Below are 144,179 nucleotides of genomic sequence, written 5' to 3'. Positions count from 1 at the left end.
GCAGACCACCTCAATGTGTCACTCAGAGAGAATCAGGACATTCTGATGTAGCAACCCTAACCCTTATCCTGTGCAAGCCACCTAACCCTAAACCCACACGATGGCTGCACTGTTTTAAGCCACAGCAAAGGAGTTTGGAGCAGGACAAGGCCGAGGGTGAGTCACTTGGATTTTTAACAGCAAAAGAGTGTGCACACTGAAGACTCCTACCAGGATTCACTAGAACTCGGATCCTTTGACTTCTTAAACCCTTGAACATTATACCCTGCTGTGTATGGCTTGGAATATGACAGGATCAACTACAACACTGATCCCTAACGTGAGTGCCCGGTGGTTGGTTTTAACTCGGCTGCAACCATTTCGTAGTTTTAAAACCCCTTCCCGTTTGTTTTTTTTGTGTACAACGGAAAAAGTATACAAAAAGAATTGCCTTTAACTCTTCTTTAACCCCCCTTTATTCAAATTGTCTCGTGCATGTGATTTGAAGTTAGCTATTTGATGTAGCAATTCAAAATTAAAGCCCTTCAAAATCTCATTGGTGAGCTAACTTCAAATCACATTCATGTGACAATTTGTCTAATTTCAGATTAGATTTTAGAGGAAATGGTGCATAGTTGAACTCTGGCAGTTGAACTCTGCCGCTCGACTGCTCACTTCCACCCGCCGCTATGATCACATCACCCCGGTCCTTCGCAACCGCCACTGGCTCCCGGTCAAATACAGAATAGACTTCAAAATACTACTCACCACCTACAAAGCCCTAAACAACCTGGCCCCTCCCTACCTTTGGCTGCCCTCAGGGCCGCTCTAGACCGCCATTTCTCTGAGAGAATTGTGCGATAAGGGATTTATAGGGAGGGGCTCTTTTCGTTAAAAACAGGGGGCCCCCCCACCCCAGAAAAAAAAGGAGAGAAACATGGTTTTCTTTCTTTGATTATGGGGAAGGAACTGGGTTTTATTGCATAAAGGGTGAATAATTTGATATAAATCAGCAGGTTTAGTCCCACTGATTCTTTTAGAAAAACTTGTTTGTTCACCCCTTGGGGTGAATAATGGGAAATAAATCAGTGGGTTGAGAAAATATTTTTCCCTTTTTAACATAGACTTTCGAGATTTAATATTCTAGAGGGATATGGAGGGATGGACCACAGTGGTCAGAAGGGGGAGTAGGGGAGGAGGTAGAGCTCCCCAACACAACAACAGGGAAGGGGGGTATCGAGAGAGGGAGGAGACATTGGGTAACCAGCCGGAGAGAATGGAAAAAAGTACTTTAAATTGCTTCAAGCCATTCATCACGCTGAAGTGATTGAGAATACTTACCAGACAGACAGTTTTCAGGTGAATAAATTAACAACATTTATCAAACCATCGTCCCCAAATACAGTAACAGCATCTAGGGTGAGGAACAATACCGACGAATGGATGAGAAACAATATGAACATCCTTAAAGACCACGATGACTCGGTAATTGCCCTCGCCCTGGAAAACCTCCCGGTGTTCGATAGGGACAAAGCAATTGCATACGGTATTGCGACGCCTTACCCAATCCTCTATTGCCACCCTCTCGACCCTAGTAGGGGGGCCCTTCTTGGTGGAGGGACTGGGGGCGGTGGTTGGGGAGTTGAGCGAGGGAGAATGGCCGAACCTGCCACTTACAGACCAGGGGAGGCCTAGTAACAACTCAGGTCCCAGCTCGGGCACTCGTCCTGCACTTAGAGTGGTCCATACACCTCTACCACCACGGACAGACTGGCCACGCCGTCCAACTGTTGGGCGTCATTCCACTTCTGGCCCCAACATTGGTCCCAGTTCAAACCCTAACCCCAACCTTGGCCCTCCTCCCCCCCTCGAACCCAGCCCCAACCCAAGCCATAACCTTAACCCATTACCTAACTCTAGTTCAGACCCAAATCACAATCCCGGTCCTGAATTTAATTTTAATCAGGATAGCTATCTAAAGGGGGCCTCCCAAGAGCTATCCCACACCCTGTACTTACCTCCATTGTAGGGGAGTCCATCCGGGTCAATCCTGAATTGGAATCGGCTAGGAGCCTTCAGGTTTGCTTAGCGGACATTCATCAAGCTACACTCTCCAGTAGCTTAGATAGCAACCTGGGTTTCCGACCCAATTTCGAACTCAACTTGTCAGAGAGTTCAGATCTTAATGAGGCTGGGGAATGTGAGAGGGACGACTTACCTGGTCTCAGAGAGGGCGATGCTCCACGCACTAATGTGGCGGTGGTAATACCAGAGTCACAACTACTGGTGGATGAGGGGAGTGAACCCACCTTGGAGGGAGAGGCTTCCCCCAGTCGGGAGGGTTACCCCCCTGAGGGGCGAGCCCTCACTTACCAAAAACCTACCCGCCACTGTACCACATATCACGAAGTAGTGCAGTGGAGCCTGGAGATTAAACAACCGGTGCTGGTGGTGGGTGATTCAAATCTATCTAGGATCCAAGAACATCAGTATCCCTTCGTCCAGATAGATAGCTTCCCTGGGGCTCAAATACACCATCTGAATGAGATCCTGGGTAAACTAGATCCCTGCCACACAACCCAGAAATCCGTCCTCTCTGTAGGCTTGAATAACTGCCTTAGGAACAATCAGCTAGTGACAATGAAAAAACAGTTTCAACAACTATTGTCACGAGCTAAAACGGTCTTCCCTCGAGCGGAGATTGTGGTCCCTTTAATCCAGTTCTCCCCACGGCTTCAGCCGAAATACAGAACCCTTTTGAGGGAAATTAACCTTTTTCTGGAGAATAACTTCAGAACCCTAAAAGGGATCGAAGAGGATCAGTTCCGGGTTAACCAGAAAGACCCCATTCATTGGACTCGTTACTGCAAATAAAATCCTTCACTCTTGGATGTCACAGTTAAACTTAGAATAGGGGGACCTAGAGTGTATAATCAGCCCCATTCTAACATTTTAAATCTTTCAATTTCTTTTTTCTTAACGGAGGATGAAGAAAGACTGCTAGAAAAGGGCCTCTTTCTTTCCGACTCCACTAGTGGTGGTCAGACAGGTGCTTCGAAGAGACCTACATAGGTATCATAGACGATTGAGGCTACTAGACCACTTTAATTGCAGTACGGATTTCTCTCGAGAGCCATTTATCAATCCTTCTACTTGGGAACCTGAAAGGGATTTGGTTTCAGAACCCATCAAAAAACTGATCAGGCGAGATATCCGGGACCTCGAGAGGATCCACTGTAACAATGAGAGAGAGAAGAATTTATCAACGGGGGAAAGAGAAGCACTTAATCAACTAAAATCCAACCAGGAGATAGTGATCAAACCTGCGGACAAGGGGTCAAAAATAGTTATAATGGACAAAAATCAATATCTAACCGAAGCCTACAGACAGCTAAATAATACAACACATTACTTACCTTCAACCTGCTCCCTGCAACTGGAAACTCGGAAAAAGATCCGGGAGATTGTGGGACGCCTGTATGATAAAAAGATAATTACAGCTAAACAAAGGTAGTACCTGTCTGGTGAGGACCCTCCACGTCCACGCCAATTTTATCTCTTGCCCAAGATCCATAAGGATCCAGAGACCTGGACGGTTCCACATCAGGTCCCTCCCGGCAGACCGATCGTGTCTGATTGTGGGAGCGAATCCTACAGAATAGCGGAATTTATTGATTATTACATCAACCCCTTGTCACACCCCTTCGGCCACCAAACAGGACAGAAACAGACTTCAACGGATTGTCAGGTCTGCAGAGAGTTTCATTGGTTCCAGCCTGCCCTCCATCCTGGACTTGTACACCTCCAGAGTCAGGAAACGGGCTGGAAAGATTACTGCAGACCCTTCACACCCTGGACACAAGCTGTTCCAACTCCTCCCTTCTGGTAGGCGCTATAGGGCTCTGTACGCCAAAACCACCAGACACAGGAACAGCTTCTTTCCACTGGCCATCACTCTCATGAACAATAAATAAGTCATACTGCACTACTACCACCACTTGCACTATCACCTCAATTCCATTGCTTATAGGTTTATGTTCACGTGTGTGTGTATGTGTATGTATGTATGTATGCATGTGTTGGGATCTGGCCCTAGTCTAGAAGCACCCATGCTCCTTCCTGTCATACAACGTCTGATGGAAAACTCCAAGATGAATGACTACACCTCCCAGCACAGCAGAAACCTGATGCTGGTCCCTCATTGGCCAAGAAAGGGCCCCCCACTGGTTGTGCCACCTGGTTTATAAGCCTGAGCACAGCTAGAATTCTTTCTCTTCCGTCCAGACACCGCTGGTGTAAGGAGATCCACAAGGCTCTCTTCACTCCGGACTCGTCCAGGGGACAAGAAGATCCATGAGGAACCGCGGCCTCATCAAATCCTATCAGGTCACATGTAACATTCGCTGGTCGAACAGACTGTGTTTTATTTTGAGTTTTGGATCCTGTAGTGCGAGAACGGATAACTCCTATGCCCCGTTCTCCCACCCTTTTTGTGTACACACCGCCGGCAGAAGGTAACAATCTTTCCTCGCCGAAGATTTCCGGGAAGGACGACCCAAACCTCGTCCCTCAGCCGAAGTTAAAAAGCCCCTCTCTGCAGCGAGGAGGCCGAGTCTGCGCCAGCCAGCCCCGAGGCCGCGCCACCGAGAGCCAGCGGCTACTCGAGGACTGAGTGATCCCCACCACGGGAAACGTACCCTACCGAACGAAGCTTCTACAAGTAAGAGTTACTGGTATCTGGGCCTAGCTTAGCTTAGCTTAGCATTAGCTTAATTTAGCCTATTCGTTATGTCGTTGTTATTCCTGCATCTTGTTACTTTAAGTTACTGTCGTGTTATAACGTGTTATTGCGCAAGCATCGCGGACCACGGAGTCCCGTTATATTGTGTACTTCCTGCTGTAACTGTTTGCATCAGATCCGTCGCTGCAAGTGGATGTGGAGGTTGTGATTTTATCACTTCAAAGCCCAAAACTACGGTGGCGGAGCCTCATCTCGCCGACCGAGTTTCGGGGTGATAAGAGAGCAATACTCGCATCTCACCGCAGTGATAAAGATGTGTTTGGTTTTATTCTCTGTTCTTTAAATCGGCTCTGTGAGTGAGATCTAGAACCGCAACTATCACCGTACAAGCGTGACCGGTCGGTTCAGAATCCGACCGCAGAGTTTACGAGTGATCAGCTGTTCCTCACATTCTCACTGCAGCGCTGAGCACCGCGCTCAGAGCTCCTCTCTCTCTCTCTCTCTCTCCCTCTCTTCCTACTAACCCGCACACACATAGTTAGATTCACTGATTTTGGGTGAACCTCTCAGACACGTGGTCGCGTAATCTATTGTCCCAACCCACATTGTGCGCCGTCCCACGTGGTTACACGTAGCCACCTCTCAGCTATCTTGTCGCGGGTCAATAGACTCCGCCATCTTTGCTTGTAGGCTCACACGCCCCTTTTTAGGTTACGTACCATCACTGTTTGAGTAGCCCCCCCCCCCTTTGTTTCCACACACACACACATGTACATATCCTTACCCCACTTTATTCATTTGACTTTAGGTATTAGACATATAATTGTATGATAGTGTTTGTTTATTTTGATATTACTTGATTTGATCATTTATTATTTTATTTAATAAACTCTGTTATATTTTAAAGAGCAGTCGTCTGTGATTACTTGTGCATATGTGTGTAATAATAACTGGATGTAGTGGCCTGTGCTCGAACTTAAACCTTCACTTTCACTCTGAATGTGTAATAGTACTCAGACTATTGACATTATGAGTGAACGCTAATTATGAGACTTAGTTTTATTGTTTGGTTATTGGTCCCTGTTCGCAGGGTGGTGCCCCGTTATTATTAATAATTGTTACTGACATTAATAATTCTATTGATGTCAAGAATTTAGTTTCTTAGATGCTGATCACACACACACACACACACACACACACACACACACACACACACACACACACACACACACACACACACACACACACACACACACACACACACACACACACACACACACACACACACACACACACGTTTTGTTAGGAAGGAAAACGGAGAAAGTAGCCTGGGAACGAGCGTCTATTTTAAGCCGACCGACACCCACGCACTGCTGCATAAATCCAGTTACCACCCGAAGCACACCTACCGTTGAATTGTGAAATCACAGCTAATAAGGTATCATAGGATTTGCACGGTAGCGGGGGATGTCGAGTCGGCAACAAGGACCCTCTTCCAGGCACTTAGACGTCGGGGGTATAGTAGGACCTTCCTCCGGGGCATTAAGGTGGATGTCCAGCGAGGCTACCAACAAGGGCTGAGACCCAGGAGAGAGGACAATAATCACCATCTGGTCCCCTTTGTCTCTACCTTTTCTCCTGCCTCCAGGACTTTGAATGCAATGATCAAAAGTAATTTCAAGAGGGCACAGGACCGCATGGAATCATTTTCTGATTTCAAAATCATAGCAGCATTTAGAAGGAACAAAAATATCAGAGACCTTCTAGTACATGCCTCCCTTGGCAGCAAATAAAAAAAGAAAAGCATAGCAGATACTTTAAAAGTATTACATTTATGATGAATCAACATACTTGCCTGAGTGCACCTGTCTGGCATGTGACTAAGCCAGAGTCAACACATTTGGTCTATTGTATTGAGTGCTGTCTCTGTAATAAACTGTATATTGGTCAGACCAAGAACAATTGAAGATTGAAACAACATTTGCACTTGATTAATAAGGCCAACAAAATGACTCACTTGTATGAACACTTTAGACAGCATGGGAGTGAAAACCTTTTTATCATGGGGTTGGAGTCATTGGGAGACCCGCAAGGACACCTGTCGAATATGTAATACAAACCCATTTTGAGAACCACAAGTGTTTTAAATATAAAGTTTGTGAGCCCGTGCATTCTGACTGCCTAAGGGCAGCCAGAGTTTTCTTTTTTCCCCTTCACCTAACCCTTATCTGTGCTTGGCCACGCCCCCAGCCCAAAGCAATGGGAGTCTATGACAGCTATACCAAAGGAACAAGCTACAGCCACTAAACTTTAAACAAAGGTGATATGGAGTGCTAGGAATACACACACACAATTTCAGGAGTCTATCACAAACTTTTTGAAAGTTTGTGCTCGACTCATTCATGAGCTCACTTCAAATCACATTCATGAGACAATTTGTCTAATTTCAGATTAGACTTTAGAGGAAATGGTTCATAGTTACAAAAGCATTTCACTCCAGGTTAAAACCACCTACTGAGAACTGACAGAGAATACCCACTCACTGCCATAATGAAACTCATGACTTACATGTTTATTTCACATGTAAGTATAGCTGACAATGGGTCTCAATGTTAAGTGCAGCAAAAAGTCGCTTAAACACTTTCTACACATTTTATTTTACGTCATACATTGATCCTTCTCATTTCAATATTGGCCCAACACTTTCAAAAACAGTGTGTTTTCTCAAGTGGTGGTAAGCACTGACTTTAAGTGGAGAATAAATCAACCTGTTGAGGATGTAGAGCATTAATGAGCTGAGGGACGTGGTATAGAAAGATGGAAAATGAGAACTGGGACCATCTGTCAGTGCTTGAGATGAATGGAAATGGACGTCTCTGCTCCATCCTCAGCGCTCCGGCATTCTCCACCACCTTGGATGACATTTCTCTGATCAGTCGTGTTTTGCACATTCGTGGCAAATTACTCCATCAGACATTGCTAGCACCAGTCTGTCAGACAAGTGGGGAAAGTCTGATGTCTGACAGACAGGTGAGTGACAAGGACGGGCATAAGGGAGAAACCCAACCAGAAGCAGTGGTGCGAAAGAAAAGAGGAGAGGAGAAAAGAGTGAAGGATGAGAAAAGCCAGGGACTCGTGAATTCCCTAGGGGTGAAGCAGTATCAGTCAATCTGGGGCTAATTCATGTCAGAGTGTGTACGCCGGCTCCTTGAGAGGCCAGCAGAAGGTTGAGAAAATTCAAGTGGAAATGAAGTTGGCTGCACAAGTGGACAGATCACACCAGCGATGAGCTGATGTTCTATCTTTCAGTGATATTCGTCTGCTCACAAACCACATTTTTGCCATCTCTTTAAATTCCTATATGTGTGGTAGAACCCTCTTAAAGATACTTCCATTCTGTGCAAGGTTTTGACAAGTAAAAACGACGTGTGGACTAAAAACAGACGATCTGGTTCTGCTTCATCAATATTTGTTTTGCATCGGGAGTTCGACAATATTCCATAGGAATGCACTGCACGGTGGATTTTCTTTTACTCCCACAATCTGTCAGGAATCCTCCTTGATCCTTCAGTATTCATTCTGTCTGGTTTTCTATTTCACTAACATGTCATTCCAGACCCAATGACTCCTTTCCACCAGTTCCACCACAATCAAACAAACACCTGAGAAATTCACCAGAAGATTCCCCACTGCCGTTGACAACGTGGTCCAAACCTCGTTTTATAGATAACATAACCAAAAAGACAAGTGAAGATGTATTCACATCAAGTGTCAGCGATCAATACATGGTTTGCTGAAACCATACCCTAAATACAGAGGGGGAATATAGACAGAGAGAATAAAGAGTTGAGTGCATGGGGGTGTCAGATAGAGGCAGGTGAGAGAGTAGAGCAGATGGTGAGGCCGGGGCTCTGTGTCGAGTGCATAATGTGCCCTTGGGCCGGGGGAAGCAATGTCTAAATTAATATGATGTGTCCACCTTTGATATTTAAGAGGATTATACCTTATGTTCAAACACAGGCTTGTGAATAGCCAAGGATGAAAAGTGACACAGCGCAGAATAGAATTAACGGCTCCTTAAGGACTTCTTCATTCATTGTTAACTTCTCGCCTAATCCTTATTAGGATGTACAGGTCTGAGTGAGCTGGTCGTGGCTATGGGGACATGTGCCCCCATTGTGTGTCCGATGGTTAATCATGCTGTCATGGCAGGGGGAGGGGAAAGCAAATGGGAAGAGATGGAGGGATCAAGAAAGTGCATAAAGGCCCCCTGCTTTTTAGGGGTGTTACCCAGTCTGGCTGAGCTCTGATCCTCCTCTATGGCTTTAAGTATGAAGGAGCTGGCTCCCAGCATGTGCACACAAGGTATTTCACATTCGTGTTCACACACACACACGCACACGCACACACACGTCTATTTAGGAAAAAAAACAGCGAGCGGCATTGGAACATTAGCAGAATAGGCATCATAACACACTGAACCATTAAATATGTGATTTCAGGCCTCGTCTGAACAGATTAGGAAGGTTTTTTTTATACGATAGTGGTTCTGTGTCTGTGTGTCTAAAGTCTCAAGAAAAGCTTCCGGTTCTCCTGCTGATCTCTCTGACCGGTTTCTCTTGCCTCTCAGCAGGGATCAGCACCATGGAAACAGTGTGGCGGTCCACTTCATCCAGGCTACAAGTGACTTATATCATACTATAATATGTTTTATGACACTGTTGGGATTGTTTCTCTGTGGTTCACAGAAGAGTAGCTCCACGCCAAACCATCAGCACAGCTCACATGAATCAGTGTTTTGTGGATGCTTGGAGTGTTTTGACAGAATTACTGAATGCCTTTGTGCACCTCAGCGTCGGCCCATCAGCATCTCTGATGAAAGTAAGCTTTATTTCACTCACACAGACCATTAATTTTGGAGTAAAACATGGACTAAAGAGACGATTATTTTCAGATTTTCCTGCTCCAGTCAATTAACCCTGAGTGGGAAGTGGGAAACTCACTGCTTGATGACACTGTGTTGCCTTTTGTAATAATTTATTTTAGTAGGTGAAAGGGGGAATAAATAATTGTTTCACCAAGGATGCCAACCGTCCTGAAGGACATGCATGCATTTTAAAGTAGGGAATAGATTGAGCCTCAAAAGGTGCGTTTTTGCATGTGATTCAGTTGGGTAAATCTACACAATGTGCCTTTTTTTCGAAATTCATAATGTTGGAGCCAGTGGAAGTTTCTGCTACCTCATCTGTGACTGCATCTGTGATTTCAATTGATTTAACACAAGGCTGACAGTAATGCATTGATTACCTACCCAAGATCCAGTGGCAATGATCCAATTCCCATCTGTGCAATGCATTCCAAAACTAGCTATAGCTAAAAGTAGCGGGTTTACATCAAGGATATATACTGAAAGCCCAAAGTTCATCTTAAATCTTCTTTCAGAAAACTATTTACCCTTGCAAGTCAGAGCACAGCTTTAGTGTTGACTTAAGAGAATTGAGAATTTTCAACTTTCCCCTGATTTCCGCCTGACTTAGGAGGGTAGGTAATAGGGAAGGGGCCACCCACTTTACCCTCTTGTCCCAATTTTGAGTCAGTGCTGGTGTAATCCCATCGCTATGGTCTCTAGTTGGTCATACTTTCAGGTGAATGACAGGTGTTGCACAACAGTAACAACATTATCCACGTGAACTTTCTATGACGATCTTGGTGTTAGAGTATCACGCATGAAGAGTACGTAAAATAGCGTCATTCAGAAATGAATCAAATACTCCCATGTGTGAAGGAATTAGCAAGAATACATATTCACAACCATGCATAAGTAATTAAACATACTGATATAGTGTCAATGTGATACAGCGTTCAAAGACTAGAGCCCTGTCTTTCTACAACACTCTTTGTACAGTGCTGTGCATCGTGTGTTCTCTTCTCAGATAAGGAAGCTGGGTAGCAGGAATGTTACGTGCCATTTGTATTCATCAGGATGTGCACCTTCCCCTCACCCATCGCCCCCACTCTCCCAAACACCAACGTGCTTCCATCTAATACCACAGTGCACTGCTCTGACCCCAGCATGCTCACAGAGACACTGTGGCAATGCTATCATGTAAATGAAGTCAGGCTCATTTTTAAGTGCCTTTGGGAGATCACTGGTTTATCAGAAACATGCCTGCCAGAGCAGCTCAGTATTGTCCATTCACACCAGTGCACAGAGAGCGTGTTGCAGTCAGAGTCACAGCCCAAAGGTCAACATGTGTTGCAGGAGCTGCATACATAAAAAAAAGTAATTCAGGCTGTTGCTTCCTATTGTCATCATGCTTAAAAGGTCTATTTTCTAATTCTTAATAACAACAAAAGGACATTATTTGCATATCAAATCCTGCATATATGTATTCTGTTAACTCCCTTTTTATATCCTCATACTCAGATTTGCCATTCCTCAAATACAAAACTAAAAATGCCACTAGTGTTGGAAGATCATAAACAGTTTATATAGGGGTAGTATTAGAAAGGAAAATCAAAACGATTTGGAAAAACAAATCAACACCAGATTATTTATGAAATTGAATCCAGCTCAATATCTGCACCATCCTAATGTACCAAACAGTGCATGACATTGACAGCAACGTACCCTCTCGGTTATTCTTACGCCTGCAGATCTCGCCATCAAAACATAATTAAATTATGAACTGATACACATCGGGCTCGTCACGCTTGTTTGTTTATCCATTATTAGAGGCAGAGAGCCTCCGTACTGTGAATAAGAAACGGGGCTGACTCGAGTGCTGTGTGAGCCACGCAAGGGCGGACAAATTAATCTAAACCATGGTTTTATAAACTGCTGTGGATTAAAATGCCCAAATAATTGCACAAAGCAGGTTGTGTGTGGATGTACCTTCAGTCAGCCAATAGAGATACGCAGCTAACGTAGACAGAAAGTGATTTCTAAAGGAATTTTACAGAAATTTCAACCCTCTTCCATTCAAATGAAATAGCAGCTGCTTTGCTTCATTTCATGGCGAATTAAGTGCTGAAGAATATTTCCTCAAGTTAAAATACATGGAAATAACAGACTGACCCTTTAGACTTTAACCCTGAAGTCACTTTAAAAATGGCCTTTTTCAAGACTGTTGACATCACTCTTGCAACAATCCATTTCCCTGTTGCTGGCTTTTGTTCACCTGCTTGTCTGCTGCTTTTGTCAGGAGCTAAACACTCGACCTACTTTCAGTTTACACTCACATAATTGTAGAAACGGTACGTTTTGAGTTTGAAATGTAATGCTCGTCGAGCGACAATTCAGCCCCATCCTTTCTTTAACAACTAATTCAGGTTATAATGATGGATGTTGCAGTTCCCATTTAATATACTGTATGTCCAAAAAAAGGCATAATTGTAGTTGTTAGAGCAAATTATGACACTTGTGGGTAAACGTTCAGTAAACTGCCATTAGAGGTTAGGAGGCTTTCTGAGCAGGTGGAGAGGCAACAGGCTTTAGCCACCACGATCTGCCATAATAACCCCCCTCCCTCCCCCCGACCCCTCTCCCATTCTCCTGTGTGATTGAAGTACTCTGACAGTTTCAGCACTTACATGGTCCACTTATCTTCTTATCTATCTCAGGCACTTTATTTGTGTTTAAACTGTGCTGTGCAATAAATGTTTGTTTTAATAACCTGACCATTTCAATTCTGACAATATTCAAGCTGAAATGTACCAGGCTGTTAAAAGCTGCCTTTTGTATATTTTGTTAGTAAGGCACATGTGCTACCTAAATGGCCACTTGATAGAAATAAGAATTGAAATGTAGTTAACATTTTTGGAATTTTAATATAAAACAAATGAAGGAAAAGTCAGACATACTGTATGTTTGCTATAGGAGAAGGTTGACTTCCAAAGAAGGGTAAAGCCAGCTTGTCTGTCCAAACGGTGTAAAACTTCCCCTGTAAAGCTCACTAATCAATGTCTTTTGTTTGATTGTACAAAATCCAAAGTGTAACAATGCCTTTAATCCTAGCTGTAGCTTTTTATAACACAGCCATGAGTGGTATATCCTCTCATCTAACTCTAGACAGTGGATTATTGCATTTGCCAAAATGTTGATTTTTTTTTTTCCTTTAAGCTGATATGTTCTGGGTGGATCTCATACTGTTGAATTTCTCCTTAATTGACAGTAAAAGCTCTTCATTTTAAGAGTCTTCCATTTTTGTGGTCACTCCTCTCAGATATGGAACAATTAGGACAATTAGTCAAGAGTAAAGTGGCACTCTATCCTCAGTGAGAAAAAGAGTGTCATATGACCCTCTAGCTGATAAGTGTCTCCACTTCACACTACAACCGTAATGAGAGTTGAGTGCATGGTGTCCCGAGGTTATGAACTGTCACCGGACTTCTGATGCACTGGTATTCATTACTGGATGTCCTTTCATGTGATAATGATGTACTCATGTCTGACACAGAAACACTTCTTAATCATCACACAAAATGAGCGGACACGTAAATAATTGAAGAACATCTTCAAAGCATTGCTCATTGCTGCTTTCGCTGGTGGAATTTTAGTGATGATACTAAGAACTCTCATCCGCTAGATCATCTGTTGCCACATTAAAACAAAATATCGATATTTGTGCTACTTTAATCATTCTGTATATACACATACACATGTGGCAGAAGAAGCCAGGCTGTAGCTTGCAAGTTTTCGTATCCCAACATCATTAATCTCCAGCCTTGACCTCCACTCTTCTGCTTCTTGTGTCTCAGACAGACCTGGTGAATCACAAAAAGCACTTGCCTCGTTGGCAACATCTCTTTACCCATTTTGCAACAGAGACATGTTTTTGTGTGTGGGTATGCGCGTGTATGTTTCCCCACACAAAACCTTGCTCAGAAAACTTGACAGTTAAATGAGTTTCTATAGGAGATGAAAGTCATATATGCCCACTCTCTCTTTGTCCTTATGCTTCACACACCGAATTTCATAACAGTCAAGTACAAGACTTCCCTAATGTTATGTTCACACCACGAGTGACAAAAGCAGCAAAATGGCCAAGCATGGACGGCTTCATTGTGGCAGAGTTGCCACTGAAGTGTTGCTCAAACTATCATTGACTTAGTTATGTCATTATATAGCAATGAGAACTAGCTAACGGCATTTTCTTTGGATGGAATGGAGCAGGGGAATCCACAGCTCCACAGTGTTTGCTCTGGAAGCTCGCTGTGTGTTTTGTTTTAAGAGCACGAGGAGCAGATTATTAACGCTGCATCCAGGTTTTACACAAACCCTAAGCTATTCCCTTTTCTGCGATGTCTGACACAAAGTACACCCCTCTCTGAACTGACGACATCTTGAAGAAGGAAACGGGTACGGTGGTCTGTGGAAGGGCTCATGTTCACAATTAGAAAAGGGGAGAGATAAATACGTTGATTTGAGGGGTGTGTGGTTTGCATAACAGGGGTTCCATGATTTCAACTTTGAGCGCGTCACTTAAGTGTTGGCCATTAGTTTAAAGTTTCATGTCACCGGCTTCCATTGAAAATGACTTTTGTGAGCCGTAGTGTATTAATTAATGGTAATAAGAGGATTTAACCTCACCTTTAACTAATCAGTAAATGTGTTAAAGTATAAGTTAAGGCCTTTACAGGGTTGTTTTACTTTGAGGACAATTCGCCATTCGGCCTGGAATCAAAATGCACAATTTCAGTGATTTCCTTGCTCTGTAAAACAATCTTTGAGGAGCATATATCCTCAGGCTTGTGTGCTTGTTTAAAAAAAAACAAAAAAAAAACATATCAAGCTAGTATATCCCTTCCCTGACGCTGCACTCATCTTGATGCACTCCCTGCAACACCAATTCGGTCCCACAACAGGGATCTGGTTGCCCAAATAATCCACTCTCCCATTATGACAATATTTATAGCAAGATATCTAATAACTCTAGCAAATGATCAAGCAAAAGAGAGCCTAATTAGGTTATCTTGGACAGAGCTGTGACAGCTGGAGGAGTGTGGAGATCTGGGCTGTGAAACCAAAGGCCAATAAAGGCACTTTGAGTGAAGGATCTTTGGAGATGCTCATGTTTTATCATTAGGGAAATACAGTCCATTATCAAAAGCCGAGAACACTGCAATTAACCCTGCGATCATTTATTTAGGCACTATCTGCATCGGCCTCATAAAGCACTTAACCCCCACATATGTAGTTAAGTCTGGGCATCATTAAGTACAGGCTTGTCAGGAATCTAATCTGGCTCATCTTCTAGGCCTCCACTTCTCCACAGTCCTTATATGGTTTATCACTACAAGTTGAATTAATAACCTTTGATTCCGATAGTTCTACCATTGTGATCATGAACCAACAATCCATCCAAGTCTCTGTGAAACCATCCATCCGTTGTCTATAGCAGTTTATCCAGTGCAGTGTCGTGAGGGGCCCAGCTCATTAGGCGAGACGCATTCCCCCAGTAATTGTAGAAATAGACAATCAAGATTTAAGATTTTATGGAAAACAATATGTCTGATATAACAAAAATAGTTTTACATCACATTTTGAAGCATGAAATGTCCAGCGTTTGGCAGAAATGAGTATCGTCTCGACGAAACAGAGTCAAACGAGTTCAGTTATTCTTATTTAAACAGAAAAACAGCAACAGAAATATCACTACACTTATTTGACAGTACATTGTAGATTTGTGAGATATTGAAACATTTTTGTAGAATAAAGAATCACATTCTTTCAATGGAAATACCCCTCAGCCACAATTGAAACATAAAATGAGTAATTATAGTATAATTTGAAAATACATTTGCTGGTAGGTGATTAATCAAGACACTTGTAAAATATAGTCCCGTAGTGCCTCCTGGTTAACACATTAAAGAACATATTAAATTTTAATGTTTAATTATAAAAACGATCTCAAATTAAATATGTATGATTTTAATGATTCAGGTGGTGATTTTGATTCTTATTTGTGGTCTGCATGCTACTTCTAAAGCTGCCTTTGAAAAACAACAGCTTTAGTTGACAATTACAGCTTTTTAATAACTGTAAAACTAAACTTCCGTTTGGTAAATATGGTCCTTTAATCAAAATGATCCTTTCCACCTGTCCTATATGTACAGCATTTTTTCTTTTTTTGTTGCTGTTAGACGATCCTCGCCTGTACTTGCCCACAGTCCAGGTGCACAGCAGCATGTGCTATAATGGTTTAAATGTAGAGCACTTGATAAATGGACTTGAACTTCAAATCAACAATGGGGTTATTAATGTTTAAATACCTGCTCAGCCAAGTCAGAGTTAAAGCGATCTGTCCTCTTTGTTCACCATCAAACTGCTGTTAGGCACTGCTTATCAACATTGAGCTTTATGAGAAGGTTTTGTTGAAATCCAAGATGTGTTATTGGATAAGACAAATCAAGAAACCTAACTTTTTCATTTTATTTTTTTTTTAAATATAAACCACTTTTATGCACTGGAATCTCGCTCCATGGAGTTTAACACAAATATTTATTTGGTTTTAGAAGCTGAGAAAAAAAAAAGATTTAAAGAGCTTGCACAAGATAATTGCTTTTTTTTTAATCTTTCTTTTTGATGGTTATGAGTCTCTCAGTGGCTCCAGCTGAAAATACAAAGAAAACCGCAGTGTGTTGATTACCCCTCTTTGTACCGCATGCATCTAAATTAAGCCGTGTAAATACAAACTTTACCTGGCATCCCGCAAATTTCAAATCAGCAATGTTTGATAATGATTATGCATCACTGTGCTGAGCCGAAATGTGGGAAGGAGGAGCGAAGGGATACCGAAATCGATATGAGCAGCACATTCTTCCCCTCCATGGCGGAAAGGGGATCTATTATGGAGAAATCATGATTTATGTCAATGGTATGGGAGGGATGTCAGGTTGAGCAAGGGATGGAGCTAAGAGCCAATAATGATAAATGCCCCCTATTCCCGTGCCCACCCAGGCCCCCCCTTCCAGTACACTCCACTTTGACCAGAGGTGAGGCTCTTCAGCATTCGCCTTCTCTCCATCCCCTCCACTGTGTTGGTTCTCTTCAGCATTTGCACCAAAACATCCTCATCCAGTCATGTGTTTCCACGCCGTCTTGCTATCCATGCTTTTCTTCGCAGACAGTCCCCTCGTCCCCTCTGTTGTGCCCATCTGCTGTTGTCTATTCAATGTGATCCGTCTATATGGAGACCAGGGCTGCTGCTCATGATGGATTCCAATGATCCAGCGCTTTAGGGAACAAGGAGCGAGGCAGTCACCTTTAAGCTGTGGCGAGGCAATCCGTCTTTGTCAGGCATCCCTTCATACATGCGACATGGGCCAGACAGTGAACAAGAGGAAGAGGAGGAGATGAAGAAAAGCAATGGCCAAGATAGTGTGTAGGAGAAGATCAAATATAGTAGATTGGAAATGAAAAAGAAAATGCAATCAATTCATCTGGTTCCACCTTGTTCAAATAACATCATCTACATCATCACCCTATTCATCCATAACACAGTGGTAATGCGCTTCATGCACTGTTTGGATTGAAAAAAAAAATGTATATTTGTATTGTATCAGTGCGCTGATTATCAGTCTGCAATCAAAATATTTAGTGAAAGTTGCAATTGCGAACATGACAGTGAGTAAGTAGATGGCAACGTTTTGGAAATCAGTGGGCTTGACATTTCTGAAGTTGGTAATGATTTCATTTTAGTTTAATTAGAATCGAGTTCTGCATCAATAAAATCTGATACTGATGACAGCTTTATTCACGACGCACTGAATTGGTCGTCAATGAGAATTAGCATTAAACTAAACACGGTGTTATCATTTAATAACACGTATCATTAGTAGTGGCGTTACTCTGGAGTGATTTACTTTTATGAGTAGCTGTGTTTGCATCTTCTTTCGGGTTTCGTAGTCCAAAGCAGGTCAGGTAAGCCGATAACTGTAGGTGTATGTGTGAGTGACCATCTGTGTTAGCCCTGTGATCGACCAGTCAGTCTCTACACTCCCAGCTCGTCCTTACCATTGGCGCTCAATAGGAATAAGCCGGTAAAGTCAATGATTGGACGAATGAATGAAAGCACAGTAGTATCTTAAAGCCAACACTGCTTGTGCTCCACCAGAATAACTGCTTTGCACACATTCAGCAGGTGTCTGTTGTGGATGTGTGATCGGGTTCTTTTCAATGCATGGTAACAGGAGGGCAAAAGGCACCGAGTGTGTAATTGACGGAGACAGATAGCAGTCAGATGTGATTAGTTCCGGCAAGGCAAGCAGTCCATCGGTCGCCTGGCTGATGGGAAAAAAACAGACGAGTGCAAAGGCAGCAGTGGAAGAAGCTAGCAGGGTGAACCGTCTACATATCACATACAGCATATAGTCCATCTCGCCCAAGATTACTGAGATGTAAGGTCTTAATTTCGTCTCTTGTGAAATCGATTCGGTCACCTAAAAAGCACACAAAGGCTTCAGAAACAAGACTCGCTGGGCAGTAGGCGTTCATTTTGACCCGACATCGAATGTGCTTTAATTTACATTAGTTTGCATCTGCCACATATTCTATATGAGTAAATATTAGGTGTATGCTTCATATTTACTTTGACAGTTTAACCTTCTATTACACCCACCTAAATATGCAAATAACCCACTTTTCTATATTTAGAAAACCACATTTCAGTTTTCACAACTTTGAATTTACATGTAAAAATCCCCCAGTTCATTGGCAAATAGCTGAAATAAAATCGACTTAACATGCTGAGGTGCATGAGTAAATAAGACCGCCCCGGCCACCCGCTGCCTCTCCATATTTACTGTGTGGTACACAGATACCTCCCTGCGCTTATAAGCTTCTGGCAAACAGGATTGTCTGCTGCAGGATGGGAAAAATACGACATCCAAATGCACCCGTGTTAAAAGTCCATAGGTGAATTAGCTATTACCTTTCATACAATAGAAAAAATATGAATTGTTTTCTTATAATCTGCAAACAAAATGCTCTGACTCGTACTTTACTCCTGTATATTTTCAAAAACAGCAATTAAACATTGTAGCTGAAAGACCTGAAGTAACTGCTCCCCCCTTTGATGAGTGCTTAACATGTCATATCAAACTATCGATAAGGTGTTAGCTAGTAAGAGAGTTGCATGTTACCTAGTTTTTATATTCATTTAGGCACACTACAGTTTCAGGATAAAGCTGAACAAATGGTCTTATTAGATCATAGTAAGCAGAGTTAAATATACCGTAAAGATTAGCGTTGTAAGTTCTATGTAGGCTGGCGTAAGGCTGAACAATGGTGGAGTTACTGGTGCACAAACAGCTGACAGAATGTCTCTGCTGAGCAGGAACATGATCTAAATACTAATCAAACATCATTTACAGCTGGCTTTATTTGAGGCTCCTGAGAGACTGTCCCATCCCGCTTCTTCGCCATGGTAACCAGGGATTCATTTCAGAGGTGTCATGCTGCATTATCATCTCACCGGCTCATCCACTCCCCTCCGCCCTCTGGCTCGCTCGCTTTTGTCCCCCCCCCTCCCTCCCTCTGTTCAGACCCTTCAATCTCAAACCTGCCCAGCATCCTGGAAGGAAAACATCTCCTATCTTGCTCTAGCTCAGATTATACACCGGTGTGATCTCTCTGCCTTACACACACACACACACACCTGCAGGTGCACATGCATACAGAGTAGACACTTTTATTTGTGCATACAAAACCACAATTGCTTGAACAGCTAAACATGTCCAACCATCATGGTGCATATTCGAACATACTTAAATGTGCTGGCAATGGTCCATGTGGGTATGTCTGTAAGGTGCTTATGCAGGTTGTGCTGAACTTCTGAACAGCCGTTTCACTCGCCCACAAACACATTTGTAGATGGCAGCGAACTGCCATGCAAAGTCGAACGGTCGGCTCAGTGTCTTGCCAAAGGGCATCTCGACATGTTGACTGGAGGAGCCGGGGATCTAACCAACCTGCTCTACCTCCTGAGCCACAGTCCAACTGTCAAGCGCTCTTATACCCGGTATGTTTTTTTTTGTCGTAGCTTCTCAACCCACCTACCATACACCTAATCATCATTCATCCCTTTACCCAGCCTTCTATCCATCCATTCATCCTCTCATTCCCTCCCACACTGAATTTTCCGCAAACCTCTCCAATCTCTCCGCCATGCTTCAAGTAGGGGCCACAAAAAGGCTGACGCCTGGAGAGGCATAGAGTCCTGCTATTGAGACATTTTCCTTTCCAGAGGTTCCACATGACTAGACCAGTCCAACAACTTCCTGCTTTATCCATTCTCACAATGATTTATCCTCCCCTCTGCATCCATTTATCTTTAACACATATGATACCTTTAATCATGAAGTGGCATATCTTCTTTACGCGAGAACATACAAGAAGCGTGTTCCCTTTGTTTGGTCAAAACATTGCTGGCTGCAAGACAATAAAGAGGTAAAAGTGAACCACTACAAGAGCCATGCAAAGGCAAATCTGCACTGAAATGGAAGATATGACATCTATGCAAGCATAGAGATGCTTATAGATGTTTCATATGCTCAAAAACGTGTGCAGAAAAATTCAAGCCTCTTAAACATCCTTTCCAGCGAATGGCCTTTTTTTTTAAGTGTCTGAAAACATCTTAAAGTATACACATTATGTATGCACACAAAGGTTGTTGAAGACATTGATAATCTTCTTGCCCTACGGCAAGCAATACAAATGTAATCCCTCCATTTAGTCAAAATTGCGTGAATCAAGATAATCCTCTGAAACAGCGTTCTTTCAGGCACATTTTTTACTTCAGTTTAGAATGTCTAGTCCTACTTTTTATTTAAAAAGTAATTCACGTATATACACAAGAGATGAACATGTATTTCTCTCTCTCTGTCTGAGATCAGCCATGCCAGTAGCGGGTCCAGAGATTGGAGGTAAAGATAATTCAAGCACTTCTTTGTTTACATGAGTCTCAGTGATCCGAGGGCATTAGGGAAGCCCTGACCCCCTACGTATGCTGGAGAGCGAGATTTGGCATCTTGCCACGTCAAGCACCACCAGCGGCGTTGCAGAGGGTTTACCCTTTGTTTTGAGCAAAATGGCTTCCTGAGGCTGCAGTTTGTACTGACAAAGACAGTGAGCCCTGTCTGTGCGATATGACATGGCTGCCTGCCTCATGAGCCATCAGCTCCCCGGGGACTGTAACAAATACAGTACAGTAGCATACTGGAGAATTTTCTTACATGCGCAATGAAGGGATAAAGAAAAAAAAAAGACAAGATATCGTATTGACTTTAGAGAGAAATCACTTAATATTGAAACAGTGAAATTTCCCACTGAGTTGCAGCTAACTTGAATTCTTTATTCAAATTATTTTATGTTGGATTCTTAGCCCTCAGTCATTGTTATGCAACAAGACATTGGTGATTACAGTACCTCCTAAATCTGTCTTTATTTACATCTGTTACATATGAAGCCAGTGGAAAAAAAAAGAAGCTTATTGCATGATGAAGTTGTTCTATAAAGTATCATCAAAGAGCCATTTAAGGTCTGTATGTATAAAAACAAGACAATAGTGTTGAATATAAAGCACAAGTACTTTATTTCAAACAAAAGCCTGCTATAGAAAACAAATGGTGGCTCATATGCTGTAGGTGAACAAAGGTCAGGCTTGTCAGGGTCACAACCTCAGAGGAGCAACCAACCTTAATTTCTCCTGCACTGTCTGATGCTACCTTAAATCAGGGGCAGCTTTAACCTGTCCTGGTTCAATTACTGAGCTGATATGCCTGCTGCTATACTGTTTTAATGGCACATTAATCAGATTAATAGAATCATGCTTTAGGGAGGGAGAGCGTTCCTGTCAATCTTGGCTAAAAACACAGAAGGGGGAAAAAAAAATGAAAGAAGCCTCAGGGTGACCCATCAAAGCCCTGATGAATCGGATTAAACTTCAAATATAAGACCGAAACAGACAGAGGGAAATATTGACATTGTTGTTTTTTTTTTAAAGAGAAAAGAATGCCACTTTCTTTTTTGTTGTCGGGTGAGAACGGGATAAGGGGAAAGTTAGTAAAGCAATCATTTCAGAACCGCTAATATTTAATGACAAACAACTTTATTCTCCTTCCATAAATATGTTCACTCACATGTTTTAATAAGCCTACAATGTTGCTGTACTTTCCTAACTGCTACAACTCAATTGTACAGTAAAGATCTTTCAATGGGTCATTACATTAAACTATCTCTCCTAATATGCATCCCACAGCCCCACGGTAAGCGTACTGTAGGCCCTGGGGCTGCCGACACAGAGCAGGAGGTCTAATGGTCTGCAGTATTAGTGGGTTAATTGCCATGTCCTGGTCTCCACTGGATTGGGAGAAGGGCGTTTTAGTTTAATTTTGAACCATCCTGTCCTGTAAAACCCCGACACCAAGCAATCCGGCTCTGGTGCATTGTGGGAGTATTAAGTGTTGGAGATGGTTTTCATGATGCACTCGAGGAAGCTCACCCTCCCTTGGACAATGACGTCGGTAGCAGACTGCCACCTGCTGGCCCCATAATAAAACGTAACCCTCTCTAATAACAATAGAGCAACGGGTTTTAAACCAAACTTGGGCTGAAAAACAACATATTGAAAGTTATTTTACATCTTTATCATTTCTTTATTTTTGCGAACCAGGATTGTACTTGTCTCCTAACATTCTACCTGTCATGGTGTTTGTAGCTGTTTGTTGGTCACTCTAGTGATACGTGCCATCAGGTGAGTTTCATATTTATCAGCTGGTCCGAGTCGAATCCAACTGAAATGATGAGATATTGGTATTTTGATTGCCTGCATTAATGTAATGGACATTGTTTGCACTTAAATCACATGCAGCCCGGCAGTTCATTAAAATAGGTTCTCAATTTGAATCTCAAACAAAAACAAACAAAAAAGGGGTCTGAACCCCAGCAGTTATGAGACAATCGATGTTTGATTTTTCTATTGGTATGGATGTCTTCATTTCTGTGATAGCAGACATTGAGTCAGCGTGTCGGCGGTGAACATGTGAACAAAGAGAACGAGCTGACACACTAGCACATCCTCAGTTGTGGCCCTTTTCCTCAACCTTGACTGACTGCACAGGACATTTGCATTTTAATGGCTCAAACTGCTCGTTGCCCCCTGCATCAGAGTGAAAGCTCAGCTGAAATCATGGGTGACTGCCCACAAACGACACACTGAGACAAGCCAGCGCCCACATAAACAAAAGGCACAAAAACAAAAACCATGTGGCTGCACTTCATATAATCAATGATTTTATCAGATATGTTCGACCATAATGCAAATTCATCCAAAGGGCCAGAGTCTCTGGTGAATCCGTCAGGACAGAGTGAGCCTCTCCAGGTTTACATATTGAACTTTGAGCAGCTGGTTTCTCTTTACATCTTTAAAGCAGCTTGTTGTTGCCTGCTAATACACTTGGTGTACTGTACATTCAATAGACTTACTCAAATTATACAAATTCTTTGTAATTCTCTCATTTAAAAATTTAAAATAAATACAGTTTGGGGCTGACTCTTCTCCCATGGGACCCTGTTGTCCCATGAATGGGTGAATGTTTAGTCCTGATGTGACACCTTGCATGCTAGTCCCTGCCATCAGTATATGAATGGGTGTGAATTGCTTAAATGCAATTTAAGTGGTCAGAAAACTAGAAAGGCGCTATACAAATACAACATCGTCTAAGTACACCAGTCTAAACGTAGTTTAGTCATTTCTGTAGTCATCTTATTTTTTTGAAAAACAAAACTGGGCAGTGATTAATTGTATGCCCTGTTAATTGAATGGCAACTATGAGAATAACAAAGGCTTGATCATAATGAACCTCACGTACTTGTTGTCCTGCTGCCATCTAGAGGTCAAGGGCTGTATGGCAACTTTAATGTGGTGCCCCCTCTCATATTAACAGCAGATTAACTGAGACATTAACTGAGAAAAGCTTCATGGTGCTGATGTGTATGCTGCTGCCTCTAGTGCTTCACCACGCCAAAATGATGTCCTGAGTATTTGAGGTGTATAGTATAATGATCTACCTCCTTATCCCAGTCAAAGATCATTGTGTTTAAGGAAATATCACTCATTTTAAGATTCACACTTTCTTTTCAGTATTTGGTGTGTCACGCGCATGTGCATGTTGACATGCATTGTTAAAAAAAAATATTACCTTTTCTCCAAAAAAAAGCTCTGGATGTAAAATGTGGTGCACTTTTGCAAAAGCAGTCCTGAAGGACGGAGGTGTTTGTCCGCAGGGTCCCTCAGATTCATAACCTATCCCTGATTATTTCTTGGGTTGTCAGTTATCTTCCTGAGCTATTGTTACAAAACACCTTGGTTTTGGGTCGAACACTTTAATAAATGACTAACCTCCATCATTTATCAAAAACCACATTTTTGATGATTGTTTGTATTCATTGTGGGACACAAACCTCCCTCTACTTTCCTCAAGTAGTGTTTAACAACAGGGAACCAGTTCATAAGTGGTTGTTGATGCCTTTTCAGGTGTAATTCCCAAATCTCCAATAACTAATCCGTAGAGTGAACTGGCCATGGTTTACATGGTTTTTGTTAGTGATCAATTATGTGGTGTGGATGAGGATATCTCAACAGATGGTAAATGACAGCTATGAACCAATATGCTGTGTTCAAAGATATCGTGCCACATTGTAAGGAAACGGACCAAACGTCATGAGATTATTATGAATAGCAGAGCACTAGAAGCCTGCTGCAAATGGAGTTTCCTGCTTTTCTTCTCACTTTCTGAGAAGTTTACCCTCTTTTTGTCTGTGGGCTATTTGTAATATTCAGTAAAATGTTACTGAATAGCACTCGTATGAAGCAAAATGAAGGCATTACGTTCCCTCAAGCTAGGAATGCTGAGAAGAGGGGAACTCACACAAATGTCAGTAGAAAACCAAAAGTCAAAACCAAAAAGCTAAATTAAGAGCGGTTCTGACATCCATGGGGTGCTCACAAACACTGCTTAGCAGTATAAAGGGACTGAAAAGACACCAATGGATGCCCACCAAAACCAAAAGTAAGAGTCCAAAAATTAAGTGGAGCTAAAAGTTACCATAAAGTTAGGGCAACTAAACAACCAGGGAGGGAGCAAATACTGCTTATTAATTTAGTTAGAAACAGGGTGAACTGAAGGTGTTCACCCTCTGGAAACAACACACAGAGTGAAAGCAAGAACACAGGAGTTGGGTGTGGCAGCCTTTTAAAACCTTGTCCAACCCAGCTGAGACCAATCTGTCTTAACGAGGAGCCTGCCAGGAGAGCAGCTGCTGTCCACTCAAGAGGACTGACTGACGAGGCAGTTTCAATTAACAAACAGAAACACATTCTGAACTTGTAACAAAGGTTTCTTGGATAATTTGCTGAACTTATCAACAGGTTATATTCAATGGAAATAAAAAATGCGCACATTCAAGATGAAATAAATGAGAGAATGGACTTCAGTGCTTAACTGCCATCAGATGGAAATTAAAGACACTGCTTTCCACAGTGTCATGCATTATTTATTTCCAATCCCATAATCTTTCATTTGACTTAAAAATAAATGCACATGAAAGGGAGGTGGGAAAGCTTTTGAAATTGCAACCTGTGTGTGCATACTCATGGTACTCATGATCAAGATGTCAAGGGACTTCCTGAGGACTTTTACCCCAATCTAGCAGCTGTGAAAGTGTCCAATACACATGAGAAGTGGTTTGATTTCAATATATTTAGGAATGAGCAAGCTCAGATGTTTTCCACTAGCAGCACATTATGTGGTGGTGGCACTTATGTGTAAAATGACATGCCACCGACATAGAATCAACTTAACGTTTAGGAAAAAACACTTACTTAGGTTCAGACAAAACATCATGATTGGGCTTTAGTATGTAAACTAAGTAAAATACAAGAACTTGTCACAAACGTAACTTCAGTAATTAAACATCATTCTGGAGACACGGACACCAGTCTCCTCGATTTAAACATTTTCATTTACAAGAGTAAGTATGCAATGCATCATTGAAGGGGACATATGATGCATTTACTTTTTCAGGCTTTTGCACATACATTTATGTATCTGGAGTCCCTACCAAGCCACAAATTGTAAAATAAGACAACCTTTGCAAAAAAGCAGAGCTGATGTTTTTGGTGGAAGTTCCTATTTGTGTACAGTGGGAAGAAAAAGATGTATTTCCCAGAGACTCATTACTTTTACCATATGGAGAGTTTTAGGAAAGCAAAGCAACTTCACGTGGAGAATCTCCAGAAACTGAGCAGAGTGGATCTGCTTCTGTGTTGAAGGCATAATGATGACATGAAAATGTTCTTATTGCTGTTCTTATTGTAGGACATTATAAGTATGATGGGTCTACCGAACTAATCAACATCAATTATTTTTATAAACATGTTTTTTTTTAGTGTTGATGACAATAAAATCTTAAACTGCCTTTAAATATTCGTCTTGGCCAAATAAAGTCCAAAGAACCTGAATAGTATAGATGAGTATAGAGCTGAAACATGTTGGTTAGATGGCTTTATGAGAAGATATAACAACCAACATACTGTTGTCTGAGGTGTAGGGGAATGTGTCACAGACTTTCAGATGCGAAATAACTGTAAATAACATTACAGTGAATGAGAGAGCTTTAGGGCTTTGAGCCAGAAAACGAAAAACAACTTAGTTGTATTGCCTAAATGTCGAAAAGGACAACATATATATGTTTGAAAGTATCAATTTTGTATCAGAAGGGACATTTGTGAGGCTTATAAGGACTTAAGTGTGAAATGTTTGCCTAAAGCGGAACAGCTGGAGGTTAGAGTGGGTGACATCAGCTGCTCCGCTACCGCCCCCTTCTGGCCTGGACAGGATCCAACACTGATCCTCTTATCATTAATAACAAAGTTAATTTTATGTCAAAATGAAATAAATACATGAACAGCAACGTGACTACATCCTGTGTGGGTCACATTCTTCTGAAGATACAAATATTAATTTCCCCAGATATTACTTTACATCACCACAAACATGAATATAAAGCACATCACATGTATTTTACAGCATCCCAAAGATGCTTTCCAGGTCAGATCAGAGTTAAATCACTGAATCCATGGAAATATTATAATACATGTTTGATTCCTGTATTTTGAAAATTATCATCCCACAAATATGAGTTGCTGTCAAAGTGCACCTTTGAAATGTTAAAGTGATATTCTGAGATTATTAAAGTAATTTAGGGTTGTAATTGTTTTAGCCTGAACACATTGGCCAATTGTTATTGGGTGATATGTATAGATATGTTAAGCTATTATAATCTTCTAATAAATGAAGTATATTAAGGGGTGAAGGGGTCAGTTTATATATATATATATATATATATATATATATATATATATATATATATATATATATATATATATATATATATATATATATATATATATATATATATATATATATATATACACACACATTATACATACACATACATCAACACATTTACAGGTTCAACTTCCATTAGAGTTCACTTTGGACAATGTGTTCAATTGACTTGAAAATTATAAATTTTAGATATACATTACCATACAGTAGAGAATTACCATACGATATGTAAATTGGGGAAATGGATAGTTGGGGTTTTTAATCATCATACTTCATCTCTCAATTATTTTATATCTTATGTTTTTGTTTCTTGTTAGTTTCTTGTAAACCACTTGATAACTTGGTTTTAAAAGTTGCTGTATACATAGTTATTCAATCAGCATCATCTCACAATACAATGATATGAATATGTTATGTTTTAGTATTTTGTTTTATAGCTATGTTATTGTGTCTCTATACAGCGGGTCATTAAAACCACCCAGAACATCATTGGCACCCATCTACTGTAATAAAGTTATTATTACTGCTCATCAGAGATATTGGTGAGAAGAGCCTGCAAAGAGCTCAAATGATAATAAAAGACAAAACCCACCGGGCCTCAACCTGTTCACCTGCTGCCGTCTGGAGAGAGATACGGAAGTATCAGCTGCCGAACCACCAGACTTCAAAACAGATTCTTTTCTCCGACTGTGAGACTCCTCAATTCATCCTTCATATAGAATATAGTTTTTTGTTGTTGTTTGTTTTCTTTCCCGTGTATCAAATTGGGACTACAATCTATATGTTGTTGTGTAACGCTGTCGTAAGATGACAAATAAAATCCTTGTAACCTTATTGATTCATTGTTTCCAAAGAGACAGTTTTATTGAAACAGACACAAAGCGCCCACATAAACAAAAGGCACAAAAACAAAAACCATGTGGCTGCACTTCATATAATCAATGATTTTATCAGATATGTTCGACCATAATGCAAATTCATCCAAAGGGCCAGAGTCTCTGGTGAATCTGGCAGGACGGAGTGAGCCTCTCCAGGTTTACATATTGAACTTTGAGCAGCAGGTTTCTCTTTGCATGTTAAAGCAGCTTGTTGTTGCCTGATAATACACTTGGTCTACTGTACATTCAATAGACCTACTCAAATGAGACAAATTACTTGTAATTCTCTCATTATTTAAAATTTAAATTAAAATACAGTTTGGGGCTGACTCTTGTCCCATGCGACCCTGTTGTCCCATGAATGGGTGTGAATTTTGCCTTTGAAAAACAAAACTGGGCAGTGATTAATTGTATGCCCTGTTAATTGAATGGGAACTATTAGAATAACAAAGGCTTGATCACAATGAGCCTCATGTACTTGTTGTCCTGCTGCCATCTAGAGGTCAAGGGCTGTATGGCAACTTTAATGTGGTGCCCCCTCTCATACTAACAGCAGATTAACTGAAACATCAACTGAGAAAAGCTTCATGGTGCTGCTGTGTATGCTGCTGCCTCTAGTGCTTCACCACGCCAAAATCATGTCCTGAGTATTTGAGGTGTACAGTATAATGATTCAGATCAGGTAGGCCTTTTTCACAGCAGATATTTTCACTTATCAAGCACAGATGTTACTCTTAACTATTCAGGTGCTCCGGTAAGCCATGACAAGTGTGACAGGAGCCAGCAGGCACAACAAAACCCTGAGACCAAAGCAGCTAAAAAGGAGTTCAACCATCATTGTTTTTATGATTCAAACCTTTGATTTCCCTCCTGTGGCCTGTCAAAATGTCTCCTGTGACTTCGGGCTACATCTACTAGAAATGAAGTGGATGTCAATATTTGGCTGATCATTGATCAAGCACTTACCTGTGAAAACAATTCATGCAAACGCTATTTACATTTGGGTGCATCTTATTGTCTGAGGCAAGTTTCAATGCGTCTGTTGTATGTTTTTTTAACCAACACGGGTGAAAAAAAAAAGAAGTTATTAATGAATTACTCAGTAATGAGTCAACGACAATACTTTAAGCAACAATTTATTTTATTATCAATCAGAGGATATAGATATTTGAAGGTGATTTGGTTTCCTGGGTGTGGTTGCACCAGCTGTGATGTGGAAAAGGACTTTGTTATAGAGTATAAAGGATATACAGATTTAACCCAAGCATATATGGATCCGCTTGCGACCCCAGGTAAAGACCCATCTGTTACATAAGGATTCATTTTGCACAGTGAAATTTCAATTGCAACACAGGAATCAATCCGATATTTGACTCAACAGCCTGCATCAGTCCGTATTGTAAATCACATTATCACAGGGGTTTTATCTCGGGGTCTGATGATGCTGAGGCGCAACCACATTTTGGAACATATACAAATGAACAAATCACTATTTTTCCTTTGAGGCAGACTTTACAGTGTGACATAAGAACAAAATAATGCGTCGCTGATGAGTCCCACATGAAAACAATGCGTTAAGAGTATGTGAGAAATCCTCCGATGCTATATCCAGTTGACACCACACATCAGCTCGTAGGAAAAGTATATCCGTCATTTGTTTTTTGTTTCCAGAAGAGAAACTGTAGGACAGAAAAGCCTCAACGCAGTGTGGAGTACTAATGATATCAGGCCCACAAATACAAAATAATAGACAAACAAAAGATTTAGTTTTACGAACATGTTCACACGTGATACTTCTCAGGTTATAGTCAGTCGTGAGGCACTCTTATTGGACAGGCAGTTTATTTACAAAGAGCAGACCCGTACACACAAATTAAAATTAAAGTAATGATGGAAAGTTTCCAAAGAGTGATGGGTGATGGGGAATTTGTATCCAACAGATCTCGACAATCAAAGCACCGTTTCCCTCGGTGTTTAATTGCTACTGGATTAGGGCATCAAAAAAAAAAAAGTACTTAGAAACATACAATCACCAACAGTCATCACCATTTTACTTTATAAAAATATCACCATGGTGATCCACAGATTCTGACCGTGGACAGAAAGACGTATTTACAGTAATCCACACAAAAGGGGAAATGGAAAGGAATCAATTGGGAACAAAGAAAGAATGGAGGGAAACGATGAGCAGTGTAGAGAGGGTCCCAAAAGACAAAGCTTTAGCAATTCTTGCATTAAAGGTCTCTAAATGGACACCTCTTAATTTTTTTAATTTGTCCTGTAAAGAATTATAGTGATAAGAGGATTGTACAATTTGTGATGCACAATAAAAACGTATCTTGAACTCTTGTCTGATATGTTTGAGTTAAGATAACAAATCTCTATAGTGCTGGCATAATGATTTACTATATAAGAATACTGTTTATCAGTAATGTTTTGCACATTTTAATAAACCTAAAATGTGGAAACGTACACAATTTGGTATGAGCATGACAAAAACAGAAATGATGACATCATGAGAAGAGATATTGTTTACAGTGGACAACTATTAATTCCCATAAACATTTATTATCAATAAGTATCAATTGAACACACAATTATTTTTCCCAATTATTATCTGTTGGCAACGTCATAAGAAATAAACAAATAATAACACAATAATACCCCAAAATGAAGTGCTGCTGCTATACTTTAAGGACACAAAACTAAATGTGACCAGTATGCAATGTTGCATAGATGTCACAATCACACATATACAATAGTTAATGAACCAAGACAGCACAACATTATCCTTACTGAAATGATAGAATGACAGATGCAAGGCAGAAGAGGGGCGGGTTGAAGTGAAAAACAAGTTAGAAGCTGAAAGTTGGGTCAAAGTTGTTTTTATATTTAAAGGTAGAGAGTTTATTCATGTAAGAATTCTTGCAAATCTTTAAGCAATCTTTTAGTTGTAAAAACAAACAAACGTGATTGTATGTCAAGAGGCCAAATGTCTCATGACTGCGTCACCAACGCGTTTCAAATTGTCACCAACCAGTGGTTCTGTATAGCGAGAGTGGTCTGCAAATACTGACGTGGCGTTAGGCAGCCAGTGTTAATAGAAGAGCAGAGCGACCAACCAGCTGATCAGAATGTGTGGCAGGTTGGGGAGGTGTTGTCAAAACAGAAAAGGGACAGGTGACGGTGAGTGAGATGTGCTCTCTGCACCAGGAGGAGATCTCGCCTCATAGTTCGTCAGCAGTACAGCCAAAGTGGACAGACTGACACTTAGTATCTAGAATGAGACTGCCAGTGCTGAGGGAGCAGGGAAGAAAAGAGGAGAGGATGCACTTGAGACCAGTATATAAAGAACAGGAGACAACGTACATCCACATATTCACTGTTCACACAGAAACATGTGGCATACTGTAATACTGATTTTTTTTTAAATTGTACAGACTAGCAAATGTGCAGTTACACAAAAGGTGTGACCGACGGATAGAACATATTACATTTATATGACAAGGGTAGGAGATGACGCACCACAATGTGAATGATGTACTGCAGGACCAAAGTTAATGAAGTATGGAAATCCAAGATGAAAAATGATCACAGAGTGAGGTGAGGAAAAGTGGCCTTGCTTTCTATTTTCAGCAGAAACATCAGCTATGTGGCTTGCTCTCAGTGATGATTGACATGGTGATGAAAGATGAGGCGGAGGGCGCCCTCTGCTGGTGAACCATGGGATGACGATAGGATGGCAGCCAGATGGGAGTGGATCAGGACAGAACACTGGTGTTCTGTGAATCCACGTCTTGCATGCTCATGACATCTGTACTTACTCCGCTCTCGTATATCGGGTTGTCGAAAGCCGACTCTTCCGTCATGTTGTCATACGGTGGCGAGGACGTTGGCATTCTGATGGTCTTCCCTTGGAGTCTAAGTTACGAGTAGAGAAACAGGGAACATCCTGTGAAGGCTCATTTGATTTAAAATGAAATAAACTGTTTTTTTTTTTAAAGTCACGACTTACTTTGCAAAGTAGACATAAATCCCCAGAACAACCACCAAAATGATTGCGGTCGGAATAAAAACTGCAAGGGCAATATTGGTTCCCTCCATGCTATAATCCATATTTACAACTAGAAGTGGGGAAAAAACAACAACAGGTATTATTTCTGTGGAATACACAATGTTTGTACCAAATGTGAAGAAATTCCCTCGAGGTGTTTGTGAGATATCGCTTGAGAATGGGACGGATGTGAAGTCACAGTGACCTTGACCGGAGAGTCTGAACACATAATGCCTCCGGCTATGCTGTCGCCAGCGCGGCACGAATAGAAACCAGCACAATGATACTGCAGCGTTTCAAAACACGACTCACCATCTAGCCGGCGTTCGTTCTCATATTGGGTTGAGGATGCTAAAAAAAAAAGACACAATTGCAGTTTAGTCAATATTTGCACTACGAGCACAGTGCATAATGTTACACTTACATACAAAGTAAGTCCTTGCATTCATTCATCAGCAACACAAATCAATAGCACTTGAGCTTCAAAATGTGACAAACGTAAAAAAAACAAAAAATGTTTGCTACACAGAGTGCATGGTTTACCTCTGCAGGCAGGTGGAGTGCTATTCCACTGTGACGGGTGTCCGGGGATGCAGTAGATGGTGGCGTCACCGTGCAGCTCGTAGCCTGAGTGGCAGGAGAAGCTGAGCATCTCTCTGGCTTGGTAAAAGGCCTTTTCAGAGCTCTGCACACTGGTGGAGGCAGCACCGGGGTTCCTGCATGGCTCGTACTTTTCAGCTGAGAGGCGGGAATATCTCACGTCACAAAAATATGGCAATGCATCTTTTTCCAACTGTAGAAACACTGACACTAAATATGAACACGTATAAAAAGGCAACATGCACATCAACCGAGACAAGAAAGGCAAGATTGACAATTTATTTTGTTGAACTTTTAAAAAGACATTTGGCAAAGAATACACAACTCATTATAGGTGGATTAGTTGGCATTTGTCACCAAAGAAACAGGAGTAGCACAAAATTAACAACATGTTTAAATCATATATTCAAAGCACTCAAACAGTGCGAGTGTTAAGTGTGTTTGCCTCCATGTCTCTGTGTGTTTTTGGCTCATTAGACTTACGGGCACACTTGGGCAGCCTCTCGTTCCACTTGGGTGTGGCTGAATCTCGGTTGTAGCAGGTGAGGAGGCTGCTGCCAGACAGGACGTAGCCTTTATTACAGATAAACTGTACAGTCGATCCAACGATGAAACGGTTGCCTGCGATCACCTTGTGACTGTGCTCCACATTTCCTGGGTCCTGGCACGTCAAAACTGGTGCATCGCAAAAACAAATGAATATTTGTTATCATTGGTGGTAGTAGTAGTAGTAGTAGTAGTAGAAGTAGTAGAAGTGTTTCTTTAAGCTCCCCTCCAAAAAAAACAATGGCTTGAGAGGAAAATATGGTGCACATTTGCAAAAGCAGTTCTGAAGGACGGAGGTGTTTGTCCGCAGGGTGTTTGTCCCCGATTATTTCTTGGGTTGCCAGTTATCTTCCTGAGTTATTGTTACAAAACATGTTGGTTTTCGGTATGCATGTTTGTATTCATTGTGGGACACAACCCTCCCTCTACTTCAGTTTTTAAATATCATGTCACACATCACAGCAGGAAACGACCGTGTCCTTATTTGACCATGAGGGCAGATCGTTCACAACTTTCTTTAAGTTACCAAACCTTATCCATACAAGACAAGATTTGATCACTTAGTGTTTCAGTAAAGAAATCATGAACCACATGCTGTCTTCATCAGTCATCAGATCCAAACCCAAGAGAGCACTCAAAGAGACTAGTCTGGGCTTCAGTTATCTAGGTCCCTTGTTTAGGACATTTCCTCAAGTAGTGTTCAGGGAACCAGTTTATAAGTGATTGTTGATGCCTTTTCAGGTGCAATTCCCAAATCTCCAATAACTAATCTGTTGAGTGAACTGGCCATGGTTTGCATGGTTTTTGTTGTTGATCACTTATGTGGTGTGGATGAGGATATCTCAATTACTCAACAGATGTTAAATGACAGCTATGAACCAATATGCTGTGTTAAAAGATATTGTGCCACATTAGAAGGAAACAAACCAAACGTCATGAGAATATTATGAATAGCAGAGCACTAGAAGGGCAAATAAAAAGACCAGGGAGGGATCAAATACTGGTTATTAATTTAGTTAGAAACAGGGTGAAATGAAGGTGGCAGCCTTTTAAAACCTTGTCCAACCCAGCTGAGACCAATCTGTCTTAACGATGAACCTGCCAGGAGAGCAGCTGCTGTCCACTCAAGAGGACTGACTGACGAGGCAGTTTCAATTGACAAACAAAAACACATTCTGAACTTGTAAGAAAGGTTTTAACAAAGGGTAATTTGCTGAACTCATCAGCAGGATATATTCAGTGGAAATTCAATATGTTCACATTAAAGAAAACATTGATGAGAGAATGGACTTCAGTGCTTAACTGCCATCATTCTTTTTTTCCCAACCAATCTCTCATTGGACTTAAAAATAAATGCACATGAAAGGGAGGTAGTAAAGCTTTTGAAATTGCAACCTTAACATGCATACTTATGGTAGGTTATGGACGTCGTGGAAAGATGTCCAATACACATGAGAAATGGTTTGATTTCAATATATTTAGAAATGAGCAAGCTCAGATGTTGTCCACTAGCAGTGCATTGTGTGTAGAACAACGTGCCACCGATATAGAAACAACTTAACGTTTGGGGGGGGGGGAAACTCCACTTATTTAGGTATGTAAACTGAGCAAAATACATTAACATGTCGCACACGTAACTTCAGTAACTAAACATCACTCTGGGGACACAAACAGTCTCCTGGATGAAAGTCCTGTTTGTTTGATTTATCCCCATCCCTTCGTGTCCACTGTAAATAAGTCTTTCAATATGTATACTGGCTTTGAGCATTGCATATTCATGTGGATGCATTTAATGCGTTTCACACATGTGTCCACCATGGGGTCCGAACTGACTTTCCATTGGCATTGTGTCTGTGGTGCCGGCATGTAATTTAACACATGACCACCAGGTGGTGGCACGTCATTTAACAATCTGTAAATAAATATAAAAGAATGTCTAATAGTTTTAGACATTTGTATAAACAGGAAGCTTTTCGCAGGCAAAAATGATCAGATCTGTGAAGTAAAATATCTGTACATATATTAATATTCGTTCAGGTTGCGATGCGTGCATTGTTTTACATGTGTTCAAATTGCTTGGTATTTGTGAGAAGATTGAGATTAATTAAGCATGAATGATTGCATTTGTAAATCTTATTTTTCATTTGTAACATTTGATACACAGTTGTGACCATTTTGAGAGCAACTTCAGATTTCTAGATGTCAGCCTGACGTGTAGACTAAACCAATACAATTTGAGTTTTATCACGTATTCTTGTCTGCTCGCGAAGACAAAGTATTCTGAGCGAAAGCTTTATGACTGCCGATGTCTTCCTCTCACTCGCTGAACAAATGGAGAAAACACCAGGATTTGTGTGCCTTCCTCTCACCTTCCTGACATTTCGGCACATCGCCGCTCCAAGTGAGATCCCACTGGCACATGAGGATCTCAGAGCCCACCAGCTCAAATCCAGGGTAGCACTGGTAGGTGATGACGGTGCCGTGGATGAGGTCGGGGTGGGACGTGCTCTTCCAGCCGTTGGTGATCTCTGGCAGCTCCGAGCAGGTGTCGTTCCTCGGCACCTCTGTTGACGTTGGAGCAGTTGTGTTGGTAGAAGATAGGAGAGATAGAATGGGAAAATTACAGACATCCTATCTATTTATGCAGATACATTGAGAAAAGAATGGTATTGGGTAGGCAGAAATTCTATACATTTTCTTGTGTAATGTTCATTCTGTATTTGGTATTTAAGGACACAAAGTGACATTCCTTGAAGAAATCCTTGCATTGATATATAACAACCTCCTCGGCAGGGATTGAATACGACTGCAAAATTGTCAGTTCTGTGCGCACTAAACAGCAGCAGTTTGGGAGAACAATGTAAATAGAGGCTTGTGATGTTTGCTGGGAGGAACACAGCATGTGGTTTGGCAGCAGTCAATCTGCGCCTCCCTAACTGCAGCGTACAGGGCCAAGAACACAAAGCACTGGGCAAAAACAGCTGATGTTGAAGTGCACCCTATTATTTTGTGTCTGTTTGTTGTTATCTCATCCTCTGCACCTGGGATAAGCCAGAAGACAGACAGAGGCACATCAAGAGAAAGAGGCAAAGAGAAAGAGAAACAAATACTTTTTTGTAATTGGTAACCTGCTAGGTTATAGGAACGCGTACATTTTACATTGCACGCTTAGTACAATTGTTTTTATTTTCTTGTTTGTCTTGCAGTCCCAATTTTACACAAAGTTTAATTCCAACAGAAAGCTATGTACTGCAGGTAACCAGAGGACAAAACAATGTTGGGTCAAATCTTAGCTGACCAAATAAATAAACAGTCTTACCAAAGAAGTGGACCACAAAGCCGTTGTTGTATCCGTAGATGTTGGTGGCAGGATCGGACTGAAATTGAATAGTGACATCAGCCATGGAGGTGTAGAGCTTAAAGTGTGGCCGTGTGCCACTGTATTGGCCCAGGATGTTAGCCGTCAGGTCATCACCATCATAGAAGGTCAGCAGGTCATTCTTACCAACGTGGAGACTAGAAGAGACATAACAAAGTGGTTCAATTTCTTCCTAGTTATATAGATGAAGGTTTTCATACACAACGCCCCATGTCTGTGGTTGTGTGGCATGTTTGCTGTGCATTTTTGCACAAAGCATTAAACAGTGAAGTGACTGCTATCTTCTTCTGCTGATGAAAGCATTGCTGATGGCATAAGACGACTGCGTCAGCAGTACTTGGAAAATATTAATTCTGTTTATATTGGATGGATCTGATGTGAAGTAAACACTAAATTATTCATGATGTATGTCTCTCCGTCCCCCACATCGGTCTCATGAATATGTACTAAATTGCATATCTGCAAATATATGAGCATAATAAAATATGATCCTTTTGCTTACAAAAAAAAAGAGATGCAATGCATGACAACCAGGATTATAGAAACATAATGAGGACTAAAGGCCTCGGATGAGTAAATAATCCAAAAAAACAAACATCTAAATGTTAGCTATAATTCACATATAAAATTGAATATGAGGCAGCTGAGCCACAGTTGGAGAGAATCTCTGCTGTCATTAACTTAAGAATGCATTAACCTTTTCCCTTTGGAGATTCGGATGTCCTTGCCCCTTTTATGGAACATCAGCAAAGCCTGACATTTATTCACACACACGGGGGATGGAGAATGTGTAGTTCCCCCTGCTGATATAATAAGCAGGGGGAACTAGTTGCTCTTTAGGTGGGAGTCAAATCAGCAGTGCAGATCGGCTGTATGGTTGTTTTGCGTTACATTCCCAAGCTGTGTTTAACAGAACTTAACAGTATTAATGGCACAGTGCCATTCTTCATGCACGTCATAGGTAGAAGTCATGCTTTTGTAGCCATGAATCACCCGCCCACTGCATGAGCTCTCCAGCAAGCAATCAAACCGTTTTCAGGAAAGCGGCGATTTCCCAAAAATTGTAACCGATAACAATCCCCACAGCTTTTCTCAATTCCTTCGCACAATTTTGCATCAATGCAAATTGCAATGCCTAAAAATCATATTGCCAGCTCCACTGTGATCACACCTTGTTCTCACATCATGTGTCATTGTCTCTTACCCTGTCTTTATCTCTCTTTATCGTTGATTTACTTTAACTCAAAAAATATGAGCTGGAAGTTGATGTACTTTAGGTCAAATTTAAAAGTCAAAATATTTGCTACATAAATAAATGTGTTTAAGAAAATGTTTTTATTCTCAGATGGCAGAACTGCATGGATATGCACTTCTAGCAAGCTTGCAGGTGGAAAGCATAGGTTCCCTTGTTGGGAATTTAAAAAATAATACTAATCACACAGCACCTGAGGGAGATAGAGAGGCATACAGGTGACTCAAATTTGTGAGATCACAGGGCAATCAACAGGAACATAGAAATGGAGTCCACAGAAAGGCCAAAGAAAAGCCTTCAAATATCCTCATCTTAGGAACGAGCACAAAATAGAAAAACATGTAAAGATCAGTAGAAAGTAGACAGATATTTTAAAAAACATGCATGTAATGCATACATTTCAATTTAAGCAATAATTCAGCAGGAGAACACAAAAATACATCCCAGTAACACATCCAGTGCAGTATTTAAGTTTAAATAAACAAAGAAAGGATGTTCGAAATAACCTTTAAATCAATGTGGAAATATTAATGTACAATTCACAGCAAACGATATTGCCGCAAGCGGTCATTCCAGGCTGAAACCCTTTTTCGCTCAACAGAAGTAAGAAGCTCAGTTGCCAAAATCAAAGCCACAGGCAAGTGGGTTTCAGGCTGCACAAAGCTGAGCAAAGTCACTGGTTTAATTCTGGGATGGAGTGGGACCAATCACACACATTGTTTCATCATGACACTGTATTGTGCTTTTCAATAATTGCACACTCAAAGTCCCGCCAGACATATTTCTCAGGAAACATTTTGGGGAGCTTAAGTAAAAATATCCAGTAAGTTTGGTGATGTTTGGACAAACTGTCAGTGATTTATGGCCAAATTTGCACCAGGCTTATGCACATATTTGGATGTGGCTGCGCACCCTATTGACTGATTACAAAATAGTTTTTTACCCGTGGTTAAACATTGGTATAAAACATATCCTCAAAGTTTTGTAATGATTGGACAAACAATTTCAGATTTATTGTCTTATTTGTTATGCCACGCCCATTTCTTTGTATTTGTTGCGCCCACTAGTAGTCGATTTGAATGAAGCTTTCAGGGTACACTTCAGGTACTTCTGTGGACATATCCCGCAAGTTTAGTGAAGATTGGCATGGTTGTTTTTGTTGTTGTGGTTTGTTCTATTTATGTGCTTAGCCTCGCCCTTTTGAAGTTCATTGGTCAACAGATTAACTAAGATATCCAAGAGCTTTTGATAGATTTTGCTAAGCTTGGTCCAATAAAGATCCACAGAAAAGTTGGTAGCAATTGGACTAAAGTGTGAAGAAGAGATGTCAAAATTATGTTTTTGTGTGGGCTTTCGAATGACTTCTCTAAGAGCTCTGTTTCCATGTTCAGGCTGATTGCCCTGTGAGCTCACTGATTTGAATCAGCTGTCAGACACACTATATATGTCATTCATTGAGCTGGTTTGGGTTTCTTCTCTTTTACTTCAAGTAGGCAACTTATGCTGACTCATTGTTGCAGAGACTTATAATGAAAAGTGTGAGCTGAGATTGAGGCTCTTTTTGAGCATTAGAACCCATGGGACTAAAGCGATGAACATGAGATTTAATATGCACAGCACAGATTAACTTAACTTCTGTTGCCTTGTTGGAACAAACATAATATTAGCAGCTTTTGATGGGGCTGCTTCCTCTGTGATTGACACAGTTTTACGATAGAATAAAACAAATGACCCGAGTCTTGTTTACCTCGCCTCAATCGTTGCTTCACAACCTCCCCCACAGACTTTCTACATTACTGCTGAGTAGAAACAAGTATGCGAGCAAAATACACCCACTTCAGCTTCATTACGAACAAATCCTTCATATTAATGTTGACTATCTGTGTTAATCAACAATTCACACACAAAATTGCATGCACAAAGTGAATATTCATCGTCCTCTAGTTGAGGATTGCAAGACCCTGGAGGCAACTATGACTCAAAAACATAACCAGAATGATTGGATTCCACTCTGTGCGTGTGCATTGTGCTGATGCTGAAATGGAAAAGCCAAAACTGGATTTCAGCTTCTCCTGACAGACACACATAATAGATGCCAGCTGCATGAATGGCGGTGAAATGAGGTGCTGAGTGACAAGCTACTCCCCCTGGTTAGTTGGACAGCTATGGGGACAATTTACACCTCCATGTTCTCCAACAATCAGCGGCTGTGGTGAAAGTGACAGGAATGACAATGCCAGTGTCCATTTCCAAACCGCCATCAGCACAATTTGTGTATTTGGAAATGTGCATTTAGAAATGACATACATGTGCAAAAATGCTGTTTTCACACTCTTACATTCTTTGTTATGTATTTGTAACATCTTTTTTTGAGGCATACTCTATGGATGAGACGCAGCCTGCACGCACTTAATGACTGCATGGAATTATCAGGAGTAGTGGTGCCACGATATAAAAAAAAACAAAAAAAACCCATGGGTGTAGTCCACAGAGCAACACCAAATTGTTTGCATCTTTTTCGATCTCCACATCTCACACTTCACTTCTATTCATGCTCTATCGTCCACCTGCTGCTCATGTTAACAAGGCTCTCCTCCTTATCATTACACTGTATTTCACCGTATCTCCCAAAAGGTGTCCCTGCATTTACACTACCCTAGAAGGAGGGATGTGGAACTGTCGGTTGGCAATCTCAAACCGTGCGATAACGTCCAGTCTGCATTTCATCCAACTCAACACACAATTACAGCCCCTGCTGCTCCATTTTGCAATAAATACATGTACATGTTTAGTCATTTACAGAGAGTTTTCACATGGATCTATTTGTACTGTAATGCACTCTACCTTCCCTCACAAAGGTGTACATTATCAACTCCACAACCCGTATTCTGTTGCTAGTTTCTATAATCTGGTATGGTGATGGAGCGCAATAGCGTTGCTGCTGATATTCCTCCTTTCCTTACAACTGTGTACCACAAACATGTTTTTGCATTTGATGAAATCTGATTACAAGACAGATCTCCTTAGGCAAACGTACATCTGCATATTTCAACATACAAAACCCAGTCGCTCTAACTCAAATACAATGCTGATGTCAACCTTGGTTTTGAATTTTCCCACTGTCTGCTTGAGTTGCTTTCGAAATGCTGGCGACAACACAAAAGAGTGCCAAAATCCCTTCAGTCCAGACTTAAACAGCACTCTGTGGTGAGTCACGACAAGCTCTTTCAGCTGCCTTCTCTGTAGCAACCTGGCAATCACTCCACCCAAATGTCATCCCACCTGGCTCCTCTAAAGGTTTTCCCTACAGACAGGGAAGTAGTCATGCCCTGTGCTGTGTTGCAAACTGATAACTAATCTTCGAAAGAAAAAGTTTTACTCCTTATATTTTCCTTAGTTCATATTTGCCTTCCATTTTAAAGTAACTGCACTTTTTGCTGCATTACTTTTTTGTATGCTTTGTTGTTTATAAGAGCAGAAAATAGGCAACCAGTCAGGCGAGTACAATACATATGGGCACAACTCATCAATAAACTTTAATTTGAAAAAATAAATCACTCGCCCAACTGCTTGAGTCCTAGTCTGTGATTGGACAGGTCCTAAATGACAAATGCTAATATAAGCCTGGAACAGGAAAGGATGCACAAAGCCTATTTCAAAACGATGTAATGGCAATACTTTAGAATTGTCCTAACCGATTTTAAATGTCTCCTTCATCGACGTGACTTAGGTGTTTACAAAGTTCCAATGGTCTGTTTTGAAAAAATTACTTTTTCTTTAGAGAATTTCTGAAAACTCGTCTGCATGCCAATGTGTCCAGCTCAATTCTGCAGATGAGGGGATGACAGCTGCGTTTTGTACAAGCCTCCAGGCATTCTGTCACCTTCCCTGACCTGTCGAGTCTGAAGAACCCGACAAATATCCAGTAACTCTAACAGAAAGGAAATTGCTTTCTACTTCTATTCCTACACGTATTTGACATTTGATTTGTTCTGCTCAGCAAAAAAAAAAGGTTATGGTATAAAATAAAACATTACCATTAACATCCCGGGCACCTACCCAGACACAAGTTTACTTGCAATTGGCATGTAATGCTTAGAATCTCCACAAGAGGACTCTATAAACCCAGTATGTCCCATTTAAAAATGTCTCTGATCCTGCTCAGTAAACTGACAAAAACATTACTGCTGTAAAACAGACGTTACTCACTGTGTCGAAACACAGTTCTAGAAACGATGTCCTCTGAATTCTAAAATCCACATGTGAATCATTTTTACCTTGTTGAGTTCCACAGGTGGGGATATCAGCTGTAACCTCTTGTCTCCGGCTCTTGCTCGAGCCATGCTCCGTGGTAATTAGCAAAGAGCCAGCCCTCCTGTTTGGCCTAAATTAATTAATCAGTCCTCATTATGCACACTGCTCCGCTGTAATTGCCAGCACAGGCACAGCGATGAATGATAATACAGAAAACATTCTCATTAAGGTGTGTGCCCACCCTTATAATGAGGCAGCTCTCATCCACAAGAGCCTTTTGTCACTTACACACACGCACAGTACATGCACAAAAACACACGTAGTTGAGCCTTTGAGAATGCAATGATCGGACATGATCGGACATGAGGGTAATGGGAGGGTCTGCGAGGATCAGACAGCTGTGGGTTCCTACTGCCATGAAGGCCACGCATGACCAACCTTGAGATAAACTAAAGCTGGCCACAGCACCATTCATTTCCAGCGAGCGGCCTCGTGTGGCTCGGATTAAAACAAATATTGGACTGGTGCAATCCAAGAAGAGATCTCTCGAAATGAAAATCAGTTTACCTCAAATCAAACTGGTTTACTTCTGCGTGGGGGAGGGAGAATCCCCTCTGATCTTTTATTTTAACCCTTGGTGCACTGGTTGACTTTCAGACATTAATCATGAGTGTTAATCTCCAACTAAAGAACAGGTAGGCAAGCAGAGTCACATAAACTTCCTGTGTGGTATTTCGACAGTGTATTATTGGTATCCTCTAATGCTATTATTCCCTGTTTGATCTGTGGATCATATTTGACTGATGGCTCATATCTCTGTTCCTGAAAGCCGAGAGATAATGTTTGAGGCTTTATGTGGATTGTAACCATGCAGCAGCCTACCACCTGAGCCTTTACAAAATCCATCCACACTTCCTCTGCTGACTCTGACTGAATGTTGGCATGCAAAACAGAATTATGATCTGTTGTCAATATGATGCATTTAATGTTATCCCAATGTCTATTTGTTGAAATGATCAGATGAGCATGATCCCTAATGTTTTCAGTGAAAGACATTTTATCACTGGTACATCCAGGCTGACACTTGCATGAGTCAAGAAAGCAACATTTAAGTGCAATAATGGTTACGGGCTGTGACCGCTTCATTTGATCACTGGGGGAAGGGCAGTTTCTCGATTTTGAAGTGAACAGGAAATACTTGCTCTTTTCCAGTGTCTTAACAATTCATCAATGGTTTGTAGAATTCTTCAAAAGAAAAACACTGTTTCTCCACCACACAGTGTCTGTCTGAAGCAGGTCTGCAATATGATTGCACTTGACTTTTTCATATATGCCCATTAGCTTATTTTTATGTATTAATCTTTTTTTTAAATAAAAAAACACACATTGCTCTTGTCCACAAACACGATATGTTTAGTAAACAATATAGCTTGTTTTGTTTTTTACTGCCCAAAGTAATTAGGAAATACAAAAAACAAAATATCATTTTTATTTTCACTATTCAATTTAGTTTTTCTAGGTGGTCTACCACTGTGGTGGATTGCTTGCACAGCATGCATACCCCATATCTGGATTAAATAATTTAAATAATTCATTCATTCATTATTAATTACGCCTTGCAATTTCATCAGCTGTTCAGAAAATACTAAGAATGAATGGTGCGTATGGAAAGCCTAAAAAATTGAAGGCTGCAAATGATTGCATGCATTGATACCACAATGACCAAAAAGCTAACAATTGCCTTAGTTTTTTTTTTTCAGACCTCATGGCAGTATTCCTGCTGGTTTCATTTTAAAACCTCTCTGTGCCCTATAGTCTGCGTGGAAGGCAAACGGATGAATGCATATTAGATGAGACAAAGACAAAGATGCAGATTCTCATGCTCACACTTGGATAGTTTTTTTAAAGAAACATTTAGAGAAAGATGAAGAAAAGAAAGGAATGTGATAATTGAACAGCAATAACTTGTATTAGGTGTGTTTGGACGGGGCACGCATGTCCCCTCAGAGTGATGTGAAGCAGAAACGAGTGTGCCTGTGTTTATTTTAACGCCTGTGTGCATGCGTTGAATTGCAGTTAGGAAGGCTGTACTGTATAAGTGGCTCAGAGTAGTTCACTGCCAGAGCATATTCATTTCAAAGCCAACTCTGAGACACACACCAGGGAAGTGGGAGCAGGGAGGCTTACTGGCTAATCTGGTCAGAGAGCGAGCTGGAAGCAACACAGAATTCTTAATGTAGCGGATGGAAAAAAAAAAAAAAAAAATCTAATTAGTGACTGCAACCACAGAAACACTTTCCACATGTGCGTGTCGTAGTGTGTCTGTCTGAGTGAGATAATAGAGGAGAATGAAGCTTTGAGTGCATGCATTTATGTCCCTGAGATGGAGTGTTTGACATCTCGCGGGCAATCTGACCTCCTCCTCTGACCTCCCTGTGTGATTTCTAGCCTTACACCTGAGTGCAGTCTCTTACACTTGGATGTCAAGCATGATCCTCTTGTCCTCTTCCACATGGATACCCCAGATGCAGTCCTGCCCCTTGTCGTATGCCTCAGGCCAATTAGGAGACAGCACCACACCGGCAGAGTCTGTGATCTCCCCGCTGCACACAGCTGCAATGCACAAACAATTCAGGTTGACACTGAGAAACAAATGTCTGCATTGTAACAGATTTCTAGACACAGAAAATGTTGATTGCAATCAAATGAATAATAACAATATACTAAATATATAATCACGCAATTTGTCGTGTGCAAGTAACACGGTGACGAAAAACTACAAGTTGATACATGAACTGCTGTGTGAAAGAATGGAAACATGGTCTTAATGCTGAATAAAGCGCATCTGAAATGGGGTGTACAGCCTCCTTGACGTGAACCTTGTGAAACCGCATACTACCACTGAAGTGCTTGATGACCATGACCCACAGGAGCAGAAATTTAATTTCCTCATATCTAGCTTTACAGGAGAGCTTTTTCAATTTCCCTGTGTGACAGAAGGACCATGCAGGCAACAAAGAGCGAGAGTAAGGTCAGCGTGTGTGTGAGAGAGAGAGAGAGAGAGAGAGATGGGAAGGGCTCAGGGGTAGCTATTATGGTGCAGTGTGGTAGTGTTCATCTTAGGCCAACTATTGTATGCCTTTTTAATCTTAAGCACAAAGTCTGCCCTGCAAGCACACATATTAAAGTAAATCAATGTTATAATTTTAAGAGGAAATGTATCATGGATCAGAGGAAAGCAGCTTAGGAAGATACGGTTAACTGCCAGGGGTCTTTTAATATTTGGATAAAAAGACTTCACTAACTCCCGCAATGATCAAGCAGACAAGGAAAGCCTTGGGTCCTCAGGTCAGTCACATCTATCTGCCTCTTACATTCTGCTGCAGTGGAAGCACATTATTTTTGAATAGATTTCACATCGCGCAATTACTCCAGCGGATGAGGTTTGTTGACTCACCCCTGCAAGCCGGCTCGGTCTCATTCCACTGTGGGTTTTGTGCGTCCACGCACTCGATCACTACGGAGCCTTGCTCCAGCGTGTAGCCAGGGTCACAGGAGAACTCAACCACTGCACCCACGCTGTAGGTGGAGTCACCGCCGCTGAAGTTGCCGTTCTTGACAAAGGGCTCATAGCACATGCCTTTGGCAAAAGCTGCGGACACGAAAAAGCACACGGCATTGGACACAAGTGACGAGGTGCCGATTTTCTATTAGGAAGCTCTGCAAGCTGCATGATCAAACCTGCCTTCGTATCTGATTGCTGCACCGGTGGAGGTCATTGTCCCATCTGTGGTGAACTCTATAAACAGGTAACGTCCAGTACTGAGCACACCCTCATTGGGCAAATACTCAACCTCATAGGAGTCGTACACAGGGGGAGAGTCTATGTTGTTGCCATTCTTAATCAGCAGCCTACAAGAAAACACACACACACACGAGGAAGAGAGTTTAAAATAGACGTAAGTGAGCCTTGAAAGGTAAGAGAAGCATTAAAAACGAAGTTCCAAGCTATCCGGGAGCTGCTCGCTGTTCCAGTTGTGGCTGTAATAACTTTGTGATAACATTCTCCACCACTTGGTAATGAGGTGAATGGCCATGTGTGACGATAGCCATGTGGATCAGTAGTTGCTGGAGAAAAATGTAATGCAATTGCTGTTTCCTACCACTCACTACCCTCTGCAGTCCCTCCAATTCCTTCGCTTGATAGAACACTGTTAAAGGATTATAATGATAAAAGGTCCCTTCAAATTCATCTGTCACTCCCTAAAGATTTTGGTTATTTATAGCCTCTATCCACAGGCATACTGTTATTCAGAAAATTAGTTTGAAGCTCAGTGCCATTACCTGAAGACATACACAACATTCACTTTGTACACAATCTCTCAAACGTGCTATTGATTTATTTTTTTTATTTTTTGCAGTGTGCATACACCACCTGTCATCATCCTCTGCCAGAGCCACCTTCTCAAAGTGAATGTGGAGCTGGTGGCCTTCAGGGGCCTCCAGGACCCAGTGGCACGTCAAATTGTTGCTGTAGTTGCCAGGGAAACCAGGAGAGACGATACGACCATAGGTGGCATTTTTTATCATTCCCCCACAGGATGCTGCATGAGAAGACCGTGAGAGGAAAGAGGAAGGAGGACAAAGAGTTGGAGGGTAGGACAATATGAGAAAGGTAATGACACCAACCATGGTAGGAGGGGGGTTTGCAGTAAAGTCCCTGTCTGAGCGTAGATTGTGTCAAAGTCCAGTGGATTGTGGCCGGACTACACTAGGGGGCTCACCTGGGTCTAAGAGTGTGTGATGGACGTATGGATGTAAAGAAAGGAGAAAAACCGCAGCAGTAACACTGCAGCAGTAACACTATCGGTCCAGAGCAGCTGCAGGCAGGCACAGAGAAAGGTTGGAACTGGCAGATGAGCCTCTACCAGCAGGAGAAGGATAGTCATGCAGCGCAGATCTAATTAAGGCAGCCGGGTCCAATGGCCTTGTTTTTGCCCCGTCTCCAAAGAATAGCTCCCCGCGCTGCTAATCACATGCAAACACACTCATTTGGTCTCGGAGTGTAACTAACTGACTCGATGGGAGACAACCTGGTGAAAGCTCCCGTTAATCAAAATCACCTGAGAGGAAAGCTAAGGAGAGGGATGCTTACAATATACCTCACAAGTTTAATTGTATTTGCATATTTTAAATGTAGAAATTGCTTCTGTTGGATTCTGAAAAATTTGGATTTATCTTAGAAGACATTTGGATAAATGCATTTAATGAAAGTTATTATTTTTGCCTAATTACATTGTGGACTTGTTTTTTTTTGTTGCAGTTTAGTGAGGGGCTACCTCGATGCCCTGAACTGCTTCTAGTGTTAATGACCTACTTCTTGTCTGGCAAAAAAACAACCTGTTTCTCTTACCCACACATCGGGGCTCCTTTCCACTCCAGTAAGGCGTGGTTGCATTGCGACAGGTGAGCATTTTGGGGCCTTGCAGCTTGTAGCCAGTGAAACAGCGAAAGTCGGCTTCTCCGCCGGGGTGGAGGTGTGTCACGGAAACTTCTCCACCAGCAGGCTCTTTGGGGAATGCACAGCTCAGCACAAAGGCTGGAGAGGAAAGAAAGTCCAACATGAAAAGAGTGCAAAGGACACAGTTTAATAATAAATGCAGTGAGTAAATGTTTTCATGTTATTTTTGGCATCGCTGTGGCTTGTAACGGGCCTTAACATCCTCGAAACGGAAATGCATTATTTGATGAGCACTATTTGAATGAATATTCAGTGACTTACTATGGAGGAGGATAGATATGCTAATTTGGTTCTGCCAGTGTTGTGGTTTGTCCGTTGTGTAACTAGTTATGCACAAGACCTCACAGAGAAAGGAGTCCACAAACTAGTTTTTCTTAAAATGTCCAAGCTCTGGAAGTGGAAATAACTCCATGTATGATCTGATGATGAAACACTTCATCCAGAGACCTGCTTGGTCTGACTTTTCTCCCAAATTTTAAATATTCTACCAGCGTCCCCGAGGCCTGAGGGAGATTTTCAATGTAAAAAATGACATTGTGTTTCATTCTGCACAAAACTCCAATTCTGGCCAAAACAAACTGCCAACAATGTTAACTGGCTCCACAACATAATCCTCTGTGTCCTGCATTGTGTACTGTATAACCCCTGCTGTTGTGTTGCATTGTTGACCACGTTGTCTTCCCTCCAAAACACCACTGAGCACCCATACGCATTTAGATATAAATGGGGAAAAAGACAAATAGTTTTTCCATTCTAATAAGCATTCCCGTGTCTCTCTCTCACTCGCTCTCGCTCTCACACACGCGCAAACGCACACACACCAACCATCAACTTTGTCTATAAACACCCCCAGCTCTAAATGAATTGCAGTTTACCAGTTCATGCGGTATGCAAATGTGCAGAGACATGTTTGCAGCACTACAGTAATTAACATCACTGTGTGGCGCGGTGTAGGGCCACTGCAAATACTTTGACAAATGGAAATGTTCCTCATCAGTTGAACATCATAGGGCCGTAATGTGATCGCTGGAGGAGGAATTGCCTCCGCGGTGATTGTCAAAGAGTCGTGATTCCAGCGGGGTAAGATCAATGTTCCTGGTCTTGCTTTGCATTGTTGTCCTGTCCTTGTTTTTGAATAAATGGTGTAGGATGGGATGGAGTTCGCATGGATAATGGAGTGAGCTAACCAAGTCTGTAATGGAAGCTATTAAACAGCCTTCTCTTCCTGTCTAACGGCAGCACTGTTCTACCTCATTAGTGTAGGTACTTTAATGACCAGACTAAAACTTTTAAACTTCTGCCGATTGTGTGAATAACAAAACAAGCAAACTAATTGGACCCACTTTGGCTTGTGCTACAATCGCAGTGTGATTGTGCACCGTCAAAATTACAGAAAGCTCTTAAAAGCCGCAACTTTACTCAAACTTTGCAAGATGCAATGTCGTGTTGCAGCTTAATGGAGTGTATGCAAAGCATTTAATAGGAGCTAATAGTAGAAGGAGAAAACAATAAGCAAAAGGGCATTGCGAAAGACCCGTCTGCACTGAAAATGTACTTGCAGTCTTAAAAGCAATTATGATTATAATCGGGCACGGGCTATGCAGTGTAAACACCTTAATCTACTTATGTTAATATGATTAATGTTGTTTACAGAATGAAGACATGGACTACAGCAATTTACAGCTTAATAGTTGAAGGGTTGTTTGGGGTAAGCCCGTCTATAGAAATTTAGTTTAGGCGTTACCTGTTTGTTTACATCCAGCTATTGTTTTACTTGATTGAACATCACAGAACTATATCACTGCAATAGACAGTGGCATGAATCAAAGAAGTAGAAATGGCAACATCCTATTACCGTTATGTTTACTAAGGAAATCAAAAGTGAATGTGAAGGGCTTTTCATTCATTGTCATTCAAAGATGTCCAAAAAACAACTCTTTAGCGATGTTGCTAGCGTTACCTTGATGCTCGACTGGGTATTCAATCATGTTATTCTATCAATCTTTGAACTTCAACTCAAGGGAAAACTGCCCTAAATGCATAATGGCCATAAAGGCTTGCAAAGCTGCCCCCCCCCCCATCTACTGTGTTTTTAATCTACCGACTACCGGTTATTCTTTCACACAAGCCACTGGTTTCCACCATAATGAAACAGGCCTTTCTTTTGCACTGAATCAGTGAGCCACAGGGACGAGGTACACTGCCCTCGGGTCATCCATTCAATTCATAGTTTATCACTAGCTCCAATGAACCTAGTTATTGCCATTATCATAGCAGCATTTACATCCCTATTGAGCATGCAGCGGGAGAGCCGGAGGCAAAAAAAAATGTGGAGCCAATTCCTGAAGTATTAAAATTCGTGCAGCCCCCATTCCAGGATATGTGGTGCTGGGCCATAAAGTCTGATTGTTTTGCCATTACAAATAATAGATCCACGGCGCAGACAGCCAGGTAGATTAGCTGATGGTACTGTAGGGCCACGGGAAACAGATGCGTCTTTAGTTGTTGTTTCCTTGTCGAGGGGAGGAAATGGTCAAAATGGTGATATGCATGTAAACCTTTCAGTTTCACTATGTGGACGAGCAATTCTGATCAAATTTCAGCTTTTGCAAAGAGAGTATGTTTTCTGAATCACGAGAACTGTTTTAAAAGCCAGTATTTGCGATTGTAAAATGATACAATGCTGGTGGATAAACTTTGTGGTGGAAACAATCCACCACCCCACTGCGTTCCCATGTTTCTCTCAAAATTACACGGTTTTAGATGAAGGAAGGCATCACAGGTAAAAAAAATAAGGAGACATTACTGACATAAATGCCGTCTGACAAACATCTTTTATAAGTGATATGTATTGGTACTTGCCACAACAGCAAAGCTGGTATTGTTTTCTCCGGTGTGTGTGTGCGCATGTGTGTGTGTCATCATGGTAAAAATGTGGTCCTGGAGACACCTACTGTAGCTTCACGGGTGTGTAGTTGAGATTAAAATGAAATGTCAAGTTCGAAGATGGGTGTGGTCAGAGCAAGGGCGCCGGAAGTAGTCGTGAGGAGGCCATTGGCCCCCTCACTTTATTCCCCTGTCTGATGCGTCGTCGAAGCTGGTTTGATCCCATCGCTGGATGGTCTCTACTTTAATATTGTTTTAAAGTAGTGTCTATGAAAGAATAAGAACGAGGAAAAAACTATCTTAAAGCCTCTGGGATTTAAATGGCACAGTTTGGAGTTAGGAAGTAGTTTTTTATGTGTAGCTTGTCATAACCAATACATAATCATCAGGCATCTGAACATGAGTTAAATGTTTTTTGTGTTTTTTTTCCCTTTTATTTTTTTGTCATTTCGCAGTGCTTATTCACAAGAGTTCAAGAGGAACACATCCTGTCGTGCTCTCTTTCTTTCTCCCCCTCTTATCTGTGCATGAGCGATGGATTTGTCCTGGCTTCTTTGAATTTAAAGTATTTCTGTTGAGATTGCTTCCTGCCCTTTCTCACCTTTCTGAAATTCAAGTATTTTTTTTGTCAACAAATATGGAACCCTGAATCTGTACTTAAGATTCAATACTTGGTTACGGTTTCTTCAGCCCTCAGTCGAACGTTGCACAGAAAATAAACACTTGGAGCGACTCCTGCATTCACTCACACACTCCTCCCATTAATGAGCCTTATTCTGCTGCATGAACCATTTTCATTTGCCAATCGGGAATGCTGCTCCTCAACCAATAATGAACAAATATGGTTGACTAGGGCACAATAGATGAGGTGAGGAAGCCAGTGAAACTCAGTTATCCACCGTATTTGGGCAGACAAATAAAATGCATTTCAATTTGGGCCTAATAATGTTGTATTTCACGTGTCCCCCGAATCCCCTAAGGTAGAGAGCTGGAATGACATAAAACTTGGCAAGGTGAGGCCAGGAGATAATGAAACAGGGTGACAGAAAACCAAACACAAACAATGAATGCAGTGTCGATTGTTATATTTAATGACAGTGTATTTGGAGAATATTATCCTCAATGTGTTACATGAACATTTCGAGAGTAAAACGTTTCCGAGGAGAAAAAATCCTGTGCTGACGAGTAGTCATCTCTAGTCAGTTGTTGTTGTTGTTGTTTTTTATGTCGCAGTCCTGCAATTATCAGGTGACTTGTGGGAGAGTGTGACTCACTGTATCTAAGCCTCATGTCCTGGCTGTGCCCCAAAGCATTACCTTTTACAGAAAGATCGATAGTGTTGTCTCTGGGAATGTGATTCAGTTGTAGAAAGCCAGACGGCATAGTTCTGCCATGATATGGTCTATTGGTATTTATGTGGTTGGGTTAAAAACTCGATTTTAATGGTCATTTACTCAATAAAGGCTTTTAAAGAGATATAACTTTGGACCAGAGGCATCTCATCAATGCTACTGAGAAGTTGTGGCAAATTGGTGCATCACTGCCAGTGGTAGAAGTCCTCTGGCCAATAATTCTTGTAAAGCATTGGCAATGCCATCGATTATGATCTATAGACTAAAATCCTGAATTGACAATTCAAGCTCCCCTGTAGATGTCCGGAGGTCAAATATGATGGCAATCATTTCAAAAACTAAAAAACAAAGAGGTTGTGGTTAATGAATTAAATTTGCATATGCAGAGTTACATGTATTAGTGTCCACAATGCTCATGCATAAAAAAACAAACCTTTTTTAAATAAATGACTGGATTACTTGAACCCTTTTGTGTCAAAAATTTAAAATATAGCATTTACTGGTAGAATTCTTCTTTTTGCCAAAGAATACTTTTGCATGCCAGCACTGTAATTAACCCATCGTTATGCTTTCGCAAGAATGGCAGTGATTTCTTTTCCATGTTCTGAATTTATTTAGTGTGCTCATTCGGGTGCTAACGCTTTAGGAAGAAGTATCGTGTATGTACAAATTTTAAATTGCAATGAATTCTTACTACAAATGGAGTAAGGATGTCATTTGTCTAATGCAGTGCAAGAATATAATTTCCTGCAAAAAAAAAAACGGAATCTGTTCCATGTATAGGAGGACACATGTATATGCGTGTGTATTAAGGGAAAAGATAAAGATGAAGATGTTCTCCTCATGTCCCACACCCCTACGTCCCACTCTATACATCTAAATGGTAAAGCACGCCTATAATCATGTTCCAAGCGTCGGGCACACTGCTGATGTTATAGAGGCATCCATCAGTCTGTCATCGCAGGCAGAGCCAGCGCTGTAGCAGATATTAATTACCCTGAGCCGAGATCCATCTCTCCACAGTTCTGTCTCCTTCTTCACGCTTGTCCAATCACATTTCTCACAGCCCATTATAAAAGGACAAGGTGACACTCTGCTAATCAAGGAGAGGAACACAAATTGAAATATCTTTTTCCCCTCCAATATGTCTCCTCTTCTTCTAGAAATCGGATCACGGCATTTTTTCTCATCAGAGTAACTAAATTTGTCCCATCGAAATTCCAAAGCAAATAGGTTTATTGGTGGAAGACTACACATCTGAGTGCAGGGTTTTTATATGCCACTATTGCAACAATTACAATACAGAAATATGTCTGTGAGAAAGTGTTATATACGGTTTTATAGGGTCATAAGAATTGATATCATTAAGTGGTGAGGAATACAGTAGCGCCAGACACAACAGGATATCTGAAATTATTTAGAGGTGCTGTGTTAAGTTGACTTCATGCGTCCTTCAGGACGAGTGAACCTCTTTCTATTAATTGATTAATTTACTTATTTATTTATTTTTCTCTTCCTTGACATACCTGCATAGTATACACTTAAAATACTCGCACAAACAAAAACGACTATAAATCTGTACCATATTCTGTTTAAGTATGATATGCTTGTATATTTCCTGTTGCACTTTTGTCTAAATAATATGTCACCTGTTGTCACCCTGACAAAATATAACAATTAAAAGGTTTATGTTAAGATGAAGCTCTCTTTGTATCAAAGTTAAGTTATTTTGAAACAACATATTGAGAGGAGTATGTTGGTGCCCTAAGCCAGACATCCCCTGAGAGAATTGATCCTTTCAAAGTCCAATCATTTAATGAAACGCAAGCTTAATTTCTTGATATGGTCAACTGTCAATTGGTGTCGGTTTACATGCACACTATTGTCCATGTACGAGTCCTATCCTAGTTGAAATCACAGAGGGGTTATGATATAGAACACAAAGAACCTGGACAACAAATGACTCCCTGGCCTTTCTGTATCAAGGTGCAGGTATTACCATTTTCTGGCTTTTACTTATGGATGTCCTGACCACTTTTTATCATCCAAGATTTATTTAAATTACAAGAAAATAGAACAGCAAATTAGTTGCATGCAATACATTTAGTACAGCAATTTAGACATGTTTGACATGTGCATCTTCTAATTCGTTTTGTAACTCTGCGTTTCACCTGCTGTGTTTTTAATGGAGTGTGTTTTTGAGGGCTGGCATTCCAGGGGCAAACATTTGAAATCATATGCAATACTTTGACTATATTCATCATAAAAAACAAAATAAATCTCCACTCAGGTCGTCCTCAGTTTCACTTAAATGCAATCCAGGGTAGCCTATAGATGATTACAGCTTTGATCATTATATATTTTATTTAACTGATTAACAAACACATGACTGGTGTGGACGGCACACAATATCCTGGAAAATATTGCACCACAATACTGTATAGGATTTATACTGAAATTCAACTGTTTGTCACAATCTGTCCCCATCAATGCAGAACCCTGTATGATCTGCGCTGACCCCTCGCTGTCATCATTCAGCCTGACCACACACCGCAATATTCACACATCAAACAGCGACGGGCTGATTTATCTCACGTCAGCGCCACCGTTTTGATGGGCACTTTCATTTTCCAGCTGATGAAAGTGCCACAGTAATGTGGCGGAATGAATGTTTTGTCCACCAGCTTCCACCATCAACTCAAATCGATGGGGCATGTAATTGCTGGCCACTTTGTGTGATTGCTAAGATAAACAGACATTGTTGCAGACATGGAAGATCAATGTCACGCACAAAATAAGCGAGAGAAAGGGAGGAATTTATGGGCCATCATATTCACCGACAACATACGAGTAACTATCTGCTGACAGGTTTTGCGGCCGACGTAACCCTCTTATGTAGTTACTATTTGATCACATTTAATAATTCATTCTCCACAGAGACAGGGCGCAATTAAGTCCCACCCACACCGGAGGACAACAATTCATCACTCTCCATTGACTTTGTAATGCGTGAAAGTGCTAGCAAACGCATTAAAGCTGCTCTGTGGTGGGAGACACTACCGACAGGGTAAAGAAACCCAAACTAAGTTAGAAGCTGCCGAACCAAAAGACGGAGGATACAGGCACTGAGACGTGAGGCATCGGCAGGAAGAATGGGGAAACTGAGGGGATCCACCTGTACAGCAAGCATTTTGTCCAAATGTCAGTTTTAGGCTAACTATAATTCTGCAAGTTGAGCTGAAACTATTTTGACAGTATGCATCATGTGGATAAATCAGAAAGCTGTGCAGTACGCAAGTGCCTTAGCTAACTACAGTAGCTTGCTGATGGCTAACTTCATCATTTTAATCATCATCATTTTAGGTCAACTGCACCCCTGGTATAAGGTGCTAAAATAATCCTTTTGCATGATGAAATCCAAAGTTTTTTTTTTACTAGCTGCAGGCAGCTTTCAGCCCTTGGTAGCAAATTGTGGCGCTGATTGTTTTTCACTCCGGTGGTTTTTAGAGTGACGCTCTGTCTCTCTGGTTTTAATCTCTGCAAAGGCCAATGAAATTAAATGCTCACACAACTATTGAATGTGTTAATTCCAATGGCAAGCTATCCTCCCTCATGCCATAGAATTCTGACTGATAAGTATTGGAAAAGCCAGTACACATCCATGGGTCATTCAAAAGTGGTACGACCAAATGCAACAAATACTGCGGAATAATACTGAGCTGTTTCCCCAATATGACACTAACATATAATGTGATCCCATTGTGAGCAGGGCTAAGCTGATCAGTATGTAGTTGGACACAGTTTGAATAAAGTGACAACATAGCTATGGTACTGGCTCACCTTGGTAATGCAGCAGGACAAATCCGGAGTCGTGCTGTTGGTCACTACGAAATCGGATGGAGATCTGATTGCTCCAGCTGCGCAGTACGAGGCCCCTCATTAAGACTGACTCATTGGCAAGGATGAAGGGTTCCCGGCCACCCGTGTCCTCCACTGTCACCTGCTCCCCCTCCAACGCACTCACATTTAGGACCTAAAAAAAAAAAAAGAGAGACCATAACAAATGATTACACACCAGCCTTCATTGCTGCACGTCTGTGCATCTCACTGCAAAGGGTCTTTGTAGAGTAACACACGGCACAGGGCATTGTATTTGAAGCACATTTATTTCCATCCACTCTGGAAAAAAAAAAAAACAATAGATTCATAAACTTTTAACTCCAACACAGAAAATCAAATTGCATGCTAAGTGTTGACTTATGAGGTCTCAGTTCACACCAGATGGGATCTTAATTCAGCATCCCCCGCTGTTGTGTTTCCATTTAAAGCCAAGTTCAGTCTAATGATGTTGCTCTGAAAAATGGGTCACCTGCTGTGTTACTTTGCTCAGTTGTCTACAAACAGTCACACGGGGGTCTGTTTGGTTTAGTCATTTCTTCGTTAACCTGCGCCCGGGTTGTAGACACCTTTTTTTGAGTAATTCTTGAATCTGTCTGGGTCACTCATGGTTTGTTGCATGATTGACTCATCCTCTTTCAGTGTTTGCCTTGTGTCTGTAAGCCACTCCGACAGCCGTGCTTTATGTCTTCAACAGGTTTGAACAGCATCTGCAGCTAAATCTGGTGAAGGAACCTCGGGAGGATTGCATGTAGTTAAACTGTCTGGATAATGAAGCACTGACACATTTTTGGAGCAACATCTTGATTCATTCCCCAGCAGAACTATAAAAGAGGCATGCTAATCCAACAGCAGGTCATGGTCATTATTCCGTAAGATAAAAAAAAAAAGACTTTCACTTGTGTTTGCAGAAGAGGGATTACTGACTTCATCTACTTCCAAGGTGCACGGAGAAGGCAAAAAGTCTTCATTTCTGTTTGCATATCAGTTTTAACAGACTTATTAAAGCTAATTCAGGTTTGAATCAATTTAAATCAAGTTAAAATCATTTGAAATTCTTCATTCAAGCTTATTCAATTCTGCTAAATGTTTTGTGCATTGGCCGGTACTAATAAAAAAGAGGAGATAAAAAAATATGAATACAAAATATCACTGCTCAGAGCCCAATTTTAAACCGTGTCGCAACAAGATCCAAAAATGACAAGTCCACCATAAAAGCTAATTCAACCATCTACTTCAAGCTCTAAGTGAGAATCACAACATGTTTCGAAAGCTAAAGCTGTCATGGGTAGTGGGCTCAGGTCTGCCATGAGGCAGAAAAAAAGGTTGCCCTCCATAGGCCGATGTCCCTGAGGTAATACTGTATGTGTGCAGCAGTGTTAGTGCAACAGCGGTCAGGATGAGCACGTCGCACGACGGCGGCAGCGGAATGAATTTGGCCAGGTTGGCTAACTGTCACTCAGTCGAAGTAGAGCTGACAATGAGCGCAGAGAGGCTAATGGACACTCTGAGAGTGAGCTTAGAGGTGACTTCTTCCTGAATGATCCATGAGGTCAGCCGCTTTGATTGATTTGATTTTTATCACAACCAGAATTAAACACTCTGGAGGTTTTCAGACCAACTGAAAACACGGAGCGCAAACACTAGATCAAAATTGTGTGTGTGTGTGTGTGTGTGTGTGTGTGTGTGTGTGTGTGTGTGTGTGTGTGTGTGTGTGTGTGTGTGTGTGTGTGTGTGTGTGTGTGTGTGTGTGTGTGTGTGTGTGTGTGTGTGTGTGTGTGTGTGTGTGTGTGTGTGTGTGTGTGTGTGTGTGTGTGTGTGTGTGTGTGTGTGTGTTACAGAATCACCTCTGTATGTTTTTAATAGAAAAATTGTTGCAGGAGCTTTAAAAAATCGTGTCAGAGTGAGTAATAAAGGAATGCCACATGCTTTTAGAATCCCTGTTTCTCAAGGGCAACGGCAATGACAAAGCCTTTGGCTCAGTTCTTTTTCCCCCCACTTCTGCCTTTGTGTCTCTGAGTTGATATGGAGAGCTTGGCTGTTGGGGAAAATCGGGTTACTTCAGCTACTTGCTCATTTTATAATTTCATAGTTCACCCCACAGTACAATACATTCTTTCTCTTTCAATGTAACATGTATACTCTTATATTCAAGGAATGAGATGATGCCGAAGATAATTTTGCTAACTACGCGTTAAACTCGATTGACAAATTTAGACAACAATGGAGTCTCAACTAAAATGATATCTGTGATTGATTGTGTGCATTGCAGTCTTGTAGAATATAGCTAAAAGGAAAAGGTTGTACTTTGTTACTTTAAGCAAGAATGAATATTTGTTTTCTTCTAGTCAAGTTGTATTTATTGGGGATTCAGAAAGTTAAAAGATTAGAGCCTAGTATTTCTTTAATTATTCAGTAATATGTTTCTGTGGCCTCCGCCATTGTGTAAAGCTGGTGACACAATGAGAGATGGCTGATAGTCCACCACGGTTCATAAATATTTCAGTCAAGCATCTCTCAAAAAAAGAAGAAAAAAATCGGGCTGGAAATCAAATGTCCCTCTTGTTATAGCCCTCTGTGAAAATGGTGGAAAACCTCTTATCTCCCCCCCCCCCCCCCCCCCCCCCCGCCTGCTGGCGATCAAAGTCTAGAATCAAACTTGTTCGCCTTCCTTTATGATATCAAAGGATGGTATTCCCAACATTTCACAAAATGTAATTGTTGTAAAATGTAATGACAAGTCTGAGCTAATTAGACAAGCAATATCTACCAGCCATACCCACTACAAACTGGGCTGCCTGTCAAAACATGTTGAGCAGATTGCTAAAAACAGTGTTATTTTTGTCCAATCGTGATTTTTTTTTTTTTTTTTTTTAAATGACTGTCTCCTACTGACAAAAAGTTGTAAATGTTTTACTGCCTGAACTGCTGTCATGTATTTTATGTTGGTATCTGTCAGAGCTTCCTCCACTGACTCATTGCTTATATTATAACTGGCATCAAAACGTATAACCATATCACTCCTCCAAGAGCCAACTCATGTTTGCTCTCTGTTCTGCATTGATTGTCGATTGTACTGCTGAGTTTGAAAGTATTGAATTGATTTGCTCCGCATACATACAGTCTGTGATTCCCTGACTCCTTGCATGCCTTGGTGTTGCGTTCGATCAATGGATGGGATTCCTAGCCTCGGCGAGTAATCAAGGATGAGGCCTTTGCAGATAATGTCCCCGGACATTGGAACACCCATTGAGATTAGAAAGGATACATCTTAATTACAATTTACTCACTTTGTCCTATCATGACAAAGACTGAATATTTAATCTTACATCTGATGGTGTCTGAGTCCCCTTAATCATTAATATTATTACAGTAGATTACAGGTTTTATTTTGTCTGTAGCTATTTGTTTTCATTTAAATTCAATTTCATGAAAAATGTTCTCTATTAAGCACTTTGGATCTTCCTTCCCTTCTTTGTTTTCAATGAAGAGGATGTTTTATGTTTATGTGCAAGTAGTTGCTCTCTTAGTGATTTAAAAGATCATTTTTTGACAATTTTGTTGTTGTTGGTATTAATTGTTTGTGCGTACACTGATATTGCATCAACTTAAAATCATATCCAGTGAGGTCAAACAGATTGTAGGGCCGTGACCTCCTGGTATACATACACCAGGGATGCTCATGAAGGACAGGTAAGCAGATAGTGAACAGGGAGCAGTTGGACTGATAGCCCCAGAGGGCCCTATCATCTGTCATCCACCCTGGGACCTGTCAGTGCAGCCAGCAACAGCTGTCCTGCCTCAATTATGAATCATTGGCCATGTCAGGAGACATCACACTACCTTATCTTCACCAGCGCTAGAGCCAAATGCCCGGGGGGGACTTCTTTCTCACTGTCTCACTCTCTGTGTGTGTGTGTGTGTGCGTGCGTACACACACATGCATGTTCCTCTGGACTGTAATGAGAACAGGCTTGTTGTAACCCCTAGTTGGAATCTCCGCCTCAGCAGACACATTTGTGGGACCGGGGATTTGGCTGACCAAGCACACTCCTGCACCAGAAACATTATCGGAGGATGCCATCTAAACATTGTGCTGCTCCATTTTGAGGATTGTGTTGAGAGAACAGAGGATGTCTGTTTTGTTTTTTTAATCCAGGTTATTAAAGGAAAGCTCTTAACAATGCACAGAATGTAAGACTGTCCTCCAAGTGCTCTTTCAAATCTCAGTCGTTCACCCTCCAGCGTTTCTTTTCTCCCTCCAACTGTTCCAGTAAAATATTTCCTGAGTAAAATCAAAATGAGAGGACTAGAGGAGAGAGGGTCATCTCTCTCCTCTAGCCACTGTCTTTTCAATCACCCCATTGTAATGAACAGACCACCTTGCACAGCCACAACTGCACTCAGAATGCAACAGATCTCCAGAATAAAGGTTTCAAAGGAGAACAATATTAGCTTGAGTCAATACCTCGATCTCTGTGTTTTCACCAGAATCTTTGTCGAACACAATGAGCTTCCAGGGTGCTGCAGTGTTAAACTATGTGAGTGAGCAGAGCTGAAGATGCATCTTATCACATCCAAACAGAAAGAAGGCTGGCATAGTTTTTAATCTGTTACTATAGAGTCATTGCTGGTATCTAACACTCCACATAAGAGATAAACTAACAAGACTGGATGGAAACCTGGTAGCCTATATGGACTGTGTGGTCAAATTGTTTAGAGGATAGTCTTTGGTGCTGCATCTAAAATGTGAATTCATGGAAACTTGACGTTCATCTGCAATTTTCTTTCGTGGTCCCAATAATCCTGCAGTGGGCTGCCGTATGAGCGCAGTATCCAGACCTCATAACAAAGACTATGCATCAAACCCTTCAAATATAGGATTGCGCAGCAACAACAACCTTGTATGTATTGAGGAAGTGGATCAGATAACTGATTGTGTGCGAACCTGCGTTCAGCGGAAACACTGGCAATTGCTTTTAAGTAAATTTGGAGAAATAATGGGGAAACACCAAAGCTGTAACAGCCAATGGTGTAACTTCATTACTCAGTAACTTCATCACTCACACGGGGACTCGGTGACAGACTTTAATGTTTACAGGGCTGGCCTTGCTTTGCTGCGGCTCAGCCAAAAAAAATCTGTATCATGCAATTAAGGAGTTACTGTCTAAAAGAAAACAAGAAAATAAAGGGCAAGAAAAAGTTCTGCTGGTGCTTTTGAAATAAACAATCTGTCAAACAAATTTGCCTTTTTACAGATGGCATGTAATCTTTATTCACTCTTTTATTAATTCATCCGTAAGCACACATATGAGTTAACTGTCCACAGAGGCGGTATCTCACTGATAATTTAATGTTGAAAACATCTGGTGGTGCTCCGCAATGAACATTTATACCGACTCACAGGAGCCATTGCTGATGCAGAAATGAGCAGTGTGTAATCAAAATGATCTCCCTATACATGGAAATTAAATGACCCTGCTGCTGGGGGCAATAAATCAACAGCCATTGGACTTACCAGCTGCAGTGTCATCATTACTATTGCTGATGCAGGGGAGCACACTGGTAGACTACCTACCTCATCGCCCCGTATCTAACGCTCACATTTGAATAATCTTAGTACACCACCAGTTGGTGTTTTTGTGTATCTCCTGATGAATTAATACAAAAAAAACAACTCCTCCAGTGTTCATTATATGGAAAACGTTATCTTAATTGAACATTCACCTCTATATAAACAACAGCCAAGGCCATTTCCTGTTTGCCCCGCTGTCTAAAACAATGGATCCTTACCAATCAGCGAAAGCTCAATGTTAATGAGAATGTGACAAAGCTGGTGGTTGACTACAATACTAGCTTGCTCATTGTCACTTATGTCACATTTGGCAACCCAGTCGCCAGAAAAAACCTGCAAACCACGACTCGTGATTATACTCGCAATCGGAATCAAACACTGACAGCTGCTGACACCGTGTTGTGTAGTTCTGCGTAGTAGTTCTGTTTATACTGTCTGCTTAGAGGACACATTCCACATGCGCGGCACGTTACTGCTTGCAGCGTAGCGGCCACTGAGGCAAGTCCGCATGGTCAAAACAAATTGGCGGTAGACAGACGGCTGCGCCGAGCCTATACAGTATGTGTACACCCTCTGATGAAATGTACGCAATGCTGACCCTGGTGGACGTGGAAAGTATAGCTTTCATTTTCACTGGAGATGTATTGTGATGTCAAAAACAATCATCTGGGAGAAAATGTATTCCCTCGAAATGTATTGACATTGCAGTCTCATTATAAGACATTAACATATAACAATTAATTTACTGAGATCCTGTAACGCCTCCACCATATAGTGACCGTCCTCTCAAATATTAGCATGTTCCCTCCAGAAGCTGACAGTAAAGTAGACGTGAAGCCCCTCAGCATTAGAAACACGCTCATAAGATGAGACTCTTGCTCTCTGATAAATCAGCCTCACTCACCGAGGTGCCTCTTGGGCCTCAACATCCCCGTTTATTTGCTGCAGTGTGCATTTTTTTTTTGCATAGATTTAAATTCATACATTGTTAATTACCCTACATATTTTCAAGCGTGCTTCATCATGACACTGAGAGATTTGGAGAGAACGTAGTTTTCTGGCAGACAGAGTTTTCTCTCTTTTGACAGCTAGCTGGGTGGAGGAGCAATTAGTGTCACCTGAAAGGATTCCTCCCGGGATGACTAGGCCCCATGAAAACTCATCTCAGAAAAGCCCCGGCACCCTAAAAAGCTCATCAAGATCAAACTGGCCTTCTTTATGTCCTCCTTTACTCCCCCAAGGCACAACATGATGAAGGCTTCCCTCTGCCTCATCTCAAGTTGATTAAAGGCAGCGAGCCCGTCTTGGCCTCCATTACTCAGTCAGGCTCAGTTTCTCTGCGACACATCTGCCACGTGTTGCGTCTGTTTGTGCTGCTGGGGAGTCAGAGAATGGCCAAAACGTGTGCGTTAATACAACGTTTAAGATGCGAGGAGGGAGGATTACAGGCATCATTGTAGGGCTATTTTAAAGGGGAAACGTTTTTTTACAAAAGTGTCAAGACTTGCCCTCGGTGGAAATCCCATAACACTTTATTGTGGCCCTTTCATTTGATGAGAGCACTGGCGGTCACTAGACACCAACAAAACAAATAAACAAATGTAATCCCCCCCCCCCCCCCCCCCACCCCCACACACACACACACACATCAGACTCGGCCAGGGTCAATGCCATGAGCATTTTCTTCTTTTGTAAGAAATACTGGAATTAAAATGGGACTGCCAGGATCAATACAGCAATTCACCCAGCACAGAAAGGAGGCTGTGTGTCAAGTATTTCTGCTGCTTATTAGCATGGCTATTGATTGGAGTCAGAGGAGCGTGGTCACAGAAGCAGCATCAAATACCAATCGTTAACCCTGAAGTCGGCGTTTGCTATAAACACTTGGCATGCACGGTAATATCTCAATCCTCGAAGGGGCATTTCACTGGCGATCCACCTCGACCGTGCTTTATCCCCTCCTCAGATGTAACTCATTAGCACATGCAGCCTTGAGCTCATTAGATGTTCGGTTCTTAAGTTTTTATTTTGTCTCGCTTGGAAACTTCTGAAACAATATTTACTCATTTGAGGATGAAAAACTTGGATGCTATAATTTTCGCCACTGAGACTGGAGGCATTTGTTTCATATTTATAAGCTTCAATTAAAGAAAACAAACGAAGAAAACGTTGTGTTCTCTTTCACTTGGTGGTCACTTGCTGTTTAAACTAACATAATCAAGACGCTTGAATAAAATGTATTGATTTGAAAAATAATCACATAGCAAGTCAAGCTAGAGTGGTTTAAATGTGTTGCGGTGTCCTGTTTAATTCATCCCCATGGTTCACCACCAGAGCTGAAACTGATTGAGACGGAGTAGAGGAACTGGACAGATAGAGAAACTGATAAATGCGAGCAGGGTGGAAATGGAAAAAAGGGTGAAAGAATTGGGAGAGGGATGGAGAAGAGCGAAAAAAATAAGTTATACAGTATTGACCTCAAAATCCTCCCTCACCATCTTTTTGAATGATGCTCCTTTTAAACCTGTGAGAAAATGGAAACACTCCCCCAATCAGCCTTTGTGGCAACGGGAGAAATTGGCCAAGTCTGCACTCGTAAACCCCTGAAATGTATCAACCACTCTCAGTCCTCCCCAACACAATACATTTTCCCTTCAGCGAGAGTGCAGGGATGTGGCCACCATGAAACAGAGCTGGGACAACCTGTGCAGAACCTCAGGTGGTAACTCCTTGAGACCCAGGCAGGTAGATCAGTGAGCTGAGGAGACGGAGAAATCGGAGTGGGACAGATGGCCTGGAAAGAGCTGATAGCTAGCCAACCCATCGGATTTACTTGATCAAATGAAAAAAGCTCCAAAACAGATTTTAAGTACTTTAATACCTCAGCCCAGTTCTGGAAAACCTCCATCTGTCCTCAACTAAAATCTTATTGCAAAGTGACTGCGTAGATGGATATAGAGGACAGGAATAAGATGTGCTTAAGATATCGACATTTCACTGGCAAAAAAAAATGGATAAATAAACTATTTTCACATGTGTGACACGGCTCTTTTGACCTGTCCATGAAATAAAAAAGGTCAAGTTGGTCTAGACACTTTATATACTCAAGTGGGTGGTAGATTGATTATTTACATTTTATATTTTATTATTTATATTTATATTTAAAAACCTCCCGACAGTATAAGGGCAAAACTGAGCCCATATTACAGTTACCCGCTCTGCTTCAACGTTATTCATCTTTGCTAAATTTGATATCATAGCTCGGAATGTCAGACAAAAAAATCTATGTCTCAACAATTAACATTATATAATTTGCACCCCACCTATTCAAACATCCTGCACATTTTTGACATGTTAACTTTACTAATGTGCAATGCACATTAAAGTGCAATGCCTTTTAAAGAAATAATTATTTGTATTTTACTTTATCTCTGGGGCTGAAAGTTGGTGTTGCATCAGCCTCCTCATATTTGTGCAGTTATTCTGCAAATAAATTGTAATGTGTCCAGAATCACCAGATGGAGCAATGCATTATCTGCTGTTAGCTGTGGCAGAGGGGTTGTAGAGTCAGGCTGAGGGCAGTAAATTCTCCCGATACATTTTTCATCCTCCCTCTCCTGCAAGATGCCAGACTGCTGAAAGGAGTATTGACTAAGCACCGAAAAGGTCTCATCTTGCTTATTTATTCCCCACCAATGTGATTCCTGATGGAAATCAGAGGGTTCTCTGAGTGCCTATATTATATTTTACTGAACCATACATCAATATAAATATTTATCACAGTCACCTCATCTGTCCTTCAGAGTTTCCCTCCAACAAATTCCCTTCCTTTGCCCTTGCAAACTGCTGGTCTGTCTGCTATAATGACTCCCTACCACAGCAGAGGCAGGCAGCCAAAACAAGAATGTGCACCTCAACCAAAATATCCCTCCTAAGTCTCCTAATGCATAGTGCTCGACATGTTAAATGGTATCAGAACCAAAGCGAATTCTAAGACGTATGTTTCTGTCTCTACTAAATCTATTGCCAAAAATCGGCAAACTGGCCATGATGCCACCAGAGAACTGGCAGAGGAGAGTCTGTGATCCCTCCAGAGATCGACATACAAGCTCATCAGAAAAGTGGAAGCAATCGGTTTATTCGCTTCAACAACAGTTCATTTCTTCTCTCTTTTCTTATTGGATAGTGTGATTTAAAGGATTAGTGTCTGAAATGACATGCGTGAAACACAACTAGAAGTATAGGACTCTCACAGTGAAGGGACAGAGCATTGGTCAAGCTGTTTCATTAATCTATTTGGCATGTGTTCTGCTGTTTGCCATTTCGGAAAAAAATATTGCATTGCATGCTGCTCAGTCAATCTGTTGTTAGTCACATTATCTTTACGATTACGACACTGCAGTCACGTGCCTATACACACAATTTTAAAAAGATGTCACTTTTTCTTGCTCGTGCAATAATCAATATTGCAAAGTCAAAAATAAAAATAAAATCCTGTTTTATCTGTGTATATCTACATACGTGTGTGTGCACCTATGTCGGATCAGTCCTATCAAACGGGCAAATCCAATGAGACTACAGCTACATGAGTGTCCATCTCTTTCTGCAGCAGGTGAGTGTGGAGGTTCTGAATTGTTGATAACTAAAAGTCATCCCTGTGTAAAAACTGTCCTGCTTGCATAACATTTTCGGTGCACGCTGCTCCTCTGCAAGTCTAATTTCTGATCTCCTCTATTCCTTTAAAACCTTGGGACCTGGATAGCTTCCAGGCAGAGAAGCTTCACTCAATGCTGATGAGACGGTATGACACATACTTGACTTAAATTTCTCCCTTTCCATCTTCATTCGCTAGGAAGGAACAAAGAGACCATGGCTCGTCATTCTCATCAGTCGTGCCAAGCAGTTGTGTGTGTAGTTTGCCGTTAGATCGCTATCAGTTCAGCTGTAGGAGGGAGGGAGACTGTGGCCCCCATGGTGGTACTGAAACACATGGCTCCCTGCTGTTTGTTGGTACAATAGATGTGTGAGGATAAAATGTCTATAAGTTCCCGTCCCTTGCTGTTTTGATTCACTGGAGAGGACGTGGAAGTTGAGATCTGAAATATCAAATGTGATGAAATGCAAGTATATGTGTGTGTGCATGAACATGTGCAGGTAAGTGTGCACGTACCTATGTGGTTCGAGATTTACTTGCCTTACCCAGAGGAAGCTTTCAGAGAAAAACCAATACAAACACATATACTCTGTCAAGACTTATCTTAGCCCTCCAGAGGCAGCAAGACAAAGCTCACACATTTTAAAGTCCCCGGTGGTAAATGAGGCGGTTGAGAAATTGCAAATGCCAGGGAACGCAAGCACTGACAGTTAATTTTTATAACCTTTTTGTGAAAAGACTTACCAAGCAAGCATTTCAACCTGAGACAGACCCCATCATTTGTGCCCCCATCTACCCACTCACCCCAGCAATTTGTTGCCTGTCTATCTCCGTCAACCCACACAAGACCAGCGGATACTGTAACAGCTGGCACTAAACCAAAATGCTCTTGACTGTTTGAACAAAACCTTTTCTTATTTTACTTTCAGACACCTGATTCTGCAGTTCCTCTCAGCTCTACTGAGTTTATGGCATCTTTCAGCTCATTGTTATTTTCTTTTATGGTCTGCAACGTTACTGTTTTGGTCAAGTATCACTGCTCTTACTATTTTTTTTGTGAAAAACATCTGATAAACCAACTGTACGCTAACTGCCCTGCATGAAATGGAAACTAGCAAATAGCTAGTGAACATATCGGAGCAAGAGTCCGGTTATTCCTTACTGGTGGAGACTAAAACCAGTGGAGAGGAGAGTAAATAGTTACTGTTTTACAGTGCCTAAAACAATCTATTAAGTTGGTTTAAAGATGCAATTTAGAACTTTATCAGAAGTTGAATGGATAGTTTTAAAATTGCTCATCAGGGACAACATCACAGTGAGCCTTTAGCACTGACCTGAACCTCAATGCCATATCCCAGGTAGACCGTAACCAGGTAGTTACACTCCGCTCCAGACTCAAGCTGCTGCAGGATTTCGATGTTGCCCTCAGGGTCAGTGAAATTCAGGCTGCATGGCTCTGTGGGAGACAGTAAAAAGACAAGTGATTCCCTTTTTCCCGGACCACTGATCTCTCTGACAGCACACCTGTGTCACTGTGGCCACATAACCCTCTAACTATCTCTGCAGATTTCCTCCCCGACACTATTCATCTGGGCCCGTCAGCCCTCTGTGGCCAGTGGAAAGGACAGGCAGGACACATCAGGGAAAATCAGATTGTTTCTGACACATGAGCGATTCTGTTATCCCCACTGGAGGGATGAATAGTGGTGTGCAGCATGCGAAATGAACACTGGCGATGTTGATGACCTGATGCTTAATTTTCTTGCCCTCTGGGACGGATGAGGTTAATCTTTGGGGGAGGAAGTACCCTCAATATAGAATTTCCATCAGGGCAAAAGTTATTTGGATGCGGCTGCTATTTATTGAATAAAGTCATTTGAATGTCATCTTTGAAAGTCAAAGGAAACATGAACATGCCTACCTGCTGTTTGCATGGTGGTGATGGTGGTGATTACTGTTGTGGACGTCGTGTTGGCCCCTTCCTCTCGGGAAGTTAGGTTAGGGAGGGGACGATCGGGGCTGGTTTTCTTTTTCAGCGCTGTTTCCCTCGCTTCTCCTTCCTCCATCCGCATTGAGGAGGGGGCCAGGGTCGCTTCTATTGGAGGCGCACTCCAAATTTGAGGTCGACTTCTATGCGATGATAAAGACGCCACTGGGTTTTCGCTGACTGAGCCTCTATGATTTGGTGTCACTTGAGTGGTGAGGGAGTCTGTTGTTGGCTCGACCTTGTCCGCCCCCCTTGTCTTAGAGGACTTCTTTTGAGGGACAGACATGGGCGGCCTTGGTGTTGTCGGAGAAAATGTGGTCAGTGGGGAGGTGGCAGCCACAGTGGCAGTGGTGGCAATGTCTGAAAAGGCTGGGGCATCCTCGTGGGGCACCAGCTGAGTGACAGGGTCCCTTGCATCTGAGGCAGACACAGAGCCTGGCATGGTGGAATATGCAGCCACAGAGCCATCCCTCTTAAAAAAGTGTTGGTCCCCCTGGAAATCCCTTGAAAGTAGGTGCTCATGAAGCAGCAGGCCCTTGAGGACAGGCCGGTGGTTGGGGATGTTCATTGGTGAGACGGTGGTGACGGAGTGGACTTCGCTCTCCGTGTCCTGTGTTGACGAGTCCTTGTCTGGGTCCAGTGTCCTCTTACTGATGCCGTTGTTTTCCTTTGGCGCTAAGAGTAAAAGGAAAAAAAGAGAATATGGTTGTATTAAATACAATATTCCAGGCCAGTGAGCTACAAAAGCAACATACAGTGCACAAGAGCAGTACATCTTTTTGACAGGTTCATTATAGAATCATCAAGACTGCCAGCCTATAATCTACCAAAATTATTCCTAATGAGGTGAGAGGCTGTCCTCTTGTATAATTCTTCCACACACACATTTTATTGCTATTTAAATCGGTTCATTATCCAGTGTGCTTGTGTGTGTCTTTGGGGGGAGGGGCAGCAGCGCAGTAATCCCTTTTACTATCCTTTACAGAAGCTTAAGTAATAGCACACCAGTCCAATGGGTTGACATATGTAGGTCACTCCAAGTAAGGTACAGCATGCATGATATGATTGTATAGTATCCTATGAAAGAACACATACAGCGTATTTTCAAGTGCATCTTCAGTGTTGAAAAATCTTTTTGTGCTTGACATGCCACATTTCATGAAAGAACGTTCTCTAATTCAGATTTTAAGATGCGGACGATGAATACTGACAGTGGTGAGTAGGGGCTCGCAGAAAGCCAGTTTATAATCAAAGGCAAATTCCACAATCGCACCCCGCAGGCGGTGGAATCTCAGAGCGGAGAGACACTAAGCAGAAATAGTCTGGTTGCTTGTAAGATAAAAAGATTTTAAAAAGCACATATTTTTCTAAGGCATTCTTCTGTAGGCTAGTACTGTACTCTTATTCTCTTCCTTTTTTTTTCAACCTCACACACACACCACTCAAACAGAGCAGGCATTGTTAAAAGTTCCACAGAAGAAAAAAAACACACAACACATTATTGCGAGTCACAGAAGACATTTTGCCGGCACAAGTTGCCATTCTGACAATGACTGAATTTCAGTTAAAGAAGCACAACGCATTTAGAGGTTATCGAAATAATCACCAACCACAGATGGATGCATGCATTTGATAATTGTTTAATCTGTGGCCCGTTCCAGGCATGGGCAATGTCCCAAGTATCCTCTTGTCACACCAAAAATAAAGTGTTTTATTTTGTCCTTGTCAATTCAACCAATCATAAAAATGCCATTGTCTGATTGGTTGGTTTGGCCCTATAAAACATGGAGACGCAACGAGAGAGCATGTCACTTTGCTGATTAGCTCTCCATACGCGTCGGCTGCCAGCCAAATAGCTGAGTGCCAGGGGCGTAGCGCTATTGGTAATCGGAGCGCACGACGTGTGCTCATGGTTAAGTTGTGGCTCATTCATAGGGTTATGTAACCACTGTTCGGTACCAAGTTTACATACATTAATCAACTATAACTCGCCAAGAGATCAACCTACTGGCTACTCTACAGAATGTGGAACGCTATTTGATTACTACAGCCTACCTGTACTCTTTGGGGGATGGCTTTAGATATAAACATAAGTGTGCATTTTTCCTTACAAATTGCACAATGAGTCCAAACTTGCCATATCTACTCCATTATCTGCTACATTTCCTCACATCGGTTGTTTGTACAAATCCTAATGAATGGATGGTTCCCACCACTGCAAATCCTCCAGGCAGTGTAAACATCAGAAAGACAAATGTCTTAGTTCCTTAGTGGCTTTGACAGGACAGCAATCCTGAAATGATCAAATGTTCTCCAGCTGGCTGCTAGTTACACACACATGCTTAAGATTTAGATTTTTTTTTTCATTGTTTTGAAATGTTAGTGCTGACTGGCTCTTTGTAAGGTGTGTGTTTCTATCTTGGGAAGACAGATGTAGGAATACAGCAATCAACATATTTTTAGGACGGTGAGAGGAGCTGACTAAAAATGCCACACCCGACTCTGAATTCTTTCTTTCACTCTGTCATTTTTCTCCTTCTCCATCTAATTGCATCCACACATAAAACAATACCATGTGTGTGTTTTTTTTTTTGCATGATGTAAGAATGATATCACAAAAAGGCTGGGGAAGTTCATATAATCCTCTTATGTGTACATGAAACAATGCCATCTGCTTTCAAACCTTAATCAGCTTGAATCCGTTCGTCTTAAATGAGGCAAAAAAGCTGCCAGCACACTTTTCATGCTCGTAGATGAAAGGATGCTGTTGACACAGGCAGCAAAAGCGTGGGCTATCGCCATGGTGAGCATTTGTGTCAGCTCCGACGCTCCGAGAGGATGAATGTTGCACATCAAAACAAAGTTGAATGGTTATACGATGTTTGTGCACATTTCAGATGTCAAGTAAAATACAGCAGCATGTGACGGGTGAAAGAATGTAATGTATTCTTTAATGCTTTCCGTGGTGAGTTTCACATCCAGTCAATTGTCTATTGTTGTTTGTGATCAGTTCTTAACATCTGATTAGATTGTAAAGCTTGCATGTTCTCCAATCGACAGGCTCATTTGGGTTTATTGATCACCAGCGCCAGTTGCTTTTCAGGCAAACGTTCACTATGGAAAACCGACTTGTTTGCATTGATTCTATTGGAGCCCTCATTACGGGAAACGTACATTTACATTTTTAAATGGTGCCGGAATTAATGTAAAAAAAAATTAAGTGCGCCACAGGAGAGGCTCTGCTTTGCTCATAACAAAAGTAGTTGTAAGCCACTGTAACATTTTGCTGATGCAGAGCAGTTTTACGACAATCCAGCACACTAATAAAAGTTTGATCGGGCTACTCAAGAGGAAGAGTAAACAATTTTGTTACAAAGCCTCTCCCAGGCTGACAGAATTGACACATGGGTTTGGTAGACGCGACAACACAACATTTATCTTTCTTGGTGACAGAAGCAATTCAAAGACCTTTTGATGTTCTAAGATGGAGGAGGAACATTTCCTTGTAGCCTTATTCTGTCACTACAAGACTGCTCTATAAAAGGCAAAGTAAGCATATTTGACATGTCTCACAACCGGCGAGAATAAACAGTGTAAAGGGAGGTCTTCATCAATGATTGAAGTTTATAAGGCTGCCCCCGCTCCTCGTAGTTGCAAAGTAGAGAGGAATCTCAAAAATACTGTATCGTGAAGCTTGGGAAGTTGTGCTTTTGACAAGATCATTGTTATTGCTGCACCGAACTGGCAACTGGCCTATCTTTTTATTTTCTTATCTTTGTCTCTTTGTCTCTCTCTCTCTATCTGTGCTAGTCAGCTATTGACCATCCAGTTGCCTCCCTTCAGTCAGAATATTGAGTGGAAGTGGAGAGTGAGAACAGAGAACTGGGTTGAACCAGAGTTTCTCATACACGGATCAATACGGGATCAATGTGTACAGGTTGGAGACCTCACTGTGGTGATTACAGAGGAGCCAGTGCTGCTACCAAACTCTCCTCATTGCTGAGCCTTAATTGGCTGTTTACAGTTGAGGTTTCACAGAATAGAGCAGAAGACTGAATTACAAATGTAAATCAATAAATACAACAGGAAAGAACCAGTTACAGTCTTTTTTTTGTTGCATTCATTAGTTGCAAATATAAAGAGGTTTTGTCATATTTACACACATAGATAACCTTTTTAATCTTTTCTGTAAATGATGTGAAATGTTTTACATCTGAGCTGCTGACAAACCTGCCGGATGCACGATAGGATAAAGACTAAATTGTGGAAATTCCAAACGTTACAACAACATAAGCATGCCATCTTAAAATGCAAGTAGACTGGGAAAACGCATAGCACAGTTGTAGAGCATGCCAATGAAAATTTTAAAATGTAAATTTGCACAACATAAGGAGACTAAAGACAACATTTTATAAAGCATTTACAAGACATAGCCTCTTGCCAGGGGCTGCACCGGGAGTGGCATCACCCCCTGGTGGAATCTGATTGGCCAACTCCGGTGCCTCCCCTACTCGATTCTGAACATGACAATCAGTCCATCAATCAAACCCCATTTGTATCGCACCTTTTGTTCAGGGCTATGCAATTCAAAGATATTGGTAACGGTATAAATGGAAACGGTGAACAACATTTTGAAACAGGCAGGGAATTAACTTTCCATTACCTAAAGACTTCACAATGACAAACCAAACAAGTAAAATAACTGTTTATTAATGGAGACTGCCAATATATTCACCAAGAATGCTCTGCCTCCTTTTCAATACAGGCTGCAAAACGGCTAGTGGGCCAGGTTCATTTTGTTTTACAGTGGAGTTAATTCGTACCTTCAAGATAAGTCCGCTGGCACAAGCACACACAAACTCAACTTTACGTTCTCAAACCTTTGGGTAATAAACTATAATGTAATGCAAACACTGACATTATACGTGTTTGAGTTGTTATCCAACCTTGTATTACTGTCAAATTGACCAAAAAAAAAAACTGTTGCCAGAGATGATTCTCTCCGGATCTGGCTACGGTGGAAATTTGAAACACAGGCAGGTCCTGTTCTCACCCGTTTCCATCCATACTTAGAAAATCACACCCTGTACAGCCAGCCGACTTTAAATTTACTGTGCTTGAAGGACTCCAATCAAGTATAGAGGTCCTGTAATATGCTGGCAAAACCAGGCCACTGTCAGAACAAAGTGATCTTGATGGGCTCTGTCAGGTCCACAGAATGTGTATCATGTTTAAACCTTCACACACCAGCAAGTTGGATCAAGTCACAGGCAGTGATTACAATCACGAAGAGATGCTAACGTGTGTGAAAGTTGTGCTTTGCTGTACAACTAGTGATCAATAATGTGTTGCTATGGGCTGAGTGCAAGTGACAGCAGACATAGCATGGTGTGAAATATAATATAGCGCATACCTCAGTTAAACTTAATTTACTGCAGATCCAACTGCTAAAAGTAGATGCACACTCCAGAGGCTATGCGTGTAACTGCATTACACCTCACCACACTGAAGCTGGTTAATTACTGTAGGGCTAATTCATAAATTAATGGTGGTAATTACCGTGACAGAATGAGATTACTGTTATCTTATTCTGAGCAGTGTCACAAATACAATAAAATACCATTTATTGTCTTGGGGGAAATATGTTTCTTCTGTGTGCACATTAAGCAGAGCACATTTAGGACATGTCAGGGTCTCGGAGAATAAACGCTCACCAGAAGAGTTTGATGCTGCTGCCCTTAAGCCCCATCACTTGTAACGTCTATGTAAAGTCACACCAACCCTGTTTTAAGACTAGAGCTAAATACGAAGCCGTTATTACAAGATCATTTAGTTAATGGTGCAGAAAAATCTGACTTGACAATTTAAAAGTACCAAAACAAACCTGAACAAATGGTTCAGTAAAACCAGTATCTGTGTCCTGAGGTCAAGCGAGTGGAGTTATAGAGTGAAAATAATTACACAATTTGTACTTCCTATCTCTGGCAAGCTCTATACTTTATCTGCCACATTAATGTTTGAAAAGGTGTAGTCCAACTCTAAACCTCGAAAAGACATCTTGCTGGATGAAGAATGAGAATAACCAGGATGTTATGCCATCATCTGTTACACATTTTTTATTTCCAATTTTTGTTCTTCATGTTGCTGTTTTCCTTGCTTTCATCATACACCTTTTATTGTATTCTGAATTGCGTGTGGTACCGACCCTTTTTATTGTCTTCAATTGTCTTGTGTTTTCATTGTGTTTATGTTTCATGTCATTGTCTTTTTATTCTGCCTTGCTGCAAAATAAAAATCCTATAACCGAACTCAACGTCTCAACTGGGCTGCAAAAACATTCTAGAAGACAAATGTGGTTTGCATAAAACGATGACGCATGTTTCCAGCCCTATTTCTCATCTCTACTGACTAGATTATAACAAAGAGCGTCCGGCACATCCTGCATATGCGTTAGTGGAGGTACAAGCTCACGCTTTGACCTGATGGAACCATGGCAACCTCTCATCGGACACTGACAAAGATGACAAAGTGAGCAATCATAAGGGACTCCTCCTCAAGATGGCAACACATAGCCTCCTCTCCTCAGTTGCATATCAATGGAGTCATCAGTAAACACTCAGTGCATGTAGAGAGCACTAATAAGATGGGACAAGCCACACTTGAGGCAGGCTGCTGATTGACATCAATCTCCTTATATCCAGGGGCTTTATTTCCTTATTATTACAGAGAGCCACTAGACAAGCAAATCAATAAGCCGCTTCCGCTGGGCTCAGATACGAGGCCTTCAGATCACTCTACATGACTCATTTTAGGGTTCCCAGTGGAGCTTTGAGCTCATGAATTCATTCGAACATAAGGTGAACATTTCCCAGTAGTGGCATTTGGTGCAGTATGTGCAGCTTCTGCACGTGTTTGCATGAAGCCATAAGGAAAGAGTAGAGGAAATAATGGGGTGAAACTGATAAATTGATTCCATTAGTTAACCTAATGCATTGTTAATTAAATTTGGTGTGTGGGTGTGACAAGTGCATAGACATGGAAATAAATTATATTTTAAAAAAAGGTAGCAGGAAGAAAATGAAATTAAGTGAGCACTAGCTGGAAGAATAAGCCTTTCAAAAAAAGGTCACAAATCACACAGTGATTTCCAGTCAAACACCCAGAATAGTGCATCCATGAACTGTGGTGAGATTCAAATTTCTGAGCATCAAATTAAGCTTTTACTGTCTGCCTGGTTTTTGAGTCGTGAGGATAACAGAATATTGAAATGAGACACACTTTTATCCTCCATCTGCCCTTTGACTTCATTGAGCGGAACCATAACTTTTACCTTTCATTTATTATGGCCTTTCTGTGCTCCGGTTCATTGAGCATTGTCCTTCAGACAGGCTTTAAACAAACTGTGTCGTAATGGTGCTAGGAAGCTCGTAAGACCCGACCTTTAAGCTCGAGCAGAACAAAAACAGAGCTACCCAGCCGCGCTACTTGCATGAAATCTACTGTAAAGCACTAAAGCTGCAGGGGGTAAATGGGCCAGCCTTAAACAAATCTGAACTCTATGGTGAAGGGTTGAATGTGGTTTAGTTGGCAATCGTTTGTTAGCTTCATCAATTTGCATTTTCCAAGCCTTTATTTCGTCTTCTTCTGGGCTTTCTTTAATTTTCAGTTTTAACAATTTGTTTATTTATTTGTTTACCAGAGAACTAAGAAATGAATGAATGCATGTCTTGTTGTACAAATGTCTGGTATTAAAATCCCATCATTTTCTGTAATCATGGCAGAATCTGTTTTATATAGAAGCCGGATGTATTTTAATTTACCAATGTGTCGCATCCTGGAAAATACTGGGAGGAGTGTCTCTTTTCACACTTCATTTCCTCCCATTAGAGTCATTTATCTTTTCATTTTCTTCTCATTTACTCCATGGTGGAGTCAATTAAGAATAGAGCTGTGGGTGAAACAAGACATACAACTTTCAAATATGTAGTGGATTACTATATTGTCAACAAAATGTCTTTTTAACAGTGGTTGGGAAGTGGCAGCAACCTGTATTACTTTTAGCATTGCAATTATGTAACGTATAAGTATATAGAAGAACATTATGCAATGTACACACATATGTCCATATTCTCTGAGGGTGCAGGTTGTACATCTGGCTCTCCTCCTGACAACACAGACATTAGTAGTGAATTTAAAAGCTACTTGATTGATGTCACGTCCTCCATCCCTCTCCAAGTCATTCCCCAGCCCCATAACAATTCAATCAGCCCCAGGATAATGCCACTAAACCACCACGCTCGCGATTTCCAACCTTATCTGTGTACTATAGTCATAGCTTGGCATGCCTATCTGCGCCATTACACCTGTCATTACTCCATCTTGTAAGGAGGCTCCTGTAATAACACCGAAGCAGGAAAAGAGTCATTTCAGCCTCAAGAACTCTCTCATCTCACAAAAAGACCATCTGAAACTAGGGAAATTGAAGTGCAAGTAAGATGCATCAGAGGCCTTTGTCGTTGTTTTTTCTATCTTTTGCTTTTAGCAACCAGTACAGAGCTCCTGTGTTCAGGCTGATGAAGCTAACCTGAAAGGAACTGGAGTGCTGTAAGTGGTTTGTATGTTGGGATCTGGTTATTAGCGAGTAGGAAAATGAAATTATTGATAGTAATACAATTATTATCAATAATTTCAATTATTATTTTATTTACTTAACAATACTGATTTAAAACCAATAATATAAATCAATAAAAATCTATTATACAACTACAGCATTCTACATAAAAGCAACAAACAATCACGTGGTGAGGAGTGTGTGCGTGTGTGTGCGTGTGTGTAGAAAAAAAAGTGGTGGGAGACAAAGGAGAGCGAGGGGGAACAAGATGGCGGACGTAGCCACTTGAGTGATTATGCTGCGCAAGACTCCAAAAATGGAACACTATTATTTAACAGTGAATAAAATACACAATAGGCCGCGCTTACATGCCACGTGTGTATGAAATAAGCGTAGCGGCGTATAGGTGTGTGTGTGTGAATGTGTGTGGGTTAGTTTGGAAAGAAAAGAAGGAGGAATTTAATACAAGGTAAATCCTTACCGGTAAAGTACGGTGACTGTAACTTGATTGCACAGAAGCCCAACTGGCAAACTCAGGCGCAGCAATTGTGGGACTGGACCTTTAAGTTCTAAAGTACAGTTTACGGACCTCACTCGCGGTGACGGATTTAAATACAGCAAAGCACAGCAGTGTGGAACAACCCTTTCACAGCAGCAACAAGCACAACTTAAACAAAACAAGGTTACAAACACACTATGACCTATTTCTGCTCAGACAAACGTCACTTAAATGAGATCACTTTGTAGCAGTTGGTGTGTTTCTTCGAATTTCGTTCTCTATTCGGGAAACAGAGCTTCACTGGTTCCGCGAGCTACGAAGCAAACAAATCCTCCGTATGACAGCGGGGATTAATTCTTCGGAAGTTAGGCGGGATTTCTCCCTTCATCGACCGGCAAATGTCGACTTGAATCGGTAGAGAGCGGGGCGTAGAAGTTATCCTTCTCTTCCTCTGAAGAATACGGGGATTCCGTGAATCTTCCTTCTGCAGGTTAAACCAAATCTTACACATAGGTGAGATTTTGATGCCTGATGGGGGATGGCGTGGTTTAACCCAAATCAGGCTGTTGAAATGCCATGTCTTTGTTTCAACCACATGGTGAAGTCCCAACATGTGCAAGAATGGCAGCATTTGCTCGAGGCCATAAAGATGAGGTTAAAAGTGGGTGAGGTGGGCTCGCTTGGCACCCCGCCATTTTCACTGCTGTCTCGGATGGCTTTCATTGCAGCAGAATGGAAGACAAAGAGAGAAAGTCAGAGAGAAACATTTCTTATTGAATGAGAGTACAGAGAGATCCATGTTTTCATCAGTTTAAAAATAATTACCTATAGGTATATATGATAAATATGTTTGTAGAATAAATCCAACATCGGGCCTGCAGCCTACTTCACTCAGGCACAATTATCCAAATAGTTTCCTCACCCGAGCACTCATGCAAACTAGAAATCTGTTGACTCGGTCTTATACTCTGTGGGAGTCTTCTCCTGCAGAGTCACCTTCCTTTGAAACAGGCCTGCTGGCATTCGCAGTAAGACATTCTCTGTGTCTATTTAAGCTCAGACTTAATATTCAGCATATAGTTTACACTGTGCCTTACAGTAGTTCTCACCTGACCAGCTGCTCCATTTGTCTCCCCCCCCCCCCCCCCCCCCCTTTATTGTGTGACATTCAGTACAGTACCACTCCTGTGATGTGTGCTGCCTGGTGCATTCACACGCATACATGCACAGCTGGATAGCACAGGCTTTACATGCTTGTGTAACACAAATCTGCGGTTTCCCTGCACACACAGCCACACTCGCGTTCAGCGTACTGATTCTCATTGCTCAACAACATAGTCCTTTGTCCGTGGCAACCCCAAAAGTGGACAAAGCATGCATTAAATATGCATGGTGTGTGATATTTGGGGAGGATATTAAGGACGGTGCGTTATGCTACTTTTTGCTAGCAATCAGGCTGAACGTTTGCCCTGATATCTCACACTGTGGTTTTAGTTTTCTGATATCTTGGCCAGAGCTGCTCATTTCCACCTGATGCCATGAGGAACTTCACAGATGAATATTGTGTCTCATCAATGATTTCTGATACGGACGCTAGGCTTTCAGACACAAGGAAAATCTGTGTGAATTACATGTGAATTTCATCTACAAACTGTTTTACCTTCACGTTTTCACATTCTAAAACGTGGATGTGAATGTCTATGTGGATGGGGGGGGGGGGGGTAAGGTGATTAATGCAATAGCCCTGGAAGGCAGAGCAGAAGCGATCGCATTCAAGTGTGAGCCTTGACCTTTATGTATTTACAGGATTGGTTCGAAGAAGGTGGACGGGCAGACTCTCAGACAAAAATCACTCTGGCACTTGCATCTCCCACAATCTGAGCACAAGTATTTTCTGTGCACTCGGCTGGAGCAAGCAAGCAAAATAAAGTGGTCCAGGGGACTAGAAGTCAGGGGGAGCAGAGAGACGCTGTGTTTGAAATTGTTGTATGTTTGTGACACGTGACGATTGAATTTCTTGGAAGTAAAAAGACAGACACGCAGCTTGATAGAAAGACCCACCATAAGGTTCCCATTCTTTGAAGACCATGTTCAATCTAAACGTGACGCACATGCCGGAAGATTGCATTTAAGTGGGGTGACAATATTCTTGTTTTGATCGGGACTACTGCCTTATTTCTTACAATAGAGCTTTCTATTTCATATTTTGTATCAACATATCTGTTCCCTACAGGGCAGTTTTCATGAACTTCTTCCACTTTATTATTTATTTTTTTTGTTGGTGGGGGGGGGGGGGGGGGGGTGTAGGAAATTTGGGTTTAGAACTATGTTTTAGGAAATTATAATAGAAGTGTTTAATGATTCATAAATAAGAAATCATAATTAGAAGTGTCTTGGAATACATAATTAGAAGATTCATAATTGTAGAAGTGTTTTAGAATTTGTAGTTACAAGTGATTTGTAGTTAGAAGTGTATCTTAGTAGAATTTGTAGCACCTTTAACTCTATGCTTGTGAAACTTGTGAAGGTTTTTGCCAAAAGTTGCAAATCTTTATCTTTATATAGAATGTTTACCATAGAAGTGTTAAGCCATAAAAGACAGTCATTGAATGTTTTAAACTGTAAAGAATAGTATGTTGGGAGTAAGGGACAGATAGATTTCTAGACAGGCAATTACAGGTCATACCCGTGCGAGGGTCCTGCGAGGAGGAGGAGCCAACTGGATTTAGCCAATAGGAACTACGGACATTATGGGAGGTTTTTTGAACTATGTAAGGCGGGGGATAAAGAAATTCCGGCCTCTTGCTCCTGTACCACTGGGTGGGTGGTAATGACTTTTGGGGTGAGCAGGTCATATTCGGTGTAACTGTAAATAATATACTCCACTATGCAATTGTTTTAGCATGAGAGGTATTAAATGCTTTGTTTATAATTGAAACCGGTTCTTTGTGTAAGAGGCTGGATTACATGCAGTTTCCCCACAGTCTAGAGGTTCCATGAACCTAACAATTTGGCACCCCAGATGGGACGACCTCTTCGACTGGTTTCGTGCAAGCTTATGGTCATGAATCACGGAAATTTTTGGAGTGGCCACGAACAAAAGGTACGCAGAGCCGTTTAATGAAATCTGTTTAGGTAGAAATAGGAATTTTAGCCGGAAATGGCCGTGATTTGTGCCCAGAGGCTGACCACGAGGGGAGACGCATGACGCTAAGTAGCATGTGTTGATGCTATGGGTAACATTTCCAAACTGAGTAATGTATATTTACATTGTGAAACATACTGCAGAATGAATTAAGGGTACTGACTATAAGGGTGAATATTACGAGTGCTGTGATTAAGGGTTAATATTACGAGCACTGTAATAAAAAGGAAAATTGCCACATTGGAATTAAAAAGTGGTTAGTCTGCTCGGCGGTACTAGTGTGCACGGACTGGGAGTCTCTCTGGCCTAGCTTGTGTACTACTGGGTCAGCAGGCTAACTGTTTAAAAACAGTTTGTTTTGGGATCGGCGTAACTGGAGATGTGTGGCCAGGAGAGTCTTTAAGTGGCGGCTTTTAGTGGTCCGGTTTTCGCATTCCCGGGTCGAAATCGGCTTACTGTTTAGGAGTGCTAAGGCTAGCGGTGGTTAGCTTCTGAGGCCGGGGATCCATTGTTACATGGGACACCGATGCTCGGGGACCCACTCGTCGGACCTTTGCCGTGTATTAAAATAGACATCGTGTGGGCAATTAAGAGAAGTAGAATAACAAGCATTTAGTGGAGCTGGGCGGACTGAAGTAGTGATGCCTTAACTGGTCGAGTCAAACTCCCGTGGGTTTTCATGAATATCTTCGGGTCTGGTAAAGTTAAATAGCGTGTTAAACCAGAGGACTTAAGGTTGAATAAAACAGGACAATAAGTCCAATAATACGTGTGTCTAGTCTGCGTTCTAGCAGTGTTGAAATACGTTTAAAGGTTGAATGAGACGGTGCAATAAACTGTTTGTAAGTCACGTTAACTGTTATGGTAAAAATGTTCAGTTGAGAGTTCATTGAATACTCCTAGGCTGCATAATGTTTACATTAAATTCGGCAGAAAGGGTGTTGGAAGGACAAAGACAGGAGGTACATAGACAGAGAAGGGAAGTAGAAGAACTAGTAGGAGAACTAAAAGGTGAATTAAGAGAACTAGAACGCACCAGAAAAGATCTACAACAGCAGATAGAGGAAAGACGAAGAGAAAGTAAAGGAGAGGAGGATATGAAGAGAATGAAGCTGCGCCTGCTGAAACTTCAAATAGCGGAGGCGGACAGAGAAATAAGTAGAAAACATCAGGCCAAGAAACAGATGGCTGTAGCCGAGGCTGAGGCCTCACAGCAGCCACAAATTCCAGCAGAACCGGCCCCCACAGTGGTGTACTACCAACCTCCACCACATTACAGAGGCAGAGGACGTGCACGTGCATCCAACAGAGGGAGAGGTAACTATAGAGGGGGGTATGGAAGAGGGGAGTGCCATGTGTGCGGGAGTGAAGGTCATTGGGTGAGAGATTGCCCACATAAAAGAAGCGGAAGACAGTCCAGAACACCACCACAATGGGCTCCATTCCCACCACATCAGCAGTACTCAAGACCAGGTCTGGCAGGACCACCTCCCTTCATGAGACCCCCACAGCGACAGATGCCCATGCTGCCACCAGGACCATGGGGCGGTGCCGACCAATAGAATATACAAGGGCGCTAACTAACATGAGTCAAGTTTTGTTTTCACAGGTGGAGAACACAGAGGCATCCGCTGACAGGAGAAAGCAGTTGCCTATTGTATCACCAGGCAGCTGGCTGTGGATGGGGTCCACAGGTGTAAGTGGTACTGACCAATAGGGGGGACTGGACCATGGGAGGTTCATTTTATAGCCAAGATACATAGATGACATAGGGGTACCAAGGGGGTGTCTAATGAATTTAAAGCCAGCAATCAAATAGCTGCAGGTTTAGAATCTGTTTTCTCTCGAAGGGTGTCATTCAATAAAAATGTCAATTGGATCAATTACATTTACTATAATCAACAGCGTTTTGTAAACTTCACCAGGGACGCCATATCAGGACTGCATGCACAGCTAGCGAAGACTAGTTTAATGACCTTGCAGAATAGCATTAGATATGATTTTAGCTGAGAGGGGCGGAGTTTGGATCCGCCTGTGGTACTTTAGTTCCAAATAACACAGTTTCTGATGGATCGGTGACCAAGGCGCTGGCCGGATTGACGACGCTCAGCCAAGAGCTAGCAGAGAACTCTGGTGTCGATAATCCAGTCACCGACTGGTAGGAGGGGCAATCAGTTACGTGTCGACGATGAGGAAGAATTTGAACTTCTGATGGCCACTGTTTAGTTGAGGCCACCATCGATGCCATAGCAGGACTTCACAAGCAGCTCCTGAACATCTTCACTGAGATCCTGAAGGACCTGATTAGGCCCAGATGGACTTCTAAACACATCCGGTGAGATACTGGAAATTTGGAAAATAGACTGAGTGATTGTTTTGTTTGATTATTTTGAGGATTGTTTTTGTTTTATTGGGTTATAATGGGATTTCAGGGTGCAATAATTAAGAAATGTAATTTTGTCAAGTAAAAAGAGCAGACAAGGCTTCTCAGAAATTTTTCTCTAGCCCTCAGGATGGAGCCTGGACTCGATGCATGACCATTCCCACCTCCACCATCTACAGCCCCACCACCTGGACACCAGAGGACTTCAACCGGAATCGACTGTTATTGTGTGTAGAGAGGCAAGCGTAGGGTGATCAGTTAGGGGTGGATGATGAAAAATACTTGAACTGTTGTTTGCTATTGTTTAGATAGGTAAACTCAACCTCGAATTGCTGAGGGGGATTGTGATTTCCAAGGTATTATTTAATCCGCTGTGAACAGCGGAGTAGGGGGGAGTTGTAGGAAATTTGGGTTTAGAACTATGTTTTAGGAAATTATAATAGAAGTGTTTAATGATTCATAAATAAGAAATCATAATTAGAAGTGTCTTGGAATACATAATTAGAAGATTCATAATTGTAGAAGTGTTTTAGAATTTGTAGTTACAAGTGATTTGTAGTTAGAAGTGTATCTTAGTAGAATTTGTAGCACCTTTAACTCTATGCTTGTGAAACTTGTGAAGGTTTTTGCCAAAAGTTGCAAATCTTTATCTTTATATAGAATGTTTACCATAGAAGTGTTAAGCCATAAAAGACAGTCATTGAATGTTTTAAACTGTAAAGAATAGTATGTTGGGAGTAAGGGACAGATAGATTTCTAGACAGGCAATTACAGGTCATACCCGTGCGAGGGTCCTGCGAGGAGGAGGAGCCAACTGGATTTAGCCAATAGGAACTACGGACATTATGGGAGGTTTTTTGAACTATGTAAGGCGGGGGATAAAGAAATTCCGGCCTCTTGCTCCTGTACCACTGGGTGGGTGGTAACGACTTTTGGGGTGAGCAGGTCATATTCGGTGTAACTGTAAATAATGTACTCCACTATGCAATTGTTTTAGCATGAGAGGTATTAAATGCTTTGTTTATAATTGAAACCGGTTCTCTTTGTGTAAGAGGCTGGATTACATGCGGTTTCCCCACAGTCTAGAGGTTCCATGAACCTAACAGGGGCGGGGGTATAATACCAATAGTTTTCTTTTCTTTTCTTTATTTTATTCAAAGATGTGTCGCGTTCATGTAACATGCAAAATGTTTTATATTTGGAGTTGCACACGTGTCCATAAAAAGATGACAACAAAAAAAATGTATGCTCTTTGTAGGAAGTTTACTTTTATCATACAGGACATCATTACCATAATTAAGGGTCAATATTAATAAACAATATTTGCATTATTTTTCTTTCTGGGTGTGACCATTCAAGGGTTTCAAAGCAATCTTGAAACAAGAAACGGATTATAAAACACAAACCAATCGGCTAAGTCCTGAAGGGAGCGATGAGAGACTGCGAGAGAGAAAGATGTCTTCGAGCTCAGGCAGTTAATATGCCGGCTGCATGTAATGTTGAAATTAGTTTTATGTGTTTTGGCAGGGGGATGCCAGAGAGCAAAGCCAGGTGAGGGCCTGTGAGTACACAAGTCTGAAAACATAAATGTTATAAACCAATACACAAGCTGCCTATTGGGAGGTGAGGGGAAACAATATTAACACTGACAGTGATGGATGATGCTGCTTCCTGTAGATGGCTGATAGATACAGGGCCCTTTAGAGCCGAGAAGCATCGTGTTCTTCAAAAAGGGACATTCCATGCGTCTTTCAGCTAAAACTTGCATTTGTAAGGAGAAAGTGTACAATACTAATTTGTATAAAGATGTGTGGGCCTTTTTTCATTTATATTTGCCTGCCAGATTGTAAAAACAAATGTTAGATTTACCCAAAAACCCCGTCACACTCCACAGCAACACTTGCACTGCCTCTGAAGAATTATGTGTTTACTGTTGTCCAGTCTTACCAAATGTATGAACCACCACTGTTTAGGTCTGTGACATCAGCTTGCGCATCTGCAGTTGTTTCTCAAAACCTCTACCTACTCCTGATGGTTTTGAATTCAAACGAAAAGCTTTGAACAGCAAAAAGAAAAGGTTACAGCGAGGTAAGGTCCTAGAGCAGGGGTATTAAATTAAGATTCAGCGAAGTCCATTTAGAGAGAATTTCCTCAAGCAAAGGTCCGGAACATCACAATAATGTAACTCGTGCTATGATTTAGTGCCATATACAGTATATTGGAGTAGGCAGCAGTTGTAGCAACATCTGTATGTAGTCAGCAACTGACTGTCAAATCAAATAAGGAAAGTTCAATTGATTAACATCTCAACAATATTTATTGTCAGATTTCAAATTGAACTGGATTCATTATAAATAATACATACTCTAATAATAAATAGTAAATGTTCTTCTCTTATTCCAAGTAAAATAAGGACTGGATTGAAAAAATAAAATGCGACTCTTAAAATAAAGTACTTAATTTTAGAAAAAATGAATTTAACTGAATTGTCCTGCAGCTTTAAATGTATTTATTCAGGTGTGAAAAAACCCAAGATATCCATATTATTCCCATCTTCTCATAAGAGAAATGTGTGTGCAGGGACTTTATCTGTGGTTATTAAAATTAGGATTCTGATCATATTGGGCTATATATATATATATATATATATATATATATATATATATATATATATATACACATGCTCAAAGGTCCAGGGTCCGGAGTCACCAGCATCTGGGTCCGGACCCAGACTGCGGTCCACCACCCCTGGTCCACCCCTGTCCTAGAGGAAAAAATAACACGGGAAATTGTCATCGCTCATAAGAAGAGATATGACTCTGCTAAGCTGTGAGGCAGATTGAAAACAGAAAACACAGAAACGGACAGAAACGGAGGTTATACTGTCACACTTAAGTTTTTGTCATGTTTTTGTCACTAAATGGATTGTATAGTTTAAAACACATTTCTCAAGTAATTGTATAATATTTGTACATTGTTTGTAAGATGTGAAATCCATAATATGTCCTTGGTAAGCTGACACCATGAAGGCTACCGTCACTGTGCTGTAGCTCAGGATTTCTGAATCCCATGTGACACGATAGTCATTCTGTACATACATACATAATCACGAGTCAAGGACAGGTGAAATATGAACACCTAATGTATATAAAATAACACTACTGAATGGAAATTGCTTCATATTTGAAGCAATTTCAAGGTAAGAAGTCACTGTGGTACATTCTTGGTGATACTAAATTGATTTTATTGGTCATATTGACTTATAATACTCTAAGTAATTACTGTTTTAATCATCTACTTAACAGTGGGAGGTTGTTGTTGTTTTTTACCACAGAATAGTTCTTCCAATAGCTGCTTTAAATAAATGCAAATCACAGGCTCTTGTAGCTTATTGCTTTAATAAACTGTGACTGAGAGCAGTGTACTCAAGCATGATTGAGAGACTGCAAATACTCTGCTCTGATCTTATTTAAACTTCTCCTGGTGCAGGAGCAGGTTATTATGAGGGGCTGTAAATTACCACACCAGGTAATTGGAGAGCATCAGTGGAGCCAATAAAGTCGAAGCACTTGCAGATGGTAAAAACAAAGCCCAGATGATGAACAGCTCTCTTGGAAAGCAGCTGTTATTCTTTGGATAGAAACTTTACATTAGCACGGAGAGTGAGTCCATGTGTAAAAATCCCGAAAACACCCATCTCGGCACTAAAGTTACAAAGTTGTTTTTCATTGGTGCCTGTGTAATGAAAAGAGTCATCACAGTTTATAAACTTTTTTTTATTTATTTTCTTTTTTTTATTTCTGCGCTTTTATAGCTTCACCAAAATTGGATTTCAAGCCTGGCTACCCTAAGAGGATCTACAAACACATGTGGTGCAAGAGCAAATCTGTGTGGAAGAGCACAGGGTAAAAAAAATAATAATAAAAGGGTGAAAATTAAAGTGGTTTAGCCTGAATGGATTTGAGGGGCTGGAAAATACATTTTAGTGCCCAGTCATTCATCCTTCTCACACTACTGTTTAATATACATTTTTCATGGTTTGTCTGCTCCAGCTCAGCAGAAATCTCGAGGCATTCATCAGCAGGTGTTTCACTCTCACCCTGCAGCTAAACTGTTGGGTGGCATTCAATTGTTGCATATATGATAAAGTCTAAGTTTATAAATGTGTTTGACTGCATGTGTGTTGACCCAAGTAAGAATAGCCTATGCTAATGCTAATGGGGATCCTAATAAAGAAAAACTCAAAACTAAAACCCAACATCCAGCAAATGTAATTTTACATCAACTGAAAAATAAGAAATGATAAAAGCCTATTACGCTAAATAGGTTTTAGCAAGCCGTCTTAGAAGGAGAGAAGCATTCCCTCATACTGCATGCTCCGCTTTCAGCCCTGTTGAGAATCTGGCGTGGCTCCTCGAGGCCTTTAAAGACAGCAGGTGGTCACAACGCCCACGCCAGCGCTAACCCAATATGCCGTTGCGCACTTGTAAGAGACATACATCAAAGCTGATACTCGCGTCTGCAGGTGTTTGTTTATTCTGTAGCTGCGTAGCAAGATAGGAGATGAACAGACCTTGATTTTAGCATGCTGGAAACGTAAGCTCTCTCCAGCTATAGACACACAAAAGCCCTACTGTACTTTGAACTCCCGCACCTTGATCATCCGTGTTGTGTTGTTGTTATGCTGCAAAATCAAACTTGTCAGCTACAAAACCGCACCGCGTAAAAAGAGGGTCTGATTTGACAAAAAAAATATTATTCGTCACCGTGTAATCTCTGATTTACTGCTACTGGTGGAATCAGACGGATAACATATTTTCCTTAATATTGGTGACGGTAGCTGCTTAAGATCTGATGTTTGGCCGGTTTTGCTTTTGTTCACTTGCTTCCACTGTGTGACGCTACACCGTAGTGACACCATGGTGAATTGTAGCCGACTCATCAACCGATATCCTTTGAGATTGTGAAGAACTCCGCCCTGTTTTGAGCTCTGATGGATTTGACTGCAGCATTCCCTTGGAAGTTCGTGGCCATATGACAAGAATTGCGGAATTCATCTCAAGCCTTTCTGTTCACATTTGAAGTTCAACAGAAAGGTTTAGACAGTAGTGATAGGACTTCATGTCCATCTGTAACAGTGAGAAACCTTATCAGCGCTCATCAGTGTCCTCTGGCAGGTTTTACAAACACGACCCAAAAAACTTCTCTCATCTCTTTCCAAAGTGATGTGGACTGACAGTAGCGGTATCATTCATGAAGCAGGGTGAATAATTCAATGTATTTTTAAAAAGGACAAAAGACTTGGGGTGAATGACAACTTGTCAGCGGGAGATAAACTGAGTGAATGCATAACAGACGAATAACATTAAAGTGTGCCAGCAGACAGTAGGTAACTCAGTGCCATCCACTTTTCTGCAGCGCCCTTTCATATGCGTTTACCCTTCCACTTTTGTTCTCACAAATATTTCTCCCTGTACATCTTTCGGTCGCCGTGTATGTCAGAGCGCATGCCGTGGCAGGGATTTCTAGTTCAGAAGGGGTCACGGGGAGAGAGGTGAAAAGATGTTGGTGACTAACATTGGCTGCTAATGCCCTTGGCCATTATGTGACTCACTTTAGCTCCCGTCAAAGTGAACTCTGACCAAGTGTGTCCAACGCAGCAGCCATGCGCGGAGCTGAAGGCGAGTTACACGGACAAGACAGGAGGGAAAGGGTGCAGAGCGTAACTAAGGGAGCGGCCAGGAGGCTGGTTCTGCTCTGATTTGACAGTTTATGGTCAGTGCATTTATCACAAATGTCATCCTTCATCACTGCTAAGCTGCACCACATAGCCCGCGTTATGATACACACAGGAAAGGTCTGGATAAAGGTGTTCAGTTTGATGCTTTGTTTAAAACCAAATATTATCAAATACTCACTCCATCTCCAGCGCTTTCCATTTCACTATTATATCTTCTACAAGAGAATTATTATATATGAGCTGGGTTTTTTTGTTGTCGTTTTCAACTGTCATTTTTGTTTTCTTCCAGTCATTTTGACTTCAGGCGCTTAACTTTAACTCTTTAACTGCATGCATATTCACTGAGTGTACGGCCATATGTTAATCCCTGACTTTAGGATTTAAAAATCCTTATTTTCATTATTGGACTTGGATGTTTTGTTAATCCCCAAACAGATTAAGTTGGGTATTTCTGTAATCAGATATTGTATGTCTTAAATCCACAGCCTTTCACATAGAGTGCACTACAGCCCATGGGCCACATGTTATTAAAATCAAAGTGATCTCTGGCATGATATGAACCACATTAGTACATGGGGTCCTAATTAAGTGTGAGGAGTCGTCTCAAGAGCCTGGGTTATGAAAGAGCCATTATCGTGTGGCTCAAATCATCTTTCTTTGAATTCCTGATTGGATTCCACTGCGGCAGCACTTTTCGTAATGGATACATAACATTTTGGAACCAACCCCTTCAATTAGCAGTGATACCACTCACTGCTTTGTTTATCATTTTTGGAGTGTGAGATATTTAGTCTGAAATTTGCTCCCACATTTAATTCAACTCCTGCTTTTATCTTGATCATATATATTTAAGATCTCCCTGCACGCCAAGCATTTCTTCAATGAAAAACTATTAGGGCCAGTCTTGAGGGGGAAAAAGGAGAGGAGGAAGATTTCTGTTTTTATAATGCATTTCGAGAATATGGACGAAATGTAGGTACGCGCTAAGGACAGTAGTTTGATTATTCTTGACATTTCATCTCTATTCTCAAAATGGTATTTCAACTTTAATCTAATGCAAAATAAATTTAAAAAAATCTTCCTCCATTCATTTTTTATTTTTATTTTGTCTGGCCCTAATACTCTTTTGTATTATTCTATCATATAGTACCTTATTTATAATGCATTTATTGAATGTTAAATTAGGGAACTGTATCACTGAGTGTATTTTTGTGATATGGCCATTCATGGGCTTTGAAATCCATGATACCAAAATGTGGCATGAGTTACGTATTTTCCTGCATGAGTACTGCACTGACAATTACCAAAGAGTCGGACAATAAATGCTTACTGTCCCACAGCAAATCTGGTGAATGTGTACATTTGCTGCTTAATCTGGGCAGAAAACGGTCGTCACAGTGCTGAAAGGTTAAGCGGTCTGCAGAACCATGGAAAATACAACCCCCGGTCTAATCCCTTAAATCTTGGCAGATCTACCAGCACAGGGGAAAAAAACATTGCAGCCAGCATTACTGGAAACGGATAGTATGTGATACACATTGTCCCATTGTTAAACGTTTGATTAGCTCAGCCTCCTGTGGAAATTGCAATCCCATTGGTCACCTGATATTTGTCCCATCTTTGGCAGAGATAAATTAAATGGACACATAATTGCAACCGCCATTTAAATCATCCTATTGACCCATATTTAACTGTTCAGGAGATAAGGAAACATTGCGAGTGTCTTTTATGGAATTTTTCAATTAATTTCAGTGTGTTTGCAAAATTGAGAGTCTAGTGTTTTATATTTTATGACAAGTGACTTTGCAGTCACGTATAAAGGCCGTCTTCAAAAAGGCTTGAGGTCTTAGTGGCACCAGTAGCCTGTGACTTAAATACTTAAATGAGCGAGAGTCACTGTTTTAGAGCTTGTTACAGCATCACTTGTCATCACTACAAAGTCAGCCAGCACCCTCACCCAGCTCCAGCTACCTGTCTGCTCAGTCCCGGAGGGAAGTGAATAAGCAAGCGGTCCGACACATCAGTGTGTCAGTGCTGCGAGCGGTGCCAACCACAAGGTTAAAAGGACTGCAACCTTTTATGTACGGCTGTTCAGAGAGGCTATGGTAATTCTGATCTTAACTGAGTCTGAAAGAGGGGTTTTTTTTCTTCATTTTGTAGCAACATATCATCATAGTTACATTGCTTCTCCTGGGGAATAGAAGAAACAAAAGCTGATATTTGGGCCGACGTAGAGCCTGCCACCTTGTCAACCTTATTTCAGTAGTCTGGACCCAAAACACAAACACACATTCCTTTGCCCTGAGGCAATCATTTCTGGTCGATGGTTGTTTTTTTTCCAAAGAAAATTAAAACTGAGCATGCAAATCTGCCACATTGACTGGAAGGATGATGAATCTTAATGAAATATTAATGAGAAAAGGTGTTTAAAGAAAAAAAGTTAAGTTAAATAAGACTACATTCTACTAAGCTCCCATATTCATTTGTCAATATATTCTTCAATCTGTAGTTCTCAAGTTGAAGAAAGGCTGCTGCACTTAAACATTTGAGATATTTTCTCTTCTGAAAATGTTTCTTGTTAAAAGCAGTTTTTTTTCCCATTGGGATTAATTAAACCTCCTGTGGAGCTGGTCTTGGAGTATTTGCTTGCTGATTTTAAGATTCCCTGTGGCACTTGGCCGAGCCAGACAACCAGCCAATCACTGCACTACACTGTAGTTTCTTGAGTCGATGCTCTCTGCCTAGTCGTATCCATCAAGCTTAGCGTCAATAGTGCTGATGGCCGACTCCCTGGATCGAGGTCTGTGGATGACAGTGTGACAAAGTGCCAGACTGGCAATCAGCTACTTGTGATAAGGTTCGCCCAGGGAGCAAACGCTCTGATTATTTAACATACAATAAATGCTACAAATGCCTTATGCTGCTTAGTATTATTTAAAAATGTAAGATTGGTATTTTATTTATTTTGCTCTGCACCACCAACAAATATATGACATAAATAAAATTACTTTAAATAAATAGATTGTTCAGTGGGCTACCAGCAGTTAAATACAACCAAATACTATATAATTGTAATTCCTATTTGTAAAACTGGGCAGCCAGTAAATCTCATTTCAGCTCTTTTACATGCTTCATTGAGATACAGCCACAGCCATGACCTGCCACCTGGCCTGTGAAGTGCTCCTCTTATCAGCTGGGAATTTATGTCAGCACATGTAGTGCAATAGCTACATTCACAGATAAAACCATCTATCTCCCGCTGCCTGATGGCTGAGGACAGAGAGTTTAGGTCATGTTGCTGTTATAGTAAAGAGATAACTGATGAAGCGATGACCTCACGACGTCACGGAGATTGGCACAGGCAGAGTTTTATGGCGCAGAAAAGGTCACTGAAGCCATAAAACAAAATCGGGTGCGGACTGAGCGGGCAAGGTTGTTGATTAAAACTCCAGGATTTTGCTCATAACTCCGTAGAGAACTTATAAATGAGACACGGGCTCATCGACCAATCGCACCATCAGTATAACTCAGACACAAAAGGGTAGTTCAGTAAGGTGATAAAGCAGATAAACAGCTGACATTATAGGCAACAAGTGTCAAAAATAGAGCAAGAAAAAATACAACAGACAGGAACCATGGCGCCATTTCATACCCTCTGAAATAGGGTCGGTTGCACAGCTTGCGAAACAGGGCAGATTACCGTCATCAAAGATCTTTCAAAGTGCAGACTGCTGAGCTTCACTGAGTTGGCAGCATTGCCGTCTGACAGATTAAGATAAGAAACTGATTGCTTTACAGTATTTTTATGTCTGTTATTTCCTTGAATGTTATCATTCTCAAGACCTAGAGAAAACCAGTCAGGATCACATCTTCAAACATCTTCTCTTTAGTTATGAATGTGTAACTAATGACAAATGTCTTTCCAGATAGCACATTATCCCCATTCACAAGTGTAGAGCAGCATATGGATTTAATTCAGCAAACTGAGAGGTGGGAAACAGCACTTATATCTGAACCTCCAATGACTATCATTTTGTTTACTGTGTGTGTGTGTGTGTGTGTAAGAATATAAATTACAGAGGAAACTAGAAAGGTGCCCACAGTAGAATACAGACGCGCACCAGGTGTGTCTGCAACAACCAAGGACCAAGTGTATCAGACATGTTTTTCACTTACAACAGATTCCCTTTCATTTCAATCTATTCAGATGTCTGCACCTGCTCTGTGCAGACACGTGTCTTAGCGGGCGTAACCGCGACTTTAAGCATTTCTTTCGGCTCCAAGTCTATTGATTTGACAATACGTATGTAAACGCAAGGTCGATGCCCAATAAAAACACACAGAATAACGGTGTCTCTGACAGCAGAGCAGTGACTGAGTGGCGGCCATGCAGTCAGCTGTGTGTAGTTCTGTAAGCTGTTAGCTGATAGCCAAACACACTGTCCAAAACAATAAAAGTGTGCAAACTGTTTTCCCCAGGACAAACAGCTGATGGTTTTCCCCCATTGTGTGCTTGCGGCCCTTATCGGCCAGGAGCCGTTTAAGAGTAGTGAGTAAGCAGTCAATCAATGGCAGTATCAAACAGGCAATAAAAGGTGTTTTGACAATGGATGCAACCAAGAGAGCATGCAGCCATATATGAGCACCTAAAATATTATGCAGTTTGCAGCAGCAGCAGGATGCAAGATTAGCCGTGGACAGACAAAGGGGTGCACACTCACTCACTGGCGCACACGCCAGCAATCGCGTGATTCTCCTGGAGGAGGTTATAATAAAAGCCAAGGTCCCGCTTCAATTCTTTGTTATATGTCCAGCCTGAGTGTTGAACGTCTAGTTTAAGTGTCTTTGTCAGATAAAGACACACGTTTCCCTGAGATGACCATGATGATGGATTGATGAAGACCATCCATAGATCATGCAAGTCTCTCTCCAGCACACTGAAGTCCAAATGAAAGGAGTCACAAGTTTGGTCGTGAAAATTATGAATTATAAAGCTGTTTGTCAGCCATTGAGAACAAGACATTTGCATTGATTTTACATACTGCTGATGCTGCAAAGAGATGCACAATGGCATTTCATTCCATTTGTGATTGAGTGCATTTGTCAGGCTATGAGCTGGAGTGTCATAAAATACATGTTTATAGAGCAAGACAGCCAGTCTCAGACAGACGTAGTTTGTAAGATCAGTTCTAGACAGCAGCAGCAGCAGATGGCCGTGTGACTCAATCAAAAGAGAGCAATCGTCAACAGATCTGGATTAGATTAAGAAATGATTCACTAAATAAACAGATGAACCAACATCGAACAACAATCATAATTTGTAAACTGTGGTGGAATTGATTTTTTTTAAATAATCATCATAAAATAAAGAGTCAGTCGACTTTCTGTGTCTTAACTTGTAATGTTAATAGTTTAAATATATCTTACATGACCATCAGTTATTCGCTGTCACGTGTTTTGCTTTCAGTAAGCACAAAAAATATATAAATCTGATATATATCTATATATATACATATAGATATATATTTCATCTTCAGATGATAACCATGATCTCTGAGCCACGGAAGTAGACGAATGTCATCGGTTTTATTTTTTCAAGAAGGGCCTTTATTCTTCCCCTCATAAGCGCAAAGGAGCACTGTTATCAGGCCTGAAATGTATTGTAATTGATTAAAACTATTGAGAGGGACAAAAGGACAATGAGAGTTAGTAAGACAGACAGTGAGCGATGTTTGGAGGAGATGATGGCAGGAGAAACCCTGTCCATCCAGCAGAATTTTAATTACTGCAGGCAGCAGCACTTCTCGCAGATTAATCTCCTCCACAGTAGGATTTATAGGCATTACTGATGCTGACAAAGTGATCGCTCCGGGAGAGATAAAACATTACAAAATAAAGCACGAAGATGGATATGAATAACACTTCCTCCTCAAGGCAAGGTTGTTCTAATGTTTGTTTCACCAAACCTCAATTGCTTATTAACAGATCACTATAGATTATTACCTTTGGCCTTAATAAGGGTGTGTGGTTGAAAAGGCTTAATAAAACAATTAAAATAAATTTAAGGAAAAAAAAGTATGAAGTTGACCTAATTCTTAAGCTCTTTTGTTCTAAATAAAGTTGAAGAAAAGTCTTTCAGTGGAATTTAAGCATCACAAGTGTGACTTTCCTCAGCAGCAAAGATTAATTCCATTTTTTAAGCCGACGTGAAGCAGTAGTGATGTCTTCTACACTAGCTGCAATTTCTAACTCTTGCAGTTAGGACATGCCCCTCACCCCTCCTTTCCATTCCTCTCTCCCCCTCCTGACATTTCTATTATTGAGAAACAGCAACTCCAGGATGGCATGCTACTACTGCCGCAACATATCCGCTCCAACTTAATCCCCCTGGCATTTCACTAGCCTGCTCTCCTTCCACACACACGCCAAACTATTTAATATTTAATCCACTTTAGATGGGATTACCACGCTACGGGTTAGTTGAAAAATTTGGCAGGGGGTGGCCTTATCAATGGTTATGATGCGTGGCAATTTTTCTCTTATTTCCCTTTGGCTATGAAATGGAACATTGGTTGATTGTGCTTGTTGAGGGCGAACAGGGATTGATGAGAGGTCTGAGTCTAGAGAGAGAGTTCCTAATGAACAAATAAATCAAACATCTCTTCAAGATTGAGCCGGCGTCTCACCGCCTGGATCGCAAAGTCACACCACATAGGACTTGCGAAAGAAGATGATCAAGGGCACTAATTGAATTGCAGTATACACACGTACGGTGCAGAATGCCCCACCCCCAAACAACCGGAGATATCACCTCAGTGGGTATTGCCTTTAATTTCACAGCCTCAAGTCAATTTCACAGCCTGCAATCTCCATATGGTAATCTACAGACATTGAATTTCGGTTATTAGTGACAGTCCTTCGGCCACATGCTCAACTGCTCACACGCACGCCACAAACTAGACACACATTTCCAGACTCGGTCGTAGCCAGAATTAACACACATACACCCACAAGACATCTTGCATAAATTCAGTGCACATTCATTCAGCTGGTGCAGGAAATTGCTGGCTGATATTAAAAAGAGGGAGTTTCAAAAAGAAAAATTCATTTTCAAAAACATTTCCATGAGCGGCAAAAGGATATTGTGACTTTGTGTTGAGCAATTACGTGGGATGGTTTAACTGCCGAATTGATAGAGCTGAGCACATAACTTCTAGTATTTTCCTTTAAAGGAGAGCTGATGGGTTGAAGCAGAACTCCCAAGGTATGATTAACACTTTAAGTAAAGCTTCCCATACATTGTTGAGATGTTGCCTTTAATTTGAGACACTTCGACTTGCTGATGTCTACAGGGAGTCTCGCTGCCAATCTCGCAGACGGGGAAGGATGGGGATCATTACTGGAAAAATCAGGATACATTCATGTGTGATCAAAATAAAAGCAAGGGCCCCTCTGGAGGCTTGTCGGTCTAAGAATAGAAGCAAAAACCTCAGCATACAAATCTTGTGAACTAAACACAGTTATAGAAATCCAATAGAAGTGGTTTCAAAGCATTCCACAGATAGCCACTGTATCTACCACTGTGGTACTTGCAGCAGACCTGATACTCTCCAGCAAAACAGATTAAGGGAAAGTCATGTTTTTCACACTCAAAGCCCCGCGTTATTTCCTCTAAAATCTCACTCCAGGTTGTTGCATTGTACCGCTTTGCATCTGTCCAAGCACTTTTCTCAAAATGAAATGGAATGACATAGGCGCTGTGGTTTACTTAATAGAAAAACAGAATGATACACCGCTTGAGTTACAGCACTAGTGACTAGATATAGAATGAATCTTGACTTTATTGGATTTAGTTTCACACAGCAGGCCAAAGAGGTTTGTGTTTACTTCGCCTCACACTTCAGCCCCCTAATCCCAAAGTTTTCAAGTGGGACAAATTGAAGAATTTGTGCAAAGTGAACCAATAATCTTCACCTATGTGCTTTAAGGTTTAAAAGGTACCAGGTCTTACTCATTCCCCCAATCTTACATCTTACGATGTAAATTTGCCCGATGGAAGCTCTCCGTTGGTTGCAGCAACGTGCAATGTGGAGAGACTGATTCTTGGCCATGGAAAGTTGATGAGGTATTAGGCCTGTTGGGTTTTCCTTCAGCGGAGAGTTCTTTTGTGATTGTTTACTGCCATTTTGTACGTGGGTCAGAAAACATCACAACAAGTCTTGTGTGGAATTGGGAAACTGTAGGAGAGGGATTTAGACGTGTCGCCTACCAGCCTATGCGATTATTGAGACACTGCATGAGAGCTCAGCACACCAGCATGAAGAATGAGATTTGTAATGTAGAGATGTGGACTCAGTACGACAACACAAAATGTGGGCAAGCCCACTGGCTTCCTTCCCGAGCTTACATATGATAAGCTGCAAATATCGTGCCTTGAGCCGCCAAGTTGGTGTGTAAGACAGCCTCATCTGGCCAGGGCAGTGGGCTATGACATTTCAACCCCCCCCCCACCAAGAGGATCCTTCTTCTATCTTCTCCCTCCAGAGCTCCCGTGGCCTCTGAGAGCACCGTCAGCATGCACCAGTCAGCTGAGCCTGATTGAATTAACTGGAACAAAATGGATTCCACTTACTCAACCTGCCGGACAGATGAACGCATCACTGACAGACTTTGAGTCCAGGCAATGCCAGAGTGTTGTACGATGTAGGGATGCAGGGACTCGGTCCGCATTAGGATAAACACATTCTCAGCGCAACACCAAATACAAATGGAACGACTGTAAAAGATACCCTCAACCTTGCCATGAGGCTCTGTTTCTGCACTGTGTTAAAGGCAGGGTTGGTTGTTTGACGTAAATTAATTAGTTTTCTAGCAATGGGGCAGCAGTGGTAGCCCAGGGTTAAAGAAGCAGGCTTGTGATTGGGGGGGGTTGCTTGGAAAGTCTGAGCTGTGAAAATTAATTAAAAGCACTTTCCTGTGTTTGCAACAGGAAAGCCCTCAAGCATGAGTGAACGCAATTTCATGAATTGCATATAAGCCTCCTTTCCCTTCAACTTTTGCCCCAATGATCTAAATGAATGTGAGCTTTAAGTCAACACACCTGGTGAAATAAAAATGTGAACTTCCTGTGGAATCTACAACAACATCAACCATTAGCGTGATAAATATGATGTTGGGGTGCCTTGAGGAGAGGTGCGCTATGATCAAAATACTCAAGAGCACTAATGGATGTTTAGACCATATTGTTGTTCCATTTGTTGCACTCTAGGCCACAGGGCAAAATGTACATACACTTTCAGTTTTGCTTGAAGCCAGAATTTCCAGTTTCCTGGTTGTGCTACTACATATGCCTATGCAGATAATAATACCCATTTGATCAAATATTGTGGGATGTCTGCACGTATTTACAGTACGTGTGTGTAAATAAACAAATAAAGAAATCTACAGAATGGAGGAACAGTGGATTTATTCTTGCTCTGAACCCTTTAGAGGGCCCTATAGCACGCCCTTTTTGAGAATCATTGAACTATAAAAGTCCCGGCTGTATGTCACCAGACACACCAATCACTTTCTCTCCATTTAATTGAGTGTTGCTGTCTCCACAATGAGACATCCAGAGAAGAAACCAACATTTGGAACAACCCTGGACGATGGGCGTGGGTTCAGCCTCAGGGATTTTAATTCATTGATTTTCCTCAGCCCTTAGGCTAGCTTTGAGAGCCACTAGGTTTCAAGGGCTCTCATTACCGACACGTACATGTAAAACTGTTCACTTCTGCCTGAAGCCGTCTGAAGAAGAACCCTAAATTGATCGCTGCAGTGAGGATGATGGATAGCCTTGTCGGGGATACAGATGGCTCCTGCAGGGGGTCCGGCTTCCCTTTGGGATGAATCAGCTGGGCTGAAGACCACATGTTGACAGTCAGAGTAACATGAGGCACCACAATGCCAGCTATAACTGCTTGGAGACCATGAACATCTCTTAGATGCTGCACTGGTACCACAGGATCAATACAGCAGCCGAGCGTAACACTAACAGCTCCAACATATGGCGTAATCCATTTGTAACTGCGCATCGTCATGTGTAATGTGAGACTCCCCTCTGGAAACTGTTATCCCAACCAAACCTTCTCTACTGTGCCATAACTATACTACTGTTATGAAATGATTTATCTGCATTCCTAAATAATTTATAACTGATTTACAAATAGTTTGATCATATAAACCATTAGAAGTAATAGTATATAAGCACACGTCTGTTCTAACAAAGAATTTCAAAGGCTTATTCTACCCTCCTTCTGGAGGATTATTATTGGATGCATCAGGTCCAGCTATTACCACAGCAAAGAGAGACCAAGCAGGGCCAAGTTATACGGATGATGACGTCTATGTCATCATCTGCCCATGTCCGAGTCACACGGCCCCTATGTGAACATCGGTGTGCAGCTCAAAATGTTTGTCTGCGTGGACTATAATACGTATAGTAAGTGTGCCATGTGGGCAGAAGAAGATCACAAATTAGATGCTTGTTTTGAAGAGAGATTGCGCGAGGAGGTCCGCCGTTGCCCACATTTAAAGAAATCGTCAAACCCCTGGAAAACAACATTATGCTGCATTAACACTTATTAATGGGATGGGGAAATGCGCATGCGTGGAACACCAGACCAACGCAAACTGCCCACGGTTGCGGAGCTTGCAAAGTATGTCCGGGGCTTTAGTGTGCATGCAAATAATATACTTTAAATCAAAAGATAATAATTTGGTCAAGATAGACAAACTGCTTCCACCTGCTTCGTAGGAAGAACTGATGTACTATGTCCAACCTTTGGAGTACAAATGTGATGCCACATTGTTACAGTGCAGGGCAGCCGCATACATAAAGCTGAGCAAGTGCAGGTTACAGTGGTGCTACAGAATAGGAAGATCTGCGCTGTATGTCACTTTGACAAAGAGAGCAGGAGGGAAGTAGGTGATTGAGTGCACTGGGAGTGTGAGTGAGAGCTCAAGGGTCACATGTCTTTGTGCCCTGCCCTTTGAATAGGCCTTGCCCTCCTGGTCCTGCTGGCCCTGGCTCTCCTGTCGGTACAGGTATAGCTAATCAGAGACTGTGGCATTGGGTCCACGCAGCCAGCTCTGAATAAAACATAAAAAGTGTAATCAAGAGGGGGCATCTGTGGCTGTCTCGGGCTGCTGGTACCAACACTCCAGCTATTCACCACATGTGTACTCATACTAATGACAAGCCTGAAAGGAGGCACAGGGCAACCTCTTTTCATAATCAAAGTGTTTTTATTCATGACATGTCTATTAATTAGTTTGGAATAGGCGGCACCGCGTGCTCAGGAGAATTTAAATTGGCTGAAGAGGCTTTGCCCTTTCCCTGTTGAGCCAATGATTTCTTGGCAAGTCTTTATAACCTGGGAGTAACAAAGAGGCGGAGAGGAAGAGACAAGGAGATAGAAAGGGCTCTCTCTCTCTCGCTCCCCCCCCCCCCCCCCCCCGTGTGAGTGACTCACAGAGCCTATAAATCACTGGGGGCAGCAAAGCTGAAGCGTTCGTCCTTTAACATTGTATCTAAGCGAGGCGTGTGTATAACTTTTTTTTTTTGATTTTCCACATAATCTTAATATATATAGCACGTGGGGCCTCCAATTTTGTTTCCAACATTCGCTACACTTGTGGCAACTTGTTTTGGCAATCTTTGTGGCACGTTTTGTAAAAGAAATTATCAAAGAAATTCAACTTGCGTTTTTTTATCTTTGGGGGTTTTATGGCATGATAACTGTTATACTGTACAAAACACATTTTTGAGTTCTGTCTACGCCTAGCCATGCGTGTGCTGTTACCATAGAGGTGCAGGACTTACAGTATATATATTGCAGTGAAAATCAAGGCTACAGAGAGAAAAACGTGACAGGATTGAAAAATGCCCCGAAATTGCTCGGGTTCAGAGGGTTAAACAAGGTAGTGTAACTTAGAAATCAAATGCATTGAAAAACCCAAATAAAACCTGTAGAAATGACTAACCATGACAATACAGGAGACATAGGCCTCTAAGCTATCAGTGATTGTGAAGGAGTGGATTAAGGAAGAAAGAAATTTAATTTTATCCAATAAAGGTATTGTGCAAATACCTAAATAGGATTGTTTGATGGGTATGACTTTGAATTAATGAAATGTCTTCTCTCATATCTCTATCCTCTATGTCATCCTGTCATTAAGGCTGTACCTCAACTTCTTTCTTAACTTCTGTGACAATACACCCTGACACAATAACATTTTGTTATCTGCTTTCACTCAAACTGCGAATCAATAGCACACCACAATTTCAAAACCACAACAATGGGACCTCATAACCGACCTGTCTCTGGCGCAGTTAACAAACAGGCGTGCAGTATTGACACTTGTCAAGGCGTAATCAGTAGCGATGTTTTAGTCATGGCGAGTGATGGAACAGGAGGCAGATTGTTTGCTAATTCTCATTTCACACACTCCCAATGTGAAATCAGCCAGGCACACCGAGCAGCGGTTCCTCTACATGCACAATGGTCTGGCTCGCTGCGTAACACCAAATTATCTTTCCCCCGACTTAATTATTCATTAGGCAAACATAATTAATTTAAGAAGCTTCCCTCACTGGAAGTGTTTCAAATAAAGGCCAGAAGGACATCTTTCTGCTTTATCATTAACTGAACACAGAACACAGCCAAGAAACCTGCAAGGGTCTGAATGCTTTATTTATTATAATCGCAACTTGTGCCAACAGTTTTTATTTTTATTTTACAGCGCTAAAAAGTTGAGGCCTTGTGCAAAAAATACACTGCAACGTTTGTATTGGTTAAGCTGATACAGCGAGAAATACCTTCAAATATAAGCTCTTAAACTGCCCGTATTTTAATCCACATAACATGAGCGAGGAACAGCACTGCCTACTCCACTTACTTTTGATAACCATTTTCTGAAACTATTTTCCAGTGCTTGCCTCCACACTTCATTTAGCAGGCCCAATTTTGTCTCCCGGTGTCTGACTGGGCCCCTCGGTGCTTGATGTGAGACCCAGACGGAAGGATTTTCTTCTGCGGCTCTTCTCAGCCAATCCATCTCCCCTCCTACACGTTTACCACAAAACCACCCTAATTACACACACTGAGTACACAGGCACACACGCACAAACTTTGCCCTCTCTTTCCCTTCCTTCGCTCAATCTTCCCCGACTCCAACGGAAGCGTCTCGGGGAGATGGCACAAGGCTTTGATCTATCTTCTGCGTGATTCTGGGCTTTCAGATCAAGGGGCGGTTTGTCTTGAAGCTCACCAAATCCTCAGACGGCCCGAGACAAAGAGCAAACATGCTGAAGTGCCTTTCCAGATCCATTTGCGTAATGGCAGAGCTGTCTGTTAGTGTGTGTGTGTTCGTGCATTGACCCGTTTCTGTTGTACCCCCTTGTGCCACTCCATTCCAACAATCATTACAGGCTTCTTTCTGCGGTAGATTATTACTGTATACTCTATTTTTCTGCCTCGATGAGACGTCTAAATTGAAGGACTGAGTCTTCCCTACCACTATTGTTCACCTCATTCCAAGTAAAGTTTCTTTGTTGAATTACTCCCTGCAAGCGAACGATCCTCACCCATATTACCATGGAAACAACAAGATTTTCCGTTCCCTGAGGATCTATTAAAAAGCTTCTATTCTGAGGATCTATTCACGAATCAATGAAAAGGGTGAATATGACACCTCCGTGCTTCTTTTGTCAGTGTGCCTTTGTCAATAGTTTGTTCAAGGCTCTCGCCAACCCCGCCCCCCCCCTGCAATCAACCAAGAAAGAAAAGGATAATATAGGGAAAAACATAAAAATAATAATAAAGAGGTGAAGAAGTGTTGTTTTTCTTTATATGCTATATAGTATATTGGACAGGCAAAGTGTTTCTTCGCAGGTTTTGTTTACTCTGTGACGATGAGGATAAAATGCCAAACAACTCAACATCAAAGATGCTCGGGCCAACCAGTTAAGGAATTACAGCTCTTTGAGATATTGAACCGTCATTCGGTTTAATGAACTCGTGTTTGAATAGCAACAAGATACAAAATTGGTCCGTTCATATATTTCGTCATGCAAGAGAGAAAGCAATAAAGGGGCAATATAATAAAGTCAGTGAAAAAACTCTTGACAAATCTGTGCAAATATTTTTCTTGTCATAAGATCATGACAACAAGTAACTTTGTCGATGCTTTAGTTTCCAATAGAATACAGTATATTGCATTTTGCTAGTTGATGGTTATTGAGTTTCAAAACCTGTGACCATCTAACCCCTGTAGATCCTCACAGTTTGCAAGCGGTGGCATGAAGAGGAGAAAAAAAACCTTTAGAATCTGTTTGAGTTTGTGCCTATAAATGTGTCCCCATATTTGCTTTCATAATCAGTTTGGGCATACTGGATTGTGCCGTGAAATGAAATGTGAGCTCGCAAATCCCATTGGATTATAGGGCGACAAATCCAGTTGGCTTGAAACCTCTCTTTTATCTCTACTTTCATCTACAGTTGAGAGTAGTGAATATGAAAAAGTCCATAGTTAAGTTTATCAGAGTTAGAAATGGGGGAGAGCACGCTCACCGATGGCGAGCGGATGTCGAGCTAGAGAGCGCGTGTAACAGACAATGAAAGGGTGGGCTGCAGAATAAAATGACTCCAAAACCACAGTATGACGTTTAATCCAATTTGCTCGGCAGTTGGAGCCGTGTTAAAATCACATCGTGGTTTGTCCCCTATAAAAGCCATAGGGATGGCTATATACCTTCCAAATGGGCAATTCCACAACCCCAAAAGCAGAATTGCTCGACAATCTAACAAGAGGAAGACAGATTCAAAGAGAATCTATTGCAGCCGAAGGACCGAATTAGAAATCAACATGCCAGAGTAGAAACTGTCTCGACTGTGAGAAATGAAGCCTTCTTCTTTCTATATTTTTATCTTGAGATGTAGGTTAAATACCCTGTGGAAGATCATTCAAGTTATCGTTATCTGAATTTTTTTTACAGATTGGTTTTATCTGAATTTTGGAATGAGATAAGTATTAATATCTTGTCTCACATTATAATCCTGGCTAAGACAAGATGATAGATAGAGGCTAGATTTACAACCTTGTGGTTGTATGCCTCGGTCAACCAGTCATGTTGCAGTTTTCCATCACTTAATCATTTTATTCTATTAGACATTCGTGTGAAATTGTCATAATTAGCATTATGCCCAAAAACGTGTGAGGTTTAGACCACCAAATTGTTATCAGATCAACCTTGAGTGCAAGTGGATGTTTGTGCAAAATTGGAAGAAATTTCCTGAGAAATTGCGCTGGCGATAAAGGGGCCTACATGAGGTCAGTGACCCTGACCTTTGGCCACAACAATCGAATCAGTTCATCCTTGAGTGCAAGTGGACATTTGTGCCAAAATCAAAGAAATTCCCCCCCCCCAGGCGTTCCTGAGAAGTTGTGTTCGTGGGAATGGAGAGACGGACAGACGTCACGGACAATCCGCAAACACAATGCCTGCGGCCAAGGCTGTCGACAGCGCGGCGGCATAAAAATATAACAGACACGGAGCTTAAAATCGGATAAAGCTCCCTGGAAGTCAAACTTGTATTCTCTCCATGCAACTGAAACATTAAACTAACTATAGGCTGACTTACACTACAATGTTAAGAGCTGCCTCCTCCATCCTGTCTCTGCTTTCCCTTTCATCACTACCTCAAATGTGCATCCACATTCAGAGCCGGGCCTCCTGGAGCGGGGCCAGGGAGCGTCCCTATAGCCTCTCAGCAGAAACAGCTTTGTCAAACTCAGTTAGCCGCCTCCGAGGGGGGGAAAACACCTCTTTCCACAGTAATACTCCAACTATTCACATCATGCCCTCGCCTCTGCCTCAGCCACCTCATCAATCCACACAGCAACAAAGGTAAACAGCCTCGCACCTTCCCAAACAGAGGCCCGTGCTGCTTTGTTGACACAGTGTATGTGCAAAGCGCCTGCACAGTTTGAGCGACTCGCAGGACAGACTGAGCTTCATTTACAGAAGGTAATTGCTCTGGAGCCAAGTGGTGCGCTTTTATAATGAGTTTTTTTTTTTTTTTTTTCCAGCTTTGCTAGAACCTTGTCTGGATTTATTTACTCGCCAGATGAAACTGCTTTGACAGGGGCATAAAACACGTTCAGCTAAACAACACATCACCTTCAAGCAGGACCGGTCACTGACATCGGCAGGCTATATATCGACTGTCCTCCTTATTGTGTCCACCTAGGCATGAAATAACACGACACTTGTCTTGTCACTGTCTCTTAAGATGCTGCGAAAGAAAACACTGATGAATATTAACATTTTCGAGGGTACGGTTTTGAGCCCTGCTGTATTGCTCTCAGGCACTCTGGATAAAAGCTTCGACCAAGTGGTGTATCTAATGTTTTCCCTAATATAAATGGAAGGGGAGAAGATTCCCCGCTACTTCGCTTTCATTCCTCTCTCCCCGTCTCTGCAACTCTGCTCTCACTGTCGCACTCTCCTTGTCAAATTGTTTATAACCTGCTACGTTAGTCGAGCCGAGGCACAATCCTTGCCTTGAAAACACAGGATATACCCTCACAGCTGTGATCTGCATTGAAGATGCTCTACTCCTCTCAATGTGAGATCTGCAACTTGGACGCTATGCTATGTACACGTTCCTCAACCTTACCCTGAATTCAATGTCGAAAAAAAACGAGAAACATGTTGTTGTTTTTTAAAGAAGCAATGACAAGAAAATTGGCATCACCCAGCGTGCGGAGATAATAAGAGAGAGATGCCGTGCACCGGGGAGTCTAACCCATTCATTGTTTCAACAGCTGTCCTCACATGTTGCAAATTCAGTTTCACTCATTTTGTCTTGATGAAAAACCCAGGATGTAGCAGAACATTTCATTCACAATACAGAAATAGAAATTGAGAGAACTCAAGAAGCAAGAGTGCTTTTGAAGGAGCATGGACACCAGCATGGAAAGAATGCCCTTTCTTAGTATATTGTCATCTCCGAGGCTTATCCTGATAAACATCTGGCTTTTTTTTTGTTCTTGCAGAACAGACTCCTCTAAAAGCAACTAGAGATGTGTTTATGGAAAAGGGGAAAACGCAGGAGGCCAGCATATAGCTCATCTGCTAATGCAATTTTTTTTTTGTTCTGGTTGTAGATTTTTATTGCATATTTGTTTTCACATTGTGATGTAGTGTTTTTGTACGGACACCATGGAGAGTAGTTTCTCCCTTGGTAGTGACTAAAGGGAATTCCAGGTAAACATATTTCTTTCTGTAGTATTAAACCGTATGGTAATACTAGGTGTGCGTACGTATATGCATTGAGTTTCTCAGGCCATTTAAGTCTAAAAATACAAATCGAGAGAAAATTCTTTGAAACTCGTCCATCTCAAGGCAGCACGGCATGGCACAATGCCTCAGAGCTAGTTACATCTACATTCTGGTATTTATTGAGAGATGTTCTTGTTATAACATTGGCCTCTGACAGCCCATCATGTGCTTTTCTTGCTGCAGTAAAGAGATTGACCCAAAAATGTTGTGTTGACTTCAGCTGATCATAGTTTTCTTTTATTAAATAAATAAGTGAATACCTCATTGGGTTACATGATTAAAGATGGGTCCAGAGGAAGCTTAAACTGTCATCAGTTTACCTCACTTATATAAATCAGTGATGTGATAAGCCATTATTCGTTAAATTTGACACAAAAATCAACATTAAGTCCATTGATGCGTGTTTAAAGTAATTAGCAGAGAATAGAATAATTGACGGTTCAGTTAGCAGACATTTCCACCAGAGGTTAAACTGATGTCATGGTGATGTCTGTGCCTACTGTCTTTCCTTCTTCCTCTGCTTCTGTCTCTTTCTGTGTCTATATATTTAGATTATATTATATGTTAATCATGTTATTGGGACAAAAATCTGTTCACACAGTTACACTTGAGGTGCTCGTCTTCCTTTCAGGGGCAAAAAGCTGGTCCCTACAAACCATTACATTTTAGAGTTGGGGAAATATGCTAATTTGCTTTATGCAGTATAGTTTACGAGAAGATCTATGCTACTGTTTGGGTGGATTTTTAACTTCTGACAGAGCCAGGCTAGCTCTTAACCACATGCTAACATAAGCTAACTATCTCTGGGCTGCAGCTTCACAGATAGCATAAGAGTGTTCTCAATTAAACCTCAGCAAGAAAGTGATTGTGGGAAATAAGCATACGGAGCAGACATTCCAACTTCAAGCTGTTACTGCTAACTTTAACCATGGCTCTGTTCATGTGTCCCAGTAAACCATGACAGTGAGCCACAATGCACATTACCAGGACCCTTAAAACTGTAGCTATGATAGAATTTAGCCATCATTAATTGTATTATTACATGTGCTTTCCTACTGCGACATGTCAACGTCTCTGTGGAAAAAAAGGCCTGTAGCCGCAGCAGTCCACCAGGCGTCGTTAGTGTGTCTCGCTGTCCTGAACACCTGTGGCTCATCTCCTTATCGGCCTTTGTGACCAGCTGCCTGCAGATGCACCTCATTACAACCCATTTTTTTGTCAGATCGCCTTGCTTTTCCCTGTTCCCTTGTCAGTTTTTGTCTACCTGTCTGGCAGTCTATGTTTTTTCTCCCTTCTTGCAAGTTTACAGTAAAGTTTCTGTCATATCAAGTGCCTACCTACCTTAGCCTCCTGCTTGGTGTCTGCAAAATTAGGTCCAAAAGCGTGTCAACTGCTTTTTACTCTTTTCTGGAGGGTTTTTTTTTTTTCTTGGTCATAAATGTGAACGGTGCAAGATGCAGTTGTGATTCCACAAAGCTGCAGAGTGATTTCACCCTCTAGGCCTGATCCTACATCTACTTACATCATTTGTACTGAATCATGTATGAAAAGGAATCTTATAACACCGTATAAAATTGTTTTAATACGTTCACATAACATCTGGCTTCTGATATACTGCAGATGTTTTTATTTCTTTAAAAAAAAAAGACAGCAATATTCTCCTTTTTTTTTTAACTAATAATATTTCTTTCAAACAAGCCATTTAACACTGTAACATCAGCCAAAAGGTTGGTTTATTCTGCAAGGATTACACCCCTGAGGAGCTGACAAATCTATAGACAGTTAGGGTAAATAATAATCTATGACAGTAAGGATATGTTATTGTCATTCAAGATAATGTTGTACATTTAAGGGGCCAAAACTAAGTAATCAAAAAGAAGCTTACATGGCTAAATTGTCTTACTGCAACAATGTTAACTATATAATTTATTATGAGCACATTGAGCACAACGCAGTAAGATTACATATTCTACATGAGCTGGATATCATTTGGATTTTCCCCAGAAGTACCATTTATGTCAGACCGTTGATCTTAACACTTCAACGTTGTATTCTCTTCCTGAATACAGTTTACCGTGAACATACTGTGTTAAAGGTCCAACCTTTGGCAAGGATTATCCCTACTGCCAGAATCTCCTTTCTCTGTTTGCCTTTATAATTCAGACTTAATCCATCCAATCACACCCAGCCAGGCTTCATAGACGGAAAGCTCCTCCCCCAAGCTGCTGAGCAACATTTAAAAACTGGCTTCTTGGGTTAAATCAAATCAAATCAAAGTCAAATGAGAATTTTGTTCCTATATTTTTGAGATTGAGAGGCTAGAATGATAATATATTTATACAGTTTAATTATATGAATGTGTGGGCCGATGGGATTCAGCAAAAAAACAACCAGAAGGCAACCAGGAGGTGCTTCACAATGGACAATTTGCACACACACACACACACACACACACCTCTAAATACACACTGCAGACATCTTTTTCCATCCAATCATATTTGTCTCACATTGAAACCAAAATGACAGATACAAACCACATCCATGAATGCTATATGGACAGTAAGTAATGTTGTTTCTCAGATCTAGTGAGCTAGATATAGTTAACCATGTTCACCACATTATATTAGCGTATTAGCATACAAATACTGACTCATTTGTTGAAATGTAAATTACAGCTGAGGCTGATGGGAATGTCAGTTTGCTCATGAAACAAAGTAAAAAAATTAATTCAATTTTGACGTGACGATGGCACTCGAGGAAAAGTCAGGGCATCACCAAAGTCGTTATGATTCATCCTCTGGGGACGATGGATATCGGAACTAACATGAACAATGGCCCATACGATAGTTGAGATAGATATTTCACTGAAAAACAAATGTAAACCTCATCACAGCACTGGTGAGAGATTCAGGGGATCACAAAAGTCAGCAGTTTTCATCCTCTGGGGACCATGAATGTCTGTACTAAATCCAAAGGCAATCTATCCAATAGATGTCAGCTTGTCTTTATTACATATGTAAAAAGAGAAGGAACACAACGATACTCAGCAATGAGTCATATGTTCCTGTCAATGGTATTGGCTTTTAATGCTTTTTCTTCAATAGGAAGCTACTAAACATCATGTCACCATCTTTTTCACCCACCATCGTAAAGAGATGTCAGTAGCATCCAATGCATGGGCCAGCTTTTACCACTAAAAGCTATAGTCCAGCAATCAATGACATGGTCTAACAGAGCTCCAGCTGCTAACGAATCCATTCTTAAGGACGGGCTTTCTCTGTAAAGGCTGCTCGCTGCTCTGACAGATGAGAACGGCCACAATGAGCTGGCTCTCCATCACCAGGAGAGAAGCAGAGGCAGAGGACCGCCTTGTAACTGACAGACAATTGCCCGACCACCCGGCAGTAGCTAGGACTGACAATGTTCGATATTTTTAAGATGACGGTCGATGTTAGAACCTCTGAATTATACACAAGGTCCTCCGAGACGACACTTCAATACATCTCACTACAGAGCACGAGGCTCAGGGTTACATCGCGTCCCTCTGCTCGGCGTCTGTATTGTGTGACTTGAACACGTCAGCGGAGCAGAAGGCTTGGAAATGGTTGTATGCCTGTGATACTTTGCTCCGCTTTAGCCAGCGGCGCATGCACTGCAAGAATCCAATGTTTTTGGTGAACTTATGATCAGCTTGCAGTACTTACAATCAAGACAGATGTTGCGTGAGAAGCAGCTAAGCTGCAACTACAGCTTTCTGCAGACTTTCTTCGCCTATGTTTGTCATTGACTATTTTCAATTACGCATGGAGCTACTATCCCCTTCCTTGATCTATCCACAACATTATCTTTCGCTGCTACTTATAATATGTTTACTCATCCTGATGAATTCAATTACATCTTTTCAGAGGAAATTACTGTGGGGGTGGCTCAGCCTGCCAGAGGTCAGAACTAACTGTGAATACTAAAACTACTCCCCCCAAACACATTACACAGCCTATTACCTGCTGCTTTTCACCCAGCGCTCTCCGACCCTGCATAAGCCTTCCCACAGCCACAGATGAAATGCCTTCTAGATGGAATGTGGCGTGGAGAAGAGGGGAAGAGAGCCGGAGCTGTCCCCAAGCCTAATCGTTTCAGAGAGCCATCCCCGCTGCAGCCGCAAAACACGCCAGTCCTTATTAGAGAGGTGTGTGCAAGGCCAGGCAGAGCGTGAGAGGTGTGGAAAGGAGGCCTGGCCTGGGGGAGGCAAACCATGCCGACTCTTTTGTCAGTGGACGACTGGTGGGATCGATAAGGCGCAAGGCTAAAGGCAAAGTAGGTAGAAGTAACCCAGCGACGTACTGCCTTGACAAAGTGGTAGACATTGCTTCATTTAGGGTTTTTTGTTCTAGAGGGGAGCTCTTCACTTAAAATAAATTAAATGTGTATGCCCCTCCGGTTTTTGCCAGAGTCCATTGCCCTCCCTGCTGGAAGTCCAGCCCCAGTCCTCTGCTCGGGTTGGGAGATTTCATAAGTGGAGCGGCTCCGGGTGCCTGCCTCCGATCCTGAGGAAATTTCTCTCCTTTGCCGAGGGTACATGTTGGCATTTTCATTGTAAACTTGTTAACTTTAAATCTCTGAAGAGATGATTGTGTTGAGCCAAAACACAGGCCTGTTGGAGAAACCTCTCACATCTAAACGCAATAACCGATTTCAGGTCTATCCAAACTGTCAACGTGATAAACTGGGAACTGGGTGGGAACTGCTTTCAAGAAGAAGAAAAAAATGAAGCTGTTTTTTTCTCTGCATTGTTGTATTTTTAAATGCTGTACTGGACTATGCATTTTGTGCAACATATGTCAATATTGTACAAAAAAAAAAACAATCTGAGTAGCTATTACAGAGTGAGTCACCCTGAATATGATTTTTTTTTTTCAAAAATTTTAAATGTTGTCTCAAGTCGTTCCTGCTTCGTTGCACGCTTTCATAAATACTGACAATATTGAGTGCTATTTTGTAAGTATATGCGTATATAATATATTTTTCTTATACACTGCATGCATAATAGACTCAAATTTACCTGGGATAAGAGCTGGAGCAAATAAGTTGAGTAAATGTACAAAAATCTAATTACGTTGCTTAAATTGTAATATTGTTGATGTATTTTCTCATTTATTTATAATGAAATCAAAAACTTGAACCCATTCTTGCTTTATTGGTTAATTGTCAAGTAGCCAATATTGTTATTTCTGTTACTTTTGATGGCGACCATGTTGTCAGTGTTGATGGTATTTTATTGGTATTGATGGTATTTTCAGAGATTTGAAAAATATAGTGTATGCAGGAAGTGTGTGTGCGTAAATATACAGAATGCTAACAAAGCAATTATATTAGGGAAAAAATGAAAAAGCCTATTTACATGTTTTCAGTGCTGGAGAACAGAATACATTTAGTTAAGTTAGCTTACCCCAAAACAAGGACACTAAAATGTTCAATTACTCTGGGGCAAACGAATGCCAACCACTCATCTCTGAGTCTCCCTTTAAGATAAAATGAAAAGCAAAATGTTAAATAAAACAGGGAGGAGGAAAGAGAACCTGACAAAGAAACTGATGATAAAAATACTTATTTCACAACATAGCTGGTTGCCCTCATTTTTAAAGCTGATGCTGCATTTTGACCACACAACAAGGATATGAGGAAAATAAATAAACCAACCACTTTACCGCTCTCCACATCGGAATTTGAATACTGAACTGCAGATTGAGCTGAAGTACAGCCTGATTCAGTGAATGCACCAGGCTTTATTTTCTATAGGGCAAAACCAGCTGTTGGAGACCCATTCCAAGAAAAGCTGTGATGAAATCCCAAAAAGATCCATAAACAAAGCTGCACACTTTTGAGGAAGAGAATATATGAGGCAATGACTCAAATTAGAATGCATAGAACATTCTCACGGAGCGAGAGAGAGAGGCATTTGCACATGAAGAGTTGAAAATGAGTCGCATTCAGCCAAGCTGTGAGCTCCACCTAGGAGGCAGTGAAAGAGACCGAGACAGGCACAGAGAGGGGCTGAGGCAGGCAGGCGCAAAGCCTTGAAGAGGGGCATTCTGGCATAATGACTCTCATTTACCATTGACAGGCCTTGGGAAAGTTAAACTAATTATGACAGCACACAGATGCTGAATAGCCCTTGATGAAGTTAATCACTGGCAATCCAACAAACAGGTGTTGAATAATTCCAGTTACCACCCCTGGAACTGTAGGATGTTGAGATTTTTCAAGCACATCGCTCAAAGGCAGCAATCGAATCGAAAGTATTGCCGTCTTATTCCCACCATCCGAGCTCATTTCATGACCGTTTGTGAACACAAACAACACCTCCAGTGCTGGAAAACACAAAGCTAGTGTCGTAAACGTCAAAATTAACTTGATGCCATTGTGGTGCTAGGTGTCAAAACAAAAGCGGGTCCGCAGAAATGTTCACCCTCTAAATGACTATGGTGCAGTTTCCAACAATAGCCTTCAATCAAGTCCAATACAGCATCACAGTAGAGTTTTAGTCGAAAGAAGAAGAAGACATCTCCACGTGAACTGGATGCAACGTTGCTGTTTTATACAAGCTAACTTGCCATATGTTTTAATGATGAATAACATTTATATATCAAAAACTAATACTTACAGAATTGACAATACACATTCCTTAAACCAACAGTGGCATGCCAAGGAGTGCTCTGTCAACCAAGTTGCGATCGTAACTCATTTTAATGAGCTGTAGGATACATAAAACATCCCTTTCTCCAACTCCCCGATGGCTACAGATCATTGTTAACAGGCGGAGATAATGTGTAAGCATAAAGATAATAGGCTCAGCTGAATGTCATTACTTTGCGGAAAACTTCAAGTGCCGCACCGAGGCCAGCAAAAACTCTCCACACTGAATGGATGCATAATTAGCCAATAATTATGTGTCCGTTTTTATCAGACATTCCCATTTGAATAATTTTACAAAATTGAAATTATTTTTGAGCCGCTTTGTAACAAATGAATTGTAAACGAGCATATGAACCGCTGTGAGAGATTTTTAACTCAACGTAGATTCAGTGGTGAGGAATGTTTCTGCAAGACAGATACATGACATGTTCCTTTGAATATTTTTTGATATGATTTCTTACGGTGCTGTTAAAGTAATAGCAGTTTCAGCTGATTACATGCTTTTGTATCAGAGTGAAAATTTGATTGATACCTTTTATGACAACTTAAAGCTGTTGCCTTCAGGTTGTCTATTCCAGCAAATGTCCATAACAAGTTCTGTCACTTTGTCGCTCGGAGAATCGCATGGATATAATTAAAGGCCTGTAGCGCTCTCATGTTAAGTATTACTTGTTGCAATTTGGTAATTGCAGCGGAATACTGTTGCTGGGTGCTGTGCATGGGCAGCTCTGTTTTTTCACACGACACCTAGCTCACCGTTTTATTTAATTTATTAATATTCATGAATAGATTCTACCCCAGTATACAGATGGAACACATAACTAAATTTCAGAGTGACAAACCACTTGACTGAAATGTAAGGAAGTCATGCAAACTGCATACAGAACTATGGCGTCACTATTCCATTTCCACAAAACATCAATAAAGGCTGGAGGACGGACTAAGAGAAAATGCCTCATGAAAAGTATGGTGCAGACTTATGGGGCCGTCCATTTAATTATCTTGTTGTTTTTGCTGGTAAAGGTGTACATAAAGAACTGAGAGGCTCTGATCAGAATACTAATGATCCTCTTTGAAACTGTTTTTATATCTTTCCGTCTCCCTGAATGACCTCTTATCAATGGGGAAAACAAATTAAAGGGATAGAAGCCTTGACCAATTAATTTGAAAAGCAACATTATTTGTTACAACCATGAACTCTGTGCCTACAGACCTGTTAATCATTTTCTTTTAATTAATGAGTGGGTAATTATTTTCTGCATGCTTGAATTTCCCTTTGTCGTTTCAATGTTTTGCGTTCTATTTGATGCTTACCAAATGAAAGACATAACCGCTGCTCAAAATGTTGTTGAAGAACAGGACACGCTTTGCAAGAAATGTTTTTATATAGTATATATATATATAATATGTCAAATGTCTTCAATCCATCTGTTTTCACATTTATTACTGAATAACAGTTGGAAGCCAATACAATCTAATATTATTTCTGCAAAACAAGAAAGAAAAATATGACAGTTTGCGTGTGTGCAGGGTGATGTTTTTAAACAACAAAGGCAACCTGAATTTTCTTTGCAAATAGAAAGCATCAGGAGCAATGAACTTGGATGGAAAATAGAAATAACCCAGCAGTTGAGAAATAATCAGTCGCTTAGAATTTTGATGACCCGGACAATAAATATTAAGCTGCATTTATTACTGAAAATAACATGTCCTCTACACAATACTGTAAAGGTGCACACTACAAATGGGAAACTAATGTCACAGATCCCAAAATGCTGCATGCTCTCATGACAGCGAAATGGATGGGTGTTTGTATTCCCTGCTCAGCAACCGACTGAAGCGTGTCAACAACAGGCATGCGCCACAAATGAGAGGATCAGACCCTCACTGCTTGTCTAAGCGTTCAAAACTTCTGACGATGTCAACATCTAAACCACAACAATCAAAAATTCAGATGTCCAGCCTTTGAGAATTTACTAAAGCGTGAGCATTTGCTGGCTAAGCAATGGCAACGAATTCACTAATGGAAGCTGTTCAATTTTATTTTGCTCTCAAAAAAAATAGTGCACTGTGCATTTTTCCCCTCCCTAGAGTTTTGAGCGGTGAGCGAGCAGTGCAGGTGTGTTCTTAGTACGTGTGCATTTACACACAAAAATGCATTCATCTTCTACTTATAAGCACTCCTGTAGAGTGTGCGTTTACTCAAAGAAGTTCATCAAACATTTATACGATATCAAAAGTCTTCTGAGGGTGTTGTGCTGTACCATGAACAACTAGATTTCCAATTTGCTTGTGCAAGGTTCTGAAATTCTTTGTTGAAGCGACGCAGCACCTTTCCTCCTCTAGATATCCATCAGCAGATGTTTTGTTGATAGACTAAAATGTTGTTTCAGGCGCTGGTCCAGGATTGGTTTTGCTTGGGCTGATATGCAATGACTGAAGCAGCCCAGGCAATGTGAATTCATTTTCACAATTATTGCATTGTTTAGTAATAACTTGTCCGTAGATGTGTTCATTTTCAACATGAAACAGACGGCTTTCATAAAACATGATTCACTAAAAGACATTTTAGAAAAGCCTTCGGTCATTTACTCAACCTAAAGGACTGTGTTGCAGTATTATGAGATACTTGTATTTGCTGATGATGTGATGTGCATTTTCTGACCTGTGCATAGAAAAGGTGTTATTTTGACTATATATTCAACCTGTAATCCCGCTCAGATAAATAAGTACAGATGTAAATATTATTCTGCAGATTGTATTCTTTAATGCTATCCTGCTGGACAAACTGTATCTGTACGCACTACCTTGCAGGTGGCTCATGTCTACTGCATGAGAAAGAGCTAGGTGATATAGATCACCACACATGGGGGGGGGGGGGGAAGAGGATGGTAAAACTGTGCAGACAAGATGATACGCAGGTAGACCGATAGCTTGCATAGTTAGAATGATAAAGAGAGGGCAGAGGCACAATAGAGAAATAATTAGGACAAGGCCACTGTGCATGAATGCGTCGCCGCTTCCCACAAGCACTCAACTGTGTCAAACAGCTTGATCAATAATCTTCAGCAATTCCGGAGGATTAGAGTCTTATTACCGAGCACCGTCTGTCACACAGACCTCGATGCCCAATACAAGTCACTTCCTGACTGTTTACTCCGGGCTTCAACACGTAAATAAACATCTCACCGCGAAAATTCATCACATTAGATTAAATATGGTTCAAAATAGTTTTTAGTGTGTGAACTTTTACTTGTGGCCAAACGTGTGTTTGTTTGCGTGTGCGTCGTTATAGCACTCTAAAGAGGTTCTGTAAGTTGTTGACAGTAAACCATTATGTAACTGACTGTTAAACACATATTAGCCAGTGGCAAAATGTGAGGATCTATAACTTCTAATGAGCTACACTCTGTGTGCAGTAAGGAAATACTTGGAGGCTGATTTATATATATATATATGTGTATATATATATATATATATATGTGTATATATATATATATATATATATATGTGTATATATATATATATATGTGTATATATATATATATATATATATATATATATATATATATATATGTGTATATATATATATATATATATATATATATATATGTGTATATATATATGTGTATATATATATATATATATATATGTGTATATATATATATATATATATATACATATATACATATATATGTGCTGCCTGCTTCTTATTTAATATTTAAGTTATTTCTGTAGTTTAAAGAAATTCGTAGCAGCCTAAAATGTGTGCAGATAATTAATTAAACCAGCAATGCTGTGGTTTCTTTCGCTTGATGGTAAAGAATTAATTAAACAGACATTTTAAATTCAATATCAAATGGATCATCGTGCAAGCGCCTGCCACATACACACTTGTAGATCTGATCGCGGTGAACCTGGTGTCATTGCCCAGCACTCGGCTCTGCCGTCGCCTCGTATAGTTTGACAAAAGGAAGTGCACGGAACAATCCCCACAAAGTGCGTGTGAGACCCAAGTTCTTACCTTGTCCATGTATGTCGGCCACGGCGGCGGCGAGGACCAAAACCGCGAAGAGGGTCTTCAATTGACAGTCTTGTCTCATACACATGTCTACTAAAGTGGAGGTCGCTCTTCGCGTAGCTACAGAACACGTCCTTGTGTTGGGAAAGAATACTTCCAGGGCTTAAGAAAAAAAAAACAAGGAAAGCGAGAAATTCAAGCGTGCGCAAAACATAAACTGAGCCGCGCGATTCGCCGTGGCACTTCCGCTGTAATTCGCAGCGCGAAGACAGTCGAGAATGATCAAGTGAAATGCGGAGGTCCCTTTTTAATTTGGACGCTCAGTAAGCGGATTCCTGTCTCTCTCTGTGAGCAGTCGGCACATGGAGAGACGAGGCAGCGAGCCGAGGCTTCAGCACCGCGGACAGCTCCTAGCGTCGGCTGAGGGAACAGCCTCCTCGAAGTTAGTTGTGGGAGTTCAAATGCTGTGCTCTCTGCATGTCCTTTACATCCTCCGAGTTGTTTTTAAGAGCGCAGTCATCGTTTACATATTTTTCTTTTTAACCATTTATCTCAACTATTTCCATCAACAGTCCGAATCAGGTTCAAATCTACAGAATATTAGATTATTCGATTTTTTTTTTTTTTAGGTTTACCAATCTGGTGTGGCTCACTTATAATATGCACCAACAAACTGTGTGCTCATATGTTTTATACTTATCTATTTTTTTGTATTCTCCTTTATATCCTTTACATAAACACCATGAGACTCATTGAGACCAGCTGTTCAAGACAGACACGTGCACAAGAGAACATATTCAGTATGAGCATGGTCAAAAAACACAGTCACAATAAACACGGTTTTACACATAAAAAAAACCAAAAAACATTTACAAGTAGCACTCGAAATGCTTGAGAATACTATTTGAAGATTTCAACTTCAAAACTGTATATATTTTTTTCCAAAGCTCTGTTTGAGCATACGGTATGAATAAAGTCAAAATCCTAATGCACCAGCATTACAATAAAAGTGTTTAGGCTGCTGTAGATGTGAGCAGATAATATGTAGATTTGTTTTGTTGGGGGGGGGGCTTAATACATAATGTACAGAGAAACTCATTTGTCAAGAGGACCAGCCCGGCTGTTCATAAGGTGAGTGAGTAGTTTATCATTTGTAATAAAGTGCACTGGAGGGAGGGAGAGACCTGCATGTGTACAAAATCCCCATAAAAGACAGAATGATCCCGACTAGTAGAAGAAAAACACGATTTTTTTTAATATTCAGCAATTACATTTTTCCCAGTCAGGAGTTCCACATCATGAAGTGAATCTGTTATCCAGCCAGACATTTTTGTAATATTTGTATTCATTTGACTGCCACTGCCCATAGACTGCATTACTTTTAAGTTCTGATCCTACATCCTCACCATTCTGCCAATGAGTCAGGACAGCAGCTTCTTCTTTTTTCTTTTCTTTTTTGAGACCCCATACCCAGTAAAGCTCAGACCCTGCTGTGCATGACTAACCCTGAGGTGAGACGGTCCTCAGGTGCTGGAAATAATCATACCATGCGCTGAGTCTCTTAGGTCACTTTTTTTATGTCCCTTTTCGAGTTTCGGTGTACGTTTCAGGGCCGTATCTATTTACCGGTGATGCCTGTCTGCCCAGTGCTTGCAGGAAAGCTCTACTTTAATGAATAAAGTGGGGTTCCTAAATTGGTTACTGCGGACAGAGCACAACCAGTAAATACAGTATTTGGTAAGTGTAGCGGCAAGAGGCAAAACTCTGACAAATTATTAGTATAGTTAGTATTAGTTACCTAACCGAAGCAACGAGCAAGACGTCAAACTACAAGCCCTGAGGGCTGCTGTTGTGTGGTTGACCTCTGACCTCCCTGTGGAGAAGAAGCAAGTGAAAAGATCAATACATTATTACGTCACTGTTCTTGTCGTTAATCAGAAGAAGGTGAGTCATTATAGATGCTCTTAGCCTGCAAAGTAGTTGCTACAAACTATGCTTTAAATCATAGCCTGGGTATGACAAAAGTGATTACCAAAACCTATTAGGCATAGTAGATACTATCTACTATCATTATACCCCCTTTAGTTATCTAGGTCTAGCCTGTTATATCAAGAGGCTTATTATAGCCAGTAAAATAATGATTATGTGTAAGGTTCATCCAGTCACTAACTTCTACAGAAGTGATGCATGAACAGTAATGGTTGAACAGAAACAAGCAACAAAACATTATTACTTTTCCAAAATGGCTTGGAGAGTTTTCCGTGCTGTTGTGATGCACCCTGTCACCCGAACAGAGGAAGATACAGCAGGTTGACGAGCGTTTTACAACGCAGTCTGTTGTGCGAGACGAGAGCAAAATAAAAGCAATTAGAAGGCAAGAATAGAGATGGGGACGGGGACGGGGAATAAAAGCACTATGGAGAGAACCAGGCATCATTGACGACTCTAAAGTAGTACGTGTAAGCAGAAACAAAAAGAACAAGACCGCTCATCCTGAAAGTAAAAGGTGTGCAGTGGAGCAGTCAGCCTGTCTGAGGTCCATATGTGCAGTATCCCGTTATGATCCGTAAGTGTGATGCGTTATCGCCAATCGATGGATGAATCTTCCTTCTTTGTGTCAATCAAGACTCGGCTGCCTTTTAGAAATCTTATATCAGAAATTGCATTGTCATTGCACACACACACTCTTGTTGTACTCTCCTTTTTAATTCTCTCTTTTTCATGTTGACTTTTCTTTCAGGCTCTATTTGACTTTGTCTCACTTTGCCTCCCTCTGTCTCCTCTATCACTGTGCCAACGTGTCTCTTTTTCTTCTAAATTTATCCCCAAGCACGGGACACTCCTCGCATCACTCCCGTCTCTCCCTCTGGCCTGACTCAGAAGAGGCTTTAATAGTGCAACTTTCCCTTTAGTGAAGCTCGGTGGAGCCATAAAGCAGCCCTGAGGTCTAGTTGGCAGCCAGATGGTTCCAGCCGAGCTTTCATTCTGCTAATGGGGTAGGGGGGCAGAGCAGTTAATGAAAATCAGACCCTTGAAATGAAATGACCAATGTACCAAGGTAATGAGGCACACGTCGGCAGCAAGCCTTTACATGCATTAAGGTAATCTTAGATGGCAGGATTATGTAAAAAGCATCTTATGATGACTGTTCATTAGATGGCTAAGGACTGACTGATTATTTCACGGCATGCTCAGCTAACAAACACACTCCCACTGACTCAAAGCACTGTCTGCGATATTCAGACTGACTGGGCCTGGCTAAGTGCTTCATCAAAGCAAGGTTGTGTGCCAAACGCCATCAATGAGTCCCTGCCCACGTAGCATTACAACCTACAAATTACAGCCCACATTACAGTCACTGGCGGCAACAATATCACAGTCACAGGACTCGCAAATGCACACGGGGCTAATCACCACGCGCGTTACATTTACAATGCAGAACCGTGATCCCTTTCAGCCAACAGTCGCAATCAGAGCACCGCCCCAAAATCAGTTCACAGTTATTTACTGCTATTTGTCTCGTATTAGGCTGTGCCAATCAGACGTCGGCTGCTGGAGGGGAGGAAAATGTGAGAGATTCAGGGTTTGAAACTGAGGGATTATATCAGAGTTTGTTGTAGAAAATGATATATACCGGACTCACTACTGTTAGTTGTAGCTTAGACCTTATCTAATGCAACTCAATGCAGCTTTCGCCTAGACTTTGAAATTGATTGTGTTTTTATTTTTCCTTTTGTAGGAGTTTTAGAAAAATATCTATCATTACTGCTGACGTCCAGTCTTAAGTATATAACGAGAGTAAACAGCCAGAGAAGTCTGATCATAGAAACGCAGAACAGCAAAGAATCTCTAATAGTATTGATTCCCTCCAAGAGGTTCATTTAACGATTGCTGCAATGTGTATTTTAAGTTTCTACATCAAAACAACATTCAAAGAAACAAGTTACACATTCTTCACAATAGCAAAATGATTGTTTTCATATATTTCCACATACACACCAGAAGCCAATTCCTTTTAAATGTTGACATTGTTGGATGTTGATTTAGTGTGATGACAAGACTTGTGTAATCTTTTTTTTTTTTGTTTTGTTTTTATAATTAGATTTTAATGACACATTCTGTGAAATCAGACAGAACGGGATAAACAGAATGGAGAGTTGAATCCATATCCCTAATGACGAGAGACAGACTAACAAAGGGCTGACTCATTCTGTTCACTCGTATGCTTCTCATCTCCGCCGGATCCGACGGTTCAAAGTTAAAACATTCTGTATTCATAGTATTTACGTGTTTAATAGGCAACATTGGCAAAATGCTGATGATGCCCAATGTGGAAATTAACCAAATTCCTTTTGCTCCGAGCCCTGAAGATTGCTGACCCAGTAATTACTGTTTACCTTCGCAAAAGATTACATGTTACACAGTCGGTATGACCAGTAGAATCAACAAATACATAAACATTCCTGAATATGAAAAGATTAAAAAAAATAAATGAACTAGATACTGTAAATAAATGTGAAGCACAATGCCATATGGACGTTAGCTGTCTATAACTGACCAAATCAGCCATTTCTTGTTTCTGTGATCAGGTTATGCTCTTGCCATTACTGATATACACTATGATGCTTCATATGTGCATGTACTGTTAATTCCTTTTGCGAGTCTGCAATACTGTTGATGCTCCTCAATGGAAAAAAAATGAAATTTATAACAGGAGAATATATGTAATAGATCTATAGACAATTTCTCGTTTCCTGATCTAACAGCCACAGTGAGAAGCCATGGATATTGTGTGTTTTCTTTAATGTACTGCTTTTTATTGCCGTCTTCTCCACTCCATGTCCTGGTCCTTGCTCCACACAATGACCCAATTTCCCTATAAATATCAAGTGTTATCTTAACTCGCCCATGCCTGCGTAGCATAAATAGTTCAGTGCAGTTCGTAGCATCGTGCTGTCTTCCTCCCTCTCCCCCCTCCCCCTTTGTTGTGCACTTCCTCCTGGTAGAGCCCAGTTAATTGCACACTGCTCATTACCACGCATTGGAAAAGAGCTCCCTCTGAGCAAGTCAACTGCACAGTAGACAGTTTTTCAAAAGCTCTCTGTACGCATCCATTTTCTGCGTGAGAAAAAAGGGAACGGAGGTTGGGGGAGGGGGGGGGGGGGGGGGGGAATTCATGCTCCACCTGGCCTTTGACCTGAAGTTATGAATTTCACAAACTGCTTCGTGGATTTGTATCCATTGTGTACTGTGCAAGAGCGTTTGGAGACTCTGTAGCGGGAAACATTCCTCTTAGCTGCCCGACTTGTGCGCGAGCATGTTGTTGTGCTCGCTCTGCTCAGTCTGAGTCCCAACAGTGGGGACTGGAGTGGATGTGACCTCAAAGACTGAGCAGCATCTGTTAACCCCCCGATCATTGCGTCTATCTGACGGCTAGGCTGGAGCAGCGTCTGCCCAGTCATGCGGGGGGGGGGGGGGGGGGGCCCTGCCAATAGAATCAGCAGTCCATGGTAATGAGCCCCAAACGATTCCCAAGCTCAGTGCTGTCACTTTGACGACTCCAAAATGAACACTGCGCTAGACAATTCTCAACACCTGCTGTAATAACATTCAAGACAGAGGGAATGTGTCTACTGTAACACAGGTACGAGAAAATGAACGTAACCCCTCTTGTCAAATGTAATTAGAAGCATGGTGGCACTGGACATGGTGCAATGAATGTTTTGAACAGAATGAAATAATTGCAGAAACTCTATTTTGCCCTGATAACAGTGTTCTGTGTGCCTTTGCAGAGGCGTATGTGAAGATGGAGTTTTCTGTCCAGAGGTAGAATGGAGTGCTCGGATAGAAGGGTCTGTATACTACCAAACAATTCATTTACACAGCCTTTACACACGGAGGCGTGAGCAAACGCTGCATGCACACATTAACCCCATGCATGTTGTTATGGCAGCAACACACAAGAAAGAAAATAAGCATTTTCCGTCACACACACACACACACACACACACGCAAACCTTTCATGGAGTGTGTGACATGTTGTCACGTACTTTTACATCCACATCTCTGTTCACGATTTCTCCTCTTCCGCACCCCTCCCTCTCCTTGACCTTCTCTTTTCATTAGTCAGAGTGTTTCTCATGCCCCTGAGCATGCTGATAGTGCACCGCTCCAAGGCTGCATTTATCAAGATGATAAAGCACTCCCAGACAACAGCCAAGTATCTCAAGGCTAGTGGCCGCGGTACCTGACAAGTGACAACAAGGCACACACACCTCCATCCCCCCCCGATCTCCCCCTCCCGCTCTCCCCCAGCCGTACACCATGCCTAGTTGGTCACAGGTTGTTGCCTTATGTCACACGAGCCCCTAATGAGAAGTTAAGTGCTGATGAAGGCGGGTGGCTGCACTCAGACAACAGATCTGCCTCCGTATATGCATGTGCACACACACACTTCACCTCCACACACACACACAGCACAGCTCGCAGCACACTGACATCCACTGCGCTGTGTGTCTGGAGTTCAGCGACATCCCGTTAAACCATGCAGGCCCTGAGTCACAGAGATGCAAGTCTTGCCACTTTTAACATCCGCTTTCATCTTTGCCGGCTGTTCAGCTCGCTTTGCTCCATTCAATGGAGGCTGTTTCCCACTCTCAGCCACAAATGTGCTGCCTGCCTTTGGGAGTGCAGGGGCTGCAGCCCGAAATCACTGTTCAACGGCAGGACTCACACTGACAGCTGAGATGACTGGGAAGTTATGTTGCTCTCTTCAAAAGGTTTTAGCAATTGCTCTAATGGGAGGCAGTGGGCAAATTTGACAGTTTTTTTGTTCTTTTTCTCTCGCTACTCTTTTCTAGTTGCCGTTAAATTGCATTTAAACGTCATTTTTCTCTATTAAAACACATGTTCAATTAGAATTAAAAAGAATATTGTTCATGGAGAGTCATTTTTAATGAAAAGGCTCAAACGGCAATTTTACTTTACTGCCACAGAGATTTCTTTTGTTCCTTCCAGCTTCTTGCTCTTCCTTTCTTTCGCTCGCGCTCTCTCTCTTTCTCTCGCTCTCTGACTCACACACACACCCACACACACATAATTTAGCTGACAGTGTGATTTAACCCCGTCACTATGCAAATGAAATTACAAAATACAACATTTTGCAAGATATTTAAGCTTATTATAACTTTGTGTTGCAACGTTATGTTTACATCTGTCAAATGTAAACCAAACGGTGACATTGCTACTACAATGGATCGTTCATATTTAGTTTTAGAGTGAAAGTCACAGACTGAAAGACATTTTGTTTAAAGGTTCTTTGTTAAACATTCAGAGCATTGATACAGCAGCAAACACCGATCTGCTAGGTAAAGATATAGAGGAGTAATGTCGACCTGAGCAGAGAAGGAAGCCACTCTTACTCTGTGTGCGTTGTAATCCAAGGGCTTTGTTTACATAGCCGTGCTGGCAGATATGCATGTGAGCATGTCCCACAGGCTAGCTCACAGGACATGCTCATACAGCGGTTGCAGCTGATGACGTCATCTTGACCCACATCGTCATTGCAAAAGTGGAGTGCCCACCCTCAAGTTCCCCCCGAGGTAAACACTGTTAGCACCGTTAGCAGCGAGCCGTCGGCTCAGCTGACGCCATGCTGAGAGCAGTGTGGAGGCACTTGATATGCTCTGAATTTCGAATAGTAGCCTACCCTTAAATAACATATGCAAAAAAAAAATAGACGGAGCATGGTTTCTATTTTCAAAATAATATAAGTAAATTTAATGACATTTTGGCAAGAAAGAGCACACGTGTTGCACTGAAGAAGCACCCTGACATGCTAGAATTATAACTATCTACAGTCAGTGCTGTGAAAGGGAATTGCTTGAGACACGAGGCGATTCACAAGAGTCTTCCACGTCTTGTTGTAGAGGCACAGTACACTGAAAAAAAAAATAAGTGACATTTACTTGAAAAAAGCTAGGTAACAATTTGCACTCAGAAATTCCGAGTAATTTTCACTCAGGAATTCTCAAGTTAAATTTACTTACTAGTAAGAATTGTTTTTTATCCAGAATTTGCAAGTAACTTTTACTTGCAAATTTCTCCCTTAGACATAAAATGTACTTAGCCTTTGATAGTAATCTTTACTCAGGCTACCTTTGCATCTAATTACAAAACCCCAGTAAAACTCAATTAGGTGTTTCATGTATATTTAACTAGCTTTTATTTACTTTTTTAATTGAGAAATATTAAGTAATATTTACACAATATATATTTTATCTACTACTACTCTACACAACTATTCAAATATGAATGTTGCATTTTTTAAACTGGGCTAGTTATTTAATAAAATTGTCTTAACATAAGGCTTCTACAAAACATGAAACATCTTCTTTTAAACTACAGCAGCTTTACTTGTTAACTGGTGAAAGAGGTCACTGCTGACAGACACACAAATACCAACATATATAATCTGGTTGGCATTGCCAGACAAAACATTTCTAAATCAGTGCTGCCAATAAGAAATTTAAGAACACAAACGTTTAGTCATTTAACAAACTTTTAATTTGAAACAATGGGTATTGCTTGACAACACTTGGATACACATAGATATAGCCCATGAGCAGAAGGCAAGCCTTTGCCACACTTTGACAGTCATCAAGAACCTCTTTTCCCTCTGACGACGAACACGATTGTCAGGAGTGAAGCCTTTCTGTGTTGCATTTCCATGGATTTCAAGGATCTTCATGACATGTTGAGCATAGTCCTCTTCAATGACATCTTTGAAATTCAAATTTACTAATGTTCATTTTTACGTCTTCGAGTCTGATGTGTTCTCAAAAAAGGACAATAGTGGGGGAAACAAACAAAAATATTGAAAGTGTTCAAATGCGTCATGCATCTATTCTCAGTGTATATGAGCCCAACATAATTTTATATAATATTAGGTATCTAAACTTTACCAGGCTGGGTGATTCCAGCATGGGTCTTTGTTTCTGCAACTCCGCCCTTTGTCCCAAGTATCTCCAGAAAGTTGGTAGTGCAATTGTCCAATTTCGACAAAAAGGTTCGCTCCAGATGAACTGTGGTTATTCTTCTGAACTCCTCATTGATCTGAAACAAAAGACAATAAAAAACAACATGATCAAGATGAGGTACCTAAAACAATTAATGCAGTAGTCCTCCCAGTATAATGTACTATTGAGCAGCAACAAACTACGACTTCAAATGTATACGTCAAGTTAATTAAACTATAACAGTACTAAGTTGATTTTACCTTGCGTCAACTGTTGATGTCAACTTGCTGAGAGTGAACGTCCTTTAATATTCTGTGAAATATATAAAGAAATTATGTTAAAACATGAACACACAACATTAAATCTGAATTTGGCTTAAATCTTCATATTGATAGCATGTTTTATCCCCACACACAAAAACAGCACATAAACAAGACACCATAACGTTAATACTGAGATACACAGCAGGTCTGGTCATGTTGATATGCGACACTAACTCAACACAGTACTGGTACCTTGTTTCATGCCCAAAGCCTTAATCATCAAGGACACCACATTGGATAGAGACATAAGAGACCAGTTTAAAACTAATGACAGAAATATAAATTACTGTAAAAATATGTCAGAATATGATAGTGACAAAATAATGTTAAGTGTATTAGACTCGCTCTAAAGTCACTAATTCCACCACATATGGAATATTTGTTAGCACATGACCAGTGTGCTTGTTGCTGCTTAGCTATGATTCCCTGTCTTGTCACATTTTCCTCATTCGACCTCGGCTGCACTTGAGGATGTCCGAGAGAAAGCGCGCTGTGCGTGTGTCGCAGCACAGCAAAGCACCTGTGTGGCAGACGTGGGCTTCACAAAACCGAAGTAATTCCCCCTCGTCGACGGAGCGCAGCTGGTCGAGCACCGTGTCCCCAGGCCAACAACTTTTCAAGGGAGAACCCTGTAAAATCGTGACCAAAACCACCAAAAACATGTCCACAAAATGTAGCGCCGTGAGCCATGTCTGTAATGCTGTCCCAAGTTAGCTAGCATGATAGCCTAACTAGCTAGCACGCTAAACTGACCAGTTCGCTACTCTTCAGTGTTCACAACTCAAACACCGACTTGACCGAAGGCTCAACAGCAACGTAGAGCATTAATTAAACATATAACCTACCCCAATGGCTCCCGTCCATGAAGTTCCTCTCCTCAGGTGAAACGCTGTCGTCCTTGTTCAGGTTCTGCTGTTCCGTCGTCTAGTTGAAAAAAGGAGCGCGAAATCTCCTCTGACGTCACCCCGAGTACGCGCTATAAATTGCCAGGTTTTACTCGTATTACCCAAGTACATTTTACTTTGTTGTGTCAGGTAGTGCATTCAATACAGTAGTTTAGTAGATATTACTTAGTGTGAATGATTAAAATGTACTTATAAAAATGAGGATACATAATTACAAACAAACACCAAGTAACACATTAAATAAAAGGTGATATTTTAAAGTAAAAGCACTGGAATGATAATTTCTTGTAAAATTTACAAAAATAATCGAGGTAATAATTACAGGGCCAAAAAGTCTTTTTTTTCAGTGTAGTCCAAACTGCTGCAGGGCGTGATAGCTGCACGGAGGTAATAGAGGACCTCTTTGAAGTGTTTCTGAAATACCAAATGTCAAGGAGGAGGATAGATGGTCATTCTGATGTATTTTTCATCCTCTCCTGGAGCTGCCAGGTTAACAAACCATTTTAAAAAGTGCTGCCGTTCGATTGACGACTGTATTTTATACATTATATACGTTTATTTTTTTAATAAAGCATGACTGTAGATTTTATAACATCTGTTAAGTCGATTGCCACTTCTGAAGCCTTTGTTGATCAATGATAACTGTGGAGATTGTCCACTGTAGTCTTTTGTGTGATGGTTGAAACCGAAATTGAATTTCAATCTCTTCGATGTCTTCATTCTAACCCTGACTTACTGTACATCGACTGTATCAGTCCAATAAAAGGATGCCAGAGCTCTATAAAGGTCCCTTTGAATAAGAAATAACAACAAATACCCCATAAACGCCAAATCACATTACCAGTCCATGTAGGGAGGAGGTCGGATGGATGTGGTGGATCAAGCTATATTGCCTCGATAATTTCGATAATAAACACACACACACACACACACACACACACACACACACACACACACACACACACTCTGCTTTCCAGTCCTGCCCTGCATTGCTTCTTCTCACAAGGTTGTTCAGTATTCCAGATCATATCTCTCTGTAGATGCTTAACTCTCACCTTTGTCAGTCCTGCTGCATGTGAACTGTCTGCTGAATCAAAGGCTACAAAACCTCTCAAGAGCTCCGCAGCAATAGCTAAAGGTTGCTGGTTTTAGTGTTTTCTTTATTTTCAGCTTTAACATCAGTATACACTTTCAGTTGTATCACAGGTAACACTGTATGCTTAACAATATGAACTCTCTGATAAGATCAGAAAACGTCTCATTCTGTATGGTCGGGTTGTGCACTTGGCATTGTCAGCTGCATGTGTTTGTTTCATGCTTCACTATTCCATTTAATGTTCCTTCACTATGTGAGGATTATGATTCGTAATAGCCTCCTTATGTTAGACTCTCTGTAACAGTCGACCTGTTGTCCTGTAGTTGTCCTCTCTTTTCTCCTCTTCCTATTCAAAACATGAAGTACCGCTGAGTTGACTTCCATTGGGCTCCTTCTTTGTGCTGTACTCATGCCGGTGACATGATGGTAAGATTCACAAGACGGCGGAGTAAACATCATTAAAGAATTGCAGCAGCCAGATGTAACGGCTAAGACAAAAGAAAAAAAAGAACGACAACAAAGTTTTGGCTCATGAAATATCGAGACAAAGAGTTTACTCTAACTGGTGTAAAGCCTGTGTGTGTATAAAGCTAACTAAAGGGAGCATCGAGTGGGAGAGTAGATTTCATTTGCATTTTGCAAGGATGAAAATAAACATTTTATTCTCATACTGACTTTTTGCTTTCGCTTCACCCTAGAAGACAAAAAATAAACAGGATTTTTGTGTTTTAGTGTCTGCTATAATAAAATACTACTGGCTGTATTAACAACCACCTCACGATAAAATACAGTACATGTGCTCATCATTGTGACATGGAGGCATGACATTTCGAGTGACTGATATATATATTTTTTTAGTTCAGCATTGTTGATTTCCTCAGAGGTCTGTGTCTCAGAGCTGGATATATGACATTACACAGATCACACACGTCATTATTGTCTATACTCAGATGGCACATTGGTCTAGATTTGAACCCACACTCCTCCCTCAACAGCCGTAATCTATGTGCCCTTAAACAAACCACTTGACACCCAGCCCCTTCGGCAAAGCAGAAGGAAGCGTGCTTGTTGTAAGAGGCTCCCAGCTGTGATTGTTTATGAACCTTGGAGTTGAAAAAAAAAACAGCAGGATAAATCTTCTTCAGAAAAATAACACTTGTGAATCTGATGGTGCATGGCTGAGGCCATGACCTGGTGCAGGTTGACTTTGACCTCGCTGAATGGCCTCAGCGCAGTTTGGCCAAAGAAAATGTTGCTTACAGTACAGGCTCTTGCCTGCGTGGCCTCACTTCTAGTGGAAGGGTCGGAGGTTATGGAGCCCTGACCTTACTGTACGTTGGCGAGATTTGTTCATGAAGAATTCAGCAATATTTCCCTTTGCCTGCTCTCAAACAAGGGACCAAATGAAATAGATTTTGCAATAGCATTGGTTATTATGAGGATTCAATCATGGATGGACTGCATAACAACTCAATAAGTGCAGCATGGATTATGCTAACTGGATTATTTTGAGTTATTAAGTGAAATGCTTTATTGTGTAATATATGTTGCCGCTGAGCTCTCGGCTGTTCCTGATGACCCTTCATCACAACACTGTGTCTATTCTGTGTCTCACAGAAGAATCACAGAAATGAAACCATGTGACGACCTCTGAATAACCTAATTCAACAGACAGATGTACGTTCATGTTTACTATAACACATAAGAAACAAATAAACATTATCAATCTAGAATAAATGCATAGACTTGCCTGAAGCCAACCAACATTTTTTCATAACAGCGAGTGCAGCCACTTTGTCGGGAAAACAAGAGAGGAGCACACTTTTTTTATCCGTTTACAGCGCAAGTCAACAAACTGGGTATGCGTAGCGAAGCAATCTGAATCCAGGGCGAGAATGGCGGACTCCGCCGCCAACAATGAAAACGACTACATGGTATTCACAGAATGTACAGTATATACATTGAATGGCTATTGTGGAAACCATGTCTGGTGGTATCGTCTTTTCAGCCACAACAATGCAATTAATGAGGTTCTTACAGATTTCCACTTTAAGTTGAGACTGATAATAAACTAAATACATAGCCCATATAGTCTATATAAAAGCTAATAGCAATAAATCAATGCAGAGTGGGACAGTGGCATTTTGAGCTCAACACTGGGTGAAGCTGAGAGGGGAGTGGGAATAAAGTGACCTGGAGGCTGGAGGAGAGGGGGGTGATAATAAGGAATCCATGTGACTGACTCAGAGTGATGGGCTTACCTGGCCATGAATATTTCAGACAGCAGTGAGGTGTGTTATTACAGCTCAGTGGGAGCACTCACAACATGGGGCAAGACATGTGCCATCACAAGATAGGACTGAGCACAAACGCACACGTTCTTTTTCTCCAGCATTCAAAAAGAATGCTTTTCAAATTGTTCATTCATGTTGAATACCTGAATAGCAAAATGTTTTCATCAACAAACTAACAAGAGCATCTTCCACTGACATGCTCCCGTAAATCGATATGCCAACGAGTCAATAAGCAGGGAAAGCTTTACACGCTATCGGAAGACCAGCTCTGCGAGCGGGGAGAGTAAAATAAATCCATGTGCAGCATTTTACATGAGTTGGAACAGTCCCACATGCCAAGATGACTATTGAATAAATATTCTGTTTACATGGACTGGGTGCCCAGGGGTCTGCAAACTAGTACAGCAAAGCAGCTTCACTCACCCAGCTAACAATCCGGTGCCTCTAGCCATTCTTATGCATTCCCTCCATTATTTCACCAGCGTCTGCCTCTCAAGCCACCAACTCTTTTACAAAACAGTGTCTGGAGATGAGACTGCCATCGTGTTCTATGATTGGGAGGCATGTGCTGGTTTAGAGTATACCCTTAACCCTTTAAAAACGTTGGACAAATGCATTTTGAATTTATCCAGGATAGTGGGTGTATTATTGTATGTGTAGGCTCCATATCGAATGCCTACAGCATACGTACTATACAGCACATAAACATGGATGGGAATCGCCGTAACAGCTTTGTATAGCACTAAATTCAGGCCATGGTTTTCTTAGCTGAAACCTGGATGACTATAACCTTGAAAGCAGTTGCTTTGCTTTAATTCAAAGCAGCGAACAAAACAAAATTATGAATTTTACAATGCTAGAATTACCGTGACAGCATGATTATCTTGACTTTTTCAACATAATTATAGCCATTGTCCACTGAGTGTTTCCTCATTCTAGTTACAGTGTATTAGACATTCGCAAACAATTCCCACTGATGGTGACTTCAGTCACCTTCCAACATGAACACCTGAGACAACAATAAAGCCAAGGGCAGGGAACAGCCAGTCTTATGCATTATACATCATCCCTTAGTTATTCATCAGAAAGGCCGCGCATTAACCTCATCAATATTCAGCAGAAAGCCGTTTGAACAGGTCCAACAATCGGCGGTGTGACTCGCACATGCGTGTGGCAGGTAATTAAGATGTGTGGTCCTGCAGCTACACATAAGATCACTAAAGGATAAAAGCCATTCAGCGCATTACATTCTTTCACTGAATTTGCATCCGTGTTTGAAATTTGTCATTAACTTTCAGTTATAGTAACATTATATACTTTATATATTGTGTAGAGGGTGAGAACATCTGTTGAAAGTATCTCATTTACGTCCGTAGATGTTGAACTGTTTTGCAGCTTGCATGTAAATACTGTATTATAGTTTTATTTCTTATATTTTTCTTCTGTATAAATAGTGAAATGGCTGCTTGATCCCACCACACGATGGATCTCTAGTTTTTCCCTCTCTTTTTTTATTTTGCATTTCTTTTTTGCTTTAAATTTACAAAATGATAAGTTAGACTTATATCTGAGTATGTGCTGGAAAAAAAAGGATGCCCTGCATGTGAGGTAAAGTACAGTTTAAAAGGTAAAGAACAGACAAAAGGGAATGTGTGGAAAGTTAGCAAAGAAATTGACCAAACGAGGAAAAGTAGAGAGAAGAAAAAAAGAATTATGATGACGACGGCTCATTGTAATAAAGAAAAATGTATGCTTTGCAGCCTCAATTGGATAACCATCATCTTCTATTGGAGCTGGTGCAATGGGAGGTTAAATGCTGTTGGTGGCACTTGAAGAGTATTTGTTAAGGGATTAAAGATAGGTAGACAGTTCCCAGTCAGTCCAGGGATTCTAATTGATTATCTCCCATCTAAAACGTCTGGGCCAATGCCCCCTTTTAGCATGTAGTAGCCTACATTTCTGTGGTCAGCTCTGTCACACATGCACATAAAGCAACAGTGAGATAGGTCAGTTTGAGCTGATATTGCTGCAGTATAGCTATTTGTGTTCTCATAGATGTTACAGAAATATTTATACATCTCTGGAAAGTCAAAACTCAATATTATATCCAGCCAGTTAAATTATTCACTGCATTTCAGGGATAGCAAAATGATCTTGAGAATCTGTGCCAGAGCAACAGAACTGGGGGGGGGGAAAAGTTAATGAAGCTCACCTTTCTGGTAGAAATACAATTCTACGGCTGATTCAGTGCGCTTTTGAATCATGCTGGCAGGCACAGAACTCGTTGGTTTGAGACCGGGGATTCAGATCCTCAGAGGAAGTCGCCGTCTTTTGCTACCGTGAGTAGCACCTGTAAAATAGCCGAGCAGGCGCACAATCAACCTGTGTGGAGTGTTTTATATCTGCCAGAATGTAATTTTGGCGGAGCAGCAGGATGCCTTCCGCTTTGGCTTTGTGTGTGTGTGTGCGTTTCCTTTCTCCCAGGTGCAAATTAAACATTTCAAATATGCCAGTTTAGCAAATTATACATATGTGACCTGGTGATACTCAATGCACAAGACCTAGAATAAACTGGAGCCAGAGACTCCTACACCGAAAATATGGATTTTATTGACAATGCATGGAATAGAAGACTTGTCTCCACTCAAGTGAGTTTCAATAGAAGGCCTAAATGCAGGTCATAATAAAAGAGGGATGGAGTAAAGTATACATTTAATACATAAAGCAATTTAACAAATGAACAAGCAAAGAAAATATACAATGTGCGGCTAAACTGCACCATCAGGGAGGTCAGTGTAGAGTTATGCTTAAAATGTATAGGCAAATTATGAATAAACCACCATTGCACATGAACAAAATCAAATGTACCTACTCACAGCAAGCTAAGGCGACTCAAACCACACAATAAAATACACATGCTAGATGGCTATTCTGCCACTTGGTCTCCCCTTCAGCACAGCACAAAGCCCCACAAGAAAATAACAGAAAATTACCCATTCAATCGATTAGTTAAAAAGGTAGAAAGCTTGGCGAGTTTAATTTTGTTTTTTGCAAGGTTGAACAACGTGCCAACTGTGAGCCGATTGCCTGCATACATGGCCGCTTGTTTTTGAGTTTGAATGAAGTATGTTGTATGACGCCTTACTGCCTATTAGTGTCTCGACGGGGGTTAGCTAATTATAGGTTGTATTCATTCAATCACACAATACTGCTGTTGTTGTTGCAGCTACACCTCACAGAGACCTCCACTCCGAGTGCACCTTCCTTGTTTATTTGAAGTTTGGTCAACATTTGATCATTGGAGAGATCAAATAAGCGAAAATGGCCCCTGAGCATAGTCACTATTTCGAAAAACTAGAAAAACTATTTCAACACGAGCATCTTCAGTGTTCTGGAGATGAGAGGAAAGGGTTGGAAGGCTGTGAGGCTCATAACCTCCATCCATTCTCCACTTATTTGTCTCCACTGTTCTCATGTGCATGACACTGACACTGAACTAAGGCAAAACTAAATATTACCATCGAGTTTATATTATTTTACATCTGCTTCTCTTATTACCCAGAAAAGAAGCAGGAGGTCATCTCTCAGCCGGGTTCATTTGTATAAACAGAGATCTTTTGAGACTGGGAGAGAGCGGAGACGTACAGGATCACCACAGATAAAACAGGATTGCAAATTGTATTTAGTTTTACTGCTGGTGGAACTTCACAGTAATTGCAAGTGCTGCTATCATTTGCATGCAAAAGACCCAAAGATCGACAAAATCCAATATTACATGCGAGAGGAAAAATCAGCGGATCATCACGATATCTCGTCTGGGAACCTTGAATGTTTGTACACGATTCTGTGGCAGTCCTTCGAATAGATGTTGAGATATCGCACATGACTGAAAACTTTGACCTGCACCGGGGGGGGGGGGGGGTTCATCCTCTGAGCAAAGAAATATCGACCCTTGCATGCAGCTTATGTCCACTAGAAGTAGGAAGTGTCAGCTTAATAGAACATTTGAATACATTAATTGATAGAGGAACTAACTTCTATAATTGGTATCTAATAAAGACAAAAATAATTGCTCATTTAATCAGGCAGACAATCTAGTTGCTGCTGTCATGTTCATTAGTGGTGATGCCTGTTGCTATACACGATAAACAAACCACGGAGGTGGAATTGTGGAAACAACTCAATGCCGGATGGCACAGCTTCCTTTTATGCTTTGTCTTGGCAACAGTAGTCTGAGGCTCACGGGAGTAGCATTAATGAATCAGAGTATTGATTGAATGAGTGAATGGACAGTTACATCTTTAGATTTTTAAATGGAACGATGTCTCACTCGCTGATTGTTTGATCAGAGAGCACCGCCTCAGCATTAAGGACTGGGTTCTCTGTTCACTGTTGCCAAGGGAGCTGCAGTGGACGGAGAAGAATATACTCTGGAAGATCTATGAGCGGGACTTTATCCTCCAGCAGTGCCACCAGCTCTGGGCAGAGTAAGAGGTGAGGCTAATGCCACTGAAATGTGCTGGAGCAGTGGAGCAAAAATATGCAGCAGCTTCTCCGGGAAGCAAACGTCAGCTTCAAAAATGTTCTCTTACCATGTTTCTTCTTTCCTTCTTTCTTAATGTTCTTCCATTGCTCAGCCAGAGTGATGTGACAGGAAAAAAAAAAATATCATGATTCAAAATTCACCCTTCAGGAGTTTTTGGCAAGCTAATTCTTTTCTCTTGGTTTACTCGCAGTAAAAGTGTAGAGTTTCAAAACAGTCAAAAGTCAAGGATGAAATTGTAATTCCACCCTTATATGCTCTTTGATTAGTGGGTGAGAGATACTGTATATATATATTGTTTTCTAGTCCCGGACACTTGCTTTAAAAGATCTAGAGAGGTAGAAGGATTTGGTCAAATCTGCAACACTTGGAGCATTTGAGGTGAACTGTTTTATTTTGAGCTGGATAAAAAAAAAAAAAAAGCCATTGCAGTCGCAAAGTTGCAGATCCCGAGGGGGGAGAGTTGAATGACCTGCCAAATCTAATTTCTCAGTGTGTGTATTTACCAGAGTAGCTATTGCAGGGGAAAATGTATTGTGTCAGCGCCCGGCACTTCTCTCTGTTATGGAAGTTCAGTGACCCATTATTTAGCGGTGTGGTGTGCACTGCAGTGCGTGGCAACCGACATCAAGAATCATAAAATGACTTGATGGTATACTAAGAAATTACATATTTGACCCCATTGTTGCAAAGGCTGGCTGATTAATGGTTGGACACAATGAAAGGTCACGCTGCATATACGGATTCATGGTGGACTGGAAAGGCAAATGTCTCCGTCTGTGTTCTGAACATTCCTATTACTCCTTGCGCAGAAACGCTTATTTGTAATTGAATTGTCCTGCAGCTAGAAATATTAAACCCGGACTTAAATGTGGGAATTCATAGTGCCAAATAGAGTTACATGTTTTGAATTCACGTTTTACAAATGTTTATTAACAGCATTTGTATAAATAACTTGCAAGCTGGATCAGAAGATGTACCAATATCAAAAACAACCATCTCAGTCAGCAATCTCCCAAAGGAACTGTGCATGGTTCAAATTATTATCATCTCTTTGTCCTGTAAAGAGTGCATGAATTCTGCATAATACAGAGGCATGCAAAACATTAATGCATCACCTGACAAGGAATTGTGTCTTCCACTCGACAAATGTAAAGAGAGTGAAATCCCAACTCTTCAGCTCAGTGCAAAAGGCTGCTGGAACAAACCTACGAGAATCTGATTTTCATCCCACGAACAATGAGGCCCATCACTCAGCGCCTGCCATGGAGTACCATGTATCATATTTACGCCCGGACAGCAGATCGGGGCTGGGGGGGGGACTCGATGGGATGCACAGGAAGCGGAGGTCACTTAACCAAACACAAGCCGTGCAGGCCTGTGGGAAGAAAGTAGCAGCCATACATCAGGCCAGAGGCAATCCCTCACCCAGACCGTTCGATTTGAGGCAGCCACTTTGAGATTTGCCGCAGCCTCTGGCCCCTGAGGGACGAGCTGGTGACAGAGCCTGCGACAAATACACTCTGTAACTCTCACAAGCTGGACACTATATATATATATATATATATATACACGCAGGTCAGAAGTGTCAGGAGGTAAACTGTCATCACACACAATCAACTGAGGTGATTTTGGTTCTCATTGTTGTTTTGGGTGTTGAAACTTTTCTATTAAATGTTTAATTTACACATACAAAAATGTTATGTGTTGTCTTCTAGCGGATAGGAAGATGCTGGTATTTTGTGTTTGAGAGAAAACCATGTAGAGTCTGCAGCAATGATCCACTGGTACTGTTTGCACACTAAGCCCAGCGTAGCGAATCATCCTTTTATGGTGCAATCCAGGGAGGATCTGGCAGCGGTTACAGAAGTGCAGTCTAGTTCCACGATAACTGGGGTATTTCCAACCGGGTGTCATTCCCAGGGCGGCAAATACCGATGCTTTGTCACGCCCCTGGGCATCCGGTACCGACACATAAGGCTCCCTTTAGAGTCTGTATGACACGCACCGAGTTTTCAAGTAACTGCAATGTAAACCCATCTGCATCCTTATTAGACACACAAAAAGTGTAATGATGTGGTATACTTTTTTTTTTAACTACATGGGGGTAGATAGGTCAAAATGATACAGGAATTAAATTTTTTGAAATGTATTTTTCATTTATCTTCTTTTATTTGTATTTTAAAGATCAGTAAATAATTGTTTCATTTATAATGACTTTCAGTACTGATTACTAGCTTCTATTTTGTTGCAGTCATGTTCTCAGTGCAACCATTTCTTCTCTGCCACAAAGGGGATTTTGCCAAAGCCAGACACCCTGAATGCTTTATCGTTCGTGTCGGTTAAACAGCAGCCATTTTTTTTGGCTACCGTTTCCTGCAAAAACCCAGTAGATGCCACACAAAGTCAAACTCTGCCAACTGTCTCAGCGGTGATGTCAACTGTTTAGTGCAATGTTGCTGGTAATGATTTATTCAACCTACCTTTTAACCTAACTAATCTTTTTTGTTTTCCTTTTATGTAAGAAGCCCCTTTTGAACAACTCAAAATACAATATTCAATTTACTCAGCACACAATATTCTCACCACCTTCCCCATAAAAGGATCTATTATTGGCCACAACACATCAACAAGCACAGAACTAAATCAGTTGTATACGTTAACGGGCAGTACTCTTGTTGATGTATACTCTTCAAAATCAATCCAGCCTTATGGTTACCCAACGCTCAATCACTAATTGGAAAGGGAGGACATATTATCCAGGGTCCCATGCTGAGTGATGGACCCTGATCTAAAATAGAAAAGTAAAAGGCCTGTGGTGCTCCCCCAGTATCCTGTATACATTTCTAATTAGTTTCTACTTTTTAAAACTGGGTTTGGATGACATACAAAAAACACTAATAAAATACGTTCAGAGTTTCAGATATTTTTTTTTTTTTTTTTTATGAGATTTGTCTGATAAATCTTGGAGTAAATAAATGATGCTGTTGTTTTGGAGTTGTGGATCTGCAAAAGGCATGTTTGTCACTGATATAATGATCGTGGTGTGGGAGGATAAAAGCAAAGTGGAGAGTACTTTAGCTGTATTATTAGCATAGGCTACTATGTGACTCCACCTCTCCAACAAATACATGTTTATAGGTGCACTTTGGCTGACTGAACATAATGACTTACAGGCTGAACCTCAAAGAAGCCCTGAAGCTGTATTTCTCAACAAGTCTGCAATCTGTTATTTTCCTGAAAAATGTAACAAGCAATTTCCTTTTTAGTTCTTATAGAAACGGCAGCAAGTGCTGCCTCACGACCAATACCGTACGACAGTGCGTTCTGGGAGTTACATACTAAAGCACCTCGTATATACAGTACCTGCAGCAGACATCAATAGGAGGTGTGTAATTATTTATTTCTACCGCTGGAGATTTATAGTCACATCCCTCGTTCTTTTTCTTCCTGTTGAAGTGTCAATAGTATAGGCGAGCGCTTACTTCGCATTTAAATTCTGACACTGTAGCAGGCAAGGACAGCTCTAAATTAGATGTCTCCGTGTATTTGGCCCCATAGGAAGTAATGATATAAATGTCCCGTATGAGATCCGTTGCAGGTAGAAAGGCAGTGCCGATTAATTTGAACCACTGTCATGGCAAGGCTCCACGCACATATACAGTAGCCTGGAAGAGAGACAGAGAGCAGAGGAGCCCGTCTGACTGCATGCCCTTCGATGAGCACCGTAAAGGATTAATGTGAGGAAACATCATACACAAATGGATGCACCTGAACTCCCAGTGATGCAGCCCATTTTACGCTTGCAAAGGTCTCGGCAAGAAAAAGGGCCTTCCGTGCTGATATAACCTTTCCTAACAGCATCACCTCGAGTCCTGATACTGAATAATTCAGTGCCTATTAGTCTACCATTTGCCTGGACATGAAGTCTCCTAGCAACATTGCTGGACTTCAGAAAGGTGTTCTGTCACCGAGACTGCAGGTAGCGGCGCACAATGAACACTGCCGTATAGTCGCCGACTGCAGCCTGTAATTTCAGCACGTTGGCTGTAATGGAAAGATATTCTAAGAATAACTTGAAAGGTGACGTGGATTTCATACCTCCACCATTATTTCTCCCAATGAGATGGGCTTTCCTCCAGTTCCTTAAGGTATGCTCGCAGGGTCAAACACTCCAAATAACGTAATAGACGTGACAGGAATGATGACCTTCAGCGAGAGGGAGAAATATTCGAATGCGCTGAAATCAGATGGGACAACAGGCGCGACAGAGTGCACACGCCATCAACAGAGACGCAGTAATACAATGATGTACGTCCATAATATATGGAATGCACTAATGGTGACCGTCCACTGCCGTCACATTTTGATACAGACATGCATGCCCACGCTTTGAGAGGCCGAGGGATTGCAAATGTCAGTGGCCTGTCACTCAGACTCGGTCCCACATGGGCAGCGAGATGGAGCCCGCTAAAAGGGGAGACCGAACGACAGGACAGACATTAGTATCCAGTCTGACTCACTCAGTGTCCGGCTGTCAATCTCTGGATATGTTTGAGCCACTGCTTTCCCACTGTATGCATTTCCAAATTTCTATTCAGTGCCTGATTATCCCCCATTCAGTACCTCACCGTAGGTTGTTGATTGCGCGCCCCCCCCCCCCCTTGAATAACTGTTAAAGGTCTTCCAGTTGGCTGTGGCTTCAAGTTGCTTTCCCCAATTTCAGTGGGGTTAAGTTGAAATGGAAAAAAAGAAAGCTTGTCTCAGATTCAGGGATCGCATCGTTCTTCCACTCACAGACAGAAATGAAAAACTAAACCTTGGAAAAAAATAAAAAATCACTACAAATATCAGACATCCTGAGATATAGACGCTCTATTTGAAAACCAATACACAGTACAGTATTGATGACTGTTCTGTGTCACGGTTCACTGTATTAAAAATACCTGACACATTTAAGTCTAAAATAGTTCAGCTGCTTACTCCTGAATCAAACAATCCAACCACCGAAGGTCCTTTGATATGTTGAATCTCAATTATGCAGGAATATAGTGAACAGTCCACTGGGTTAAGATGTCTCCGCCACCTGACAACACTGATGTGCATATGGTCTATCACAGCCATCCAGATCTGGTATAGATTACAGCAGAGCTGTGTCATTTTCACTCCGCACATGCCAAGACTCAAAGACACAAAGCCAGTCGGGAGCCAAGTAGCCACTGGGCCTTTGTGTTAGTTTAAATAAATCCCACTTTGGAGACGAATGTGTTCCTCGGGACTTTGATGCAGTGCAATATCTTTGGTTTTAAATAAAGTGACTCCAAAAACACCAATGACTTCCATCTGCGCTCAGTGGGTGATGCATGTAAATTCTGCAATTAGATGCATAGTTAATTCCTGCTATCTATCCGTTTATAGCTCGTGAGTTTGGTGGCAAAGACCACCAAGCTGTCGAGTGCTGGCACCGAGTCGAGAACATTTTATCTCCCGGCGCAATGACTCGTGCAGTGACAGAGCTGAAGAATGTAGTGCCTGGTAAAGTCGGTTTCCACACTCATTTTCTAACGCCACTCATTTCCTCTGTGATTAAAGACCTCATCATTCTTACGAATGTATTAGTTTCCAGTTTCATCAAGAGGAAATATTCCTTCAGTGCACGAGTTTTGCCAAGAGAATGTCTAGAACAATTAGTAACGGCCACATGAGGAATCTCTTGGACAGGGGACGAGCTCCTGTGCAGAATGTGATGACCATGGAGTGGAACTGGGATCTGGAGATTCAAGGATCATTAGAAATAGACCCTAAATACATGAATGTAGCTGCAGAGAAAGCCACTCGGTCGACTCCAAAAAATCTGCTGCAAATAGGAATTTGGTTAATGGCATGATACTCTCTCACCCTCCCGTTGTCTAGAGTAAGAAAGTGATATTCAGCAATCTATCAATCCCATTGATCAGCGTAAGAGGGAAGTGCAGCTACAGCAGCAGCCTCCTACACAAGTCTCTGTCACCACCACCCCCCCCCCCCCCCTCCATGTCAATCCTCCCATCTGTGTAGCCACGGGTTAATATGGGCAATAAAGTTGCATTTAGACGAGCTAACGAGAAAAGAAATCCAAGAGATGCAAAATAGTCGCAATAAAAGTGCTCTGTCATGGGCCATTTGGGCTTGAAAACAAAGCGCTTTTTAGGTTTTGCCACATAAATGTGACAAATATTCTCTCTCTCTCCGTCTGAACTGTTCTCCATCACTCAGCAGCCGAAAACAGAAGTAGGCCAAACAGTAGGAGGATTCAGAAATTCTAACAGGTGGGTAGGTGTCGTCTCAAAGCCATCAATCTCAGCACACGGTGGAGGAATCACTCATGGTCATCAATCATATGCACAAAGCACGTATACGTTCTATAGTTTGTGCAGTGAAAAATGCATTTCCCCTTAATAATGCTCAGTGCAATGCTGCAGAGTGCAGCACATCCCCCTCTTTTGCCATTACATTTTTGATTTTGACTATTTTGTTCGTTGTTTTAGATCCATTTTCATTTTACCAATTGCCATTTGCTTGGATGTACAGCATCGACTGCAGTGATACTGAGAGACGCACGCCGTACACTAAAAGAGGTCCCTGGTCAGATAAGACAAGAGGACATTGTGGTTTTTATGGAACAATCCTAAAACTCTCAGCTGCCAGGATGCCCCATGCGTCTCCTGTCAATTTCTTAACAGGTTTCTGAGTTTGCAGGGCTAAAAACCTAATAGCACAGGGAACAACAGAAATGAAATCGCACCACAATGCGGGAAGCGATGTGCTCGAGGAACTTTGGGAAACAGGTAAATGATCTTTCCAACACTTCCCCACTGAGAGAGGCTGTGGGGAAGGACCATTTGCGTCCCTTTCAAATCCCTCAGATGAGGACTGCTATAGAGTCTTCGTTCCCCACCTAGGCCACACACACACCAGCGACAGGGGCAGCAACTCTCCTTTGGCAGGGACACTAAGCACTGAACAGCTCTGAGCACAGCAGGAGACTTTGGCCACCGGCATACTGTGGAGTGGAGATAGAGAGACAAATCCAACACTGAAATTGGTGATGGACGCTCCAACATTTCCATTTTTCCACTCCAAGGATTTCAGCAATTTGTTTTCAAGGTTTAAACTGTGCTTAGGTATGAGCAGTGGCATAAGCCAAAATAAATCAAAGCGTTTCCCATTGCTGTGGGTACTTTTATGGTACGGGAAGAGAACAAGAAACTGCTTTTATTGTTCCCCAGGCCCCGGGGAAGACCTACGGAAAATGTAAACAATGTTTGAGCCTACCTTTGATCCTCGTTACAAGGGCCAACTACTGTGCGGTGTTCATTAGAGTGGAAATGATATGTGCAAACAAAGAGAGGCTCCCATGCAGCACGCTGCTGTGTCTTGAATTGCAAATGAATGCAGCCTCCTCACGTGGTCCCTGCAGGCAGAGTCCCAGAGCCTCCAATCGGTGCTTTATTGACAGCAGGAATCCTGCAGAAAACCCGGGAGCGCTAATAGTAGAAGATGATGCCTGATAAACACATTCTCCCCTATAACTGCCCCCCCCACCCCACCCCACCACATATTTTACTGCCTGGCAGCGTGGCCTCCAACCAAGGTCAAAATGTGGAGATGCTTGGCGAACAGAGCAGCTTGTGCAAAATAAAAATTTATTAAATTCAAATAGCACGCAGTTTTATTTAAGAGTCAGCCCTGACTCAGTTTGGCTGTTTTCCATCTGCTTTGTCATTTGAAAAGCTGCATCTTTGTCCACAAACAGGAGACAAGTGGTTTCAATGAATACATCAGACGAAAATGTTAAAGATATGAGGAAATAACCTACTCGGAAGCTCTACTCAATAAGCAACGTAGCTGTGCGGTGCATTAACGTTAGGACTATGGCATTCTAGGGCAGCCCTGTCCGTGGAGGCGCCGCATCAGACTTGCAGTGCAGCAGATGTCTGCGGCCGGACCAGTCTGTCTAAATAACAGGGAGGGTGGCACGGTAAACACAGACTTGCTTGGCTTTGTCGAGCTAATGACTTCCTGCTCCAGTGGCTTGTGAAACAGTGTTGGAGCCGAAATCGGGGGCAGAATTTAATCTGTCACTCAACGGAAAGCCTTTAAGCAGACGCACGCAGCCACCCACAGGGTGCACGCGAGTGAGGGGAAATTACAGAAAAAGCTCCCTGGAACCGAGTGAAGCACCAGAACAGGTTGTGTACAGGGATGAGGACGACTACAGATTGGTTGGATACATAAGGGATTCTTTAAAGCAAAACACGCACAAGTGTGAATGTCAACCAAGGTGGTAATCTAAAACCATCAATCCCTTTGAGTCTCGGTAAGCTTCACCTATGCAGAAGAGAGATTGATGTGGGGAGGAACACTGCGCTTGCTCTCGGGTTTTTCATCCCCTCTGAATTCGCCCCAAGCTCGTTTTTTTTTTTTAAACTGCTTAGCTGTGTAGCACACGTTTTTAGCAACCCCGCGTGTTGCAAGGTAGCGCGAGCAATTCAGTCTTCCAACGGCTCCGAATTAATCATTTCAATGAATTGTTTGTTTCCGCGTGTGCTCTCCTGGGAAGAGTGGATGGGTGTGATGAGAAGTTACTCTGGGGTGGATGAGCTAAAATTAATCAGACACATCAATGGCTTGTTTTGCTAAAAAAAAAAAACATTCTGCCTCCATAACCTCCTTTTCTCTCACAGCGGTGGATTTTAAACAGAATCACATCCATATTACACCTCTATGCAATTACAGCAAGCCAACATTGATTCTGCCAAATTTATTATCTAAAAACTCCAAAATCACTCATATCACAAATGATCGGTTGAATAATGAAAATAGGCGAGCCTTTTGAAAAGTGTACAAACTTATTTAACTTATTTAAACACTATGTGTAATGCCAGCAACTCCAACTTGCAGGCAATGCAACTCTAAATGTGTTTGTTTTTTTGTTTCTTTTCAGTTAACAAGTCTATTTTGAATCACTGACATCAAAGTTTCCTGTGTTCCACATTAATATTCATGTGAAGCACAAATAAAGGGGAGAAAATAAGACATGAAATGCAGATTAGCCTCTTCTGAGACGATATGCAAATAGAAAGTCAGACACTTGAAGCTTTTCTTTTCACACAGGCAGACAGTCCGCATGCACATATTCCGTATGTACTTTGTCATTTAAATCTACCTACATGCGATTTAAATAGAGTTTAAAATTCACAAGCTCACAATCATCTGTAAAGCCAAATATAGAAATAACAAAGCGAGTTTCATGTGCGTCTGGACAGCTACAAAGAAGAAGAAAAAAGGTATTGAAATATAAGAGCAGGCTTTAGATTATGGGAACTTTTGGCGATAATCAAATACAGAGTAGACAGACGGCTAATGGAGTACAAATAAATGAAGAGTCTGACATGGAAACCCTGTCAAAACAGCCTGGGGATAACTCGCTATCGCAATATGAGTGCTGCTTATTGGCGATCATGGACAGATAACCTCTAACATCCCCAATTTTTCTCACATGCAAAATAT

At 41.4% G+C, this 144,179-nt stretch overlaps 1 protein-coding gene and 1 long non-coding RNA gene across 2 annotated transcripts; both read right to left on the bottom strand.

Moving 5' to 3' along the window:
• Positions 1-31,772: 31,772 nt before the first annotated feature.
• On the bottom strand, positions 31,773-116,619 carry LOC142960146 (seizure protein 6 homolog). Its single transcript, XM_076101789.1, has 16 exons — positions 116,453-116,619; positions 67,903-68,643; positions 67,316-67,437; positions 55,696-55,888; positions 47,510-47,695; positions 46,532-46,700; positions 45,842-46,008; positions 45,554-45,748; positions 44,571-44,709; positions 36,531-36,727; positions 35,581-35,775; positions 33,149-33,340; positions 32,609-32,803; positions 32,378-32,416; positions 32,027-32,135; positions 31,773-31,932 (listed from the first exon to the last, which is right to left on the bottom strand). The coding sequence occupies exons 1-16, from the start codon at positions 116,535-116,537 to the stop codon at positions 31,773-31,775; spliced, it is 3,084 nt and encodes a 1,027-aa protein (XP_075957904.1). The 5' UTR covers positions 116,538-116,619.
• An 8,826-nt stretch (positions 116,620-125,445) lies between these two features.
• On the bottom strand, positions 125,446-126,742 carry LOC142960035 (uncharacterized). The gene is made up of 3 exons (XR_012956276.1): positions 126,635-126,742; positions 125,727-125,778; positions 125,446-125,563 (listed from the first exon to the last, which is right to left on the bottom strand). It is a non-coding gene; the product is annotated as an uncharacterized LOC142960035 (long non-coding RNA).
• Positions 126,743-144,179: the final 17,437 nt, after the last annotated feature.

This window comes from Anarhichas minor, unplaced genomic scaffold (genome assembly GCF_050575085.1).
Source record: "Anarhichas minor isolate MPS153535 unplaced genomic scaffold, ASM5057508v1 ptg000027l, whole genome shotgun sequence".
NCBI lineage: Eukaryota > Metazoa > Chordata > Actinopteri > Perciformes > Anarhichadidae > Anarhichas > Anarhichas minor.
The sequence above is the reverse complement of the archived record's forward strand: the minus strand, read 5'-3'. Positions and strand labels throughout refer to the sequence as shown.

Bases quoted from the DNA above. Each gene is read 5' to 3' on its own strand.
- LOC142960146 (XM_076101789.1), bottom strand. From the start codon at position 116,537: ATGTGTATGAGACAAGACTGTCAATTGAAGACCCTCTTCGCGGTTTTG. The intron at 44,710-45,553 runs GTGAGTCAACAA...TGTGCATTGCAG, and splicing joins GACCGAGCCGGCTTGCAGGG to CTGTGTGCAGCGGGGAGATC. The intron at 33,341-35,580 runs GTGAGAGGAAGG...GCGATGCACCAG, and splicing joins TGTGCCGAAATGTCAGGAAG to TTTTGACGTGCCAGGACCCA.